We start from the raw sequence: 144,179 nt of genomic DNA on the forward strand, positions 1-144,179 counted from the left end.
AACCTTTGGTTAATCTGATCAAAAAATAGAAAGAAGAAAACCAAATTACTAACATTAAAAATGAAAGGGGTGAACTCACCTCCAATGAGGAGGAAATTAAAACAATAATTAGAAACTACTTTGCCCAACTTTATGCCCACAAATTCGACAATCTAAACGAGATGGATGAATATTTTAAAAAATACAAATTGCCCAGATTAACAGAAGAGGAAGTTGAATACTTAAACAACCCCATCTCAGAAAAAGAAATTGAACAAGCCATCAATGAACTCCCTAGGAAAAAATCTCCAGGGCCAGATGGATTCACAAGTGAATTCTATCAAACATTTAAAGAACAGTTAATTCCAATACTACATACACTATTCTTGAAAATTGGGGAAGAAGGAGTCCTCCCAAATTCTTTCTATGATACAAATATGGTCTTGATACCCAAACCAGGAAGAGACAAAACAGAGAAAGAAAATTATAGACCAATTTCCCTAATGAATATAGATGCAAAAATTTTAAATAAGATTTTAGCAAAACGAATACAGCATCTTATCACGAGATTAATACATTATGATCAGGTAGGATTCATACCAGGACTACAGGGCTGGTTCAATATTAGGAAAACTATTAGCATTATCGACCACATCAACAACAAAGCTAACAAAAACCACATGATTATCTCAATAGATGCAGAAAAAGCTTTTGACAAAATACAACATCCATTCCTACTAAAAACATTGGAGAACGTAGGAATAAAGGGAACTTTCCATAAAATAATAAGCAGTATCTATCTAAAACCTTCAGCAAGCATTATATGCAATGGGGATAAGCTAGATGCATTCCCAATAAGATCAGGGGTGAAACAAGGTTGTCCATTATCACCACTATTATTCAATATGGTACTAGAAATGTTAGCTGTAGCAATTAGACAAGATAAAGATATTCAAGGAATTAGAATAGCCAAAGAAGAAACTAAGTTATCACTCTTTGCAGATGATATGATGATTTACCTAGAGAATCCCAGAGATTCAAGTAAAAAATTACTTGAATTAATAAACAACTTTGGCAAAGTTGCAGGGTACAAAATAAACCCACACAAATCCTCTGCATTCCTATATATTAGCAACAAAGTTCAACAGCAAGAGATAGAAAGAGAAATCCCATTTAAAGTTAGGGTAGACAGTATAAAATACTTAGGAGTCTACCTGCCAAAACAAACCCAGGGACTATATGAACACAATTACAAGACACTTTTTGCACAAATAAACTCAGATTTAAGTAAGTGGAAAAACATTAGTTGCTCATGGGTAGGCCGTGCTAATATAATAAAAATGACAATTCTACCCAAATTAATATACTTATTTAGTGCCATACCAATTAAACTATCAGACAATTACTTTCTAGAGCTGGATAAAATAATATCAAAATTCATTTGGAAAAACAAAAGGTCCAGAATATCAAAGGGACTAATGAAAAGAAATGCTTGGGAAGGTGGCCTAGCGCTACCAGACCTTAAACTGTACTATAAAGCAGCAATTATCAAAACCACTTGGTATTGGCTAAGAAACAGAGAGGTAGACAAGTGGAATAGACTTGGCACTCAAGATGCAGTAGGCAAGGAATATAGCAACCTTCTGTTTGATAAACCCAAGGACCCCAGCTTCTGGGATAAGAACTCATTGTTTGACAAAAATTGCTGGGAAAACTGGATAACAGTGTGGCGGAAATTAGGCATAGACCCATACCTGACACCGTACACAAGAATAAAGTCCAAATGGGTACATGATTTAGGTATAAAGATTGATACCATGAACAAACTGGAGAAGCAAGGAATAGTGTATTTATCAGATCTATGGAGAAGGGAAGAATTCTTTACTAAAGGAGAGATAGAATGCATTATAAAATGCAAAATGGATAACTTTGAGTACATTAAACTGAGAAGTTTTTGCACAACCAAACCCAATGCAACCAAAATCCGGAGGGATGTAGTAAATTGGGAAAAAATTTTTACAGCTAAGCTCGGGGATAAAGGCCTCATTTCTAGAATATATAGAGAACTGACCCAAATGTATAATCATACAAGTCATTCCCCAATTGATAAATGGTCAAAGGATATGAACAGGCAATTTTCAGAGGAAGAAATTAAAGCTATCTATAATCATATGAAAAAATGCTCTAAATCACTATTGGTTAGAGAGATGCAAATCAAAACAACTCTGAGGTACCACATCACACCTATAAGATTGGCAAACATGACAGAACAAGAAAATGATAAATGCTGGAGAGGATGTGGGAGAGTTGGAACACTAATTCATTGTTGGTGGAGCTGTGAGCGCATCCAACCATTCTGGAGAGCAATTTGGAACTATGCCCAAAGGGCTACAAAAAAGTGCATACCCTTTGACCCAGCAATATCGCTACTAGGACTATATCCCCAAGAGATCATAAAAATGGGAAAGGGTCCCACATGTACAAAAATATTTATAGCAGCACTCTATGTAGTTGCCAAAAACTGGAAGTCAAGGGGATGTCCATCAATTGGGGAATGGCTGAATAAATTATGGTATATGAATGTAATGGAGTACTATTGTGCTATAAGAAATGATGAACAAGAAGACTTCAGAGAGGCCTGGAAGGACTTATATGACCTGATGCTGAGTGAAAGGAGCAGAACCAGGAGAACTTTATGCACAGCAACAACCACAGTGTGTGAGAGTTTTTTCTGGTAGACTTAGATTTTTGTAATAACACAAGAACTTCTGAAAAAAAAAAAAAATCCCAATGGTGGACCTCAAGGCAAAATGCCTTTCACACTCAGAGAGAGAAATATGGAAGTCACTCACATAATGTAGCAGATCATGTTTGTGTATGTGTATCTGTTTGTGTATCATGTTCTGATTTGTTATACGGATTCTTTCATTTATCTTAGTCTGACTACATAGCATGACTATAGTGAAAATATACTCAATAGGAAAGTATATGTAGAATCTATACAGAATTGTATGCAGTTGTGGGGAGGGAGGGAGGTAGTGGGGGGTGGGTGGGGAGGGATAAAATCGCAATTGTATGGCAGTGATTGTTAAACATTAAAAAAATAAAAAAATTAAAAATAAAAAAAAAAAATAAAAGAGATTCATGTCTTTTCTTATTGAGGCTAGTTCTAAACAAGGAAAATCTGTCATTGGGATGATATTTGAAATCAAAGACTTTTTTACCTGGAACAAAAATTCAATTCAATAACTATTGAAGTGCCTACCATGTGGCAGGCACTATTCTAAATGTTGTTAGAGCTTGGATTCTGTTGGTATAGTCTTCAAGAACTCACAGCAATATCTAAATTACTATAAAGTATTTGATAAAATTCTTGTGAAAGATGTTTCAAATGATCTATGATTTTATTTATGTGGGTATTACTTCCACCAATGCAAATATCATCCTTGTAGATGCATTAATAGACAATCTTTATTGGTCTTTGACCAAATATTCTTCATCTGATAGTCAATACCCTTTTGCTTAAATCCAGGTTTATATTACCATTTCTCTTATCTACCATCCTAGTTATCCTGTCATAAAAGAACTTAATTTCAGCTTTACATGGCCTGATTCTTGAAGATTTTATAATGTATTTGTTATACTATATTCACTTCCTTCTAACACTCCTCAGCACACATCCACAGGTGCCCCTTATATTTGAAAAAAAAAGTTGAGATTTTTAATTAATTTTAAGGTCAATGAATTAATTTTACTTTTTTAAAGTTGCCCAGAAGCCACGTCTGACAACATATATAACATTTTGCATATGTAGGCTACCATCTCTCTACAGACAGGTAACGTGAATTTCATCATCCATATACTGTAAGCAAGACTTACCATTACATTTAAGCTGACTTTCATTTTGTTTTTGTGCTTTTACTTATGCAGTGGTAACCATTATACATATTTTTTTTCTAGTTTCAGTTTCTTTTCTCTGTACCAGTCTGTATAGCTCTTCAAATTTATTTCTTATGACAAAACAAGATTCCATTTATTCATATGTCATAAATTGTCTAGTTATTCCCTAATCTATAAGTACCTAGTCTATTTCTACTTTCTTACCACAATGGAAAACACTGCTAAGGGTGTTTGATTTATGCAGAACCATCCTTTTTTATCACTTTATATCCTTTATATGATCATTCTATTTAATATTAATTATTGTTAATAGAATGGGAAGATCTTTCCCATCCATTAATAGGCCTATGTGACCCGCCTGAGGCACATGAGTCTAAGTCACATGGAACAAGAAAGTGTAGAGCATGAAGATGGCATGAGTTGGAGTTTAGAGAGAGGGAGCTAGGAGGCAAAGAGGCAGAGAGCAGCTAGTGTGGGTGAGAGAAGGGTATTTTGCTTAGGAGAGCCTGTTTGTGGAAAGGCCTCCTGGAGGGAAGGCTTAAAGAAGGCTGTGCTCCCTGGAGTGATAATATGTATAGACTTCTTAGTTACTATGATGGATTTGGCTTTCTGGCATATGAATAAATATCTTGGTTCCATCTTCAATGAAAAGAGTCTGTTATATCTTGTGATTTAAACCTGGAAATACGTTGGCATATTCATAGCTGCCACTGTGAGTATCATCTTGGCAATATAATGACCTATTCTTATCAAAGTAATGCCACTTTCCAAGTGTTCATATTGGAATAAATATTAGAACAGTGATTTCATTGGCATAATTAACTAGTAGATGAGGAAACTCCTTGTCTCATTGAAGGTCAACATCAGAATTTTCTCTGCCATAATCAGTAAGTGTGGATAGGAGGTAGGACTTTCCAAGTATTCCAGTCTCTGAAATTGACTCCCTTTGAAGTATACCCTGCTGTCTCATGAATGTTTGCAAAATATTTCATTAATACTATGTTCTAGGACTTTGTCATAAAGAATAACCTACAGAAGGTCTCAATAAGTTAGAGCAATACTTCTGGGTCATATAATCAATAAAAATTGGACTAGACTATTTCTTCAATTCTCATAACTTCTCAAACCTTGACAAATGTATATTTTTAAGATGATTTAATAAATTTTCAATTTATTTTACTAAAATTTTAATTTATCTTAAAACAAATTTGATAATACATTTATTTTAATAAGACATACTTCAAGTACCCTTGCATATGAAGCAAAGCACTGCCAGTTATCTCATGGTCTCAGATGCCAGTAATCTTTATGAGATGACAGAATTTTTAACTAATAATAGAAAAAAAGTCAGTCCCTAATACACTCATTTAACACTCCAACCCCCATGAGTTCCCACAAGCAATCTCCTTCTGGGAAGGCTGCACAATGGTATCTATGGTCTGGAGCTCAGGAATACATGTACACAGTAATTTTCTTGCTGCTACTGCAGTCTTTGCCATCTATACCTACTTACAAAACCATTCCCCTGCTATTCTCCACCTATTCTAAGGCAATAAGCAGCAGAATTGACCTCTGTTCTATCTAAACCCTGTGTTGAAGGAATAAGTATTAAAGCTCTCCCAGAAGAATGTGATAAAATCCCTCCACAAAAAAATAAAATAAAATAAAATAAAAATCCAAACACTAGAGATTAAACTACTGCTGCTGCTGCTGCTGTTGCTGCTACTACTACTACTACTACTACTACTACTACTACTACTACTACTACTACTACTACTACTACTACTACTACTACTATGAAGAAGGAGGAGGAGGAAAAGAAGGAGAAGAAAAAGATGAAGGAGGAGGAGGAGAAAAAGAAGGAGAAGAAGATGAAGAAGAAGGAGGAGGAGAAAAGGGCTCAAGAAGTCTGAACAGAAAAGTTTTAGGGGTTTTGGGGAATGGGGAGAGTGTGAGACTAAACTTCAGAATGCACATACAATTGGAGAAGCAAGGAAGAAGAAAGAAAGGCATAGCTACTATATCTTAAGTAAATGGTAAATGAAGGGGACATAATTTTCTTAGTGTCAGAATGAAGATAATATAGAACAGAATGAGTGGGGTGTCAAAAGGAGAAATTGAAACAGGGAGGAAAGAAAGAGAGAAATCTTGAGTCAGTGGTGAGAATATGCACAAATTGGAAGGAAATAGTCTATAGTAGGATTCGGATACCTTAAAATGGGTGTAACTCACAGGGATTTAATGTTTAGAGACCATCAACATTGAATATTGTACCTCCATGCACAATACTTTACTTCAGGGGAAGGGAAATTGGATCTGTTAAAGGGAACTAAAATCCATAGGGGTAGGGGGACAAGGGTAGTAGTAAACATAAAATCAGGGACATGTAAAAACTTCTACCATGGGATAATATTTTCATCTTCTCTATCTCCTGTAGGAATTAATATATGGAAGAGTGAAGCTCAACTGAAAAAAAAGAAAGGAGAAAATTTCTATAAGACAATAACAAAAAAACAGTTTATAAGAGGGAATTCAAATGGGTACCTTAGAAGTTTTAATTCCACAAGGAATCCAGAGACAAAAGAAGAAATAATAAACTTAAGTACCATGAATCAAAAAAATAAAAGTCAATAATCAACAGAAAGGGAAAAAAAGTAATGAAGAGAATGGGGTTAAGAAATCATTTTTTTAAATGTGCAGGAAAAGGGGAAAAATTAAGCAAGTTTAAGAGGAGAGGAGAAATTTTACTTGGGAGAGAGAAAAAAGAGGGGAATAATTAGATAACAAGGCAAAAGGGAGAAAGATAAAGTACTGATAAGCCAAGCAAAACTCCAAAACTAGAGAAAGGCAGGCAGGTGCGGGACAAGCTTGAGGGAAAGGAAAGGAGAATTTGTGGGAATAGGGTTTCCTTAAAGTAGATTAAGCAGACATAACTGGAGACAAATTACTGTCTTATTTTTCCTGAAACAAAATAGTATTTTTTTATATGGAATGACTCTCTGGCAGAACTGTGACAAAGTTGAAATGTTTGTGGTTAAAAAATAAATCAATAAAATTTATGAAGAATAAGTAATTTGGGGAGCGATTTTCATTTTGAAAGTGGGAAACTTTTCAGGCAATCCTGTTTGCACATTTAGGTTGATTGAAATCTGTCCCAAGAATACTCTAGGATCTACTTAATGAGATCCTGTATCACTCAGGGGAACACAAAAAAGCAAGAATAATGCCTATTGTTCAAATTATGATGTGAAGTTGTATGTAAAATTACGTTATTGGATTTTACCATTTTACATATGTCTTAGAGAGACAATGCATCCCTGACAACAAATTTTGTTTAAAATGCGGTAGCAAAAAATAATCTGAATTATTGCATTTTGGAAATTATACGTAACTACCAATGATCCCAAAATGCTTGCTTTCACTGTAAAAGTTCATCTCACTGGAACCAATATTTTTAAGGTGAAACTCTCTGGAGGTGAATTTTGAGCCACTACAACTTCAGAAACATCACAATTATAAGAAATATGAATGGCAATGGAAGAAAAAACATAGTGAGTATAAATAGGCTGTGACAAATTATTAATAATATCTTGCATACAGCATGCAAGACAATATTATGGATATGCAGAACTAGAAAAGGAAGAAGGCATATCACATAGTAAGAGTGAGGGATAACAGATGATTGGTCCTAGTGCTCTAATGATATTCATGAAATAGTTAAACAAGTAGAGTAATGCTTCCAGAATATTAGGGAGATGCTCTATAGAGAGATATATTAGAAAATATGAACAAGATATACATGGGCAGAGAATAAATATGAATGGGTTCTGATCTGAACTGACGAAGGGAATAGCTAGACTGATGAGTTCATAAATCCTTGATAATTGATGACAGACATTCTAATAATAAGTCATATCTTACGACATTGCATTGACTTCCTTGCATTATGATCCCCAGTTGACCTTTTTATTTTCTATATTACATATATGTGTGTGTGTGTGTGTGTGTGTGTGTGTGTGTGTATAAATATCTAAGGAATGCCCCAGGTTTTTATTGCTCTTTTCTCTTTTATCTTCAATGAATTACTAGTCCTTTCCTCTCATAATATTTCTTCTCTGTATATGCTACCGTCTGTGGTGTCTAGTTTGGAGAACATATTTGGGAAATTTTCTCTTTTCACTTCTATTCAGAGTTTAAAGTTATTTCAATAATATTACTAAGTCTTCATGCAAATATGTGCATATATTTTACATGTATATCCGTGTATGTGTAAAGGTATATATATGTATATATACACATCTATATCTATGTATATTAGTATATACACATGTGTACATGCGTGTGCATATATGTGTAAATACATATGTATATATATATATATATAGACATACAGAGAGAGAGGGAGAGAGTGAGAATTCTTTGTTAGATCCATTCTATTCCTAGCCAAAAGCATATCTTTCCTAAACCATTATATTTAAAACATGCAAATTCCTATTTCATTCACTATCTTCTTAAGTAGCAAATCACATCTTTAATTCCTCTTTCTCTTCTGAAGTCCCTTACCGTTAATCAGCATCAAAGATGAAAAACACCACTTGTGCCAGTAAGGTATCTAATTTCTTCCCCAAAACTTGATAATAGTTAGTGTATTTTATAGTCACCTTCTGGTAGTATCATTCGTCTTTTTATGAATCACTATTACTAAGCAATGTGCATCAGGTTTCATAAATCTCCTTATATTATATCCCAATTCCATCCTCCTTGGACCTGCCATACTTCTTTATCAGTCAGGTCACGTTAACCCATGTTCACTCGGTTCATATCAAAAGAGAGTCAACACACATTGACACCTGCTCTTCTTTTGACCAGTACTGGAATAACTTTCTCTTACTGGCCCTTATGGATGTTTATCATAATTCTTGGAGCAACTGAAGATACTCTTTACTTGGGGAATGCAGTTCTATCCTTTATTGGGAGAGTTTTAAACAAATTACACATCTCCAAAGATTTTATATTCCTTCTTTTCCTATCATATCACATTCTTCTACTTCTATTTCCAACCTCTTGCCCTTGACTGTCTTTTCTGGTTATTTTACCACTTTGCTTTCATTTTTAAGACTATTCTTTATTCTTTCAAGGAATTCCTAATTCTCCATGACAATCATCAGATTAGAGCCCTTGCTTGTCTTTCTCTTCTGGGGAGCATACCAAATGGCATTTTGTACACATACAGCTCTTATGCAAGACAGGCAGAAACACAGTGTTCGTTTGATCAGTAAACTATAACATTTCCCTTCTCCATATTTACTGGGAATGAAATCTTCAGTTCTCTATTCCTGACCAAGTTAGTTCTTGTGAATAATTCGTAGGGTAAGAATTACTGATGTACTACATGTTTATTTCTTCCATGGTACAGAGAACTCAGGCTTGAATAAACTTTGTTATAAGAGGTTTTCTTCCTTTCTTTCTGGGTGTATGTTGCCTCTCTGTTGATATGAACTGAGCAAACATGGGTTAACATGGTCTGATGGATTCCCTTACCCTCTGTGGCCTGGGAAGTCTGGAAACCTCCACTGCTGCCTCCGATTCAGTTGCCATGAGGCCTGGTCCTGATTTGCTGGGGCCTAGTCTGTGTTGGTATGACCTGGGCTGGATTGTGGTCTTCTCTCATTCTGCTGCAACAGACCTTTCCTATCATCCTTCTAAGTTGTCTGGGACTGGAAAATTGCTTTACTCTCTCTTTTTGTGGGTTCTGCTACTTTAGAATTTGTTTAGCAGCATCATTTACAGGTATTTGGAAGGGTTTGGGAGAGAGCCTAGGTGAATTCCTGCCTTTACTCTGCCTCTCTCTTTTATTTCTTTAGACCTGCAAGTGGGATGACCGGCTCAAAGGGTACATGTAATTTAATAGTTTGGGGGATATCCTGCCAAATCACTTTTCAGAATGGGCTAGACAAGCTTATTACTTTCTAGCTTTGTCAAGTTTGGCAATATGATGGAAGTGAGAATGTACCTCATCATTGTCTTAATTGATATTTCTCTAATTATTAACAATTTAGAGCATTTTAAAAATATGCTTATTGATAATTTTGATTTCTTCCTCTGAAAATGAAGCAGTAGATAGAGTGCCAGTTCTGAAAACTCATCTTTCTGAGTTCATATCAGACCTCAGATACTTATTAGCTGGGTTACCCTGGGCAAGTCACTTAACCTTATTTCATATAGTTCATCTGCAAAATGAGCAGGAGAAGGAAATTAATACTCTAGTATCTTTGCCAAGAAAACCCCAAATGGTGGCACAAAGAGTCAAACACAACTGAAACGACTGAACAACAAAGTGATCTTACACTAATCAATTTGACTCAGTTACTTATATATCTTAGAAAGGAAACTTTTCTTGAATACCTTTATACATCACTGTTATCTAAGAGATATAATTTTGATATCTCCACATCTCTCCTGTTAAGATTCAACATAAATGGGCAACAATTTCTTATTGTATGAAGTGTGAGTTTCAAGAAATGAACATTTTGTTATTAAGAATATGTCTTCAACACAACAGATCTTTACTAAATTGACATCAGAAAAGAGAAAGCTTCTTTTCCCTAAAAGAGGTGGAGACTCAATGATAGGGTAAAATTTGAGGGGTGTGAATTTCTGTGACATACACACATCCCATATATGGGATTAGTACCTTAGGAAATTCTACCAAAATAAAGCTATCTCACAATGTGACAACAGTTACTCCTGGATAAAATTCAGATGAACTTCCATTGATATTAAGGTCCTCAAGAAGAGCCTAAAGTGTAATCAACAACACAAAACTTTTGTGGATGAAAAATGTAGGTCAAAATGAAGAGTGTGTTCTATGGTTCCAAGTGTCAATTAGGGAGTGGCCTCATGAAGATGGAGGGAAAAAATAAGATTTAAAGAGAAAGAATGTGTCAGGGTTTCCCTAGAACTTTCCAAGGAATTGCTGTAATCTACATGTTTTAATTGAACTATAATTATTTGCTTATGTGCAATATTTCTGCTGGTTGAAAGAAGATTGTAAGTTACACAGACATGAAGAGTGTCTTATTTCAACTTTCAATCAACTCTAGTACCTAGAAATATGCTCTTCATGTAGTCAGTATTCAATAGATTTTAGTAGAATTAAATTAAACTTAAATATCCAGTCTTTCAGCTTGTCTGACTCTTGGAGTGAAAGGTAACTTATCAGGTGACCACAGCTAGATGAAAATATCCATTAGCTTATCTAACCTCTGTGTTTATCAACGATTTGTTTGATCACAGTTTTGTTTCTCAAATTGGTCTCCTGTAAGAGAAAAATATTCTGAAGTGTTAGTCTAGATACCAATTCCAATTGGATCATGTTTCTAGTCATAAATTATTATATCAAGCTTTTAATATTAATTAGTATGAACAGTTTGGGTGGTGTCAGCTACTTTTTCCAGAAGCTGCCTCATCCTGAATAAACTAACCATCAAGTTTTCAGACTTGCTGAACTGAAAATCCAAATTCTGGATCTGTGAACAATCACATTAGGTTCTGCACCCTGTAATACTTGATATGAAAGAGATAACCACCAGGGAATGCAGCAAGATACAATGGAAACAGTGAAAGATTTGGAATTAGAGGACCTGGGCTCATGTACTATTTCTGCCATTTTGTAATCTTGAGCAAGTCGTCCAATCCAGCATTGCCAGCTTCAAATAGAAATTGGAGAGCTACTAAATCATACATATGGATTCCTGCCTACCTGCACATTGATTTAAAAATTCACATATTAACAGTATTTATGTTCTAACATATTTTGATTTATTCTGTTAAATATTCTTCAGTTATAATTCAATCTAGTTCTGGCCTCACTTGTGAGTGTTGTAGGCTCTGAGAATCAGGTTTGTCACTTCTCTCTGATCTAACCTCTCTTTGCCCAAGTTTCTTAATCTGTAAAATGAGTTGTTATTATTTATCTTTCATTTTTGAAAAGGGCCAATGACATCTTGGGGGGATGTCTTAACTTGTGTGTGAATTAGATGTAAGTGAGGTAGAGTTGCACAAAGTCATTAGCCTCACTCTCTCTTCCACAGTCATCAAAGTAGAGTGGCAAGATAAAAGTCAAGATCACCAGTGACAGCCTGAGATGCAAAATCTATAAAATGATGAGGTTTGGACCTGATGATAACTATATATTTGGAAGAGATTCAAAAGACTATCCAGTCCAGTTCCCTTCTCTCACAGATGAATAAACTGAGGTAACAGACGTTAAGTCACTCTCCCAAGAGCATGTTGGTAGTCAGTCACAGAGGCAGAATTTGAAACCTGATCATCTGATTCTAGAGTTCTTTTTCTTAGTAAATAACATTTTTATTGTGAATTTATCAACAACAAACTTTTTATTTTACAAAGAAAAAATGATTTTACCTCTTCTTTGTGACCTGAGAAAGTTACATTTATGCATATTTTAAAAGAATTTTCTCAAATATCTATATGTGTGTGTAATCTATATATGCATTTTTTAATCAAGTAATAATAAAACAGTTCTTTTTCATTGTGACACTAAAGGTCCTTACAGCTCTAAATCTATGATACTGTAATCATTAATATGGATATAAATTCAGGTGAAGGGTCCATACACTCTACCTGGCATAGTCCTTAAACTAAATTCTCAGAAACAGGAGTCAGAAGAGGACACAGTAGAAGGCTCCTCATTTTCAACTTTCTCCTTGCCCATCAGCCCAAGGAAAAAAAAAGAAATTGATATTTCATTGACTGTAAATTTCTCATCAACTCAGACTATTATAGAAATTGGGTGGTTAAAGAAAATTCTCTTTACGTTGTAATAGCACCTTGGGTAGGATACAATCCATGTTTAATGATTTTTCAATGACTCAGATATAGCTTCAAACTCCAACTTGCTTGCTAATTCCTGGCTGCCATCCAACATCATCAGTGCTCCTTATTCGAACTTTACTTAAAAGCTTGTCCACTCATCCCTGTTTCATGGGGGAGCTTTTCACTGTGACAAGAAGAACTCACATTCTTCAAAAAAATCTTAAAATGGGAGGAATAAATATGATAAGCACCCTATCCACTGGATCTTTAAGCCAGTACTAATTTCCCAGCATCTCATCTCTCTCTGGATAATTAAGGATCCCAAATTTATCTTGCAGAGAATATATGAGTATTTCAGGCAATGTAAGAACAAATGGGAAAAGTTCCTTCCATCTAGATTTCAGGGCATGAATAATACTCCCAGAAACCTTACATTACAGAAACATTACACTAATAAAGCTGCTCCATTCCAACTGGTGGGGTGAAGGGAAAGGAAATTAGGAGAGAGAGAGAGAGAGAGAGAGAGAGAGAGAGAGAGAGAGAGAGAGAGAGAGAGAGAGACAGAGAGACAGAGAGACAGAGACAGAGACAGAGAGACAGAAAGACAGAGACAGAGACAGAGAGACAGAGAGAGACAGAGACAGAGACAGAGAGACAGAGAGATAGAGAGAGAGAGAGAGATTGAAAATGCATCCCTGGTAGATACTCAGTATGGCTGCTTCCAATATTTCACTGATTTTTCCTGTCTCCCCACTTCCTCTGCCACAAATAACATTACTGTTCATGCTGCCTATTTGTCAACTCTGAATCCACAAAATAAAAGGTCTGTATATCTTTTATATTTATCATGTACATACTCCTTCACTATGTGTGTATACACACACATACACATGGACACACATACACATATGTGTGTGTCCATTTATTATCTACCCCAAGTAAACTATAAGTTCTCTGAAATGTCCGTTTCTTTTTCAACTCTATATCTCTATAGAGAGAGGGCTGAGGTCAAGTTCTTATATATAGTAGGTGCTTTGTAAATGCTAGTTGACAGAAGCTGAGTTGAATTCTTATGACTTTTGATGAAGTCCTCCAGAAAGTTTTCATATCACCTATCCACCGAACAAGGCATATATGTTAGACAAAGAAAGAATAATCTGGAAGGTATGATCTATGAGATAATAGAACACATGCCTCTGGGATTATTTTTTCTCAAGAGTCTAAGACCAAAATAGATATTGATAGATACTGTATGGAATTGCAATGAAACAAAGAGGGCCTGAATTTGAGATTTTCTGTCTAAAAGGCACTTTTCAGTGTTTTATACAATACACATAATTCCAAAGTGGTAGTACCAGGCTTGCTAATAAAGGAAGGACTGTTAAGCTTCCTAGATTCTGGATTCAAGTAAGATGTGTTATACATTTAGGTAACAGAATGGAACTCATCTATGCCATTATGACAAATTGTAATTCTTTTACATAATTGAGAAAGGCATGTATTTAAAAGCAAAACTAATCCTATACATTAATCAACAAAAGACAAAGATGTTTTTGTTATGCAAATTCTGCCTACCAACCAAGTCTGACATGCTGGAAATTCAGTTTTGTAGCAAAACAAAGGAAGCACACAATGAGATCCTTTCCTAGTTTTCTTCCTGGCTTATATCCAGTGCTAAAAGGAATTGGTCATTTGAGTTCATGATTAATTAAAACCAGCATTTATTAATCACTCATTATGAGTATTGTACTATTTTAAGCACTGGAAGTGATGGAATGACAAATATGACATAGACCCTGTTTTCATAGAAATTCCAGTCTAGGAGGAAACTAAGACATATACACAGATGACAACATACTGGTTAATAGAGCAAGACAGGTAGATACAAATGGGTTGTTCTATGAAAACCAAGGAAGGAAAGATCCCTGGGAGTGGTATAATTGTTTGTTGAAATGGAATCTCTATAGTAGAGGTCCAAATGCCAAGGACATTTTTGGAATGGAAGTTCATCTCAAGAAAGGCACAGAAATCCGTTTCATAATTGTCACTGGTTTTCTTGATTTCCTTCTTGAGTTTCCACCAGGAATTAAACAACAGATGCTGTAAAGGGACTGTTCCAGGACCTGAAGAAGATTCCCACCCTCATTCACTTCATTGAAACTCTCCTGATACTAAGTATAAAGGATACTTAACCTGTTGCAGATGAAGTCATTATTCCAGTAAACTATGATGCCTTGCGTCATCCTTTTAAGAACAGTAGAATTGACCCACGTCAAAAATCCCATTAAATACATTATGAAGGATAAAAGGGGAAGGACAAAGTCCTTAGCCACAATTTACTGACAACAGAGCAGGCAAGGTAATGCATACTGAAAGAGTGTCTCATTTAAGAAAATCAAACGAATGTAGAGTATGATCATCTTGCTGACAAGCATTTTTATTTTGTCTTTTCCCACACAATGCCCAACCTCATCTCACAAACAGAATATGTCTATATTAAATATTTCTCTATATGAATAAAAATGAGTATGTGCTATGTGTCATTGAATCCAATTAGTTTCTCCTCGGTCCTTCTATTTAGATATTTCCTACCAACCAGGTAATGGTGAATGTTTATTGCATATACCTTAGTGATTAAACTTCTGCCCACATATTAACTTAGAATTATGATGAAACATGATTCAGTCAATATTACTTTTTACCTATGAAAACATAAATGTTAATTAAAATGAAATGGGAAAACAGAGACCCGAATTATGGAAAAATTTAAATGAAAGTGTACACCTACTTAATCTAAACTTTCCTGGGCTATCACAACTCAGTATTGATTGACTAATTTGCTATGAAGTTTTTCTGAAGGTCAAATTTCTCTGGGCTATAGCCTGGTTTCTTTTTGTGTTCCTTTCATCTTGATATTTGTCTTATGAAAATAAGGCAGAACTCTTGCTACATATCTCTGCTAATTAAGTGTAGAGTATGGCTTCTTTCAGAGGTTCTCTGTTGGTTTTTCTCATCAGAATTGGGGGAGGGGGTATTCCTGGCCAGCCTGGCTCTCTAGTTTGATCCTCCACTATTTCTTTATCTCCTGGTTAGCAGAAAAGAGATTCCCTTAAAAATGGCAGCAAACAAGCAGCTTCACTTCTTTGACTGAGTATTTTCCGCTCGAGCAAAGTTTGCCTCATTTGACCTTTGCAAGATTAGTATTTCTAAAATTTACCCTCTAACATCTTCTTTCTTTTAAAGAAATGCTTGCCAAGTGAAATGGTTTTGAGGCAAAATCCTGTCCTGGTGCAATAGTAATGAGAGCAGAGCAAATGAAGCGTTGCCATTATCTTTCTCAACAGAAATATGTCCCCTTGAGATCTGGCCGATATGTTGTGGATATCAGGTGTAAGAAATTATCAGTAAACAATTTAAAAAGTTCACTCGAATACTGAAGAAGCCAAGCTGCTATGTTGCCCATTAAAAGACCTTACTGGCAACTGGACAACCCTTTAAACTTTTATCTTTAGCACAATTAATGAACTATCATGAGACATACTATTATATTCATGACCTGGAAATAAATTCATTAATTAATTTGACTCTATTATATGTATGTGTATGTACATATACATACACACATACATACGTATTTCCATAAACATTCCAACTATAATTCCTAGAAATGGAAATATGATATGCATTTAACTTTAAGGTTATAATCTAGGTACACTCAGAATGGTTTTAAAGCACATTCCTACAAAGCCAAATGAATCAGTTTGTCTTTCCAGTCATACCCAAGAAAATTGTGTTTTAATACCCTGATTCAGCATTCTAATTATTCAAAACTTGTAATGATCATCTTGGTTCCCTGTCTTCACATTCCTTCAATTGGGACATGGTTCCTACTTGTGTACTCAGTTTCACACCAGATCCTTGGAATACTCTAGGCCCTGGATAAAACAGAAATAGAAACCTACAGTTCCACAGGTCAGGTGACTAAGTATAGTCTTTTCCTGACTTGTACCAAGATTCTAGTCTTTGTGACCAAGCCTCTCTCTTGCCCTTTAGCTCCAGCAGTTAGGTCCTTGCCATATTCTCCTTATACCCCAAACCCAATCCTTTGCATTCTGACCTATATTCCAATTTCCCTATGATTCAAACTCTGAGTTTTTCATTTTAGTTTTCCTAGGCATTCAAGTACAACCCCAAAGCCCATCTATGAGAGCTGAATCTTTCCTGCTCAAATGTTCCCTGATTGCTTGCTTGGATCTTCTTATATTGTCTAATACTATATGATAATGATACCCCATTTTTCTGCTCACAAACTCTGCAAATATTCACTGTGGGGATTCAGATTTCCTATTCCACCTTAGCAAGCCTACCTTTTTCCTGAATTCCAATATTCCCTGACCTAATTCATTTGCTATCCACTAAGCCATGATTCCTGGACAATGATCAGAAAGGGCAAGTAAAGGCATCATGACTCCACACCCTTTTAGGAAGATTAAATTGCAAGTGAAAACAGTAGACAAGTGAGAATTCTGAAACTTTCTAATCAGCAGTGTGTTTCTCTGCTTTTCCCCTGCCTGCCACCTCCAGGAGAGATTGCTCAGCAGAGGAGAAATGTTCTATTAATCACTGTGCTCTTTCAGAGTTACTGGGAGGAAAAAAAAAAAACAAGTCCGTATGTTCATTTTTTTTTTTAATAGTTAAAAGCTAGAAATGACTAAATGAATGCCAGTCCCTGTCTGGGAGGACCCAACCCTAATGCAATGGCTGTTTCAGGAGTCACTGAGTCACCAATTGATGTATTTTCTGCCATTAATCTCTCCATTTTCATCACACACACACATACACACAAACACACACATGCACACACACACATATGCACATACCCTGCAGGGATATAGGAGAGGTGATGCAGCAGAAATCTGATTTATATTAACAGTGTCTTCACTGTTCCAAATAAAGGTGAAGAGTCAACAAAGAAATTGGAAACACCTCACCCAGGAAGGCCATAACCTATACTGATTTAGAAGTGTAGGTTCATGGGACCATGACAAGGAAGAAACTTAATAAAAGACTAGTCCACATCCCTAATTTCACCAACAACGAAATTGAGGCCCAAGAAGTAAAGTGACTATCTCTTGGTCCCACATCTGGTGAACAGCAGAGCCAAAATTTGAGCACATGTTATCTGATTATAATTACAGTGCTTCCCCTGCCATATCACATTCTCTATGTGGGCCCCAAGTGCAGAACTAGTAACAATATAGGGAAGTTACAGGGGGGTATAATTTAGACCAAAATAAAGAAGAGTTTCTTAAAACTTAGAACTTCTCAACAATGAAATGGGCTATCTCATAAGGTACTAATCTATCTCTGTGCTATCAGAAGTATGAATAAAGACACCAAGTGCTCGTCCACTAAAGACACAGATGGAGGGATTCTTTTGCCAGGTGGGCATTTGAAAAAAATATTTTCCTATCATATAGGGTCCCTTTGAATTTTAGAGACCTATGATTCTGTGGTGAATATGATCAAAGAACATTCTCTACATTTCGATTTGTTCTATCTAGGTGAAAATCATGTCACTCACACAGGAAAATGGGAGGTTCCCAGTGTCCAAGTAAGTGGTCTCACATTTCTGCAACTTCTAGGGTTACCATAATTAGATGTTTCATTCCTTTCAAGTTACATGCAGGAAGGGTGAAAGTTAGCCATGTCATCTCACCAAGCCTATCTTCTTCTTTTATCTCACTTTGTCCACTGCCTGCTAATTCTAGTTGAAAACAGATATAACCAACTTGTAGTTGCTAAGATAGGACAGAAAATTAGAGCAATTTGTAGGGCAGGTGAGGTGAGAAGTTGAAGAGTTGGGGAAGAGGTGTTGGAAATCCATTTCCTTTCTTCCTGAGTAAGAAACAAGGCAACATTTCAACAAATATGAGTTGTATATTCATGGAGCCTTGGAATATTAATGTTAGAAAAAAATTGAGATGATCTATTTGGATCCTCTATGTTTAAATACCAAGAAGAGTAAAAGAGGAGATGTGATTTGTTACACAGAAGCCACACACTTTTTGTAGACAAACAGGAGACTTAGAATTGTCAGATGTCTGGATTTCATGTCCCTACATGGGCAAGAGTGGTTCTGTTTGCCTTATGCAGTGGCAGTCACTCTTGAGGATTCTGAAATATCCAAACTTCAGCATTCAGAAGCACATCTCTTATCATAAATCTCACTCATACTAACCTCAGTCATTCAGGTCTTTTCCCTTACTCCCTTTCTTGGGTTTGACAGTTTTTTATAGAATTAGACTTAGATCATTCCTGGAGACATGTTGTAAATAATTAAACTTGACAATTTTTCTCCCTCTCCATTGTGACATGTTTAGACATTTTGATGTACAAAAGCATATATGTGCCTATATGTAGATATGATTGTGAGTATGAATGTATATCCTGTGTATATGGGTGGGGGTATATATGTATACTTATGCAACCACATGCATATATGAAAATAGGAAAAGAGGAAGAGAGGAGAAAAAAAGAGAAAGGAGAAGAATGGGAAGGAGGGAGGAGGAGTAAAAGGAGAAAAAGGAGGGGGAGAGAGAGAGAGAGAGAGAGAGAGAGAGAGAGAGAGAGAGAGAGAGAGAGAGAAGAAAGATGGACAGTCTGGACCTATGATTTCATTTATATGAAGATATATGTACACACATGCATGTATTCATTTTTTTCTCTGAACAAAGTCTTTGAAATAAATAGTATCAATGAATCATTCAAATCTAATTTGCAGTTTGAGGACCATTGGTGGATATTATGCTTTTTATTACGATTATTGTTTTTTGGGCAAAGTAGGAAATCATCCCTTCAAAGAACAGGAAGAAAAGCAAACATAAGGTCACAGTCTCCATTATGGCATCATGCTTCAGGTCTCAGAGCAGGTCACAGACTGACTTTGATATATGAAAGTTTGTCATTTGTGGGTACATTTCATTTACTGGAATGTTGGTTGAGAGTAACTTTATTAAAGATGCAAGACACTGGTAAAATGATACTTCATTTTGTGTTGCTACCTTCAGCAAAAGCTATATCCACAAACACTTTGGAGAATTAAATAATACACAATAGTAGGGAATGTGCAGTATAAATTATATAACACCATGGCATAAAGAATAATTTCAGGAATCGGCTAGAAAGCCAATAGCAACAGTTTGGAAAATGGAGAGTTCAGTGACTGATATTTTCAGGGCCCTATTGAAAGAGATGAAAGTAGTAGAACTGGGATGGTACAACTGGTATTCCTACTGGGGTCATTCCTGAATTTTATCACTCTTATTAATCTCCAAGGAACTCCCTCCAAGCTACTCTCATTGTTTTTGTTATTTCATTTATTCATTTATTTATTTTCAGTTTTCAACATTTGCTTTCATAAGATCTTAAGTTTTAAAGCCCCCTCCCTCCACTATCCCTTCCCCAGCATTGCATACAATGTGATATAGGCTGTATATAAACATATTTCTGAATTAGTTGTAAGGTGAAAGAAGAATTAGAAAGGGAAAAACACATGAGAAAGAAAAAAACAACAAAAGAAAGAGAAAATTTTTCGACCTGCATTCAGCCTCCAGTTCTTTCTCTAGATGTGGATAGCATTTTCCATCATGAGTCTTCTGGAATTGTCTTAGTACATTGCACTGCTCAGAAAAACGAAGTCTAACAAAGTCAGTCATCATGCAATGTTGCTGTTACTATGCATAATGGTCTGGTTCTTATCACTTCACTCAGCATCAGTTCATGGAAGTCTTTCCAGGCTGTTCTGAAGTCCACCTGCCCATCATTTTAAATGGTACAATAGTATTCCATTATATTCATGTACCACAATTTGTTCAGCCATTCCCCAATTGAGGCATCCCCTCAATTTTTTATCCTTTGCTACCACAAAAAGAGCTGTTATAAATATGTTTCCACATGTGAGTCCTTTTCTCTTTTTTGTGATCCCCTGGAGATACAGATCTTGTAGTGGTATTACTGAATCAAAGGGTATGCACAGTTTTATAGATCTTTGGGCATAGTTCCAAATTATTTTCCAGATTGTTTGGATCAGTTCATGACTCCACCAACAATGCATTATTGTTCCAATTTTCCCACATCTTTTCCAACATTTATCACTTTCCTTTTTTGTCAAGTTAGCAAATAGTAGCTTTTTTGTTGGTTTTCTAAATTTCTCTAGGTATATCATCGGATCATCAGCAGAGTAATAGCTTTGTTTCTTCATTGCCTATTCTAATTCCTTTAATGTGTTTTTTTTTTCTCTTGTTGCTAAAGCTAATATTTCTAGTACAAAATCGAATAGCAGTGGTGATGATGGACAGTATTCTTTCACCCCTGATATTGTAAATGCTTTTAGCTTTTTTCTACCACATATAATGCTTGTTGATGGTTTTAGATAGATACTACTTATCATTTTAAGTTAACCTCCATTGATGTTTGTGCTTTCTGGTGTTTTAATAGTAATGAATATTGTATTTTGTCAACAGTTTCTTGTACATCTAGTGTTATAATGATGTTTTCTGTCAATTTTGCTATTGATATAGTCAATTATGCTGATAATTTTCCTAATATTGAATCTGCATTTTTGGTATAAATCAAATCTGGTCATAGAGTATTGCACTAATGATAAGTAGCTGTAGTGTCTTGGTTAATATTCTATTTAAAAATTTGTATCTACATTCATTACAGACATTGGTCTGTACTTTTCTTTCTCTGTTTTGGCTCTTCCTGGTTTAGCTATCATCACCATATTTATATCAAAAAAATAATTTGGTTGGACTCCATGTTTCCCTGTTTTTCCAAATACCTTATACAATATTGGAATTAATTGTTCTTTAAATGTTTGGCAGAATTCAATTGTAAATCCATTTGGCTCTGGAGATTTTTTCCTAAGAAATTCATTGATGATTTGCCTGTTTTCTTTTCTGAAAGGGGTTAAGTATTTTATTTCCTCTTCTGTTACTCTGGGCAATTTATTTATATATATATATATATATATATATATATATATATATATATATATATTTACTTTTAAAATAGTATTTTATTTCTTTAATTACATGTAAAGAGAGATTTTAATATTTTTAAATAATAGTTTTATTTATTTATTTATTTTTAGATTTGAACATTCATTTCCAAAAAATTTGAGTTCCAATTTCTCTCCCCTTCTATCCCCTCCCCCACCCCATAACATCTTGCATTCTCATTACTCCTTCCCTCAATAAGCCCTCCCTTGTATCTCATCCCACCCACCCCTTATCTCCATCTTCTCTTTTTTCCTGTAGGGCAACACAGATTTCTATAATCCATTACTTGTATTTTTTATTTCCCTATTATATGCATTAACAATTCTCAGCACTCGTTTCTAATACTTTGAATTCCAACTTCTCTCCCTTCCTCCCTCCCCACCCATCCCTACTGAGAAGACAAGCAATTCAATAGAAGCTATATATGTATCATTTTGAAAAAGACTTCCATAATAGTCATGTTGTATAAGAATAACTATATTTTCCTTCATCTTACCCTGCCCTCCATTTCTTCTATTCTCTCTTCTGGCCTTGTCCCTCCCCAAAGTATTTACTTCTAATTACTCCCTTCTCCCATTTACCCTCCCTTCTATCATCCCTCTCACCCCACTTGTCCCCTTATCCCCTAATTTCCTGTAGTGTAAGCTAGATTTTCATACCAGATTGAGTGAGAATGTTGTTCCCTACTTAAGCCATATGTGAAGAGAGTAAGCATCTCCTTTTCCCTCTTACTTCCTCCCTTTTCTCCTCCATTGAAAAAGATTTTTCTTGCCTCCTTTATGAGAAAAAACTTGCCCCATTCCATTTCTCCCTTTCTCCTGCCATTATATTCCTCTCTCACCCCTTAATTTTTTTATAGATATCATTCCTTCTGTTTCAACTCAACCTGTGCTCTGTATGTGTGTGTGTGTGTGTGTGTGTGTGTGTGTGTGTGTGTGTGTGTGTAATCCCTCCACCTACCCAAATACTGAAAAAAGTCTCAAGAGTTACAAACTTAATCTTTCCATGTAGGAATGTAAACAGTTCAGCTTCAGAAAGTCCTTTATGATTTCTCTTTCCTGTTTACCTTTGCATGCTTCTCTTGATTCTTGTGTTTGAAAGTCAAATTTTCTATTCAGCTCTAGTCTTTTCATCAAGAATGCTTCAAAGTCCTCTATATCATCGAATGACCATTTTTTTCCCCTTAAGTATAATACTCAGTTTTGCCGGGTAGGTGATTCTTGGTTTTAATCCCAGTTCCTTTGACTTCTGGAATATCCTAAGTCTTTTGATCCCGTAATGTAGAAGCTGCTAGATACTGTGTTATCCTGACTGTCTTCTCCTCATTGCCTTTTTGGACCTATTTTTCCAGGTGAGTTAGTCTATTTTTAATGGTGTTATTTTCCTCAGCATTTTTTTGGGACTCCTTTAGCAAGCTGTTGACATGCTTTTCAAGCTTTTCCATGGTCTAAGCCCATTGCATATTCATTTTGGAGGTACTGGATACAGAAGCCTTGTCTTCCTCTGACAGTATGCATTGTTCTTCCTCATCTGAAAGGATGGAAGGAAATACCTGTTCACTGAGAAAGCAACCTTCTATGGTCTTACTTTTTCTTCGTTTTTGGGCATTTTCCCTGCCAGTTACTTGGTTTCTGAATCCTTTGTCAAGAGGAGGGTCCTAGTGGTCCTCCTCCCCCCAGGACCATGCTCAGGGTTTGGATTCAGATCAGCTGCTCAATTAACCCAGGGACTGTATGCCATAAGTTTGTGTGTGTTGTCTCATTATTGTCATTCTCTTGGGTGAAGTTATTGACTGTTTCTAAGATTTATTGTTTTACCCACTCATTCTTTAGGGTTAGATTATTTGGTTTCCAGTTAATCTTTATCTTTCCATGGCCCTTAATTACATATAATTTTTTTATTGCGTCATGATCTGAAAAGGATACATTTAATATTTGTGCCTTTCTTCATTGCATTTGAGGTTTTTATGCCCTAATACATGGTCAATTTTTGTGCAGGTGCCAAGTGTGACTGAGAAAAAGGTATATTCCATTCAATCCCCACTTAATTTTCTCTAGAGATGTAGCATATCTATTTTTTCTCAAATTCTATTCACATCCTTACCTTCTTTCTTGTTCATTTTGCAGTCAGATTTATTTAGTTCTGAGAGGGAGAGGTCAAGGTCTCTCACCAATATAGTTTTCTTGTTTATTTCTTTCTGTAACTCAATAACTCCTTTAAGAATTTGGATGCTATACCACTTGATGGATGCATATATGACTATGGTACCTTTTAGCAAAATGTATCGCCCTCCTCTATCTCTTTTAATTAGATCTATTCCTTTTTGTTTTTAATTTGTCTGAGATCAGGATTGCTTCCCCTGCTTGTTTTTTTTTTTTTACTTCACCTGATTCATAATATATTTTGCTCCAGTCTTTACCTTTACTCAGTGTATATCTCTGCTTCAATTGTGTTTCTTGTAAACAACAAACAGATTTTGTTTTTTAATCCACTCTGCTATTTGCTTCTTTTTCATGCAAGAGTTCATCCCATTCACATTCACAGTTATGATTACTAACTGTGTCTTTCTCTCCTTCCTATCCCTCATCCTCATTTCTATTTTTCTCTCTCCTTTCACCCTTTCCCTCCTCACAAGTGTTTTACTTCTGAGCTCCATCTCCCTTAATCTCTCCTACTTTCTATCAGTCCCCCTTCCCTTTTATTTCTTCTTTCAATTACTACTTCTTCCCTCCCTTCTTCCCTGCCTTCTGTTAATCCTTTCCCTTTTCTTTCCCCTTTCGCATTATACTTCTCTATAGAGTGCTACAGGTTTCCATAACCAAGTGAATAAATAAATAAATAAATAAATGTGTGTGTGTATGTGTATATATATATATATATATATATACACATATATATGTATATATACATATATATACATATATGCGTGTGTGTGTATGTATATATATATATATATATATATATATATATATATATATATATATATATATATATATATATATATATATATATAATTCCCTCTTTGAGCCAAATTCAATGAGAGTAAGGTTGAAACAATGCTAGCCCCCCTCCCTTCTTTTCCTCTACTGTAATAGGTCTTTGTGTTTCTTCCTGTAATGTGATTTACCCTATTCTGACTCCCACTTGCCTCTTTTCCCAGTACAATCTTTCCCCCCAACTCTTAATTCATTATTTTATAATTATATTAAATTCATTTTATTCCCACACCTTCTATTGATGTATACCTCTTATTTTGCCATAATAAAGATACAGTTATTGAGAGTTACAAGTCTTCCCATGTAGGGATATAATAGTTTAATCTTACTGAATAACATCATTTAAAAAAAAATCTTTCTTATTCACCTTTTCATTCTCTTGAATCTTGCATTTGAAAAGCAATTTTTTTGTTTATATCTTTTTTATTTTACCTTTTAATTAATTAATTTATTGATTGATTTCTAGTTTTTAGCATTCACTTCCATGCTATTTTGAGTTTCAAATTTTCTCCCCATCCCTCCCCATATCAAGAAAGCATACATTCTGATTCCAATCTTCCCTGAATCTGCCCTCCCTTCTATCACACCCCTCCCTTCCTTTATTCCCCTTCTCCTCTATTTTCTGGTAGGACAAGATACATTTCTATACCCCCTTGCCTGTATGTCTTATTTCCCAGTTGCATGTAAAAACCATTTTTAACATTTGTTTTTAAAACTTTGAGCTCCAACTTCTCTCCCTTCCTCCCTTCCCACCTACCCCACTGAGAAATCAAGCAATTCTATATATATTATACATGCATAATCATTCAAAACACTTCCATAACATCCATGTCGTGAAAGACCAACTATATTTCCCTTCATCCATTAATGTCCCCCATTTATTCTATTTTTTCTTTTGACCCTGTACCTCCTCAAAAGAGTTTACTTCTAATTACTCCCTACTCCCATTTGCCCTCCCTTATATCATCACCTCACTCCTTCGCTTATCCCCTTTCTTTCTACTTTCCTGTAGGCTAAGACAGATTTTCATACCAAATTCAGTGCACATGTTATTCCCTCCTTAAGTGAAATCTGGTGAGAGTCAGGTTCACTCTTTCCCTCTCACTTCCCCCTCTTTCCCTCCTTTGAAAAAACTTTTATGTGAGATAATTTACCCCATTCTATTTGTTTCTTTTTTTCCTTCTCACCTTTTAACTTACTGTTTTAGATATTATCCCTTCATATTCAACTCACCATGTGCCCTCTGTCTATATATGTAATCCCTCCAACTACCCTAATACTGAGAAAAGTCTCTAGAGTTACAAATATTATCTTTCCATGTAGGAGTATAATCAGTTCAACTTTAGAAAGTACTTTATGATTTCTCTTCCCTATTTACCTTTTCATACGTCTCTAGATTCTTGTGTTTGAAAGTGAAATTTTCTATTCAGCTCTGATCTTTTCATCAAGAATGCTTGAAAGTCCTCTATTTTACTGAATGACCATTTGTCCCCTGAACAATTACTCAGTTTTTCTAGTGATTCTTGGTTTTATGTCTAGTTGCTTTGACCTCTAGAATATTATATTCCTAACCTTCCAATCTCTTAATATAGAAGCTACTAGACCTTAGGTTATCCTCATTGTGTTTCCACAATACTCAAATTGTTTCTTTCTGACTGCTTGCAGTGTTTTCTCCCTGACCTAGAAGCTCTAGAATTTGAATAAAACATTTCCAAGAGCTTTCTTTTTTGGAATTTCTTTCAGGAGGCAATTGGTGGATTCTTTCAATATCTATTTTACCCTCTGGTTCTAGAATATCAGGGCAAGTTTCTTCAATAATTTCTTGAAAGTTGATTATAGTCTCTCTTTTTGACCATGGCTTTCAGGTAATCCAGTAATTTTTACATTGTCTCTCCTGGATGTATTTTCCAGGTAAATTGCTTTTCCATTGAGATATTTCACATTGTCTACTATTTTTTCATTCTTTTATTTTTCTTTTATAATTTCTTGTTTTTCATGACATCATTAGCTTCCATTTGCTTCATTATAATTTTTGAAGAATTATTTTCTTCAGTAGACTTTTGGACCTCCTTTTCTTTTTGATCAATTCTTCTTTTAAACACATTCTCCCCTCATTGGCTTTTTAGGATCCTTTTTGCCATTTTGTTTAGTTTATACTTTCAGGTGTTAATTTCTTCAGCATTTGTCAATTTCCTTTGGCAAGTAGTTGGCTCATTTTTCATGATTTTCTTGCATCACTCTTATTCCTCCTCCCAATTTTTCTCTACTTCTCTCATTTGATTTTCAAAATCCTTTTTTATCTCTTCCATGGCCTGATACCAACTGATATATTTCTTGGAGTCTTTGGATTTAGGAATTTTGATTTTGTTGTTTTCTGTTTATATACTTTGATCTTCCTTGTCACCAATAGTCTCATTTTTTTCCTGTTTTTGCTCACTTCCCCAGTCAATTACTTGACTTTTGAGCTCTTTGTCAAGGTAGTTCTTTGTTTTCAGTGGAGGTGGGGGAAGCAGTGTCAGCTGCTTTATATCCCCACAAATTTTGAGCCTAGAACTCCAGAAACAGGCACTGCTGCTACCCTTGCTGTTGCTGCTCCTGCAGGCTCTTCCAGCCCCACTCTTCTTCAGGGGCTGGGGCCAGACAGCTCTACTGTCTCACACAGGTCTACCAGTTTTTTTCCACTCACCTTCTAATTTGTCCTTGAAATTGTGGGGTCAAGAAGTTTTTAAGCCACCAGTGGTGCCAATGATTTAGTCCTCCTGAGACCTAATCAGGTCCTGTCATTTGCTGGTGCAGTCCATGCTGGACTGCATTCCACTCCCAGCCCAGCATGATAGCTGCTTCCTCTTGATGTTCCAAACTGTCTTGGGCTGGAGATTTGCTGCACTCCATCTGTGGGTTTGGCAGCTCTAGAATTTGTTTAGAGTTATTTTTACAGGTATTTGATTGGATTTGGAGGGAGGGGTTGAGCAAGTTCCTGCTTTTACTCTGCCATTGTGGCTCCCCCCTTTTTATAATCAGGAAGGATTGAAAGTCCCCTATATCTTTGAATGTCCATCTTTTTTTTTTTTTATTAATTTTTTTATTTTTTTAATGTTTAACAATCATTGCCATACAATTGCGATTTTATCCCTCCCCACCCACCCCCCACTACCTCCCTCCCTCCCCACAACTGCATACAATTCTGTATAGATTCTACATATACTTTCCTATTGAGTATATTTTCACTATAGTCATGCTATGTAGTCAGACTAAGATAAATGAAAGAATCCGTATAACAAATCAGAACATGATACACAAACAGATACACATACACAAACATGATCTGCTACATTATGTGAGTGACTTCCATATTTCTCTCTCTGAGTGTGGAAGGCATTTTGCCTTGAGGTCCACCATTGGGATTTTTTTTTTTTTTTCAGAAGTTCTTGTGTTATTACAAAAATCTAAGTCTACCAGAAAAAACTCTCACACACTGTGGTTGTTGCTGTGCATAAAGTTCTCCTGGTTCTGCTCCTTTCACTCAGCATCAGGTCATATAAGTCCTTCCAGGCCTCTCTGAAGTCTTCTTGTTCATCATTTCTTATGGCACAATAGTACTCCATTACATTCATATACCATAATTTATTCAGCCATTCCCCAATTGATGGACATCCCCTTGACTTCCAGTTTTTGGCAACTACATAGAGTGCTGCTATAAATATTTTTGTACATGTGGGACCCTTTCCCATTTTTATGATCTCTTGGGGATATAGTCCTAGTAGCGATATTGCTGGGTCAAAGGGTATGCACATTTTTGTAGCCCTTTGGGCATAGATCCAAATTGCTCTCCAGAATGGTTGGATGCGCTCACAGCTCCACCAACAATGAATTAGTGTTCCAACTCTCCCACATCCTCTCCAGCATTTATCATTTTCTTGTTCTGTCATGTTTGCCAATCTTATAGGTGTGATGTGGTACCTCAGAGTTGTTTTGATTTGCATCTCTCTAACCAATAGTGATTTAGAGCATTTTTTCATATGATTATAGATAGCTTTAATTTCTTCCTCTGAAAATTGCCTGTTCATATCCTTTGACCATTTATCAATTGGGGAATGACTTGTATGATTATACATTTGGGTCAGTTCTCTATATATTCTAGAAATGAGGCCTTTATCCCCGAGCTTAGCTGTAAAAATTTTTTCCCAATTTACTACATCCCTCCGGATTTTGGTTGCATTGGGTTTGGTTGTGCAAAAACTTCTCAGTTTAATGTACTCAAAGTTATCCATTTTGCATTTCATAATGCATTCTATCTCTCCTTTAGTAAAGAATTCTTCCCTTCTCCATAGATCTGATAAATACACTATTCCTTGCTTCTCCAGTTTATTCATGGTATCAATCTTTATACCTAAATCATGTACCCATTTGGACTTTATTCTTGTGTACGGTGTCAGGTATGGGTCTATGCCTAATTTCCGCCACACTGTTATCCAGTTTTCCCAGCAATTTTTGTCAAACAATGAGTTCTTATCCCAGAAGCTGGGGTCCTTGGGTTTATCAAACAGAAGGTTGCTATATTCCTTGCCTACTGCATCTTGAGTGCCAAGTCTATTCCACTTGTCTACCTCTCTGTTTCTTAGCCAATACCAAGTGGTTTTGATAATTGCTGCTTTATAGTACAGTTTAAGGTCTGGTAGCGCTAGGCCACCTTCCCAAGCATTTCTTTTCATAAGTCCCTTTGATATTCTGGACCTTTTGTTTTTCCAAATGAATTTTGATATTATTTTATCCAGCTCTAGAAAGTAATTGTCTGATAGTTTAATTGGTATGGCACTAAATAAGTATATTAATTTGGGTAGAATTGTCATTTTTATTATATTAGCACGGCCTACCCATGAGCAACTAATGTTTTTCCACTTACTTAAATCTGAGTTTATTTGTGCAAAAAGTGTCTTGTAATTGTGTTCATATAGTCCCTGGGTTTGTTTTGGCAGGTAGACTCCTAAGTATTTTATACTGTCTACCCTAACTTTAAATGGGATTTCTCTTTCTATCTCTTGCTGTTGAACTTTGTTGCTAATATATAGGAATGCAGAGGATTTGTGTGGGTTTATTTTGAACCCTGCAACTTTGCCAAAGTTGTTTATTAATTCAAGTAATTTTTTACTTGAATCTCTGGGATTCTCTAGGTAAATCATCATATCATCTGCAAAGAGTGATAACTTAGTTTCTTCTTTGGCTATTCTAATTCCTTGAATATCTTTATCTTGTCTAATTGCTACAGCTAACATTTCTAGTACCATATTGAATAATAGTGGTGATAATGGACAACCTTGTTTCACCCCTGATCTTATTGGGAATGCATCTAGCTTATCCCCATTGCATATAATGCTTGCTGAAGGTTTTAGATAGATACTGCTTATTATTTTATGGAAAGTTCCCTTTATTCCTACGTTCTCCAATGTTTTTAGTAGGAATGGATGTTGTATTTTGTCAAAAGCTTTTTCTGCATCTATTGAGATAATCATGTGGTTTTTGTTAGCTTTGTTGTTGATGTGGTCGATGATGCTAATAGTTTTCCTAATATTGAACCAGCCCTGTAGTCCTGGTATGAATCCTACCTGATCATAATGTATTAATCTCGTGATAAGATGCTGTATTCGTTTTGCTAAAATCTTATTTAAAATTTTTGCATCTATATTCATTAGGGAAATTGGTCTATAATTTTCTTTCTCTGTTTTGTCTCTTCCTGGTTTGGGTATCAAAACCATATTTGTATCATAGAAAGAATTTTGGAGGACTCCTTCTTCCCCAATTTTCAAGAATAGTCTATGTAGTATTGGAATTAACTGTTCTTTAAATGTTTGATAGAATTCACTTGTGAATCCATCTGGCCCTGGAGATTTTTTCCTAGGGAGTTCATTGATGGCTTGTTCAATTTCTTTTTCTGAGATGGGGTTGTTTAAGTATTCAACTTCCTCTTCTATTAATCTGGGCAATTTGTATTTTTTAAAATATTCATCCATCTCGTTTAGATTATCGAATTTGTGGGCATAAAGTTGGGCAAAGTAGTTTCTAATTATTGTTTTAATTTCCTCCTCATTGGAGGTGAGTTCACCCCTTTCATTTTTAATGTTAGTAGTTTGGTTTTCTTCTTTCTTTTTTTTTGATCAGATTAACCAAAGGTTTATCAATTTTATTAGTTTTTTCATAAAACCAACTATTGGTTTTATTTATTAATTCAATAGTTTTCTTTATTTCAATTTTATTAATCTCTCCTTTGGTTTTCAGTATTTCTAATTTGGTATTTACTTGGGGATATTCAATTTGTTCTTTTTCTAGCTTTTTCAACTGCAAGCCTAAGTCATTGATCTCCTCTTTCTCTATTTTATTTATGTAAGCATTCAGAGATATAAAACTTCCCCTAATAACTGCTTTTGCAGTGTCCCATAAGTTTTGGTATGTTGTCTCACTATTGTCATTCTCTTGAATGAAGTTGTTGATTGTTTCTATGATTTCTTCTTTAACCCAATCCTTCTTTAGAATTAGATTATTTAGTTTCCAATTGATTTTTGGTTTCTCTTTCCATGGCCTTTTATTACATGTAATTTTTAATGCATTATGATCTGAAAAGGATGCATTGATTATCTCTACCTTTCTGCACTGGATTGTGAGATTTTTATGTCCTAGTACATGGTCAATTTTTGTAAATGTTCCATGTACCGCTGAGAATAAGGTATATTCCTTTCTATTCCCATTTAATTTTCTCCAAAGATCTATCATATCTACCTTATCCAGAGTTTTATTTACCTCCTTAACCTCTTTCTTGTTTATTTTAAGGTTGGATTTATCTAGTTCAGAGAGGGGGAGGTTGAGGTCCCCCACTAGTATAGTTTTGCTATCAATTTCTTCCTTCAACTCCCCCAACCTCTCCTCTAAGAATCTGGATGCTATACCACTTGGAGCATACATGTTTAGTAATGATATTGCTTCATTGTCTATAGTGCCTTTTAGTAGGATATAGTTTCCATCCTTATCCCTTTTGATTAGATCTATTTCTGCTTTTGCTTTGTCTGAGATTAGGATTGCTACTCCTGCCTTTCTTACATGAGCTGAAGCACAATATATTCTGCTCCATCCTTTGACCTTTATCCTATGTGTATCCCCCCGTTTCAAATGTGTTTCTTGTAAGCAGCATATTGTTGGATTATGGCTTTTAATCCATTCTGCTATCCGTCTCCGTTTTATGGGAGAGTTCATCCCATTCACATTCACAGTTATGATTACAATCTGTGTATTTCCCTCCACCCTCTTTCCCACCATTTGTGCTTTTAACTCTCCCGTCTCCCTTCCCCTCCTCAATAGTATTCACTTTTCTCCCCCTCCTCCTGCAGCCTTCCCCTCCTTCTTTTAGCCCCCCTCCCTTTTAGTCCCCTTTACTCTTATTGCTTCTTTCCTCCCTTTTAGCCACCCTCCCCTTTCTTCCCCCTTCCCCTCCTACTACCTATAGAGCTAGTTAGGATTATCTGCTTAAGGTTATTGTTCCCTCCTTTGAACAAATCAGGTGAGAGTACCTCTCAAACAATGCTCATCTCCCTCCCCTCCTTCCCTCTACTATGGTTTTGTACTTCTTCCTGTGATATAATTTGCCATTTTCTGCTTCCCCCTTTCCACACCTCCTATTACATTCCCTTCTCATACTTAAATCATATTTTTGCCATGACATCATTTACTTTATGCCCTTTCCCTCTACATATATCCCTTTTATCATAATAGCTGCACAGTTCTCAAGATTAACAGGTATCATCTTCCCTTACAGGGAGGTAAACAGATTGCCCTAATTGAGTTGCAAGTTTTTGTTTTTGTTTTTTCCCCTCTGTTTACCTTTTTATGATTCTCTGGAGACCTGCATTTGAAGATCAAATTGTCTATTGAGTTCTGGTGTTTTGGTCAGGAAGCTCTGGAAATCCCTTATTTTGTTGAATGACTTTCTCCTTGCCTGAAATGTTATGCTGAACTTTGCTGGGTAGTTGATCCTCGGTTGGAGTCCCAACTCCTTTGCCTTACGGAATATTGGGTTCCAATTCTTTCGATCTTTTAATGTAGAAGCTGCAAGGTCCTGTGTGATCCTGACTGTGTGACCTTGATATTTAAATTGTTTCTTTCTGGCTGCTTGTAGTATTTTCTCCTTCACTTGATAGCTCTGGAATTTGGCAACTATATTTCTTGGGGTTTTGAGTTTGGGATCCCTTTCCGGTGGGGAACGGTGGATTCTTTCGATGACTATTTTGCCCTCTGAGTCTAGTACTTCTGGGCAGTTTTCCTTGATGATTTCCTGGAAGATATTATCCAGACTCTTTTCTTCATCATGGGTTTCTGGCAGGCCAATAATTCTTAGATTTTCTCTCCTGGATCTATTTTCCAGGTCAGTTGTTTTTCCAATTAAATATTTTAGATTTTCTTCTATCTTTTCATTCTTTAGATTTTGTTTGACTGATTCTTGTTGCCTCATTGAGTCATTAGTTTCTACTTGCCCAATTCTAATCTTGATCGTATTGTTTTCTTCAGTTAGCTTTCGCATCTCCTTTTCCATCTGGCCAATTTTTCCCTTTAAGGAGCTATTTTCTCCATTTAATTTTTGTACTTCTTTTTCCATTCGACCAATTTTCCCAGTTAGGTTTTGGGTTTCCTTTTCCATCTGATCAATTTTCCCTATTAGGTTTTGAGTTTCCTTTTCCGTTTGATTAACTCTTCCTTTTAGGGAATTATTCTCTCCAGTTAATTTTTGAACTTCCTTTTCCATTTCTTCAATTTTCTTTTTCAGATTGATGTTCTCATCAGTGAATTCTTTTTTTATGGTTTTAAAATCATTGGCCAGTTTTTCTTTTATATCCTTCTTCAGACGTTCCAGGTAATCTAGTTGTGCTTGCGAGAAATTCATAGTCCCATCTGAGGTTTCAGATGGAAGTACAGTCTCAGCTCTGACCTCTTTGGTGTTTGTGTTTTGGTCCTTATCCCCATAGAAAGATTCTATGGTTTTTTCACTTTTCGTCTGCTTTTTCCGATTCATGATGTTGGCTGAGTGTTGTAGCTTTTGGTTCTTTCAGTCAGAAGGTACAGATCTTCAAGTTGAGTTGATGTTTGTCTAGGCTAAAAGCAGGCTTTTTTGTTGTTGTTGTTGTTGTTGTTGTTGTTTCCCAGATCAACCCTGGGTTTAGCTTGATAGGTGTGTGGGAGGTGTGGTCTGGTCTCAGGATATCTCCTCAGCTGGCCTGAGGCAAAGGCAAGGTCCGGGGTATGGTGATCCCAGCTTCCCTATTGTCTTCCCTTTTCCCCTGGAGGGCTGGGGCACGCCTAGAGGCTAATGCGTGTTCCCGCCCCTCCTGGGGCTCGTCTCCCGGGCTGAGGCTTGCTTGGGTCTCAGTGCGAATTTTTCTCTGCCCTGGGTCGTCTGTCCCTCCAGACAGCCTCCACCACGGTAGGAAGAATCCCCCTTTGCCACCTCTCCAGCCTCTGGTGTTATGAGACCACCCGCCCCCTTCTGCTGCTCCCACTGATCCAGGATCAATCTGGGGAAGAATTTTATGGTTCCCTCACGGTCATCGGGGGGGAGGGGAGAGCACTTACTGATCACTCCGGCATCCCAGCTTCTGGATGTTCAAGTAGTGACCCACTGAAGTCCCGTCTTTAGGCTGAAGATTTCAAAGGCTGTTGCGCTGATATCGTTGGCTCGGCCTGGCTTATCTCCTGCTTCGCTGGTCTCGCCCGCCACTCTCGGGACCCTCGGGTCGCCTCCGCCCTGCCGCGCCGACCGCACTGCGCTGTGCGCCGGGGTCTTACCCCCGCGGAACAGATCCCTCCCGTGGACCTTCCAGTCCAGCCTGGGCTCCGAATCTGTCAAAGTCCGTCTCCCACTGGATTCTACACCTCCAAAGTCTGGTCAGACTCTCCCCCCAGAGATATCCAAAGGAGTTTTTCCAGGAGCTTAGGTGAGTCGTTGCTTTCACTCCGCCATCTTGAATGTCCATCTTTTTCCCTGAACAATTTTACTTGGTTTTGCTGGATAAGTGATTCTTGATTTTAATACAAGTTCTTTTGCCTTCCAGAATATCCTTTAATGAAGAAGCTGTTAAGTCCTACATAAGCATGACTGTGGTTCCATGATATTTAAATCATTTCTCTCAGTCTTCTTGCAAAAAGTTCTCCTTGATCTGGTAATTCTGGAACATGGCTACAACATTCCTCAGAAGCTACCTTTCTAGGTCTCATTCAGGAGGTGATCGGTGAATTCTTTCAATAACTATTTTATCATCTGGTTCTAGGATGTTCAGACAGTTTTCCTTGAAAATTTCTTGAAAGACTGTCTTGTTGATGCTCCTTTTTATCATGGCTTTCAGGTAGACCAATAATTCCTAAATTATCTCTCCTGGATCTATTATCTAGGTCAGTTGTTTTTTCCAATGAGGTATTTTACGTTTTCTTATATTTTTTTATTCTTTTGATTTTGTTTAACTGATTTTTGTCTCATAGAGTCATTGGCTTCTATTTGCTCAGTTCTAGTTGTTAACAAATTGTTTTCTACAGTTAGCTTTTGTACCTCCTTTTTCATTTATCTAGTTCTACTTTTTAAGGAGTTGTTTTCTTCAATGGATTTTTTTTCCATTTTACCACTTGTATTTTTTAGAGAATTTCTTCCTAAATGCAATTTTTGTCCATCTTTTTCCAAGCTGATGACTTTCTCTTGCATACCTCTTGTTTATTTTCCAAATTTTTCTTCTACCTCTATTATTTGCCTTTTGAATTCCTTCTTGGGCTCTTTCATAAAGCTTTTTGTGCTTGAGACCAATTCATATTCCCCTTTGAGTTCTAGATTTAGTTCTACTGAAAATATAGCTCTCTTCTGAGTGTGTTTTGATCTTCCCTGGCTGCATAATAATTCTCTACACTTGTTCTTTCATTTTTTGATTTTTGCTCATTTTGTTTGTCTATTTTGTGGTTTGTAAAGTTGACTACCACAGGGTGCACTGTCTCAAGCATCTTCTGCTGGAATTCAGGGGCCTGGCTACTAACTGTGTGCCCTGGGAACGCAGGTGCTGGCCACAGTAGGCTGTAGGTGTCTGACAGCTTACCTGGTGATGATTTGGGGTCATAATGGTGTTGTCTGGCATATGTTGAGGTCAGCTGACAATTTTCTCTGTGTCATCAGGGCTATGCTGAAGCACAGGAAGTTTTGTCTGTTGGAGGATGCCTACCCACCCCATGGTCTGATGGAGCGTGTAGTAGTTCTCTGAGCTGGAATCTGCCAGTTCCACCAGATGTGCTAAGGTAGGGGCTCTGGTGTTGGCATTTTCTTGTTTCACCACTCTGCAGTTCATTATCTCCTCCTGGCTTGTTGAATTGGAGCCCATCTTTGGCCTGCTGGGACTCTGTCCAGGACTATACTCCCCTTTTACATGAGCAATATGGATCTTATTTACTGATCTTCTAAGGATCAAAAGACTGGTTCATTTTGTGTTTTTACTGGCTCCACTACTCCAGGATCTCTTCTGGGGTGCTAGTTTATGGCTGTTTGTGGATAAGAATGGGAGAGGGACAGTGATGTAGAACTTACTCCTTACTCCTCCATGTTGGCCCCCATAAGTCCTCATTGCTTTTAAAAAGGGGAGAAATACATCCAGAAATATCTTACCAGTGCTAAATTGCATAGGGATCATTCCTAGTAATATCTACAATTCCGTATTATTGGAATTTTCATAATGACAATTGAGTAAAAATCAAGTACACTTGTTCAATGGTCTACTATGACCCACTGATCCATTTTGGAATCTGTATCCCATAACTATTAAGAATAATTTCTCCTTAACCTATGGGGACCTATAGAATTATTACTATTTCCTCATCAAAAAATAATAAAATTGATAGATATTCTTGGTAGACAAGATAAAGAGAAGAAAACCTTTTAGCAACACCTCTGAAACCATCAGACATGGTGCAATAGTACACTATGCAATGATATAGCCCAATAATATGTAGATGACATTGGATTTGTCAAATGTAAGCAAAAATAGTATATCACCAGATGGAGCCTATGAAACAAGGTATAAAAATTACTGCAAATGTCCACGATGGACAACATGTCAACAAATGAAACCAACAATGTGGCAATAAAATAAGCATTAAAAAATAACCATGCTATGCCATTTTCTTTATGGAAATGGAGGGGTTTATGAAAAAGGAAAGGTTTATGATGGCAGCTCATGAACAGGCCTTTAGCACAAAAATTGCAGAAGAGATATCCTTAAGGAACCTAGACAAAACTAGTATAGATTATACAATGAAACTATACTAATTGTAAATGCATTACTACAAGCTATCTATTTATAATGCTTTTTTAAAAATTAATTTATTTTCTTTAAGTTTTCTACAGTCACTTCCATTTATATTACATTTTCTCCACCTCCCTCAACCCTCCTTCCTCCCATCTTTTCCTTTTTAAATTTTAATTTTATTTATTTATTTTTAGTTTTCAACATTCATTTCCACAAGACATTAAGTTCCAAATTTTCTCCCCATCTCTCCCCTCCCCCACTCTGAAACACCATGCATTCTGATTACCCTTTCCCCCAATATGCTTTCCCTTCTATCACACCCCTCCCTTCCCTTATCCCCATTTTCTCTCTTTACTTGTAGGGCAAGACAGATTACTATATCCCATTATTTGTATTTCTTAGGTACCAATTGCATGAACAAAACAATTCTTAACATTCATTCCTTAAACTTTGAGTTCTAACATGTCTCCCTTCCTCCCACTCCACCCATCTCCAATGAGAAGGCAAACAATTCAATATAGGCTACATATATGTAGTTTTGATAAAGACTTCTGTAATAGTCATACTGTGAAAGACTAACTATATTTCCCTCCTTGCTATCTTTCCCCCTATTTATTCTATTCTCTCCTTAGATCTTGTCCCTTCCTTAAAGTGGTGACCTCTTATTGCTCCCTCCTTCCATTTGCCCTCCCTTCTATCCTCTCCCACCCCACTTATCCCCTTCTCTCCTACTTTCCTATAGTGTAAGATAGATTTTCATACCAAATGAAGTGTGCATGTTATTCCCTCCTTAAGCCAAATGTGATGAGAGTAAGCTTCACTTTTTCCCTTTCATGTCCCCCCTTTTCCCTTCCATTGAAAAAGCTTTTTCTTGCCTCTTTTATGAGAGATAAGTTGACCCATTCCATTTCTCCCTTTCTCCTCCCAATATATTTCTCTCACCCGTTAATATTATTTTTTTAGATATCGACCCTTTCTATTCAACTCTCCCTTTGCTCTCTGTCTGCATATGTGAATATAATTCCTTCAGCTACCCAAATAATGAGAAAATTTTCCAAAGTTATAAACATTATCTTTCCATGGAAGAATGTAAACAGTTCAAAATTTGTAAGTCCCTTATGATTTCTCTTTCCTGTTTACATTTTCATGCTTCTCTTGATTCTTGTGTTTGAAAGTCAGATTTTCTGTTCAGTTCTGGTCTTTCCATTAAAAATGCTTGAAAGTCTTCTATTTCTTTGATTGACCATTTCCCTCCCAGAAGTATTATACTCAGTTTTGCTGGGTAGGTGATTCATGGTTTTAATCCTAATTCCTTTGACTTCTGGAATGTCATATTCCAAGGACTTCAATCCCTTAATGTAAAAGTTGCTAGACATTGTGTTATCCTGATTTTATTTCCACAATACTAAAATTGTTTCTTTCTGGCTCCTTACAGTATTTTCTTTTTGACCTGGGAACTCTGAAATTTGGCTACAATATTCCTAAGAGTTTTTCTTTTCAGATCTCTTTCAGGAGGTGATCAGTGGATTCTTTTAATATTTATTTCACCATCTGGTTATAGAATCTCAGGGCAGTTTTCCTTGATAATTTCATGAAAGACGATGTCTAGGCTCTTTTTTTTGATCATGGCTTTCAGGTAGTTCCATAATTTTTAAATTGTCTCTCCTGGATCTATTTTCCAGGCCAGCTGGTTTTCCAGTGAGATATTTCACATTGTCTTCAATTTTTTCATTCTTTTGGTTTTGTTTTGTAATTTCTTGGTTTCTTATAAATTCATTAGATTCCATCTGTTCCATTCTAATTTTTAAAGAACTATTTTCTTCAGTGAGATTTTGAACCTCCTTTCTATTTGGCTAATTCTGCTTTTTAAAGCATTTTTCTTCTCACTGGCTTTGTGGACCTCTTTTGCCATTTGAGTTAATCTATTTTTAAAGATATTATTTTGTTCAGTATTTTTTGAGTCTCCTTTAGCAAACTGTTGACTCACTTTTCATGATTTACTTGTATTGCTCACATTTCTCTTCCCAGTTTTTCTTCCATTTCTCTTACTTGATTTTCAAAAATCTCTTTTGAACTCTTTCATGACTTGAGACCATTGTAAATTTATTTTGGAGGTTCTGGATGAAGAAGCCTTTGCGTTCATGTCTTCCTCTAATGGTATGATTTGTTTTTCGTCATCTGTAGGGATGGAGGAATATACCAGTTTACCAAGAAAGCAACTTTATTTTTTTCCATTTTTTGGACATTTTCCGAGGCAGTTACTTGACATTGGAGTCCTTTGTCAAATGCAGGGTATACTCTAGAGGCCTGTAAGTTCTCAGTTCCTCCAAGGTGGCACAATCAAGGGAGAGGAGTTTACTCCTCTCCTCTCCTGTGTTCTGGTCTGAGAGCAACCACAAGCTTTTCTGCCCAGGATCTTTGAATAGGGTTCCCTTTCCACAACTGCCTCCAGCTCCATTAGGTCAGTTGTCCTCCTCACCCCAGTGCCACCACTCATGGCTCAGATTCAAATCAGCCATTTCATTCCCCAAGGGTATTTATGTCAATGGCTCCAAAAATGGATGCTGCAGCTGCCTGGGGCCAGGGCTACGGCAAGATCCTGCTCCCTTTTCATCCAGGTGAAAGAGCTTTTTCAGTGACTTCTGAAGCTGTCTCTGGCATTTGTGGTAGAGGAATCCAGGAACCACAGCTGTTGCCCATGATTCCGTGCCCTGAAACCTTCTCCAGTCCTGTCCCAGCTGTGCTGTGCAGGCAAGGCTGGGCTGCACTCTATTCTGAGTTCTGTGCAATAAACCCTTCCTGTCTGGTCTTCCAGGCTGTGTTGGGCTGAAAATCTCTTTCATTCTGTCATTTTTGCAGCTTCTGCTGCTCTAGAATTTGTTTAGAGTCATTTTTAGAGATATTTTATGGGCTTTAGGGGGAGAGCTACAGCAGGTCCATCCTTCTGCTCAGTCACCTTGGCTCCACCTACCCAATTTATATTTTTTTTTAAAAATCATTCATCTCATTTAGATTGTCCAATTAATGTGCATACAGTTTGGCCAAATAATTTCTCAATATTGTTTTAATTTCCTCCTCATTGGAGGTTAGTTCATCCTTTTCATTTTTGAAATTGTTAATTTGGTTTTCTTCTTTCTTTTTTCATCAAATTGTCCAAAGTTTTATCAATTTCATTGTCTTTTTCCCATAAAACCAAGCCTTTGTTTTTTTTAATTAGTTCAATAGCTTTCTTAGTTTCAATTTTATTAATCTCTCCTTTGCTTTTCAGAATTTCTAATGTGGTATTTACTTGGGGATTTTCAATTTGTTCTTTTTCTAGTCTTTTCAGCTACATGCCCAAATTATTTATCTCTTCTTTCTCTATTGTATTCATGTAGGCATTCAAAGATATAAAACTTCCCCTAAGAACTGCTTTTGCAGTATCCCATAAGATTTGGTAGGTTGTCTCATTATTGTCATTCTCTTGAATGAAGTGGTTAATATATTTTCTATGATTTGTTGTTTAACCCACTCATTCTTTAAGATTACATTATATAGTTTCCAATTAATTTTTGTTCTATCTTTCCAAGGCCTTTTGTTACATATAATTTTTGTTGTAATATGATTTGATAAGGATGCATTAACTATCTCTGCCTTTCTGCACTGGATTGTGAGGATTTTGTGCCCTAGTTCATGGTCAATTTTTGTACATGTGCCGTGTACCACTGAGAAAAAGATGCATTCCTTTCTATCCTCATTCAATTTTCTCCAGAGATCTATCATATCTACCTTATCCAGAGTTTTATTCACTTCCCTAATTTCTTGCTTTTTTATATTGAAGTTAGATTTATCAAGTTCAGGGAGGGGAAGTTTGAAGTCCCACACTAGTATAGTTTTGCTGTCTATTTCTTCCTGTAACTCTCTTAACTTCTTCTCTAAGAAACTGGATGCTCTACCACTTGGAGCATATATGCTTAGTAATGATATTGTTTCTTGTAATATGGTGCCTTTTAGTAGGATATGGTTTCCTTCCTTATCTCTTTTGATTAGATCTATTTCTTCTTTTGCTTTGTCTGAGATTAGGATTGCTACCCCTGCTTATTATACATCAGCTGAAGCATAATATATTCTTCTCCAATCTTTTAACTTTAACCTGTGTGTATCTCCCCATTTCACATGTGTTTTTTGTAAACAACATAGTGTTGAATTATGGTTTTTAATCCATTCTGCTATCCACCTCTCTTTTATGGGAGACTTCATCCCATTCATATTCACAGTTTAGATTACTGTGTCTTTCCCTCTATCCTCTCCCTCCTCCCCACTTCATGGTTTTAATCTTTCCTTCTCCCTTTCCCTACACAATAAAATTTTAATTTTTGTCCACCCCTTTCCTCAGTCTTCCTTCCTTTGAGCACCTCATCCCTTTTACTCCCCTTTTCCCTTATGACTTCCTCCCTTTTAGTCTCCCCTCCCTTTTCTTTTCCCTTTCCCCTCCTACTGCATATAGAGTTACTTAGATTTCTATACTTAACTGAGTTTGTTGTTCCCTCCTTGAACCAAATCAGATCAGAGTAAATCTCAAACAATGCTCATCACCCTCCCCTTTTTCCCTCTACTGAAATATATATTTGTGCGTCTTCCTATAATGTAATTTACCTTTTCTGCCTCCTCCTTTTCATAACTTCCATTGAAATCCCTTTACAACCTTGATTTACATTTTTATCATCCCATCATTTAATTTATACCCACTTCCTCTGTCTATGTATATCCCTTTTAAATATCATAATAAATATACAAGTATTTGTATATTTGTTAAGATTGACAAGTATCTTCTCTTCTTATAGGGATGCAAACAGTATGCCCATATTGAACAACAAGTTGCTTTGTTTTTTTTCAATCCCTCTGATCTTTTAATGTAAAAGACTGCAAGGTCCTGGTAATTCTGACTGTAGTTCTTTGATATCTGAATTGTTTCTGGTTGCTTGCAATATTTTTTCCTTCACATAATAATTCTGGAATTTGGCAATGATATTCCTTGGTGTTTTCAGTATGGGATCCCTTTCAAGAGGTCATCTGTAGATTCTTTCAGCGACTATTTTACCCTTTGGGTCTAGGACCTCTGTGCATTTTTTCTTGATGATTTCTTGGAAGATATTGTCCAGGCTCTTTTTTGCATCATAGCTTTCTGGTAGACTAATAATACTTAGATTATCTCTCCTGGATCTGCTTTCTGGGTCAGTTGTTTTTCTAATTAGATATTTTACATTTTCTTCTGCTTTTTCATTCTTTATATTCTGTTTGACTAATTCTTGATGTCTCATAGAGCCATTACCTTCTACTTGCCCAATACTAATTTTTAATAGATTGTTTCTTCAGCTAACTTTTGCATCTCCTTTTCCATTTATCCAGTTATTCCTTTTAAGGAGTTATTTTTCTCCAGTTAGGTTTTGCACTTCCTTTTGCATTTGTCCAATTTGCCTGTTAAATTTTTACATGATTTCTTTTTTCATATTTTTAAAACCATTGGCCAGTTTTCTCTACTTATCCAATTTGTCTTTTAAAATCCTTCTTGAGCTCTTCCAAAAATGCTCTTTGGGTTTGAGGTCAATTCATTTTCCCTTCTTAAGTTTCAGAAGGAAGTACAGTCTCAATGCTGACCTCTTTGGTAGTCATGCTTTGGTCCTTGTCCCCACAGAAAGATACTATGATCTTTTCTGGTTTGCTTTTTGCTCATGATGATCACCCTTTTCCTGGATTTTAAAGTAGATCTCTGCTTCTGGGGCACAGGAGCCTCTGTTCTACGGTTCTTGTACTTAGAACCTGAGGCTTTGTTTATTGTAGCCTCTGGTTCTTTCAGCTTGAAGCTAAAATGCTGCAGCTTACCTGGTGCTGAGCTGACTGGTGTGACAAGGCGAAGTCTTTCTGAGTTTCTCTGGAGTTACCCTGGAGCTAGCTGAGTTAAGTTTGAGTAGGGGTGGTCTGTCCACAGGAGGTCTTGTCTCCTGAACAAGAGCATAGGTAAGCTCAGTGGTTGGTGAACATCGCCTATGCTAGTGTCTTTCCAATTCCCCTGGCTGTGCTGAGCCACACCTGGGATCCTGGTGTTGGCACTTATGGGCTCCACACCCCTGGGGTTCAGTATTTCCACCTGACCAGGTGAGGTGGAGCTGTCTGGAACAACTGTGGTCCTACACTGGTCTCCTTCAACCCAAGAGGGACCCCTCTTTGTGATTTTTCTAACCTAAGGGTCTAAAAGATTGTTTATCCCTTCTTCTCTTCCCACTGTTCCAGGATTTTTCCTGGGGAAATATTATCTGGGTTTTTCAAGGTCACAATGGGAGAGGAATAGCATTTACAAATTGCTCCACTATCTTGGCTCCTGGAAGTTGAAGTAGGTGACTTACAGACATTTAATTTGTGGGCTGATATTCTCAGGAGTAGTTGTTGCTGTTACCTGGGATTCTGGGGTTCTCTCTTGCTCAGTTTCACTGGACTCCTGTCCTTGGGTGATAATTTGAGAATCTGCAGTTCTACTTCTGCCTCAGACTCCCTGGGGCTTCCTGCTCAGCTTTGCTATGGTGGATTCTGCATTGGTACAGCCTGTGTGCTCTGTGCTCCTCCTTCCCTATGCAACATGTCCTTCTTGTCTACCTTGCAAGGGATGGAAATCTATCACACTCTGTCTCCTGTTGGATTCTTCTACTATTTGCTCAGATTCTCCTTTTAGAGATATCAGAAGGAGTTTGTCTTAGAGCTTAGATGCTCTCACTCCACCATCTTGAATCTGCCTTCACTATAAATGATTTAAGAAAACGTTTAGTGCTACCCAATACCTCACTAATAAGACCTGGTCCCTAGGATCATATTTTAAAAGTTTGTTATCTTTCATAAACTGATATATGGCAAATCTTCACAGAGGCCTCAAAACATCTTTGAGAATCCAATTAACAAACTCTACTCAAATCAAACATTATCATGAATTGAATGATTGTCTACATTTGCTTGGACAACACCTTAAAAACTTGAGAACAACGATTTTAATAAATGTTCCCATGTCAAATATTCAAACTTTATATGGAATAAAAAAACTACATAGAATGAAAAAAAAACTACATAGAAGGAAAAGCTTTCAAAATAAAGCAGAGGTGAGCAAAACTGTGTGGGAAAAAGATAAGGTGCGTATCATCCCTGTTGTCCTGTTCACTACTGTCATTGGACTGAGGATGCTTTCAATGAGCCTATGAAGGATGAGATATATCTGATTCTTTTATTCAACAGCAAAATGTAGCTATTTTATCTACATATTGAATAGTATATGGAATATTAAAAATGAAATAACAGAATAGCTATTCATCCCATGGTAGTTTATATATAAACCCCACTGAAAGAAGAAAGACAAGAAGAATAGAATGATTTTGGTGGTGACAATAATAATAATGATGGTATTCATATAGTGCTTTATGTTCTTCAGAATTATTTTTGTTAAACAGATTTGATCCTCACTAAATCCTTGTTTTATGAGTAAGATATACCTCTGTGATGTCAAATGACTTGTCCATGCAAGTAAGTAGGAAGGTTCTGAGATGGCAAATAATATGTTATCAGTTAGACTTGCAAAATCATGCAAAATATATTTTCATATTAACTATGTATGGGGGAAGCAAAAAAAAATAAAATCAGAAAATTATACTTCAATTTGCACTGAATTCATCAGTTATGCCTCTAGAGGTAGATAATATTTTATTTTATCATGAACCCTTTGAAATTGCCTTGGATTATTCATTGTATTGATTGGAGTAACCAGATATTTCACAGTTGATCTTCATTATAACATTGCTATAACTGTGCAGAGACATCTCTCAGTTCTTCTCACCTCAATCAGATCATATAGATTTTGGCATGTTTTGTTTTGTTTTGAAATTACCCCCCCCCCCCATCATTTCTTTTAGCACAATAGTATGCCATAATAATCATGTGCCACAACTTGTTCGGCCATTCCCCAAATAATTGGCATCCCCTCAAATTCCAATTCTTTGCCACCACAAAAAAGAGCTGCCATACTTTTATACTCAAATGTTTTCTTTTTTTTATCTTTAAAATTTTTGGAGTACAGATCTAGTACTCGCATTGCTGGGTCAAGTAGTCTGTAAAGTTTTATAGAGCTTTGGGCATAGTTCAAGAATGTTATCCAGAATGTTTGGACCATGTCACTGCTCCACCAGTAATTCACTAATATATGTATTCTCTCTCATCCCTTCGAACATGTATCATTTTTCATCATTTTGAGGTGGTAATTCAGAGTTGTCTAATCTGCCTTCCTCTAATCAGTGGTGATTTAGAGCATTTTTTTCACATGACTCTACAAAGCTTTAATTTCTTCTTCTGAAAATTGCCTATTCATATCTTTTGACAATTTATTAAGTAGGGAATGACTTTTTAAAAAAATAAATCTTAATCAACTTCCTATATATTTAAGAAATGGCGTCTTTGTCCCCAAGAGATCATAAAAATGGGAAAGAGTCCCATATGTACAAAAATATTTATTGCAGCACTCTGTGGTGGCCAAAAACTGGAAATCAAGGGGATGCCTATCAGTTGGGGAATGACTGAATAAATTGTGGTAAATGAATGTAATGGAATACAATTGTACTGTAAGAAATGATGAATAGGAAGACTTCAGAGAGGCCTGGAAAGACTTATATGAACTGATGAAAGGAGCTGAACTCGGAGAACTTTATACATGAAAACAACCATCACAGTGTGTGAGGATTTTTTCTAGCAGACCTAGAACTTCACTGCAATGCAAGGACTTAAAATATTCCCAATGGTCTCCCTTTTTTTATTTATTTTTAACACAGTTTATAACAGATAAAGCAATTCAAACTTTTGGTCAGGTGATACTTCTTTTTAAAGCATTTACAATATGGACCACAAAAGAATTTTTTTTTTTAAGCATTAACCAACTGAGACACAAACAATGTTTATGTTGCTAACTTCACAAGCTCTTGACTTAATTGTCTCTGCAGTATTACTAAGAATTAAAGGACCCTAACTTATTGTTGTTGGTCTAAAGTCCTATGCCTAAAAGCTTAATTTTAGACAACCTTGGATGTTCCCCTACCAATAATCTACAATTGAATAGATCTAGTATTAAGCTTACAAATCTTTTGACTATAGGAAATTGCCACCAAGATTAGGAATATTGCAGGTATACAATATTTCCCCAACTTCATGTCAGTTCCAGGCAGGATTAGATTATCCACTTGCATTCAGTCAGGCTTAAAGTATGCCAGGTGTCAGTGGGGAAATTGAGTCAGGAGACTCCCACCTCAGCCCATGCTGAACAGCTGCTCTCCCACCCTTCCCTTGAGATCCCCTTATGCAGTTCATACTGGCATCTCATCAACTTATCATGGATTGGAGGCTCAGATCACCTTTCTTGCTACCCATACCTGGAGTTAGACTCAGAAGAACAGTCACTTAATAGTCCCATAGCATCTAAAAAATAGCAAGTTCCAATAACCAGGTTTCAAATATGATTATGGCTTCACTTTGGCTAAGGAATGTCTTTTGAGGCAAGTTTTAAGTGGCTTATGTGCCTTTCTATACATGTTCTAGTTCCTGATTAAATGGCAATCATAAAATCAAATTTACCATTAAAACCTTGAGTTTTCCATCAATGCCAAATTTTACCTGAGGTTACCTTCCTCTAGGAAATTTAGGCTGAAATTCTTTTCTCCAAACTAAAGATGTCATTGATTTATTCTCAGTAATTAATTCAGTCTATTGTTTTAATACAAATGGCTTTTACCTCCTTTGTAACATGTCCAATTTTTTCTCCACATCACTCCCTTTCCCCCTCTTCCTAATACCTTGCATTCTGATTACTCCTTCCCTCAATGTACCCTCCCCTCCATCACACCTCACCCCCCTCCTATCCCCATCTTCTCTCTTTCTTGCAGGGCAAGATAAATTTCCATACCCCTACCCCTGTAGTTCTTATTTCCCGATTATATGCAATAAAAATTTACAACATTCGTTTCTAATACTTTGAATTCCACCTTCTCTCCCTCCCCTCTTCCCTCCCTAGGCCCACTGAGAAGGGAAGCAATTCAGTACAGACTAAATATGTGTTCTTTTGCAAAAGACTTCCACAATAATTATGTCGTGTAATACTAATTATATTGCCCTCTGTCCTACCCTATCCCCGCCCTTATTTTCCCCCCTACAATTGACCTTGTCCCTTCTCAAAAGTGTTTATTTCTATTGACTCCCTTCTCCCACTTGCCCTCCCTTCCAACATTCTCTTTGCTCCACTTGTCACCTCCTCTCCTACTTTCCTATGGTGTGATATAAATTTTCATATCAAATTTAGTGAGCATGTTATTCCCTCCTTCAGCCATATGTGGGGAGAGTAGCTTTATTTTTCCCCTCTCCCCTTCTCCTTTATTGCCTCCATTGAATAAGATTTTTCTTATCTCTTTTATGAGTTGTAGCCTGCCCTGTTCTATTACTCCCTTTCTCTTCCCAGAATTTTCCTCCTTCACCCCTTAATTTTTATTTTATTTATTTATTTATTTTGTTTGTGTGTGTGGATATCATCTTCTCTGATATAACACATCTTGTACTCTCTATCTATGTGTGTGTGTGTGTGTGTGTGTATGTACAATCTCTCCAACTCCTCAAATACTGAGAAAAGATTCAATAGTTAAAAATATTTTCTTTCCATGAAGTTGTGTAAACAGTTCAGCTTTAGAGAGTTTTTTATGATTTTTCTTTTCTGTTTACCTTTTCATGTTTCTCTTGATTTTTGTCTTGGAAAGTCAAATTTTTAAATACAGATCTGGTCTTTTCCTCAACATGTATTTTTGAAAGTCGTCTATATCACTGAATGACCACTTTTTCCCTCGAAGTATTATATTCAGATTTGCTGGGTAGGTGATTCTTGGTTTCAATCCCAGTTCCTTTGATTTCTGAAATATCCCATTCCAAGCCCTTCAATCCCTTAATGTTGAAGCTGTCAGAGCCTGTGTTATCCTGACTGTATTTCCACAGTACTCAAATTGTTTCTTTTTAGCTGCTTGCACTAATTTCTCCTTGGTCTGGGAACTCTAAAATTTGGCCACAATATTCCTAGGAGTTTCTCTGTTCAAATTTCTTTCAGGAGGTGATTGATGAATTCTTTCAATATCCATTTTGCCCTCTGATTCTATAACATCAGGGCAGTTTTGCTTGATAATTTCATGGAAGATAATGTCTAGGCTCTTTTTTTGATCATGGCTTTCAGGTAGTCCAATAATTTTTATATTATTTCTCCTGGATCTATTTTCCAGGTCAGTTGTTTTTCCAATGAGTTGTTTCACATTATCTTCTATTATTTCAAATTTTTGGTTTTGTTTACTAACTTCTTGGTTTAAGTCATAGTCATTTGTTTCCCTGAACTCAATTCTCTCTTTCAATGAATTATTTTGTTCGGTGAGCTTTTGAACCTTCTCCTCCATTTGGCTAATTCTGCTTTTGAAAACCTCCTTCTTCTCGTTGGCTTTTTGGACCTCTTTTTCCAATTGAGTTAGCCTCTTTTTAAAGCTGTTATTTTCCTCAGCATTTTTTTTTTTGTTTCTTCTTTAGTAAGCTGCTAACTTTTTTTTTAAGGTCTTCTATTGCCTGAGCCCAGTTTAAGTTCCCTTTGGAGGCAGAGGCCTTGACTTCCATTGACAGTATGCCTTGTTCTTCTTCATATGAAAGGATGGGGGGACTCATCTGTTCCCCAATAAAGTTACCTTCTATGGTCTTAGTTTTTTCCCTTTTGGGGGCATTTTCCCAACCAGTTACTTGACTTCTGAGTTTTCTCTCCTCAACCTCCTGGCCTCCAGCTATGCCAAGCCAACACAGGGGGCTGAAATTCAAATGAGCTTCTACCAAGCCTCAGGGCTTTTGGTGGGGGGAGGGCTGTTATTCAGTGTGAAATTAAGATCACTTGTTCAGGTGGGGGCAGGGCCGCCACACCAGGTTCAGTTCCCTCAAGGGTTTTCTGATGAGACCTTCAACAATGGATGTGGGCTACTGCCTGCTTTGGGAGCCCTATCTACAGCTCCCTCTACTGCTGCCTCCTGAGGAGACCTGAGTTATGGGGACATCCCACTCTCCTCTTGACCAGCCAAAAAGACCCTCTCACTGACCTTTGGCACTTGTGGGTTGAGGGATCTGCACTGCCACTGGAGATTCAGTCCCTGAAGCTTCCATGGATCTGCTCCTCTTGGTGCTGCATGGCCAAGGCAGAGCTGGGCTCTGCTCTGGGTCTGGTGGGACAGACATTTCTCTTCCGTCTTTCAGGTCTCTTTGGGACAGAAATCTCTTCCACTCTGTCGTTCTGTGGCTTCTGCTGCTCCAGAATTTGTTGAGAGTTCTTCTTTACAGGTATTTTATGGGCTGTGGGCTAGGAGCTAGCATATGTGTATCTTTCTATTCTGTCATCTTGACCCCAATGGTCTCTTAAGGCAAAATGCCTTCCACCTTCAGAGAACGAACTATGGAATTAGATCACAGAATGTAGCAGATCATTTTCTTTTTTTATTATGCTTTGGTGTGTTTTAGGATTTCTTCCATTCATTTCAATTCTTCTATGCAACATGACTAAGGTGAAAATGTATTTAGTAGGAATGCATGTATAGAAACTATATAAAATTGTATGCCATCTTGGGGAGGGAGGGGGAAGGAGGAGGGAAAGAGGGTGAGGGAGGGAAAAAAATCTAAGTTATATGGAAGTGATTGTAGAACACTGAAAGCATATAAAATAAAATAAAAAGAAATGAGATTTTTGTCAGGGAAACTTACTGTACTTTTAAAATATTCCTTTATTGTCTATGGTATCTCTTAGCATAATGTAGTTTCACTGATTATCTCTTTAATTAGATTTATTTGGTATTTGGCTTAAAAAAGGAAAAGAGTCTTACCAAAATAATTGTTCTTACCACTAATTTAGCATTCATTCTAAATAACCCAGCATTGTAGGTGAACTATCTATGTGTACATATTTAAACTAGTGGATAGAGCCTTGGCCTGGATATTTGGGTAGACTGGATTTGACTTTAAATAGATTTCTGAATTTGGGCAAGGACCTTCCCTTTTCTGAGTCTCAACATCTCAACTGAGAATTGAAAGATCTGAACAAGATATTTAAAGTTATTCCAGTTGTAACTCCTTATATCTTCTTGGAGGTAGCACTTATGCTTTAGATTCCCTTAAGTACTCAATAAATAGTTGTTAAGTGATTTCCTCTAAGTTTATCATCATATATCAGGGAGGTCATAGTATCAAATCATCTTGGAACCTTAAAACTTGATGCAATCTTGACAGAATTTTACCTTGTGTTTCTCGACTTTCTTTTTAACATCAAAAAAATTCACAAATGTCTACACAATAGTAGCTACATTGTTACTAATGAATCAATCAACCAACAAGCATTCATTAAACTTCCTTGTGCCAGGCACTGTTCTAATTACTGAAGATACAAAGACAAAAGCAAAACTGCCCCTGCCTTCAGAGATCTTACATTTCAAAAGTCCCTGCCTCCAGAAAGGCAGCAAGATACTTAATAAAATGCTAATACTACTTTAGTATCTATTGATTGAGAAATATTTCATTTCAATAGATTTATGGTTTCTTTGATTTAAATACTCATTCCAGTGGTAGAAATCATAATCCATCCCCATCTTTTCATATTGCATGATGTTTTCTCATGTGCTGTCATGAAATATACAAAGGAAGTACATTAAACTTGCCAAAGATTCTTCTGTGTCATGACAACGTATAGTACCAATGGGGTACGTGGAATGCCCTGCTACTATCTCTTACTCTTGCTAGATATGCAGCCTACCTATTTTCCTACCTATTAATTATACATTCTATAATATATCTTGTGTGTCATTTCAGTGGTAAAATTGTATAGGCTATTGGTACTTACCATGTCTACCTCTGTAGCTATTGAAGTAACCTTCAACTTTAATGCTTCAGAGACTGTAATATTCCATGATTCTCAAGCACAGAGCATCAAGAGAAACATTGGCAAGGTAGAGTTAACTAGACTCTCTCAAAAAAAAAAAAAACAAACCCAAACCTGACCCTGTGATTTCAGTGACATAGGGGTCTCCTGATAAGAAAACTCCCTCTACTAATTTAGATTGGCACCTGCTCTGAAATTTATAATCAGAAAATTTCTTGTGGACATCGAGGCATGAAATGACTTAACCATGGTTACACCTACTCTTTTTCAGAGGTAGGATTTGAACCCAAGTATTCTTGACTCTGAAGTTAACTCCAAACCCATTACACAGCAAAAGGATATTGATGTTTTTCAAGATATGTCTGTTATTTCAAGGAATGAGAAGCATACAGTCGTTAGCATTACTGAGCAATTTTTCAAATTCTCCTTGTCTGCTCCTTGTCTATTATTAAATTTGGATTCTACTTCATTGATACATACTGTATCATTCCAAAGTATATTATATATGATGTGTGTGTGAAACTGAAAGAGGATAAGCGTTTACCTACTATATGCCATATACTGTGCTTAGTTCTTTTTATAAAAGTTTTCTCACTTGATCCTTGCAACCCTGCAACACAAATTCTTTTTATCATCTCAATTTTACCATTGAGAAAACTAATACAAATGAGAGTTAAATGACTTTTCCAGTGTCATACAACTAATAATAGATATCTGAGACTAGATTTGAATTCATGTCTTCCTGACTTCAGAACAAGCACTCTATCTATTATCCTACCACCTGTCTCTACATACCTATATTTGTCTATACATATATGCCTATGTATGTATATATGTGTATACATATATCCATAAATATATACATACAAGGATAGATGTGTATACATAATATATACATACACACATACATATCTTTATTGAGAGAGACACAGAAAGTGAGAAAGAAAGAGAGACAGAGACAGAGGAGCTCTATGGAATTTACCTCCAAATATAGTCTGGAAGACAGAAATTCTGCATCATCTTGGCTTTTCCTGTGTATATAGTTAGACAGATCTAGGAAGTTCAAAAGTTTTCAAAAGATCATTGAGTCATACTTGAATTTAGAGCTTAATGGTAACTTAGAAGTCATTTGCTCTAAAGGCATTCATTTTCTAGATGAGGGGACTGAAACTCTATCAGAAAACAAATAAATTCTCATATGCCATAAATGAGAGATGCAGGATTAGAACTCAGCTTCCATAACAATAAATCCAAGCTGTTTCCACCGTACCACACTTCTGAAAGACTTCCATAAATGGTATTCTAAACATCTTTCTTTACCATTTTACAAATGGGGGACATGTGTAGAGGACATGAGATCTCATTCTACTTATTGTTTGCTGAGTATAAAAAGAAAATAATGTGCTTAGCTAGAAAAAAAGGCAACCTTAGTGATTGCTCTCTAACATAAGTTACCTATACATATGCTACATATATATATATTATATATGTATATATTATATATATATATATATATATATATATATATAACAAAATAATATTATATTCCTAAAAGATGCAATTGAAATTAGTATTAAGTTTAGGCATAGAATAGAGAAAAATGATCATCACAGGTGATCACCAATTTGCTAATGATCCATCACAGTGTTCAAATGAAAGATTTCCCACATGATGACAAACAGCTAGCATTATTTTAAATGAATCACCCTGTTTTAATAAGAACAGGTTTGTTTTTTTTTTTTTAAAGTACATATATAGTGCATTCATGCTAGAGAGGGAATGTTCATTTACTTACTACATTGAGGGACTGAGTGAAAGACTTATTGCAATATGAATCCAAAGACCACTTGCACAGATACTTCTTCCCCAAAGATATCTGTCACTTACAGGATGTGGATTACTGATTTAGTTCAATTTCCTCATTTTATAGAGTAGCAGACAGATTTACCCCCAATGCACTAGTTTCAGAATAAGGACAAGAATTCACTGCTTATGACTTCCAATCTAATAGACAAAAAACACTGTAGTCTCATAGGAAACAGAGAAACAGCAATAGAAAGAAAAAAACACTAAATACTTTATGTTTTTCTAAACCTTAAGAAGACAGGGGAAAAAAAGAAAAATAGGGTTACTTTGGTACGAGAATGAAACAATTCTAAAGAAACATGTTTACCCATGGAATTCCAGTTTATAAATGTCAAGCAAATTCTGTTTGTTCTCAAGCTCAAAAAGTCTTGTAAGAACTCCAAAAGGATTTAAAAGTTAAATAAGAGAGGTATAATGAATATTGGGGAAATAGATGAGAGATATGCTAGAGAGTGTCAGCAGCTTTGAAAAGGAAGGATAAGCATTGAATAAGAAAAAATCTCTTTAAAAAGAATTGGTCAAATAGAAAATGAAGTTAAAAAATCTAATTGAAGAAAAAATTCCTTAAAAATTGGAATTGGGCAAGTGGAAGGTAATGTCTCTGTGAGATGTCAAGAATCAGTCCAATAAAATCAAAAGCATAAAGATAGACGAAAATGTAAAACAAATTATTGGAAAAACAACTGACCTGGAAAATAAATCCAGGAGAGATAATTTAAGAAGTTCTGGAATACTTGAAAGCCATAATCAAAAAAAGAAAATCAATTTTAACAGCATCTCAGGAAATTATCAAGAAAATTGCCCTAATATCCTAGAATCAGAGTGTCAAATAGTGATTGAAAGAATCCATAGCTCACCTCCAGAAGGAGATCCCAAAATGAAAACTCCAAGGAATACTGTAGCCAAATTCAAGAATTATCAGCTGAAGGGAAAAGAGTACTGTTAAAAGCCAGAAAGGAACAATTCAAATATCAAGGAGCCACAGTCAGGATTACACAGGATTTAGCATCTTCTACAGAAAAGGATCAGAAGGCTTGGAACATGATATTCTGGAAGTCAAAGGAGGTTGAATTACAATCAATAATCAACTATAGAGTAAAACTGACCATGATCTTTGAGGGGAAAAGAAGGACATTCAATGATATAGGGGACTTTCACACCTTCCTGATGAAAAGATCAGAGCTAAGGAGAAAATTCAATCTTCAAATACAAGATTAAAGAAAAGCATAAAATGGTAAACAGGAAAGGGGGGAGGGAAAATGCATTATTCAATACTGTTTACCTCCATACATGGGAAGATGATATTTGTAACTCATAAGAACTGTATCTTTTAACACAGTTAGAAAGTATATGCATAGTCAGAGGGTATGGGTATAAGTTGACTTTGATGTGATGATGTAAAAAATTATTAAGTTGTGGAAAAGAGGAAAGGGGAAAGCAGAATAAGGGAAATTGCATCACATGAAGAAGTACAAAAGTCCTGTTACAATAGAGGGAAAGAAGGGACAGGGTGAACATTCTTCAAACCTTACTTTCATTGCATTTTTCTCAGAGCAGGAATAACATACACACTCAGGAGGGTATGGAAATTTACCTTACCCTATAGGGAAGCATGAGAGAAAAGGGGAAAGAAAAGGGAGGGATAGATAGAAAGCAGGGAAGAAAGGAGGACAGACATAGGAACAAAAGTGGGAAAGAAAGGGGGGAACAGAAAATAGTGCAGACTTAGGGAGATGGTGGTCAGAAGCAAAAGACTTGTGAGGAGGGACAAGGGGAAAGTAGAGAAAAAAGTCTAAATGGGGAAAATGTCATGGAGGAAAATATACAGCTAGTAATCATAACTGTGAGTTTGAATGGGATGAATTCTCCCATAAAATGTAAGTAGAAAAGAGAGTGGATTAAGATCCTGCAATATGTTGTTTACAAGAAAAACATTTACAAGAAAACCATAATAAAACAGAGAGTTATGCAAAGAGAAAAGGTAAAATGCTGGAGCATCCATGCTGTAGCAAAGTAAAAAAAAAATTAAAAAGCAGCAATACCAAGCCTGATCTCAGACAAAGCAAGAGCAAAAATCTAATTGAAAAAGATAAGGAAGGAAACTACAACCTGCTAAAAGGTACTAAAGACAATGAAATAATATCAATGCTAAGTATATATGTATACCAAGTGGTATAGCATCCATATCCTTAGAGCAGATGTTAAGTGATTTGCAGGAAGAGATAGACACCAAAATAATACTAGTGGGGGAAACCTCATCCTCTCCCTCTCATAATTAGATAAATGTAACCACAAAATAAGAAAGAAGGAAGTTAAGGAAGTGAATAAAATTTTAGAAAAGTTAGACATGATAGACATCTCCAGAAAACTGAATAGAGACAGAAAGAAATATACCTTTCTTTCAGTGGTACATGGCAGTTACACAAAATTTGACCATGTACTAAGATATAAAAACCTCACAATCCAATGCAGAAAGGAGGAAATAATTAACGAATTTTTCAGATCATGGTGTACTAAAAACATGTGTCATAAAGGACCATGGAAAGATAGATTAAAAATTAATTGGAAAATTATTTAATCCTAAAAAAATGAGTGTAATAAAACAAAAAATCATAGAAATAATCATATCATGAAAGAGAACCATAAAAATGAGACAATGTAATAAAATTTGTTGGATGCAGGCAAAGCATCCTGGGGGAAATTTTTATTTCTCTAAATTCTTACATGAGTAAAATAGAAAAAGAACAGATCAATGAATTGGCTTTGCATGTAAAAAGATAGAAAAAGAATAAATTAAAGATCCTCAATTAAATATTAAATTAGAAATTATAAAAATCAAAGACTAATAAAACCGAAAGAAAACTATTGAACTAATAAATAAAACCAAGAGTTTGTTTTTATAAAAAAAAATAAAATGGATAATGTTTTGGTTAATTTGATTGAGAAATAAAGAAGAAAACCAAATTACCAGTATCAAAAAATGAAAAGGATGAATTCACCCCCAATGAAGAGAAAACTAATCATTAGGAGCTATCTTGACCAATTCAATGATAATAAATCTGACAATCTAAATGAAATGGATGAATATTTTCAAAAAAATACATTGTCTACTTGAACTTCCAGGAGCCAAGTAGGTCATACTCTCACCTTCTTTACTTTGAAAAGCCCAGAGAATATTTCCCCAGGAAAAATCCTGGAATAGTAGGATCCATCGAAGGGGTAAATAGTCTTTTAGCTCAAGAGGCTTGGAAAATTGTCAAGGAGTGACCCTCTTCCTGTGGATGAATATTTAAAAAATATAAATTGCCCAGATTAACAGAAGAGGAAGTTAAATACTTAAATAATACCGTCTCAGAAAAAGAAATTGAAGTAGCCATCATTGAACTCCCTAGGAAAAAGTCTCCAGGGCCAGATGGATTTGCAAGTGAATTCTATCAAACATTTAAAGAACAGTTAATTCCAATACCATTTAGACCATTTGGGAAAATTGGTGAAGGAGTCCTTCCAAATTCTTTTTATGATGCAAATATGGTTCTGATGCCTAAACCAGAAGGATCCAAAACAGAGAAGGAAAATTATAGACAAATTTCTCTAAAGAATATAGACGCAAAAATTGCAACTATATTAGCAAAAAGAATACAGCAACTTATCATGAGAATAATATATTGTGATCAGTTAAGATTTATACCAGAAATATAGGGCTGGTTCAGTATTAGGAAAACTATCAGCATTATTGATGATATCAACAATAAACCTAACAGAAATCATGGGATTATGCCAAATAGATGCATAAAAAGCTTTTAACAAAATACAACAACCATTTCCATTGAAAACACTGGAGAACATAGAAATAAATGGAAACTTCCATAAAATAATAAGAAATATCTACCTAAAACCATCAGCACTGATCTGGTTCATGGGAATCATGCAAAGTATCTTTTTCACTTCGTCATATTGGCTCTAGGATCCTGGAAAATCATCTCCCTTCTCTTGATTCCTTATCTTTCTAATGATTTCTTGGTGAGCAGGTATTTTCTTCTATCCTTTCAGTTGAGGAGTAACAATGCATGCCATCAGAGGAAGACCTAAAAGTCAAGACTTTAGTATCCAAAAGTTCCAAAATAAATATGCATTGGTCTCAGGCCATGGAAGAGTTCAAAAAGGATTTTAAAAATCAAATAAGAGAGGTGGAGGAAAAATTGGGAAGAGAAATCAGAGCAATACAAGAAATCATGAAAAGCAAGTCAACAGGTTGCTAATGAAAACCAAAAAAAAAAAAAAATGCTGAAGAAATTAACACCCTTAAAAATAGACTAAATCAAATGGCAAAAGAGGCCCAAAAAGTCAATGAGGAGAAGAATGCTTTATAGAGCAGAATTAGGCAAATGGAAAAGGGGGTTCAAAAGTTCACTGAACAAAATAGTTCTTTAAAAGTGAGAGTGGGGCAGATGCAAGCTAATGGATTTATGAGAAAACAAGAAATTACAAAACAAAACCAAAATAATGAAAAAATAGAAAACAATGTAAAATGTCTCATTGGAAAAAAAACTGACCTGGAAAATAGATCCAGGAGAGACAATTTTAAAAATTACAGGACTACCTGAAAGCCATGATGAAATAAAAGCCAAGACATCATCTTTCATGAAATTATCAAGGAAAATTGCCCTGATATTCTGGAAGCAGATGGTAAAATAAATGTTGAAAGAATTCACCAATCACTTCCTGAAAGAGATTTGAAAAGAAAAACTCCTAGGAATATTGTAGCCAAATTCCAGAGTTCCCAGGTCAAGGAGAAAATATTGCAAGCAGCCAGAAAGAAATAATTGGAGTACTGTGGAAATACAACCAGGATAATACAGGATCTGGCAAGTTCTACATTAAGGGATTGAAAAGCTTGGAATATCATATTCCAGAAGTCAGTGGAACTAGGATTAAAACCAAGAATCACCTCCCCAGGAAAACTGAGCATAATAATTCAAGGGGAAAAAATGGCCATTCAATGACATAGAGGGCTTTCAAGCATTCTTGATGAAAAGATCAGAGCTGAATAGAAAATTTGACTTTCAAATACAGGAATCAAGAGAAGCATGCAAAGGTAAACAGGAAAGAGAAAACATAAGGGACTTACTGAAGTTGAACTATTTACATTCCTGAATGGAAAGATAATATTTGTAACTCTTGAGACTTTTCTCAGTATTTGGGTAGTTGGAGGAATTATACACACACACACACACACACACACACACACAGAGAGAGAGAGAGAGAGAGAGAGAGAGAGAGAGAGAGGGAGAGAGAGAGAGAGAGAGAGAGAGAGAGAGAGAGAGAGAGAGAGAGAGAACAAAAATTTTGTGGAAATGAATGTTGAAAACTAAAAATAAATAAATATATATATTTTTTAAATTGAAAAGAGAAAGAATATGTCACTTCCCAATTGATAAATGGTCAAAGAACATGAACAGACTTCAGAGGAAGAAATTAATGTTATCTATAGTTATATGAAAACTGCTCTAAATCACTCTTCATTAGAGAAATGCAAACTGAAACAATTCTGAGGTACCACATGTTGGAAAAGATATGGAAGAGTTGGAATGCTAATTCATTATTAATGGAGCTGAGCACTGATCCAACCATTCTGGAGAGCAATTTGGAACTATGCCCAAAGGGTTACAAAAATGCGCATACCCTTTGACCCAGCAATACTACTACTTTTAGGACTGTAAACCAAAAAGATCATAAGAATGAGTAAAAGATCCAAATGTACAAAAATATTTATAGCAACTCTGATTGTAGTGGTCAAGAACTGGAAATCGAGGGAAAGTCTATCAACTGGGAAATGGCTGAACAAGTTGTGGTATATGAATGTAATGGAATGCTATTGTTGTATAAGAAATGATGGGCAGGTAGATTTCATAAAAACCTGGAAACATTTAAATGAACTGATATTGAGAGAAGTGAGCAGAACCAGGAGAACATTGTGTACAGCAACAGCAACATTGTCTGACAATTATATATGAATGCCTCAGCTCTTTTCAGTTCCAAAGAACCATGATGGAAAATGCTCTCCACATCCACAGAGAGAACTATGGAGGCTGAATGTAGATTGAAGCATATCATTTTCACCTTTTTTGTTTTGGGTGTTTTCTTTCTTGTGTGTTTTTATTTTCTTTTGTTCTGATTCTTCTTTCACGACATAACTAATGAAGGAATGTGTTTAATATGGTTGTACAATCTATATCAGATTGTTTCCTTTGTTGTAGAAGAGGGAAGGAGAAAAATTGGGAACTCAAAATCATATAAAAGTAGATGTTGAAAACTCTTTACATGTAATTGGAAAAAATACCATTGAATGGGATAAAGAATAAATTGAATAACTAAATCAACATCATTATGAAGGAGGTGTTAGCCTAATTTTGCATGATAATACCTTTGACAATGTGATGAAATCTATGAACTGCTAAGAATAAATATATTTAAATTAATAAAATAATAATATGATATTACAAAAAGATTCAATTATACCAAAACAAAATTATTGAATTATGAAAATAAATAAATTCATGAGACACAGAATAAATTTTATTTAGATGTAGCCTAAATCATCTCTCAAATAAAATTTCCTAAGAAGACCTTTGTTGAGAGCAACACAACTTCTAAATAACTATGGTTTTTCATGTAGAAAGTGAAGGAGTTAAAAATATTGGGAGAGAACTTGAAGGATAGAAGAAGCTAGGATAAATTCTCAGCTAAAACCCAGAATCTCTATTTCATTATTGTATGAAAACTGCCACCATAACAAAGAACACATTTGTCAGCATGGCAGAATACCATTTGCTGCCAAATGGTCAGTGAACTATATGGTTTGAAAAGTATAAGTAACTAACACATCAGAGGCCATGATGGATAGGAGGATGGAAGAGTGTACTGTGTTCTAAAATTAGGACAAGTGAAACAATAGGAAGTAAAGTACGCCATATCACTTTCCTAGAACTCAAAGAAGGAAATTTGTCACTGAGAAATCTCCATAACTACAAATACCTAGACCTAAATTCCTGTGATCTTATCAGTGAAAGTAACAGTTAGATCCAGGCAGAAAAACACATAGTTAGGCCTCCCATGGAATTCAATGATGGCTCTTTTTTTACTCCATGGCTCCTTGGAAGTCCTCATGAACTTAAGCTGCAGAATCCCCTTCATTATTTCAGCAAATAAGGTTTTTGCTTAAGATTAGCTCATGGGTATTGTTTTTTTTTTTTTTAAATTAAGTAGCAAACTCAAGGGCTAAGTTCTGAAGTACTGGGGAAACTTCCCTGCTGCTAACTTGTACTAAGGTATTTGGACTTCAACAACATTAAACTTTGTCCACAGTGTGACCTGATATTTCTATATTCTGCCTCAGGGTAAAAACAGTCATCAGCCACATGTTTACAGGGCATGGCATAACAACATGGCCTTGACATTTTCAGGTCAGAAGTATCCAAGTGTTTCTATTTTAAAAGTTAAGCAAAGAAGACCAGAAGGCCTCCTTTTTTCTTTTTTCCAATTTATTTATTTACTTTTAGTTTTCAACATTCATTTCCACAAGATTTTGAATTTCAAATTTTTTCCCATCTCTATCCTTCCTCACCCCAAGACACCATACATTCAGATTACCCCTTCCCCCAATCTACCCTCCCTTCTATCACACCCCTCTCTTCACTTATCCCCATCTTCTCTATTTTCTTCTAGGGCAAGATAGATTTTTATACCTCATTACCTATGGTTCTTATTTGCCAGTTACACGAAAAAACAATTCTCAAACAATTCCTAAAACTTTAAATTCTAACTTCCCTCTTTTTCTCCATCCCCACCCATTCCGACTGAGAAGGCAAGAAACTCAATATAGGCTATGTATGTGTAGTTTTGCTAAAGACTTCCATAATAGTCACGTTGTAAAAGACTACCTATATTTCCCTCCATCCTATCCTGTCCCCCCATTTATTCTATTCTCTCTTTTGACCTTATCCTTCTCCAAAAGTGTTTATTTCTAATTGCTCACCTTCTATCATTTGCCCTTCCTTCAATTATCCCCCTCACCTTACTTGTCCCCTTCTCCCCTACTTTCCTGTAGTGTAATATATATATTTCATACCAAATGTGCACATTATTCCCTCCTTAAGCAAAACGTGGTAAGAGTAATCTTCACTTTTTCCCTCTCACCTACCCCTTTCCCCCTCCATTGAAAAAGCTTTTTCTTCCCTTTGATATGAGAGATAATTTGCCCTGTTCCATTTGTCCCTTTCTCCTCCCAATATATTCCTCCCTCACCCCTTAATTTTATTTATGTAGATATTATCCCTTCTTGTTCAACTCACCCTGTGCCCTCTGTCTGTATGTGTGTGTATGTGTGTGTGTGTGTGTGTGTGTGTGTGCGCGCGTGTATAATCCCTGCAACTAACCAAATACTGAGAAAAGTTTCAAGAGTCACAAATATTATTCTTCCATGTAGGAATGTAAACACTTCAGCTTTAGTAAGTCCCTTATGAGTTCTCTTTCCTGTTTATCTTTTCATATTTCTCTTGATTCTTGTGTTTGAAAGTCAAATTTTCTATTCAGATGTGGTCTTTTTATCAAGAATGGTTGAAAGTCCTCTATTTCATTGAATTACCATTTTTACCCTTAAAGTATGATACTCAGTTATGCTTGGTAGATGATTCTTCGTTTTAATTCTAGTTCTTTTGATCTCTGGAATATCATATTCCAAGCCTTTCTATCCCTTAATGTAGAATTGCCAGATCCTGTGTTATCCTTACTGTATTTCCACAATACTCGAATTGTTTCTTTCTGGCCACTTGAAATATTTTTTTCCTTGACCTATGAACTCTGGAATTTGACTACAATATTCCTAGGAGTTTTTCTTTTTGAATCTCTTTCAGGAAGTTACAGGTGAATTCTTTCAATATTTATTTTACCCTTAGCTTCCAGAATATCAGAGCAGTTTTCCTTGATAATTTCATGAAAGATGATGTCTAAGCTCTATATTTTAGGTAGTCCTACAATTTTCAAATTGTCTCTCCTGGATCTATTTTCCAGGTCAGTTGTTTTTCCAGTGAGATATTTCACATTGTCTTCTATTTATTCATTATTTTGGTTTTGTTTTATAATTTCTTGGATTTTTATAAAATCATTAGTTTCCATCTGTTCCATTCTAATTTTTAAAGAACCATTTTCTTCAGTGAGCTTTTGGACCTCCTTTTCCATTTGGCTAATTCTGCTCTTTAAAGCATTCTTCTTCTCACTGGCTTTTTGGACCTCTTTTGCCATTTGAGTTAGTCTGTTTTGGGGGCAGCTAGGTGGTGCAGTGGATAGAACACCAGTGCAGGAGTCAGGAGGACCTGAGTTCAAATCTCACCTCAGACACTTGAAATTCACAAGCTGTGTGACCTTGGACAAGTCACTTAACCCTAATTGCCTCATCCTGGGTCATCTTCAGTCATCCTGATGAATAACTGGTCGTTGGATTCAGATAGCTTTGGAGAAGTGAGGCTGGTAACCTGCACAGCCCTCCCTCACTCAAAACAAAGTCATGTGCAAGTCATGTCATTATTTCTCTGATGGCATGGTCTTCTTTGACAATGAAGAACAAACACACACATAGTCTATTTTTAAAGGTGTTACTTTCTTTAGCATTTTCTTTTGGGTCTCCTTTAGCAAGCTGTTGACTTGCTTTTCATGATTTTCTTGCTTTGCTCTGATTTCTTTTACCATTTTTTCCTGTACTTATCTTACTTTTCAAAATCCTTTTTGAACTCTTCCATGGCCTGAGACCATTGCATATTTATTTTGTAGGTTTTTGATGCAGAAGTCTTGACTTTTAGGTCTTCCTCTGGTGGTATGTATTCTTCTTCTTCATCTGAATGAATGGAAGAAAATACTTGCTCATCAAGAAAGTTACCTTCTATGGTCTTATTATTTTTCCCTTTTTTGGGCATTTTCCCAACCACTTACTTGACTTTTGAGTTCTTTGTGAAGGGGAGTGTATACTCTGTTCTCAGATCCTCCAAGGGGTCACAATCAAGGGAGAGGAGTTTATTCCTCTCCTGGCCTGTGCCATGGTCAATAAACAAGATTCCCTCTCCAGAGCCTCCACCAGCTCCACCACACCAGCACTCCTCCTCACCCAAAGGTGCCATTCAGGGCTGAGATGCAGATCAGCTGCTCAATTCTCCCAGGTGCTTTAGGACAGGGTTCCAACAATGGAAGCTGCTGCTACCTGTGGCTGGGGCTAGACTGCTGATTTCCCTTCTCATTCAAGTGAAAGAGCTTTCTCACTGACCCTTCAAGCTGTCTTTGGGGTTTGTGAGTTGAGGAATCTGGGACCCACAGATGCTGCTGGTAGTGCCTTGAAGATGCTCCAGTGCTGTCCTTGCTGTGATGTGGCCAAGGCAGCCAAGGTCCAGCTATACTCTTCTCCATGCCTGGTGTGATAGACCTTTTCTGTGGGCCTTCCAGACTGCCTTAGGCTGGAAATCTCTTTCACTTTGTCATTTTGTGGCTTCTGCTCCTCTAGAATTTGTTTAGAGTCATTTTTTACAGGTATTTTATGAGCTGTGGGAGGAGAGCTTCTAGAGGTATATCCTTCTATTCTGCCATCTTGGCTCTGCCACCCAGGTCTTCTTTTTCTTTAACCCTCTTAAAAAGGGCTTATAAAACTGCTGAAATAATGATGACTACCTTTTCAAAGTCTCATAAAACATTCTCTCAAGATAATCTACCATGAAATCATTGAAAACCTTCAACACAATTTGTAATAAACACACACATATACATCACCATATGTCTTCCTTATTTGTATTTTGAGTAGTAGCGCAAAGGCACATAATAGGTACTTCATAAGTGTGCATTGCATTGTATAAGTTATGATATCACATCATTATGACCTAAGACTGTCTTAAACTCTGTTTGAGGAAGATAGTCATTAAATATAGCTGCTCTATTCTGGCCAAAGCCAATTCTTCTATAATGTCAGTGTGAAGAGATTTTGTGTAAAAATAAAGAAAAGGATTTGACAAATAAAACATCATGACTGGGAGGTATGAATAGAGTCTCATGAAACCATGTTCACTTATTCTTTACATGAAAAGACAGGAACACGGGGAAAACTACCCATCTGTGACTGGGAAACACATAGAATGTAACAATATAGCACTTAACAAACAATGGGTAATTAGGCAACACAGTAAGGCTTGGAGGCAGGAAAACTTGAGTTCAAATCTGATCTCAGATACTTACTAGTTATCTGGGCAAGTCTGTTTGCTTCATTTTCCTTAACTATAAAATGAATTGGAGGATGAAACTGCAAACCTCTCCAGTATCTTTGCAAAAAAATCTCAAATGGGGTCATGAAGAGTCAATCAAAACTGAACCGAATGAACAACAACAAAAACCCATATATATATTGGAAGCAATGTCCAAAAGGAGAGGTAGCAGTAAAACATATTCTCAGATGTCTTTACATAAATGCAAAAAAAAAGGATAAATACAAGGTAAACTGAAGACCTTAATATAAGGAAGAAAATTTGACCCTAGGCATATCACTAAGACATGGTAGGCTAGTACTGTTGACTGGTATATGACTGCATTGTTAAAAAGGAACAGAATTAAAGGAGTCATAGAGTAGCATTGTCTGTTAAGAATAGATGCTTAACTAACAAAATCAATGACGTTTAGGAGGGAGGTCCAATTGTTATGTATGACCTGAATCTAGAAAATAAAGAAGTGACTGTTGAAGTTGAAATGATGGACATCTTGTGAAGCAACTCTTCTGTTTTATAATTTGTGAGAGGAGAATTAGAAAAGCAACCACGATTTGGAATGTATCCAGATTACAGGATTTCCAGTCTTCCTGACAAGATGGCTGTCTGAATGAGAATCAGGCTATTCAACTCCCACATACCTACTCCAGTCATGGCTTGAGGTTCTATCAGACCAAATTAGGGTCAAGAAATCCAAAGAAAACAACAGCAAGGGACATCAACCCCTGAGAGAGTGGAAAAGTAGGAGCTATGATGCAGCAATTCCCTTAGTGCTTAGATTGGGCCAGGCCAGGGGCCCTGGGATCTCTACCTTGAGATGCCAGAGAAGCTTTCAAAGGATCTGAATTTGTAACATCCTGAAGATCAAAGATTCAGGAAGGGGAAGAGGAGCTGAATTTCTGGAATGTGGAGTTGGAAGTCAACTCAAGCAACTCATGATGACCATACTCATTTCTAACAGGTCTCAGATCCTATTATTCTGAACCCTTCCCGATTATCATGAGGAAGGCATTCCCAACACTATGAATGACTTTTCTTTCAAATGTTAAGTTCTTGCCTGAACTTCCATTTTATGAAGTACTCTTGTTCATTCCATCAGCCTAGGTCATTCATCAGATAGGAAAATGTATGGTTCAGAGTGTGTTTGGGGTGTGAGTAGATTTAGGAGAAAGGAGCAGGTTCAGCATCAGGAGGCCTTGAGTTCAAGTTTCCCTTCTGACACACAATGACTGTGGGAATCTTGGAAGGTCACCTAAACTCTTAGTGTCATCTCTTAAAAGCTATAAATTGCAGATCTATATTGAAAGTTTCCCTGCCTGGAAGCTGTCTGTATTTCTCTGTGTCTGTGTCTATGTCTATGTCTGTCTGTCTGTCTCTCTCTTTTCTTCCCTTCTTCCACCTCCTTCTCTCATTTTCACCCTTCCCTCTCTCCCTCACTTTCCAATCCTCTGTTCTCTCTCCCTCTCTCCCCTTTCTCTCTCTCCTGTTCTTCCCTCCTCTAATCTCTCTTTGTCGTATTTCTCTTCGACATTTAGTGGGCAGAAATGGAATGTTAGAGTTCTAAGAGAATTAGGAAATAATTTAATACAATACCTTTATTTTACAGAGGAAGAAACTACAGTCCAAAAGAGTAAAAATTTGTCTAAATTTGCTTGGTAAATAAGTGTTACACCCATGGCTGAAATATAGTTCTCTTGACTTTTAGCCAAGGTCCAGGTCAGTGGTTTTTCCACTGTAAATAAATAAAGAGAAGCATATTCCCCATTGTCCTTTTTGTGGATGAATCCTTTCCAAGTTAGTTTCATTATGCTTCAAATGGACTCACAATGTTCACACCCCTACCCCCTACAAGTACAGTGAGACAACTTTTTAATTCCCAAAGTAGGCTACTTGCTTTATTATATTCTTTGCCTCAGATGATTACAGCCTGTCTAGAACACATGCAGCAGGAAGCTAGTTGGTGTAGTGGATACAGCACTGGTCCTGGACTCAGGAAGATCTGAGTTCACATACTTTGGGCAGCTAGGTGGTGCAGTGGATAAAACACCAATGCAGGAGTCAGGAGGATCTGAGTTCAAATCTCACCTTAGATATTTGCCACTCACTAGCTGTGTGACTTGGGGCAAATCACTTAAGCCCAATTGCCTCATTCTGGGTCATCTCCAGTCATCCTGATGAATATCTGGTCACTGGATTTAGATGGCTCTGGAGGAGAAGTGAGGCTGGTGACCTGCACTGCCCTCCCTCACTCAAAACAAAGTCAAGTACAAGTCATGTCATTATTTCTCTGATGGCATGGTCTTCTTTGGCAACAAAGGATGAATAATAATAAAGAACACATACACCCTGTTGAATTCAACCAGAAAATACACTCCAAAAAGCTTGGATTCCTTGGTTCTATTCATTTCTGTTGCTTGATTTCTCTATTTTTTCATCTATAAAACCGAGAAGAAAAACAGCTCTAACCAGCCCCTCCAGGGACCTTTGAGCTTCAACTAAGGAATTTGTAAAAACAATCTCTGTGTCCGAAAGGGAAAGGTAAAGTTTTTATTAAAGTTTTAGATGGTGAACAACATACATAACAAGGACCTGCAGCCTAGGTTGGTTCAGTTTTGAAAGAAATGACAGAAATACATAAATCTGAGGTAATTGCACCTCACTATTCACTTCCTCCTAACCCCTAAAGAATTCCAAATAACTTGACAAGTATATGAGAATAAAATACTGTCTACATGGGGAAGAAGGGGAGAAAATAGTACTGTTGACTGGCATTGTCCTTTTATAACCCAAGAAAATGACATTTCTCATTACAATGCTCTATTTCATGCTGCTAGAACATAATGCGAACCAAGTCCTTTCAGGGTTGTTTTTGAAGAAAAGCATAAGAATTTAGGACTGAATACCAAATTCCTTACTTGTTTTCAACCACTCAAGTTAAGGTCCTTGACTTTATTTATTCTAATTCCTTTAGAAATGCAGTTCCTTGGCTCCCAGCAAGGATGTAGAGAACAAAAGAAGCACATAGCCCCTACAGCTTCAGCCCCAAGTGACTTTAGAGTTAATGTGAATGCTTCCTTTATTAGTACGTAAAATTCTTATCATTCATAAACCACACAGCAAAAGGCATCATCAATTATTGCTTTCCTATATCCTGGTTATCTCTGTTTTGCTAGTGAGGATACAGATTTCTAGAGTGAAAAAAGCACATTTTAGGCCAGCCTGGGAGCTAGTTGTAGAAACAAGGTTAAATCACTTAATAACATAGTAGAAAGATGAATAGATTGAGAGTCAAGAGACCTGTGTTTAGTCCTAGCTTTGCCACTAACTCTGTGTCTTCCTGGACACAGAATACTAATCCTTTTTATAATCATTTATAATTTACAAATCATTTTCTTCATGAAAATCATATGAGGTAGACAGTATAAGTAACATCATACCTGAATATCTAGAAAATTAAAGCAAGTTGCCCAAGGTTTCACAGGTTTTTTTTTAATATTTTTTTCTCCATAACACTGTATCTCACCCGTGTGTGTGTGTGTGCATATATATATATATATATATATATATATATATATATATATATATATATATATATATATATATAAAGGATTGTAACAGATATGTACAGATGAGCAAAACAAATTTTTGAACTGGCCTTGTCCAAAAATATGTCTCGTTCTGCACTTTGGGTCTATTATCTCTCTGCCAAGATACGAGTTGTATGTTTTATCATTAGTCCTCTGGAATCATTGTTAGTTATTGTCTTGATATGAGTTTTAAATTCTTTAAGGCCTGAAAAAATTGTGTTATAAAAATGTAACATGATGTTATGGTGCCCTAAGAAATGACAAAAGGGATGGTTTCAGAATAACCTGTGAAAATTTGTATGAATTGATACAGAGAGAAATAAGCAGAACAACTGGAAGAGTTGGGATGAAATATTTGCAAATAATTCATGTTAGAGTCTGGCAACAAGAATTACAGCATTTCATTTTCATGGGCTAAAAAGAGATATCATAGTGATAAACCTGATCTCTTGACATCTGGTCCAGTGTTCTTCCTTATATTGGGCCTCAGAGTCCAAATCTATAAAATGTGCTAAACTATGTCTGAAATTCACTATAGATATAGGAATTTATCATTCTAAATTTTAATTAATCAATAAATTCACATGGATTTTTAAGCATTTATTCTATGCAGAGACTTGGCCTAAAAACTAAGGCTACAAAGGCAAAAGTAAAAGAGCCTCTGCCCTCAAAGGGCTTACATTCTAACAGAGGAGATAACTTATACATTATGTAGAGTAAATGTAAAGAAGTGTTGGAAAATAAAATGTCAGCAGCTAAAGAATCAGTAGAATGTGGCAGTTAAGCCAAATTTCTAAGAATACTGGGAAGTATAAGAGGTACAGATGAGAAGGGAGAGCCTTGTAGGATGAGAAACAATGGAAAGACATAGAGATTGGACATGTAATGTTCTATGTGAGGAACATCAATCATGTGGGAGTAAGACTGGACCAAAAAGCAAATGAAGTAAAAGTAAACAAAAGTAAAAGAAAACAAAACTGTGGGACTTATTCAGATTGTAAAGAGCTTTTAATGTCAAATAGAACAGTTTACGTTTGATCTTTGAGATATCAAGGAAGAAATGGGTTTTGTAGAGCATGGGAATGACATGGCTTTACCTGCAGTTGATGAAATTACTTTGGTAGCTATGTGTACCAATGACTGGTTTGTGGAAAGATTTAAGGGAGGGAGACCAATTAGGAAGCAAAAGTACAGGCAAGAGGTTGTGACAGTTTATATCAGAGTTGGGACTGCAGGAGTAGAAGCAAGATATTGTACAGAAAGAAATGCAAGACTAGGCAACTAAATATGTTAGGTAAGCAAAGATCTGAGCACGACACTGAGATGGCAAATCTGGGTAACTAGAAGGATTGGAGTGCTCTTGACAGGAATATCTTAAAGAAAAGTGAAATTGAGAGGGAAAGATAATGAGTTCTGTCATAGATATGTTTAGTTTGCACTACCAGGAATAGGAAACTATTGATGTGGGACTAGAGCTCAGGAGAGAAAGTAGGGCTAGAATCTGGAATGGTTTCTACAGCAATGGTAATTGAAGAAGCCATGGGGGCTAATGAAGTCAACATTTAAGTAATTAATCAAGCAGCATTTATTTAATGTTCACTACATGCTAGGCTTTATAGTAGAGAAAAAGAGAAAGAGGGTCCAGGACAGAGCCTTAAGATACAACCAAATTTCATAAGCAATGATGATCAGGTAAAGGAAACTGAGGAGCAATCAGACAGGTAGTAGGAGAAACAAGAAAGAATAATGTCAGAAAAAAAACAGAGACAAGAGCATTCAGGTGGAGAGTAACATCACCAATGTCAAATGCTTCAAAGACATTTGAATGAAGATTGAAAAAAAATCATTCATTTGTCAATTAAGAGATCAATGGTAACTTTGGAGAGATTAGTTACAGATGAATGATGAGCTCAGAAACTAAAACATAAAGAGGAGAGAGGAAGAAAAGTAGGAAGGTAGCTTTTTCAAAGAATTCAGGTAGGAAAGGAAGAAGACTTCTAATAGGAGAGCTAATTACAATGCTAGCTCATAGTTTGTTTTTTAACAAGGTGGGGAGACAAGTTTTAGGCAGTAAAGAATTAACTAGTAGGTAGGAATAATTCGAAGATAAGCGATAGAGGGGATGATAATGGAGATAATCTGTTAGAGAAAATAAAATGAAGACTTTTATGGAGCAAGAAGAAAATACCAAAACACACAGAACCTGAATAAAAAGGAGAAACAACTATTTTTATTTTTTTTATTTTAGATCTCAGAATCATCAATCTTAGAACTGCACTGGCTGTTAGAGTCCCTCCTTTCCAATCCTCCTCATGATCAGGGAAACTGAGATACAGAGGGATTAAGTGGCTTGCTCAGGTCATACAAACAGAAAATAATAAAGGCAAGATTGTGATACTCAGTCTCAAAACTCAGTCCTCTTTCCATTATATCACAGGGCTCCATTTTGTCACTGTGAAACCTCTGCTGAACCTCTGATCTCATGGCTGTTGAGGCATCTTTTGCTACAAGCTTGATCTTTTCCAATTCCTTTGTCTCACTTCTCCAAGTCTTAATCTTAATTAATGAAACTCTGAAGGTTATGTGTTCTGAGGTCATGTGATTACAACAATAACTCCAAACAGTGGGCACTGGATGCTCTAGGGTGATATCATATTTAATTTAGTTTTATGGAAGCTTTAAGAGATATGAGATTCTTTACAAATGGACATAAATATTTGAAGAGAAAGAGATTTTTGCAGAACAAGTTGAATTTGGATCAAAGAAGCAGTTTCTCTTACTCTATATAGGCAAGAGTGTTGAGGTAGGAGCGGCTATTATAGAGAAATGTAGGATTCACTTGAACATAGTGAAAACCCAAAGGATCCTGAGGTTCTTACTTTTTTCTGTAAAACAAAGAGTAAACTTTTTGTCATGTTTTTCATGGTATTATGGCTATATGTACAGATTATAGTATTTAAATAGATTTTTTGTAATTGTTTGCTTATGGTCTTCCTTATTAAATTATAAGCTCCTTGAAAGCAAGAACCCTGTCTCATTTTATATTCTGAGCACTGAGCAGCATGTTTTGCACTTAACAAGTGCTTAATAAATGGTAATTGACTGACTGATTAAAAACAGATGAACCCCTTTCCTATGGACGGTCTAAAGACAATGCATAAGATACAAAGCCGGATTAAAAAAAATAAAAGTATCATGAAAAGTATGTAGTAGACCAGGTAATATTTCAGCACTACAACAGTTTCAATGACTACTTTTAACATGTTCAATAGTAATGGCATATAGTAATAAAGGATCCAAAATACTCTTTTTTAAAAAAATATTTCTTATTTTGAACCTTAAATTTTTTTAAAAAAATTGAGTTTTGAGTTCTCTCCATCCTTCCTGCTCCTTCCCCACCCATTGAGAATGCAAGAAATGTGATATCAGTTACAGATGTCTTGCCACATATTAGCCGTGTTGCAAAAACAAAACAAAACAAAACAAAAAAACCCAAGAGAAATAAAATAAAAAAATATGCTTCAGTCTGCAAGAAGATCCCATCAGTTCTTTTTGTGGAGAGCGCAAGAGCAATAGCATTTTTAATCATAAGTCCTTTGGAATTATCTTTCATCATCGTATAGATCAGAATAGCAAGGTCAGCCCCAGCTGATTATTTTATAATCTTGGTGTTACTATGTACAATGTTCTCCTAGTTCTGCTCGCTACACTTTGCATGAGTTCATATAAGTCTTCCTAGGTTTTTCTGAAACCATCCTGTTCATCATTTCTTATACTACAGTAGTATTCCATCTCAATCATATATCACAACTTGTTTAGCTATTTGTCAATTGATGGGCATCTCCTCAGTTTCCAATTGTTTACTACCACAAAAGAGCTGCTATAGATATATTTTTTTTGCATATAGGTCATTTTTTTTCTTTTTCTATGATCTCTTTGGATACAAACCTCACAGTAACATTTCTGAGTTTGTATGCATGGTTTTATGGCTCTTTATGCACAGTTCCAAATTGATGCTATATATTCCTGCCCCTGGGATGTTCATTAGGATCCTAGTTCTCCATGATATGACTTATACTAGTCTCAATGCCTAGAAATCCCTCTCTCTTCCTTATTGCCTATTGCATTTCTGTATATCCTTAGGTGCAACTTAAACATTACCTCTCATTTTTGAAAGTCTTCCTTTGCCCTCAGACCATGCATCCCTTTTGCAGTTTCCTAAAAGAGAAATTCTAGAGAAGTTAAATAATTTGCTCTCACATATTTATCAAATAAAAACATTCCTTTGAATGTGTATGATTTTGCTTGATCTCCCTAGTAGCACACAACTCAATAGTGTCAAAGACAGTGTCTCTTCTAAACTTTAATCTCCCTCAATATGTATCATAGTTTTTTGCACATGGTAGGTATAGAATAAATGTAGAATGAATTAATTCCTCAGAGTTTACAAAGTACTTATATGAGCTTTAATTCATTTGAGGCTTTTTAGAGTACTTTTGTAGTTTGGTGCTGTGTCACATAGACATTATGCATTTTATCAGAGGTTGAACTAGAACCCAAGTCTTCTTAATTTCCAGTCATCTCTCAAAGACCATAAGGGGTATAGCAGGTATCAACCTATATTGTTAGAAGTTTCCTCACTGGAATCACAGGTATGCATCAAAAATGTTAAATCTAAGGTATTGGCCCTTTATTATAAGTAGTCATTTTGTTGATAGAAAGAGACACAAAAAGAACATTATTATAGAAGGAATGCCTTGAAATGCTTCTTACGACTTGAGAGGAAATCGTCCCTTGGATAAAACTACTTAGAGGATTTGTTGAAATCAGTGCAGAGGCAAAAGCAGGCACATGTTAATATTTGGCTGTAGTATACTATTTGCTAGTAGAGAATATGACTATTTTCAGAACTTTGGATTTATTTCTGGGAAACTTTTATCAAAGAACTATTTGGGGACTATGGGAGCATTGTATAATAAGTATTTGTATTTTACTGTTTAGAAACGTGGATTTGTCATCAAAATATTGAAGTGACTCATACTATATCAGGAGCCAAACTACTCTGAAGAAGTATAAACCAAAATCTATTTGGGTAATGATAAATCTAGAACCTAATTGATAAGACAAGACAAGGGAAGTACAAAGACAAAAACAAAAGAAGCCCCAGTAAGTAGAACATAGATTGAGGCAGAGGAAGAAAACAATAGCTGAATAGAGAGAAGAGAAATTAACTTAAAACCTGTTCTCCCTCTATGCTAAGGTGAAGGGTCAAGTAAAATAAGTTTTGTTCTTGAGAGCTGATTGGAGAAAAGCTCTGATGCTGAGAACTGATTGAAGGAAAGGAGAATCTCTCTGATTCTCATCAAAGATCAATTGGGTTGGTGTGCCTTACTCTTTTGAACACTAATGACAAGGTGTGATGCATGTTTTGGGGTAAAATTTTACATTATCCCTGCTTTTTCCCTACATGAAGTAAATGTTACATTCTAAATATTATTGGTTTAGCTTTCTTGTTTAGCAAATGAGTCAATGATATTATTTAATTGATTTCAGTAAATGGGAAGGATCAGTGAGAACTCAGGCACTATTGTGGTTAGTAAGAGTGCATCCCCTTTCGCCCCATAAAGGCAAGTGTTACCCCTAGGACACTGAAAGTTGAACTATAACTAAACCATGACCCCTCAGGGCAACAGACAGAGGATAGGGGTTCAGTTACTGTGTATGGTACCACATCTATATTACACAGAGACAATACTTTAAAGGGAAGCAGGGTAGGTATTATGATCATTTTAAATATGAAGGAACTAAGATTCAGGGTGGTTAATTCACCTTCCCAGTGCCACACATCATGTTCATGTTAGAGTCAAGGCTTGAATTACCAGCTCAGGGTTTTAACATCCCCCCAACTTCCACCTTGTAACTAGTGGAAAAGAACATTGCTAATCATTCCTAAGAGAATGATTCAAGGATATCTGCATTCTTTTCCTTCTAAATCAGTGGTTCCAATAGCCAGATCAAGAATGGTAATAATGAGAATTTGTTACAATTGAAGAATGTTAAATAACAATCTACTCAAAACACAGTCATCAGAAAGGATATTCTTGCATTCTATAGGTAATCATGTTAGATGACCCCTTTCTAAATATGAGTTCTATGCTTCTGCATTTGGTATCTAAAATTTTTGTGGTATTGAAAATATGAGGAATACTACTTCCTAATTTATTGTTGTTGTTTTTCAATATCTCTAAGTTGGATAAATCATTCACTTCAAATGATATGATTATTCTGATGGGGGAAAAGGAATCATGGTGTTAGATTCTTTTATAGCTTTCCTTTCCTTCCTTTCTAGCTTTTCTCAATTAAAGTTGAAGTACAAGCAGGAACTAGTTACTTCTGTTTAGGGAAGGTTTTTTTTTTATTTTTCATACAGATTCACATCTGTTGTCTTCCTATTATCCTTCCTGTTGGGTGGGCAGCTGCAGGAACAGCAGTGTATTGTCCAAGTCCCCAAAGGGTGGACAGCGTGTTTTATTTATTTACCAAGCAACAATTATATGCCAGGACCAATTAGAGGCTAGGACTCATTAATCATCTCAATTATTCAAGAGATGGTTTCAAAACAGCTGGAGCTTCTGGGCATTGATGCACCAGACATACATATGGTAGCTAGGGAGGTGAATGAAGGATATGGCTCTTTGTAACAGTGAAGCATTTCATTATTTCTGTATAGTGTACAACTTTATCATACAGCCTACCTCTCCCTACTGCCTCATGCTATCATCATTGTCCCTTATAAAAAGGAACGAGGCAGTATGGTTCAGTGAAAAGAATGCTAGAGGACCTGTGTTCAAATTCCAGATCTCCTACTTAATATGTTTCTGATTGTGGGCAATTTACATGCTCAGTTTCCTGGTCTGCAAAATGCTCACATGTCATTTCTTGCTTGAGTCCTTTTCCAGTCATTCTTGCTGCTAGTGCATTCTCCTTTAAGGTTATTTTCCACCTAATCTGCCTTGAATTTATAAATATCAGTTTATGTACATGTTATCTCTCCCATTAGAATGCTGAAATCTTTTAGATCAGGGACTATTTTTTAAAATAGTATTTTATCCACCCCCTCACTTACATGCCAAAAAAATTAGCATTCACTTCTACAATATTTTGAGTTCTAAATTTTTCCCCTTCCCTTCTCTTCCCTCCCCTCCCCTCTTCTGCAAATGGTAGACAGTTTGATATAATTTATATATGTGCTATCATGTAAACATAATTCCATATTTGTCATAGTGGTGAAAGAAGAAACAGACCAAAAGGGAAAAATCACAAGGAAGAATAAGGAAAGTGAAAAAATTCTTTGATCTGCATTCACAGTCCATCAGTTCTATTTTCTGGATATATATAGCATTTTCCTTCATGACTCCTTTGTACTTGTCTTGGATTATTGCGTTGCTGAGAAAAACTGAGTCATTCATAGTTGGCCACCACATAATGTTACTGATATTATGTATGGTTTTGTTTTTGGTTTTGGTTTTTTTTGGTTTTATTCATTTAACTTTGTATCAAATCATACAAATCTTTTTAGGTTTTTCTTGAAATCTGCCTGGTCATTATTTCTTATGAAATAATGAAATAATAGTATTCCTTTACATTCATATACCACAACTTGTTCAGCCATTCCCCAGCTGAAGGGCATTCCTTTAATTTCCAATATTTTGTCAGCACATAAAGGCCTGCTATAAATATTTTTGCACGTGTAGGTCTTTTTCCCTTTTCTATGATCTCTTGGGGATGCAGACTTAGCAGTAGTATTGCTGGATCAGAGGGTATGCTCAGTTTGCTTGCCCTTTGGGCATAGTTCCAAATTACTCTCCAGAATGGCTTGAATAGGTCACAACTCCACCAATAGTGCGTTAGCGTTCCAATTTTCCCACATGCTCTCCATTATTTCCTTTTTTTTTTGTCATTTTAATCCATCATATTGGTAAAAGGTCATATTTTAGAGTAGTTTTAATTTGCAGTTCTCAAGTCAAAAGTGATTTAGACCACTTCTTCATATAACCATAGATAACTTGGATTACTTTATCTGAAAACTTTCTCTTCATATCCTTTGACCATTAATCAATTGGGGAATGGCTTGTATTCTTATAAATTTGACTCAGTTTTCTTTATATTTGAGAAATGTAAAGATTGTTTCCCAGCTTTCTGATTTCCTTATAATCTTGGTTGAATTGGTTATGTTTGTACAAAAGCTTTTCAATATAATGTCATCAAAATTATCTGTTCTACATTGTGTAGTGTTCTCCATCTCTTGTTTGATCATTAATTCTTCTCCTCCCCATAGCTATGATGTAGACTATTCATTGGTCTTCTAATTTGCTTATGGAGCATATTCCTTTTTGTTCCCATTAAGTTTTCTCTGAAGTTCTATCATATCTAACTTTTCTAATATTCTATTTACCTCCTTAATTTCTTCTTTATTTTGGTTGGATTTATTGAGTATTGACAGAGGACAGTTGAGGTCCCCTACTAGGATAGTTTTGTAGTCTATTTCTTCCTATAACTCCCTTAACTTCTGCTCTAAGAATTTGGGTGCTGTGCCACTTTTGCATACATATTTAGTATTGTTATTACTTCATTTTCTATGATACCTTTTAGCAAGAACAAGTTTCCTTCCTTATCTCTTTTAATTAGGCTTATTTTTTTTTTTTGCTTTTAGTTTGAGATCAGGATGGGTGCCTATGCTCTTTTTCTTTTTACTTCAGTTAATTCATAATAGATTATGCTACAGCCCCTTACCTTTACTCTATGTGTGTGTATGTGTGTGTGTCTGTCTGTGTGTGTGTGTGTCTGCTTCAGTTTTGTTTCTTACAAACAATATATTGTATTCTTGTTTTTGATGTACTCTGTTATACACTTATGTTTTATAGGAGAGTTCATCCAATTTGTATTCATAGTTATGATTAATACCCTGTGTATTTCCTTCCAGTCTATTCTTGCTCTTGTTTCTCCTTTCCTTCTTTTCACCCTTTCCCTCCTCACCAGTGTTTTGCTTCTGTCTACCACCTCCCCTGATCTGCTCTCCTGTCACTCCCCATCCCATCCCACTTTACTTAATCCCCCCTCCTACTTCACTATTAGGTAAGATAGCTTTCTATGTTCAAGTGATCATGTATATAATTCCCTCTTTGAGCAAATACTGATGAGTGAAAGGTTCAAATGATTCTCATCACTCCCCTCTCCCATCTTCCCCTTCACTGTTATCCGTCCTGTAAGTGGTGAAATAATTAAATTATCACATTCCCCTCTCCCTTCCTCCTGCATCCATTGTAGTCCCATTCCTCATTCCTTAATTTTTTATGTCATTCCCTCAAATTCACCTTATATCCATACTCTAATGGGTTTGTATATTCCTATTAGTTGTATTATTAACTATACAATTTTTAAGAATTATAAGTATCATCTTGCTGTGTATGGATGTAAACAGAATCCCTTATATTTTCTTTTCTTTTTCACCTCTCTATGCTTCTTTTAGGTCTTGATATTGGAGATCAAATTGTTGGCTTAGTTCTGGTCTTCTCCTTATGAAAGCTTGAAATCCTTCTATTTCATTGAATGATCTTTTTTTTCCCTTGATATATTATGCTTCATTTTGCCAGGTAAGTGATTCTTGATTATAGTCTTAGCTCCTTTGCCTTCCAGAATATCATGTTTCATGAACTCCAATCTTTTAATATTGCAGCTACCATGTCCTGTGTAATTCTGATTGTGATTCTCTGATATTTGAATTGTTTCTCCCTGGCTACTTATTGTAAATTTTCCTTGACACGATAGTTCTGAAATTTGGCTACAATGTTCCTTGGAGTTTTTATTTTGGGATCTCCTTCCTGAGGTAATCAGTGGATTCTTTCAAAGTCTATTTTTCCCCCTGCTTCCAGAACTTCAGGGCAGTTTTCCTTGATAATTTCTTGAAAGATGCTATCCAGGTCCTCCTATTGCTTATGGGTTTCAGATAGTTCAATGATTCTGATTTGTTTCTCCTGTATCTGTTTTTCAGGTTAATTGTTTTCCTGTGAGTTATTCTACATTTTCTTCCATTTTTTTCATTCTTTTGTATCTGTTTGATGTCTCATAAAGTCATTAGTTTCCATTGACCCAATTTTAACTTTTAAGGTGTTGTTTTCCTCAATTAGCCTTTGCACTTTCTTTTCTATTTGACCAAGTATACTCTTCCCCTCACCCCTCCCAAATATGCTCTTCAAGGAGTCATTTTCTTTTTTTTTTGTATCTTCTTTTCCATTTGACCAGTTCTAATTTTTAAACGTTTTCCAAGCTGTTGAGCCTTTTTTTCATAATTGTCTTTCATCAATCTTTTCTTCTCCCAATTTTTCTTCCATCTCCCTTATATGATGTTTAAGCTCCTTTTTGAGCTCTTTCATGAATTGTTTTTGGTGTTAAAACCACTTCTCATTGTTCTTTTGGGGTTTTGTCCATAAGTGTTTTGACACTGTTGTCCACTTCTGACTTTGTGTCTTAGTCTTCCCTGTCACCATAATAGCTTTCTATGGTCACATCCTCTTGGTTGTTGATTTTTGCTCATCTTTACTTCTTTGGTTTTCTTCCTTTCTTTCAAATTTGAGCTGTGCTCCCAAGATGGAAGGGACACTGTCTCAGGCTTCTTCTGCAAGTGGTTGCAGGCCCTGGCTGTTTGCCTGGTGTTGAGGGGCAACTAGGTGGTACAGTGGATACAGCCCCAGTGCAAGAGTCAGGAGCACCTGAGTTCAAATCTTACCTCAGACACTTGACACTCACTAGCTATGTGACCTTGGGCAAGTCACTTAACCCCAAATGCTTCATCCTGGGTCATCTCCAGTCATCCTAATGAATATCTGTTCACTGGATTCAGATGGTTCTGGGGGAGAAGCGAGGCTGGTGACCTGCACAGCCCTCTGTCACTCAAAACAAAGTCAAGTGCAAGTCATGTCATTGTTTCTCTGATGATATGGTCTTCTTCGTCAACAAAGGACAAACACACTACCTGATGCTGAGCTGATATTTCCTTGAGGCACCTGGGGGACCATCATGTCTGGTGCTGTGCTGAGGGGGTGGAGTGAAGGGATGGCTAGCACTGTTGGAGGCCATAGGGGTCGGACAACTTATCTGGTGCTGAGTTTTGGTATCATCTTGGTGATGCCTTTTGTATGCTGAGGTCTGTGGGGGTGTTTCTGCATTTCCCCTATGCTACACTGAGACATACGGTGGTCTGGGTACTGGATGATGTCTGTCTGCCTGAGGTTTTATTGAAGCACATGATAGTTCTCAGAGCTAGAGTCTGACAGTTCCCTTATCTGACGATGCTAAGGCACTTGTGGGACCTGGTGTTGGTGTTTGCATGATGTACCATACTGGAGATCAAGATATCTCCCTGATTTGCTTAGGAGGGACTTCCTACTGGCTTTCTGGAATCTTTCCATCCTGGACTATGCTCCCCTTTCACTCAAGTGAAACAGAACTTTCCTGCTGATCCCTCAATTTTCTTGGGCTAAAAGATTTTTCACCCTGTATTTTTGCTGGTTCTGCTATTGGAGGATTTATTTTAAGGGATTATTTGTATTAGGGTGCTATGGAGGTGAATATGGAGAGTTACAGTATTTCCCTACTAAGTCCACCATCTTGACTCCCAGAAGTCTGCATCCAGGGTACATTTTTTTAAAACTTTTTATCTGCAGTGCTTAGCATAGTGCCTGGCACATGGTAAGTGCTTAATAAATGCTTGTTGATTAAGTTAGAAGGGAAGCGAATAGGCATTTATTAAGAATCCACTATGTGGGGGGCGGAGCCAAGATGGCGGAGTGAAAGCAACGACTCACCTAAGCTCCTGGAAAAACTCCTCTGGATATATCTGGGGGGAGAGTCTGACCAGACTTTGGAGGTGTAGAATCCAGTGGGAGACGGACTTTGACAGATTCGGAGCCCAGGCTGGACTGGAAGGTCCACGGGAGGGATCTGTTCCGCGGGGGTAAGACCCTGGTGCACAGCACAGCGCGGTCGCGGCAAGGCGGAGGCGACCCGAGGGGCCCGAGAGTGGCGGGCGAGACCAGCGGAGCAGGAGATAAGCCAGGCTGAGCCAACGATATCAGCGCAACAGCCTTTGAAATCTTCAGCCTAAAGACGGGACTTCAGTGGGTCACTACTTGAACATCCAGAAGCTGGGATGCCGGAGTGATCAGTAAGTGCTCTCCCCTCCCCCCCGATGACCGTGAGAGAACCATAAAATTCTTCCCCAGATTGATCCTGGATCAGTGGGAGCAGCAGAAGGGGGCGGGTGGTCTCATAACACCAGAGGCTGGAGAGGTGGCAAAGGGGGATTCTTCCTACCGTGGTGGAGGCTATCTGGAGGGACAGACAACCCAGGGCAGAGAAAAATTCGCACTGAGACCCAAGCAAGCCTCAGCCCGGGAGACGAGCCCCAGGAGGGGCGGGAACACGCATTAGCCTCTAGGCGTGCCCCAGCCCTCCAGGGAAAAGGGAAGACAATAGGGAAGCTGGGATCACCATCCCCGGACCTTGCCTTTGCCTCAGGCCAGCTGAGGAGATAGCCTGAGACCAGACCACACCTCCCACACACCTATCAAGCTAAACCCAGGGTTGATCTGGGAAACAACAACAACAACAACAACAACAACAAAAATAAAAAGCCTGCTTTTAGCCTAGACAAACATCAACTCAACTTAAAAGATCTGTATCTTCTGACTGAAAGAACCAAAAGCTACAACACTCAGCCAACATCATGAATTGGAAAAAGCAGACGAAAAGTGAAAAAACCATAGAATCTTTCTATGGGGATAAGGACCAAAACACAAACACCAAAGAGGTCAGAGCTGAGACTGTACTTCCATCTGAAACCTCAGATGGGACTATGAATTTCTCGCAAGCACAACTAGATTACCTGGAACGTCTGAAGAAGGATATAAAAGAAAAACTGGCCAATGATTTTAAAACCATAAAAAAAGAATTCACTGATGAGAACATCAATCTGAAAAAGAAAATTGAAGAAATGGAAAAGGAAGTTCAAAAATTAACTGGAGAGAATAATTCCCTAAAAGGAAGAGTTAATCAAACGGAAAAGGAAACTCAAAGCCTAATAGGGAAAATTGATCAGATGGAAAAGGAAACCCAAAACCTAACTGGGAAAATTGGTCAAATGGAAAAAGAAGTACAAAAATTAAATGGAGAAAATAGCTCCTTAAAGGGAAAAATTGGCCAGATGGAAAAGGAGATGCGAAAGCTAACTGAAGAAAACAATACGATGAAGATTAGAATTGGGCAAGTAGAAACTAATGACTCAATGAGGCAACAAGAATCAGTCAAACAAAATCTAAAGAATGAAAAGATAGAAGAAAATCTAAAATATTTAATTGGAAAAACAACTGACCTGGAAAATAGATCCAGGAGAGAAAATCTAAGAATTATTGGCCTGCCAGAAACCCATGATGAAGAAAAGAGTCTGGACAATATCTTCCAGGAAATCATCAAGGAAAACTGCCCAGAAGTACTAGACTCAGAGGGCAAAATAGTCATCGAAAGAATCCACCGTTCCCCTCCCAAAAGGGATCCCAAACTCAAAACCCCAAGAAATATCGTTGCCAAATTCCAGAGCTATCAAGTGAAGGAGAAAATACTACAAGCAGCCAGAAAGAAACAATTTAAATATCAAGGTCACACAGTCAGGATCACACAGGACCTTGCAGCTTCTACATTAAAAGATCGAAAGAATTGGAACCCAATATTCCGTAAGGCAAAGGAGTTGGGACTCCAACCGAGGATCAACTACCCAGCAAAGTTCAGCATAACATTTCAGGCAAGGAGAAAGTCATTCAACGAAATAAGGGATTTCCAGAGCTTCCTGACCAAAACACCAGAACTCAATAGACAATTTGATCTTCAAATGCAGGTCTCCAGAGAATCATAAAAAGGTAAACAGAGGGGAAAAAACAAAAACAAAAACTTGCAACTCAATCAGGGCAATCTGTTTACCTCCCTCTAAGGGAAGATGATACCTGTTAATCTTGAGAACTGTGCAGCTATTATGATAAAAGGGATTTATGTAGAGGGAACAGGCATAAAGTAAATGATGTCATGGCAAAAATATGATTTAAGTATGAGAAGGGAATGTAATAGGAGGTGTGGAAAGGGGGAAGCAGAAAATGGCAAATTATATCACAGGAAGAAGTACAAAACTATAGTAGAGGGAAGGAGGGGAGGGAGATGAGCATTGTTTGAGAGGTACTCTCATCTGATTTGTTCAAAGGAGGGAACAATAATCTTAAGTAGATAAGCCTAACTAGCTCTATAGGTAGTAGGAGGGGAAGGGGGAAGAAAGGGGAGGGTGGCTAAAAGGGAGGAAAGAAGCAATAAGAGTAAAGGGTACTAAAAGGGAGGTGGGCTAAAAGAAGGAGGGGAAGGCTGCAGGAGGAGGGGGAGAAAAGTGAATACTATTGAGGAGGGGAAGGGAGACGGGAGAGTTAAAAGCACAAATGGTGGGAAAGAGGGTGGAGGGAAATACACAGATTGTAATCATAACTGTGAATGTGAATGGGATGAACTCTCCCATAAAACGGAGACGGATAGCAGAATGGATTAAAAGCCATAATCCAACAATATGCTGCTTACAAGAAACACATTTGAAACGGGGGGATACACATAGGATAAAGGTCAAAGGATGGAGCAGAATATATTGTGCTTCAGCTCATGTAAGAAAGGCAGGAGTAGCAATCCTAATCTCAGACAAAGCAAAAGCAGAAATAGATCTAATCAAAAGGGATAAGGATGAAAACTATATCCTACTAAAAGGCACCATAGACAATGAAGCAATATCATTACTAAACATGTATGCTCCAAGTGGTATAGCATCCAGATTCTTAGAGGAGAGGTTGGGGGAGTTGAAGGAAGAAATTGATAGCAAAACTATACTAGTGGGGGACCTCAACCTCCCCCTCTCTGAACTCGATAAATCCAACCTTAAAATAAACAAGAAAGAGGTTAAGGAGGTAAATAAAACTCTGGATAAGGTAGATATGATAGATCTTTGGAGAAAATTAAATGGGAATAGAAAGGAATATACCTTTTTCTCAGCGGTACATGGAACATTTACAAAAATTGACCATGTACTAGGACATAAAAATCTCACAATCCAGTGCAGAAAGGTAGAGATAATCAATGCATCCTTTTCAGATCATAATGCATTAAAAATTACATGTAATAAAAGGCCATGGAAAGAGAAACCAAAAATCAATTGGAAACTAAATAATCTAATTCTAAAGAAGGATTGGGTTAAAGAAGAAATCATAGAAACAATCAACAACTTCATTCAAGAGAATGACAATAGGGAGACAATGTACCAAAACTTATGGGACACTGCAAAAGCAGTTATTAGGGGAAGTTTTATATCTCTGAATGCTTACATAAATAAAATAGAGAAAGAGGAGATCAATGACTTAGGCTTGCAGTTAAAAAAGCTAGAAAAAGAACAAATTGAAAATCCCCAAGTAAATACCAAATTAGAAATACTGAAAACCAAAGGAGAGATTAATAAAATTGAAATAAAGAAAACTATTGAATTAATAAATAAAATCAATAGTTGGTTTTATGAAAAAACTAATAAAATTGATAAACCTTTGGTTAATCTGATCAAAAAAAAGAAAGAAGAAAACCAAATTACTAACATTAAAAATGAAAGGGGTGAACCCACCTCCAATGAGGAGGAAATTAAAACAATAATTAGAAACTACTTTGCCCAACTTTATGCCCACAAATTCGACAATCTAAACGAGATGGATGAATATTTTAAAAAATACAAATTGCCCAGATTAACAGAAGAGGAAGTTGAATACTTAAACAACCCCATCTCAGAAAAAGAAATTGAACAAGCCATGAATGAACTCCCTAGGAAAAAATCTCCAGGGCCAGATGGATTCACAAGTGAATTCTATCAAACATTTAAAGAACAGTTAATTCCAATACTACATACACTATTCTTGAAAATTGGGGAAGAAGGAGTCCTCCCAAATTCTTTCTATGATACAAATATGGTTTTGATACCCAAACCAGGAAGAGACAAAACAGAGAAAGAAAATTATAGACCAATTTCCCTAATGAATATAGATGCAAAAATTTTAAATAAGATTTTAGCAAAACGAATACAGCATCTTATCACGAGATTAATACATTATGATCAGGTAGGATTCATACCAGGACTACAGGGCTGGTTCAATATTAGGAAAACTATTAGCAGTATCGATCACATCAACAACAAAGCTAACAAAAACCACATGATTATCTCAATAGATGTAGAAAAAGCTTTTGACAAAATACAACATCCATTCCTACTAAAAACATTGGAGAACGTAGGAATAAAGGGAACTTTCCATAAAATAATAAGCAGTATCTATCTAAAACCTTCAGCAAGCATTATATGCAATGGGGATAAGCTAGATGCATTCCCAATAAGATCAGGGGTGAAACAAGGTTGTCCATTATCACCACTATTATTCAATATGGTACAGAAATGTTAGCTGTTGCAATTAGACAAGATAAAGATATTCAAGGAATTAGAATAGCCAAAGAAGAAACTAAGTTATCACTCTTTGCAGATGATATGATGATTTACCTAGAGAATCCCAGAGATTCAAGTAAAAAATTACTTGAATTAATAAACAACTTTGGCAAAGTTGCAGGGTACAAAATAAACCCACACAAATCCTCTGCATTCCTATATATTAGCAACAAAGTTCAACAGCAAGAGATAGAAAGAGAAATCCCATTTAAAGTTAGGGTAGACAGTATAAAATACTTAGGAGTCTACCTGCCAAAACAAACCCAGGGACTATATGAACACAATTACAAGACACTTTTTGCACAAATAAACTCAGATTTAAGTAAGTGGAAAAACATTAGTTGCTCATGGGTAGGCCGTGCTAATACAATAAAAATGACAATTCTACCCAAATTAATATACTTATTTAGTGCCATACCAATTAAACTATCAGACAATTACTTTCTAGAGCTGGATAAAATAATATCAAAATTCATTTGGAAAAACAAAAGGTCCAGAATATCAAAGGGACTAATGAAAAGAAATGCTTGGGAAGGTGGCCTAGCGCTACCAGACCTTAAACTGTACTATAAAGCAGCAATTATCAAAACCACTTGGTATTGGCTAAGAAACAGAGAGGTAGACAAGTGGAATAGACTTGGCACTCAAGATGCAGTAGGCAAGGAATATAGCAACCTTCTGTTTGATAAACCCAAGGACCCCAGCTTCTGGGATAAGAACTCATTGTTTGACAAAAATTGCTGGGAAAACTGGATAACAGTGTGGCGGAAATTAGGCATAGACCCATACCTGACACCGTACACAAGAATAAAGTCCAAATGGGTACATGATTTAGGTATAAAGATTGATACCATGAATAAACTGGAGAAGCAAGGAATAGTGTATTTATCAGATCTATGGAGAAGGGAAGAATTCTTTACTAAAGGAGAGATAGAATGCATTATGAAATGCAAAATGGATAACTTTGAGTACATTAAACTGAGAAGTTTTTGCACAACCAATCCCAATGCAACCAAAATCTGGAGGGATGTAGTAAATTGGGAAAAAATTTTTACAGCTAAGCTCGGGGATAAAGGCCTCATTTCTAGAATATATAGAGAACTGACCCAAATGTATAATCATACAAGTCATTCCCCAATTGATAAATGGTCAAAGGATATGAACAGGCAATTTTCAGAGGAAGAAATTAAAGCTATCTATAATCATATGAAAAAATGCTCTAAATCACTATTGGTTAGAGAGATGCAAATCAAAACAACTCTGAGGTACCACATCACACCTATAAGATTGGCAAACATGACAGAACAAGAAAATGATAAATGCTGGAGAGGATGTGGGAGAGTTGGAACACTAATTCATTGTTGGTGGAGCTGTGAGCGCATCCAACCATTCTGGAGAGCAATTTGGAACTATGCCCAAAGGGCTACAAAAATGTGCGTACCCTTTGACCCAGCAATATCGCTACTAGGACTATATCCCCAAGAGATCATAAAAATGGGAAAGGGTCCCACATGTACAAAAATATTTATAGCAGCACTCTATGTAGTTGCCCAAAACTGGAAGTCAAGGGGATGTCCATCAATTGGGGAATGGCTGAATAAATTATGGTATATGAATGTAATGGAGTACTATTGTGCCATAAGAAATGATGAACAAGAAGACTTCAGAGAGGCCTGGAAGGACTTATATGACCTGATGCTGAGTGAAAGGAGCAGAACCAGGAGAACTTTATGCACAGCAACAACCACAGTGTGTGAGAGTTTTTTCTGGTAGACTTAGATTTTTGTAATAACACAAGAACTTCTGAAAAAAAAAAAATCCCAATGGTGGACCTCAAGGCAAAATGCCTTCCACACTCAGAGAGAGAAATATGGAAGTCACTCACATAATGTAGCAGATCATGTTTGTGTATGTGTATCTGTTTGTGTATCATGTTCTGATTTGTTATACGGATTCCTTCATTTATCTTAGTCTGACTACATAGCATGACTATAGTGAAAATATACTCAATAGGAAAGTATATGTAGAATCTATACAGAATTGTATGCAGTCGTGGGGAGGGAGGGAGGTAGTGGGGGGTGGGTGGGGAGGGATAAAATCGCAATTGTATGGCAGTGATTGTTAAACATTAAAAAAATAAAAAAATTAAAAAAAAAAAAAAAAAAGAATCCACTATGTGCTACACACTGCACTAAGCATTTCACAATCAATCCTTTACCTCATTTGATCCTCACAACAACACTGTGAAGTAGTGGCTGTTATCCTCATTTTACAGTTGGGATTGAAGAAACCGAGACAGACAGAGGTCAAGTAATTTGCCCAAATAATTGCTCAGGAAACACCGATATTTTATGAGACTGGATTTGAACCAATTAGGTATTCTTGACTACAGGTCCAGTACTCAATCCACTATACCACCTAGCTGCCTAGATTAGATTAAATCATCTATGAAATTTTATCTTGCCATAATGTCTATGATCAATGAACCACTGACCTACATACCCCAGGAAATAGGAAAAGGATCATGGACAATTTAAAAACAAGCACTGGCCTAGGAGGGAAATCTGAAAGGCCTGAGGACTGAATAGATGAATGCTTCCTTCTTGCAAAGCATAAAGTTTCTTTTTGGAAAGGCCATAACTTAAACACTGCTGTAGTATTCCTGCCTTGAATGTGCCATTCCAAGATCAGTCCAGCAGAGAAAAAATGAGACCTTGTATAAATGACACTGAAACTTTAAAATGGGAGCATCAGACCAATTCCAGTAGCCAACTCCCATCATGGTAGTGGTAGCAACATCCTCTCCTAATAACGTGTGTGTTTCAGGCAAGTATCTCAGTCACTACGGAGAACATTAAATAACAATGAATGAGCCTATTTTCTCTTTGTACAAAGAACTCGTCAACACCAGGAATGCCAAGAAGAATACAAATAATAATAATATATAATTGGCATGTTCAAAATACTGGTATACGTTACAATCTCTTCTCTCCAACCTGAAACACACCTTTCATTTGAGTCACATGAATTTTCCAGTTTCAAGCATTGGCATCATAGGGAAGTTATCTTTCCTAAAGTAAAAATTATTTCCTGATATTGAGACTGAGATGAACTGTATTCTGATTTCTCTGAACCTCAGTCTCCCTTAATGTAAAACAGGTTTATTAGAGAAAATAATCTTTATTGTTTCTTTCAGCTCTAACCTCCTACTATTTTAAAGCACAGTTTACTTCTTCCATCCTCTGAATACTGCTATGAAAGTTTTAATAACCTAATTGTATAGTCCTCGCTTCAAACACTGTTCTGAAGTCATAATTGAAAGAAAACAATCTGCTGGACATGGGGGTAAATGCCTTTCATTTCTGACACCAAAACAACTGAGGCAGTGGACTGCTTGAATTCAAAAGTTATGAATTTCATTAGGATTAAAGTTGTTGGATTTTCCAGCCTAAATCTGGAACCAGTAGATTAAATGTCTCAGAGTTGAGGTATCTACCAGGTAGCCTAAAGAGGGGGAATTGGCCCAGGATGGAAATGAAGCAGGTCCAAACTTCTGTGATTCTGTGGTGGGATGGGCTGTTTGAATAATAGTATACTTCCAGCCATGGCAAGGTTGGAAATCTGATCAAGAAAAAAAGAGAGAGAAAGAAAGTACAGAGGAAAAAAGGAAGAAATGAAGGACAAAGGAAAGAAAATGGGAGGGAAAGAGAGAGAGGCAGGGAGAAAGGAAAAGAGAAAGGAAGGAAGGAATCAAAGGAGGAAGGGAGGAAGAAAATGAGGGAGACAGGGAGGGAGGAAAGAAGGAGGAAAAGGAGGAAGAAGGAAGGAGAGAAGGAAGAAAAGAAGCAGAGGGAAATAAGAGAGGAAAAGAAAGAGAGAGAGGAAAGGAAGGGAAGAAGGAAAGGAGGAAGGAAGGAAGGGGAAAAGGAAGGAAGTAGGAAAGGAAGCAAAGAAGGAGGAAGGAAAGAAGAAAAGAAGGGAGAGAGAAAGAGCAGGAAGGAAGGAGGAATGGAAAGAAGGAAAGAGGGAAAGAAGGAGTGAGGGAGAGAGGAAAAGAAAAAGGGAATGAGGGAGGAAGAGAAGAAGGGAGAAAGAAGGAAAGGATAGAAGTGAGGGAGGAGAGATTAGAGATACAAAAAGAAAACCCCTGTCCAAATTTAGACTCATTTATAGAAAACATTAGAGACCAGAGACCCAAAAAGAGAAGACAAAATGGAAATTAGAAGAATATAAGAAGGGGGACTAGAAGTCCAATGACTTCACATCACTACACAATACACAGTGCAGTATTTTAATTTATAAATGTTATATTATTTCAGAGAAAGACTACAGTGTGATTTTACTTTTGGTCCATTGTATTTACCACTAATTAGTAACGTCCCTTTAAGCTCTAAATCCTGTGGTCCTATGTGAAGGTACAGTTTTTGTCATGATAGGTCTGATCATCTTATGAGGGAACAGAGCATGTGTAAGGGGTGTTAGCACAAAATAATACAAAATAAATGTTTTAGGGCTGCTGCTCTCTCCTGATTAACCTCCTGCCCATATGATCATTCCTTCTCCATCTCTTCTATGGGATCATTATCCCTATCATGCCTATTAACTGTGGATTTCCCCCAAGGCCCTCTTCTGGGCCATTCTCTCCTCACTGTATAATTTCACTTGATGATCTCATCACCTCCCATGATTTCATCTTTCATCTCTATGCAAATGGTTTTCAGATTTATTTATGCAGCCATAACCTTTCCCCGACCTCCAGTTTTGCATCTCTAATTGCCTTCTGGACATTTGTCTCACAGATATCATGAACTAGTATCTAAAACTAAGTTTCGTCATCTTTTCCCTCCAAACCCACCTGATTCTGAACTTCCCTGTTACTGGGGAGGGTAAAAAAAATGCTCCCAAGTCCTCAGGCTCACAACCTCGGTGTCATCTTTGACTCCTCACTCTCACCATTTATTGAAATTTTAAACAAGCTCTTGAGAGCAAAGACTGTCTTTACCTTTCTTTGCAAACACTTAGCACAGTGCTTGGCACATAATAGGTGTTTAATAAATATCTGTTGGCTCAATGTCAATGAAGTAGCACAAATGCAGACTTTCAGTACAGATTTTCAAGTATCCTCTGGACTATAGAAAGACTTTATCTTCTACTGTTCCATTGAACTACCTTGTTTTGCTCTCATTGGCCCACAACTCCATGGAGTCTATTCAAATCCATTATATTGCCTTTTAACAATTATAGCTGATCTTATGAGATGATTTCTACTTTTTTTTTGAAAATTAACTTGTTTAAATAGCCCCTCATCACTTTTCATCCTCATTCTGTGATGTAGACCACCTACGGATTTTCAATAATGTGAACCACATTAACTATCCTCAGAGGGAACTATGATAACAGACACCTGATCCATCCATGAAGTACCTGACATTTCTTTTGGCAACACACAAGTAATTTGGGTCAAGTTTATTTTCCTCCAAGATAGAATTAAAATCTCTTCAAACAGCCAATTTTGAAAACAGATCAAGTTTCTTCCTTTGAGATCCCTTTTTCAATGCATGTTTTCACCATTTTCCACATTTAATGGAAAACAAACCCATCAGTCACAAAGTTGCTAGTGACACTGGATCAGGCCCCATATCACCATTTCTCCTTGCATAGACATTAAAGAATCTCCACCTTACTGCTCAAGTCAATAAACATGAAATCTTTTCAACAGGCACAGCCACCATATACAAAGGCAACCACATCAATTTGATTCAAGAGATCTGATGAGTCCAACATGTGGGTGTCAGGAAAAAAGAAATGTCTGTAATCCACCCTACCTTTTCTTCTTTTGAAATGCTTTTAAAAATCAACACTTTCAGACTTGGTGTTAATATTTAAGAACTGCTCAATTCGCAGGTGTCCAATCTGCCATTCAAACAAGTTGGAGACCTAAGAAAGTGCCTTTGATGAGACTCACCACCAGCATCACCACACCCCACCTGGGAGGACTGCATAGGAATGTTTTTTAGCAGGTATTTTTTTTTCCCTTGGAAATAATTTTGCACTTTTCTGTCCCATAGGAACAGAACTGAATTCCTAGGTTAGCTCTCAGCCTGTTGTCGCATAGGTTTTTAAAAACTTAAAGGAAGAGATGGTTAGGGAAACAGTTGGATAATTACAGTGGAAAGCTTCTCTCCTTGTTGTGTTGCCTAATAAAACTTGGAGGACACCCTCCTACTCTCCACCCACCATTATTATAGGCAACCATGAATGAATAATTCCCTTTAAATATTCAATAACTGTATCTCAGCCTAGGAATAAAATGGTACAGAATCACTATCGCACTATTTTAGCTCATTTAAAACCTTCAGTAAGCAAGCATTAACTTGCTGCCTCTTTGGAGGTTCTATGATAGTTTTAGGAAAGTTAGATTCCATGGAGATGACCTCTTCCTCTAGAAAACTCACCAGAAAAGGACCAGGAATCAAGCTGTCTTTTAAGGAAGAGTCTCTTCATTTTGTGATGTAACGTGGGTACTGTATTAGGAACTCTGTTTCTATGACTGTATTTAATGTTTTGACAATAAAGGATTTTATAACATTGAATTCCTACGCTGCTCAACATTCCTAGGCCATGAAGAAACAAGCACCCCTAAAGCCATAGCCCTCAGTTCTACATGGGATATGCCTTGCCCCAGTTTTAACAACAAGGCTTTTGTTATTGTCTGTTGACCCCGCATCTTAACCTAGTCCCTTTATTGTTTTCCATGTGTAAGTTTCTGCCTTGCTTTGCCAGTCTTATGTATCAGTTCCTCTGTGACTAACCTTTGCCTACATTTTCTTCTCCTGTCTGCTGCCATACTTTTCTGACACTTTGCTCAATGCAAATAATAACAGTTGCTCTCATCCTAGAATTCCTTCACACTGTCTTCCCTTCTGCCCCTCACCATTGACCTGGATCTCTATATGTTACTACATTCCTCTGGTGTGCCACTGTCCATCATTTTGTTTTCTGCTGGGATCTTTTTGAACAATCTACCTTATTACTATATGTATCTACCTAGTCTCTTGGTGCTAGCTATAGTTGTCCAAGCTATACCCTAAACATTCCTACTTATACTGAAGTGAGATGGGAGTGGGTGAGATTAGAGGATGCTTTAAGTAGAAAGGAAACATACACAGACATACACAGATACACACAGACACACACATACACACACTTTGCCATCTGCCAGATTTGGGCTAACTTGTAGATAAGTATCTCCATGTCTCCATGTGCAGGTCCTATTGGGATCTAAGGGCAGGGAGAATTAAGGGCCTCAGTCATCATCTTATTACAGGAAAAACAACATATACATATGGAAGTCAAATTCTTATATAAGTCATATGGAAGAAATCCAAACTATCCCCCCTCTAAGCTATTCAAAGGAAGCCACTGAAGGGAAGCTTTTCATTACAAAATCTAAGGAATTTATGCTTTTTTCAAAGTTCCACCAAATCTTAAATTGCTGATGTGAGTTGTCTGCTATCATAGCAATCTCTTCACCCTTCCTTTGTATTTCATTAATTCCCAGTACAGTGAAAACCTGTCTAATAAATTAAAGACACTAATTCTCATAAGATACAACTGTCCAGAAGAGACAGATGTCTAAGTGAAGACACTTTAATATAATGACCCAATCACTGCTCATTTCTTGGTATTTACTGTAATAGCATGAATTCTGATGAATTTTTGGTACTAAATGTGGATGCCACTCTCCACCACTTGTATAGCATTTTGACTTGAATTCAACCATAATTAACCAGGCTCCATTAATTTAAAGTAGAAGTGCACAAGATAATAAAACATTAGCCCATGTATAAAAGACATCTTCATTCCCCACGGAGACAAAAGACCTTTCCATACAATTGCCTCTTAATTTGTCTTAGCCTCAGACTGTGACAGAACCAACACTTAAGGGCTTCAGTGATAACTTTTGTTTGAACTGATTGGTACAGCAATGGTTCTTTCTTTATGAAGTGTTCTCAGATCCCATTAGCTCAGAGTGCTATTTTCTTCATTTTTCCCCATATAGTTCTTTTTTACTTCTCTTATGAACTTATCATATTTGAATTTCTATGCATTTGCATTTATACAAGACTTATTTCTTCCTACTAACACAGTGCCTAGCATAGTGTTTGCTGACTTAACTTGACCTTGGTCAAGGAGAATGGTAAAATTGAGAATCATAAGCTGAGTTAGCACTATAGAAGGAAAGGATAGGCACCAAGATACTGGAAGCTGAAGGGTTGATCCATGAGTATTGGTGCTTAGGGATAGTATAAAATGGAGCATTTAAGGAACAGGAAGAAAGACAGAAGGCTATGTAGGAGTAGACTGAATGGCTGCTGTTAGAGAGTGAGTCAGATCCAGGTGAATATATAGGGTTTGAGAACGGCCTATCAACATTATTGAGCTTTCGAGAAGGCTTCCCTAATGTGGACATTACTTTTTTCCTCTCCTAGAACATTGACTCTACATAAGGACATCAAAGGAGGCATGTGAACTCTATTTTTGCTTACCTTGTGTCTGTATGCTCTGTAATTGTGCTTGATACCTTTCCAAAAATCAGTATTTTGTTATTAGACAACTTTATGAAAATAAGGAATTCTGGAATCAGTATATGGTGCTTCTTTTATAAAGAAGCTCCATGAAACTTTGACCCATCAATTTTAGTCCACATTTGAGATCCCAAAACATAAGATGAATTAATGAATGATTAATAACTTAACATGAATAAGCTATCATTTTCTGCCATATAAATATAAGCTATTATTTTCTAGAGGTCTTTTGAAGTTGTGTGAACTATCCAACTTCACACAGCATATAAGAAATGAAGCCTGAGGAACTGGCATCCTTCTCATTTGACTTTTCAATAAATAACTAAGTTTCCTTTAACTTGATGTATATAGATATATACCTATATATATGATATATATATGCACATATATATATGTATGTGGATTACATTAAATGTAGAGTTCTATGAAAGTACAGTGAGAATAAAGCAGAAGATGGATGACCACATGGTAGTTATGTCGTAATGGAGACTCTTTCATCTTTGCATTGGACTGGATTGATGCTGACATCCTTTTTTACTCTCAAATTCTGTTATTTTCTGTTGCCCAAATATTATCAACAGTGAAATATACACGACAAATTCCAGACACACAAACAATGATACACTATGGACTATAGTATATGGCTATACCTCCTATAATCTAGATCAAATTGGGTTCTAAGTTTTACATCCAAACATTAGAGAAAGCATAGACTCAAAGGAGATTTGGCTATTTATTAAAAGGTCAAATGATAAACGTGCCATTTCCACAGGCTTCATTTTTCACTTGTTATGTGAAGTTGGACAAATCACACAAGTTCAGAGGACCTTCTAGAAACCAATGGCTTATGTTTATAAGATAAAAAATGTGTATACTTACATTGCTCTTAATGTGATTTTTAACTCTCTCTCTAGATTTCATCTAATCTACTTACTTGCCATGGGTTAGACCTTAATGACATTCATGTCTTTTTCATTAAAAAATACCCAAAATGAAATGTGATGATTTATCATTGCTTCCTCCCCATCTCTGACAAGAAATTCTCTTTTGATTAAATATTGGAGTTACTTATGTTTAGTTAGACTGATAGAGATAACTAAACCAGAAAAAGGATATGTGCATACTAAACAAGATTACACCAGCATTTTAGCATCACTTGGGACAAGGTTACACAAACCATCTCAACACAAAGTCTGGAAGGAAATAAATTGTTATATAAATGCTCAACTCTAGCGTGTCGTCTCTTTCATAATTTCATACAGTATCTCTTGATTCTGAATCTCTGCATGACACCTGGTCTCTCACATCTGAAGTCCTTTATTCTTGGCACTCTACAATGTCCCAATAACTATCCTAACTTGCTGTTTTATGCTTCCTCTCATCTGAGTCACAAATTTTACGGCTCCAGAAAACGATATTTCTTTCAACTGCCCAATGGATTTCCTAATTACCATACACGTTCATCTTGACATTATTTGGGACATGACACTATCCACTAAAATTCATACCATTGGTATATTTAACTTGCCCTACTACATACTATAGAATTATGCTACAATAACTCAGTGCACTAAAAATATACTGTTCAATATGAACTATAATTTCCATCAGCTTTTGTCACTAAATTAACCATGAACATGGTAGATTCTTAGTCAAAGGCTACCTGGAAAAGTGATAGACAGCTCCAGTTGACTTGTAATGTACCCTATGAAGAGTCAAGTTGGCAGATAATCTGTAAACTGATAAGCACCACATCCCAGGGGAACCCTGAAGTTCAGGGACTGGCTATCTTCCCATTACATTTACACAACAAAATCTTCATCTTTCTGTAAGCAGAAGAAAACATAACAGACCAGCTTCATTCTGTGGCTTAATTTCAACTAAACTTTTTGAAGATAGCCATCCTTTGATCTTGTGTTTTAGTTGCAAGTCTAGGCCTTTAGATTTCAATATCAATATCCTACTGGTCATTTCTCACTTTAATCTCAAACTATAGCTTTTGAGTCTGTAGCCTTCAATAATGAATCAATACGAAAAAAAAATGTTTTTGAGATGTTCTTGACCAATGGAAACAATGGAACCTCCATGAATACCTCAGGAACTGTCACGGCATAGAACAAAGAGGATATGCATATCATCACAACATGTGCATTTCTAGAAATGGCAGATTTCTACCAACATGGGTCTACCGAGCCATAACCTTGGGGTCCTGGAAGGCATTCTGATGGAAAAGATGGAAGATATGCCCATAGTCTGACAGGGGTGCTAAATGTGAAAGAGGCTTAGTTGTCCCTTAGCATGCGCATGATACCTCAGCAGTGGAGAGTGGGAGAACACAAGCAACAATAAAAAATAGTAACAACGAGGAACTAGGTTTAGTCATACAAGTAGTCAGCTCCTCAGCGTTCTTTGATCCCTAATCTCATATGCACTATTTTCTTTCCGACTATTCACACTTCAGAAAGTTTTCCCCTTTTTTTGGGTCTCTGTGTTCCAAAGACAATATTGATACAAATTCAATTTGATTATGGTGGGTGGGGGGGAGGAAGTAACACTTGTTCTACTTGCAGTATACATGTTATTTCCCCATACCAGAATATCACCCACACCCCAACCCAGGGGGAGAAATCTAATCATCTGCTTGTTTTCAATCTGTCCTGACTGAGGCAGCCTCATGAAGAACCATGATTATCCTCTTTTCTACATAAGGTCATATATACTACAAAGACATTGTTAGGCTAATTATGGGACTTCTCTTCTATTTCTTTCAACGGACTCCATTTAATTCCTATAGCAAGGAATTAACACTGTCCAGATCAATAAAATTTTGAAATCCGACAAAACCTCATCAAACAGAGTACATATTTGTTTTAAATGCTGCTATTATGTTTTTGAAAAAAAAAAAGTGATTTTCTTTGGTTATCTACAAAGACTTTGTCTATATATTTTAAAATATATAGATATATATGTCAATATATTTTAAAATAAATGGGCCATGCTATGAGTAAGCCAACCAAGTCATGAGCCTTCAGATATACAAATACTCTTAACTCCATTAATTCCTTAATATATGAAACTCCCAGTGTCTGAAAACCTTCTGGAACTCAGACAACAACCTGCCCATTACCTAGTATTTAAGTCCTGGGAAACTGCTTGAGTTATATAGAGGCATATCTATCTTGTCTTGTTCAGGATCATACAGTTCATATGTGTTCCAGTTAAGATTTTAACATGAGTTAAAGATAATTCCTGTACTCTACTCACTACAACATGCTCTCTCTTGATATTTCAGGTATGGGGATGCAGGGAGAAATACAAATTCATAAACACTGAGACAGTGGAAGGAAGACAGCTAGAATAAGGGACCATGTAGGGGCCTAACTAGCCAGAAGAAGAAAATTTGCAATGATAACAATGAGAGATTAGTATTCAGGAGTGGAAGAAACATAGGACACCTTTAATGGGATAGGCAGAGCATACCAAGAACATGGAGAAGACAAGACTTAGATGAAATAATGTCAATTCATCACCCAGGAAAAAAATATTCCAAGGACTTTCTTTTAAGGACTTTCTTCTACCCATGGTGACTTGTTAAATAATCTAAGACTAGGCAATGAGTTAAATATGTCTTTCATCTTACTGAGGGGACATCTAGGAGTTTATATACAGTGCCAGAAGCATGAGTACTTAATGAATATTATTTGATAATAATATCTATAGAGTAGAGAATGAGTATGTTTCTCCTCTTTCTAAATGCTGATGAGTATGATTTTAAGCAGCCTTTAAAAATAATGGAATATCTATATCTCTATATGTATATATCTCTATCTCTCTATCTATCATCTATCTATCTATCTATCTATCTATCTATCTATCTATCTATCTATCTATCTGTCTGTCTGTCTATCGTTGTTTTTAATGATGTTAAAATCCATAGTAATTAAAATATTGATCTGCTTAATCCATGGCAATGAAAAATGACTGTTTCAACACAACAAGTAATGCAAAACATCTGGGCTTTGACAGAGCAGGAGGAGATTAAAAATGGGCTATTAGAAGTATCTCTAAGGAGAACACTAACCTCTTCCACACACTTGACCTGTGCTGCCAACACATAAAAGCCAAGAGGATTCAATGTTCTCTGGTGGCAATTATTCTGCATCTTCATAAAATAAAAAATGATGATAATTATAATAATAACAAGTAGCATTAATATAGCACTTTAAGATTTCCCAAGTTACAAGTATTATCTCATTTGATTTGCATAAAACTCTGAGAGGTAGATGCTATTGCTATCCTCTTTTTACAGATGAGGAAACTGAGTCAGTTAGAGATTAAGAACTTTCTCTTGGCCATATATAGGAAGTATCTGAGGCAGGATTCAGAGTCAGGTCTTGTTGATTTCTGGGTCCAATGCCCTAACTAGCTCACCACCTAGAGCAAGAAAATGATAATTGGGAACATACTGCACAGAAGAGCCCTGGGACAAACACTAACTGCTCATCTTTACATAAAAGTTTTAGAGTTGTAAAATGTTTTTCCCCATATTAACTCTATAAGGTAAAAATGTAAATATTCATAGCCTCATTTTACTTGCCTATGGTCATAGAACTTATTTAGAATTAGCTTTAGTATTTTCCTAATCCACCACTTGGAGAAGCCACAGTGAAAGTAACTAAAGTTAATTTACCTCTAAATGGATCCAAAAGCAGTCAGGATGCAAGGGATGAGTCTAAGGGCCCTCGAAAGATGCTGCCCACATTATCTCAACCAAAACTATATTAACAGAAAACATAGAATGTCTATACCTGTTTATAGAAATAGAGGAGTTTATGATAGCAGACAAGACCAAATAATAGCCACCAGGTATTAGAAAAAGTTCATATTTAAGTATCCTAGGTTTATTAATTCCAGGTTTAAAAAAGTAGCACTTCCCATATACCTAGAAAGACATGATCCAAACACTGGAATTACGTATTAGAAGTCTATCCTGCATAAACTAATGAAGAATTATCTTTTCTACAATAAAATCCTTACATATTCATAAGGATTTCATAAAGTTCACATCTGTAACTGGAGCTTCAACTCATAATGACCTGAACATGACACTATACAAAAATTAAGGAAAAATTACGGTAATAGATTTTGACATACTGAATACCCTTAGCTTCCAAAATACATAGAATGAGATGTTCTCAAAATATACTGATATAGCAGACAAAACTCAAACCTCTGTGGGAGCATGATGTAGGACATCATGCATGTTGTCTTGTCTCCTCCCAGAACTGTCCCAAAGGTACTTTCAGTGAGCCTACAAAATGTGAGCTTACATTCCTCAAATTTTTTTCAGTTACTAAAGATTCATTAATTTCATCTGTCTGCACAAGAGTCTGCTGAACATTAAACATAAAGGATAATAGTTGGAGAGTTTTGTGTCCCAGGGCTAATTTTATCTGGTCTCTATTGAAAATAAGATGACAAAAATGAGAATAATAAGCATTGTTGACATTCATATAATACTTTGAGGTTTGCAAAGCACTTTTCACACATTATCATATCTTTGTCTCACAATAACCTTATGGTTTAGGTAGCATAGGAATTATCATTCCCATTTTGAAGATGACTTGAGAATCAATGAGCCTAACTGAATTGTCTATGATCACCTAAGCAGTAAATGTCAGAGGTGGAGAAGAAAGGAAGGAAGGAAAGAAGGAAGGAAGGAAGGAAGGAAGGAAGGAAGGAAGGAAGGAAGGAAGGAAGGAAGGAAGGAAGGAAGGAAGGAAGGAAAGAAGGAAGGAAAGAAGGAAGAGAGGAAGGAAAGAAGGAAGAGAGGGAGGGAGAGAGGGAGGGAGGAAGTAAGGAAGGGAGGGAGGAAGGGAGGGAGGAAGGGAGGGAAGGAAGAGAGGAAGGAAGGAAGAGAGGGAGGGAGAGAGGAAGGGAGGGAAGGAAGGGAGGGAGGAAGGGAGGGAAGGAAGGGAGGGAGGAAGGGAGGGAAGGAAGAGAGGAAGGAAGGAAGAGAGGGAGGGAGGAAGGAAGGGAGGGAGGAAGGGAGGGAAGGAAGGGAGGAAAGGAAGGAAGGAAGGAAGGAAGGAAGGAAGGAAGGAAGGAAGGAAGGAAGGAAGGAAGGAAGGAAGAGAGGGAGGAGGAAGGGAGGGAGGGAGGAAGGAAAGGAAGGAAGGAAGGAAGAAAGGAAGGAAGGAAAGAATGAAGGAAGGAAGGAAGGAAGGAAGGAAGGAAGGAAGGAAGGAAGGAAGGAAGGAAGGAAATTGTGAACTAAGCTCCATAGAGTCAGTACTACAGGCTAACTTTCCTCAAATGTTATCAAGCATTTTCTGTAAAGACAGAATTACAAAGAATGCTTATCTTTAATACCAATAAGAGTAGGAACTTGCGGGAAAGTGTGGGTTCTGGTGGTGACAAATAAGAGACCCAAAACCAATCAAATATTTTCCAAACACTTATTAAGTGCTATTATGAACCAAGAATTGTGCTAGGTGGTAGGGATACCAACAGAAAAAAAAAATACTTCCTGTTATCAAGATATACGTATATCAAGATATATATGCACATATGCACATACAAAGGTTTCTAGGTGTATCAGTGAATAAAGAGCTGATCCTGGAATCAGGAAGACTTGAATTCAAATAAGGTCTCATATAGTTACGAGCTGGGTGACTCTGGGCAAGTTACCTAATGCTGTTTGTGTCAGTTTCCTCTTCTGTTAAATGAGCTGGAGAAGGAAAGGGCAAACCACTCCAGTATCATAACCCTAAATGAGTTCACTAAGAGTCAGGTATGACTGAAAGGACTGAACAATAACAAATACATGTACAGATGGATTATACATATATGTCATTCATAAATCAGGTGCTTGAAAGCTGAGGACTCATCATAATTACAAACATAAGAGATTTCTGAGAGGAATGAATGTCTAAGACCTTGAAGTCCTACCACCTGGCATCATACAAACCTATGCCTAACAGATATGACAAGGCCTCTTACAATAAGTTAATTCCATCTTATCATAGGACCTCACCTATGGGCCTGGTCACTTTCCTGAGCGACTCAAAAGATTCTCTAATGCCTTAGAAATGACCATTCTTACTTACTATGTTACTGAAAAGAATGTTGTATCTTCAAATAATCCTTTTGACTTTTCAGCTTCTTCCATCAATAACAATAAACCAGCTAGGCCCTCTGAGTCCTCCCAAGATAATTACTCTGGAGGGTTCTTAGAGCCTGGAGTCTGTGTTAAGCTCTAAGTGAGTATCCAACTGAGTCAGTTATGCATCTCTTAACAGTATCCTCTTCTCAGGATGTTATTGCTTTCATTTGTGTTTATTTCAAAGGGGGGAAATGAAATAAAAGATTGACAAGAGCACTGTAGTGTGAAAGATAGAAATCCAGAAAGTTGTAGCCAGGAGTCTTAGCAGATCATATTCGATTAATTTCAAAATACATTTATTAAGCCCGTGTTATACGCAAAGCAAAAGACAGCACAAGCACAGTGGATACAGAAATAAGCCTTAAAGGCAGGAAGACTGGAGTTCCTGCGCAGTCTCTAACATGTACTAACTCTGTGGCCCTGGGCAGCTATTTAAAATGAGAAGTTCTATAGCAGGTGCTGATCTGCAGGGGTAGAGAGATTGTTGTCATCAGTAATTCCCCATGCCAACCAAATGTTGGATCTACTGCAAATCCAAATATGCAAAATACCATACAAGGCATTATTCTGTTCTTTATGGCTTATCAAACCCAAAGCTTGGTCAATATGAAGCATTTGCATCCTATCTAAAATCCCAGCAGGAGAGGGGGTAATGGTGCTAAGAAAGAGAGAGGCTCCAGAGAGAAGCTCTAGGTGTTGACAACTTTGAGAGAAAGGGAAAATACCACCATTTATTTTCCCTCAAAATTTCCTTGTTCCAGCTCACAGAATTCCTGCCAAAGGGCTCTGGTTTCACTTTCACAGTCATTTGCCTTTTCTCATAAATATTAGAGAAAATGTTAAATTCCTGCCATTTTGCTACAAAGCCAAGAAAAATGGATGTCAAAAAAAGAAGGTGATGATAGAAAATGAGAAAGGACTTGGTTGAAACTTTCACAAAGCTGTCTGTCAAAACCAGCGTGTATCAATTTTGGGCAGGACCTATCAGCATACCAAAGGTATAATCTTTGGTCATATATAACTATAAGTAGACATTAAGGAGCAGAGACACGGGGCACAGGTGTGGCCCAAGAACTTAACACTTCTATTGGAACAGCAAAACTCAAGATTGGGAAAAGGGGTCAAGTAAAATAACAGTTTATTGAAGCCAGAGGGTAATATGGAAACAAATTCTACCAAAAAGATCCACAATGTTTGGAGAGAGAACATAGGAAATGAGGAAGAAAAAGGCTTTGTTCTCTAAGATCATTCTCAAATATCAATCTGGAACCAACAGAGTTCCAGGGATTTGATTGTAAAATCAAGAAGAGAAAGCAGAGAGAATCTTACATTTTGAAGAGTATAGCTGAGGCAGGAGTGGATGAAGAGGTATGTCCCATTGTCCTTTGAGTGTAGGGGCAAAGTAGATATTAAGGTTTCTTTAAGATTTAGTTTCACTATTAAAATTTTATCCATTAAAAATAATTGAACCATTTGGGAGTACAAGACTTTAGTGTCAGTAGCTTTCTTGTCTGGGTCTCCAGTAGTGGTGTTTGGTTATGAAGGGAAAGCTTCAGATTTAGCAAAAATAGTTTCCAGGTCACCTTTCCATATGAGTTGCTTCCCAGGATGATGACTGTGGAGGCTGGGCTAGAAGTAGAATTGGTGGGAGATAGGGGAAGGGGCATTGCCTTTCCCGGAATTCTTGGCTTTACCTGTATATCTGTAGGAGTTTCTAGTTGTCAGTTTTACTGTTAGTGATGACAAGGAAATGGTCTCCTTCACAGGGATTATTTCCCTTAATAATGGCTATGGCACCCAGGTCTAAAGCAAGACTGGTTGTCTGAGTATCACTGCTATTCTCATCCTTCTTGAATTCAGGGTCCTGGGATGTCTCTGTTGTATTCTGAGAGGAGGTGCAGTTTGACTTTCCCAGCAATGGAACCCGTTATCATGCCCTCAGGATTTCTTGCTGCTTTTTGCTAGACTGAACTGTGGTAGTGAGGGATGTCACTAGCAGCCACCACAAAAGCAAGCAAAACCCCCACAAAACCCCTACTTCACTATGAAAGGTGGAGACAGTTATGTTTAGCTCCTCAGCTGACCTATAGTCTGTAGCACAAAAGGTGATAAAGGCATCAAGAAAGTGTGTTTGGATTCTTGAATAGACAACTGTTTCAACAATGAGCTAGTCAATTCATTTGAGTCTTAGTTGCGTTGGCTTTGAAATAAGAATAATATTTTTTTAAAAAACTGTATAACAGGGTTGCATGAGAAAAATTATTTGTAAACCCTAAAGATAGTATGATACGGTGGACATAATTTGGAGTAAAAGATAGGTTTACAATATCACAGAGTCTGAGCGTTTGAGAGTTTAAAAGAATTTTATCAGTTTTCTAATGCAAACCATATTCAAAAAGAAATTCTACGAGAATGTGCTTAACATGCAAGCATGCTTGAGATTCCAAGGTGATGGTACCCATCACCTCTTGAGAAGATCTACTCCATTTTTGGACAGATCCATTTTGTTCAAAGTTTTTAATGACATTAAGCTTAATTTTGATTCTTTTGGTCTTATAGAAATATTTGATAATTGGAAGAAACTGCAGCAGTCATCTAGTCCATATCATACACAAAAAGAAGCCATATCATAACATACCCAACAAGCAGTATGTCATAGTTATACTTTCCACCTATTGCTTATGGTTCTGTTCTCTAGTTACAAAAAGAACAAGTCTAATTCAGCCTCCATGGTCATTCACATAGAACTGTGGCCTGAAGAAAAGCTGAAGTCTGAACACTTGTGTGTTAGTCATATCAGAAGGGCCGACTGAAAAGTAGGGTGGCGTGATAAGGAGCAAAAGCAAAACTGACTCTTCCACATTTTGCTGTGGTCATGGGAGCTGGTTTGTTGAGCATCGTTAGCCAGAATACTTCACAAAGTGAAGCTTATGAGATCTAGGAGAATACATATAGGAAGATGATTCTCATTCTCTCAGTCTCTCTCTCTCTCTCTCTCTCTCTCTCTCTCTCTCTCTCTCTCTCTCTCTCTCTCTCTCTCTCTCTCTTCCTCTCTCTCTCTCTTCCTCTCTCTCTCTCTCTGTCTCTCTCTCTCATACACACACATATTATATACATCAGAATATGATCTGAAAAAATAAAACACTAGAATTTGGAGTGAGAAGAGCTAGATTTGAATTATAACTACTTACTACCTGATAGATAGATGCTCCAATCCTCAGCAGTCCTTTTAGTTTACATTTTGAAAGGTGGTTAACAGAGCGCTAAGTGTGAATCCTGGGACAGACATATCTTTGTATAACAATAAGCAAGTCATTTAAACTTTCTATATCTCAGTTTCCTCACTTGACAATGATGTCTAAAGTTTCTTCTAGCCCCAATCTATTAAATTACGAGTATTTATTAAGCACCAACTCTGTGCAAACACCTATGCTAGCACATGAAAAAGGTGATATTTTTTTTTCCCTCAATGCAGTCTCTGCTCTTACAGATCTTTTGATTCTTTGTGTAATGCTAAATCAGACAAGTAATGATTTGATTCTGGGCTTAAATTTTATATCAGAGATAGTGAGCCTGGTACCAAGATTTCAAAATCAAGAGTTAATCCAACTGAGGCCATATGTTCCATCTTCTCTCTGTATAACAGAAGATGTCTTTATATTTCTCATCTCTCAGAGATTTCATTTATTTTAACTAAATACTTTATGCATAACTCCTTGGAGAGTCTAGGATTAAAAACACAAGAGAAAGATGACATGAATTCAAAGTTATTTTGCCTCACTTCTGCATGTGAAGAATGTATTAAAGATTGACATGATGAGGGTCCCAAATACTTGGCTCTAAGAGCACCATAGGACTAACAAGTAGATCCCATTCAAAAGTGATTATTTCCTCCTTCACTCTCTCCATTTTGGAAAAAAGGATACCTGATCATAAGCAGACTGTAATTTATGGAAATTATGGGTTGGGTTCATGTAGCCAAATTCCATCCATCACAAATATAATCTACTTCTCTGAAGCCCTTTCTTTACTAGTAACAAAGTTTCTCTTCTGAGTTCTTGTTCTGAATATTTTTATAAAAAGGCATTCCAGTTGTGAAGCCAGAAAGGAAAGGAAAAAAAAAATCCCCATTTAAAGGAAGGTGCTAAAAGCATATTGCTACTTACTGAAATGTGAAGTTAATGGAAAGAAAGTTTTGTGCTTCACAGAAGATGATCTTTTTTCTTACAAAGGAAGTCAGTTTAAGATAAATAATCACTTAATTAGAGTGTTTGCCACATTTGTAGCAGACATGTCTTTGTGCTTTAGTAGTGATGGGAAAATCCTCATTTGGCTCAGGGAGGGCTGCTATGCAGACATCATCCAACAGCAGTTTGAACATTTAAGTCTTGTTTTCTATTTCTGGGGTTTTCTGTCTCTCCATCAGACACATTGGGGAAGTAACATACTTTAGAGTCCTGAATGGTTTGGGTCTCATTCTCTGGCAGCCAAACCCTATGTTTGAGAGAGGAACGGCTGAGCCAAGTCTGGTTCTGGGCACCCATTTCCAGAAGCAGTTAGGGATAATAAAGCTTTTTGTTAGATGACTATGTAAGTTTGTTTGTTTCATAAAAAAAAAAAATAGCTGAGAAGACCAATAACTGGTTTTTTTTCTCCATTGATGATTCATGTAGAAGAAACTAGGAGATGTCAAAAGTCCTAGTTCTCTTAATCAACTCAATGTGACAAATATTTTTAAGCACCTTGTGTGAGTCAGACTTTGCAACAGTTTTTTTTCCCTCTGATTCATAGTACAATAGAGAAAATCACAGTTTCTATCCATCTCTTCCTGAGAAGTACTGTGGTACAGTGGATAGAGAACTGACCCTGGATCCAGGGAAACAAGTTCAAGTTTTGTTTCTAACACATATTAGCTCTGTGACCCTGGAAAAGTCACCTAACCAATCAGGGCCCTAGTAAATTTCTAAGATAATATGCTACTCCCCTGCTTCTACTGATCTAAATTGATAGATGTGTCCTCATCTAGGAGTTCCCTACCCCATTGAAATGACAGGATCAATCTCTAGAACTTGTGCTTCAAGATTGCCACCTGCAGAATGATTTGGAATCATAATAAATATCTTTGCTAAAGGTCATGACAATTACTAGGCAATAATGATCACCTTTTTCAACTTATTGGAAGGAAAGAACTCTGAATTGATCAATTTCTGTTTGTACTTCTCAGGTTTTGTGATTTAATACAGAATGAGGGTTTCTAATTATTCTGTGAAGCATAAACTCTGAGAAACAGTCCTTCAGATTTTCCTCAAACTTCCCCTTTTGATAGTATCTTTTATTTTTTAATGAATGTACTTATCTTTGACTATGAAGTGTGATAATGCACTTATTTCATTTTCTTTTGAAATTAAAAAGAATTTAAAGACAGTTGTTGAGAGCTCATTGCTGAAAAATGGGGTACTGATATGAGGGGGAACTTCATCAAATCATAATTGTTCATGTTAGTGTATGTACATCTTAGAAATGTTCTGGAGAAAATGTTATAAAGATATTCCCAGTTTTAAACAAGTTCTAAGGAATAATTTAAAAAAGAATTATTCTAATGAAAGATACATTTCACTTTCCATTTTTACCTAAAACCATTATAGTTTTTGCCTAAACCCCAAAGTGAGAAAATCCTTGCTTTGATTATGAATGGAGAGGATTCTATATTGTCATGGGCCATAGTTAGATCTCCAAACCACATGCCTAAAAATATTTCATAGGATTACAAGGGTGTTATTTGGTAGAACTATCAAGTAAGTGAGCATTCTCTTCCTTTTCCTATCAATTGGCATCTATGTCATATAACTACAGGTAAAAGAAAAAGTCTTTACCCTTAAGAAAACTGAACTTGCCCGGTAATTGACTGCTCATTCTCTGTTTCATTTGCTGGATCTTTACTTACAAAGCGTAGCAGTCCCCAAAGTCTCTGTGTCTATTCTGAAACCTGTTCTCTTCTTCCTCCAAATTATTTTATTTGATGATCCCATCAGCTCCCCTGATTTTAACTCTCATCTCTGCTGATGATTCTCAGAATCATTTTTAGCATTATCTTTCTTCTCATACTTTCTCTTCTTCTTAGTAATCTTGTTACTCGGAACGGTACCACCATTTTCCAATTCACTCAAACTTACAACCTAGCTGTCGTCCTCAACTCATTACTCTCTTTTACATTCCATATCAAATGAGCTGGCTAGTCCTACTGTTGCTACATTTGTAATATCTCTCATATGGACACCGCCTCCTCTCCTCTGACACTCCCACTGCCCTGCTGAAGGTCCTCATTATCTCACAACTAGGCTACTGCAAAAGTCTTGTGGGTTTTTTCCCTCCTTCAAATCTCTCTCACCACTTTACTCCATCACACCATCTAAAACTCAACTGTGAAATTGATCTTCCTAAAGCACAGATTTGACCATATCTCACACACACACACACACACACACACACACACACACACACACACACACACACACACACACCATTGACTAAACTTCAATGGCTCCCTAATAAACACAAGGACAAATATAACATCTTCAGTTTGACTTTTTATAGTATTTCATAACCTAGACCCTACCTCTCCAACCTTCTTACACACTACCTTTCTATGTTGCCTCTGCCCTCCAGTGACACTTGTCTCCTTGTTATTCCTAACACAAGGCAGTATATTTTCCAGCTCTGAGACCTTTTACTGGTTGGTTGTCTCTTGTGCCTAGAATAACCTTCCTCCTCATTTCTGCCTCCTTGGATCCCTTCAAATATCAGTAAAAAAAATCCCACCTTCTGAAAGAATCCTTTCTCAGTCCTTAATTTTAGAGCCTTCCTTCTGAGATAAGCCTCAGTTTATCCTATAGATGTCTTGTTTGTATATAGCTGTTAACATATGTAATGTTAATTATATTAATGAGAGTCCAGTCCTTGCTGTAACTTTTATGGCATAGTCTGCAGTATCTGCTAACTAAAAAGAGAGTATGGGGGGTGGAATAATTGTTCATTGTTTGGCAGTTGTGGTGGTATGGCTCTGTGGAGCCCCAGGACCATGCTGGCATCGCATTGTGTGCAGAGCCCAGGCAGGAGTTGTGAGAGCTTAGAGTGGAGACCTGAAGCAAGAGTGAAAAACTGCCAGTGTGCAGACCTTGGGGAGGTGAGCTGTGGATGGGACCTGAGAGCTGCCTGTGCACAGATCCAATGGGAACTGGGAACAACTGGCTCCTGCTAGGGTAGGAGGAACCCAGGAGCTTAGCGTTCAGACCTGGGGCAAGATGGGTACTATGCAGCAAGGCACTGAGTATGCTTTTTTATAGCATTGTACTGGGACAGTTTGGGACCCAGGGTTGAAGTTGCCTATCCTAGGTGGGGGAAAGTGCCATGTACCTCCAAGGACCCCACCCTGATGGCTTTGTTGCCGAACCACCCCTCAGAACTTCAAATTGGGGGCTGAAGCTTTGTTGATACTGGGACTAGGCTTATTAGAGTCTACACCCGGGAAGAACTGCAAGGGCAGATCCCTGAAAGGACTTTATTTGGACCTTTTATTTTGGATTGAGGAAGGAGAAGCTGGTTGCTCGCTCCTCAAAGACTGACCCCCAAAGAATGATGTTATGTTATGTAGTCTGCAAATGTAGAGTTCATGGTGTGGAAATTACGTTGTATTTACTTAAGAAACGTTAATACCTATTCAGATATTAGTTGACCACAGTGAAAGATCTTGGGGCCCAATGTGATGTTAATCATGTTAATGAGAGTTAAAGATCTTCTCTATCCATTAATGAGCCTGTCCATTAAGGGAACCTTGATTAAGGGAGATTTGATTAGGGGAGATTAGGAAGGCCCATACCTTTTGTTAATTTCTAATGAAGCACTGGTTCTCAAGGGTTGTGATGCCCTCTGATTCTGAAAAGTACACATATATACTCTGAGGTGAGGATTTGTTTTTTGGCTTACTCATTGGAAGTGTTTGTTTGGCCAGATTAGACTCTGGGCAGCCACTAAGGAGCCCCTCAGGTTTGAAAACCCAGATATTGGTGCTTCTCTCTCTAGTGAGTATGTATGTCTGCAATAGTCAGATAGTTGAATCTGTCTGTTAATCTGTGATTATGTGTATATGTATATATATATATATATATATATATATATATATATATATATATATATGTGTGTGTGTGTGTTTGTATGTGTATGTGTGTGTGTATGTGTATGTGAGTGTGTATATGTGTGTGTATATGTATGTGTGTGTATGTGTATGTGTGTGTGTATATATATACACACACACATACACATACACACACATATTGCTTATGGTCAGACAGTTGAAAGCCCCATTTGTTGGTCTTTATTTCTCTGTTTGTATTTTCTCTGAAGTTCAGGGTGCTGACATTTTCCCCCAAACTAAGTGAGTGATGTATGTACTTGATTAAAGTAGGTTGTTGACCCTCAAAAGTTCCTTTCCTTTTAGAAAAGCAGATCTAAAAACCTGTATAGCAGGCCCTCCTGTGTATGTTGGGGTCCTTGCAATTTGAGCATGTTTTCTCCATTAGTATGAGAGCTCCCTGAGTGCAGGGGCTGTTTTCTTTTTTTCCCTTGCTTTGCATCCCCAGTCCTTAGCAGGGTGACTGATACATAGCAAGCCTTAATACATCCTAATTGACTGACAGACTCAAGGAGGTTAAATTATAATGAGGGAAGACAGCATCTAAAAAGAGACAGGGAGGTAGGGTACCTGAGTGGGGGGATTAGTAAACAATTTAGAAAGTCAAGAGCATGACTGAGAGGGGAATAAAATAAGGCTGGTCTGCACCTGTCCCCCAAATAATGACCCCAGAAGGAACTCATCAATGGGAGGAGTCAAGTATGGTGAAGGAGCAAAAAGACCCATGAGTGTTGAGGGATGTTCCAGGAGGAGAAAGCAGTGGAGTCCAACTTTTTATGTCTAACAGTATTTTGCCATTTCCCAGAATTGATTTGAGTGAATGTTTATTTTTCCTCAGTGAGCCTATGTGAAATAGGTCCAAATTAAAAAAAAAAAGATTTAAGGAGACTAAGGAAGCTCCTTTTTCACAGAGATACTCTGCCTGGTTCATAGAACATAAGCTATCTTGGGTTTCAGGAAAGAAGAGATAATAAAGGACCTGCACTGAAGAGGACTCACATTCATCAAAGATGTCAAACATCATGGAACCAGAGACAGTGGAGAGTTTGCATCAAAGTCTAACTGTGCCAAGCTAAGCTCCTGAGCATATTCATCAGAGATCCCCAGTGTAAGGATCTCAAATAACTCATGGGTCTCATGGTTCTGGGACTCAGAACCTGGGAACCTACAGCTTGCTCCACAAGTAGAGTGTCTTCAGATGTACCTCATCCCCAAGCATTGTGGAATGTGTCTATTGGACATGAGCTGAGTGTGAGTTCATGTCTGAGAGATACGAACAGTCATTTAGTGACATAAATTCTCAAGCTGATAACGTTTTCATTCCCATTTGCCTTATATGTCCTCTTAGCCCCTAATATTGATGCTGCATCCTTGAATTGACATCATCTTTAGTCATCACGGGACCCTGGAGGACCAAGTCTCTAATCAATTGGGTCATCCCCTATCTTACGGCCAGTAAATCCTACCTTCAGATGCCCTTATCCATGAGATTCAGATTTTCTATCTGCTGAGGGAAAAATCATTTTTGTTATATCTTGCTTAACTTTCATTCTATCCCTGCCCAAATCCCATGTTTTACTTTGTCTCTCTTCCATCATGTCCCACAGAGCCTCCACTTTCCTGGTGACCAAGTCTATCTCATTTTACCCATTTTCTCCTCTTTTTTTCTTCTTGTTCTAACAGAAATCTGGCTCTTTCTGGAAGACAGTGAATTTATGTATACTTTCTTTAGCACTAAAGGCTCTTTCTGTTATGCTGTCTGTACACTGGACTAGAAGGAGTATACATACTCCATACTCCTCATTGCCACTTCCCAGCCATTCTTTTGGTACCATCACTCAGTATCTTCTCCATGAGAATTCACTTTATTCATCTTTCTAACAATTCAGATCCAATCAGTTATTGGCTTCCAAGTTATTTTCTTTCTTAAAGAGTTTATTACCTGGTTCATAGTTGTCTTCTCAGTTCTAATCCATGCCCTTATACTTAGAGGTATCTATATTTATATCTGTATCCATGGTGGAGGTTGAAATATTCTGTACTGAATGGCTTGTTTTTTTTTTCTATCAAAGCTACTGTCCTAGAGATGGTCATTTGCTTATAAAATGATCTGTATACGCTCAGAAGTAAAATAATCTTTAAAATGTGACAAGATCCCTCTGTATTGTCTTACTTAAGTCTTTTCTAATAACTTTCCTCCTTCAAAAGATATCCAAAGTACAATATTTTTATCTAGTCAAAAAGTAAATTTACCTTTATATGCTAATAGGTCTTGTTTCATGTATTTTTCAAGGATATCTCCGTGGCAGGATGTTGGTATATCTCCTAAGTAACAAATGAATTATCATAAATTATCATAAAGAATTTTCTAGAATTGAAGTAAGACATAATTTCTAATCAAATCTCAGTCATTTACCCACGTATTCTGGAACAATTCACTTAACCTCTCTTAATCTCAGTTTCTTTTCTTTATAAATTAGGATAATAGAACTTTTGGGTTGTTTCTAGGATTAAATGAAAATATATGTAAAGTATTTTTCAAACCTTAATGTACTACACAAATGGCAGTAATAATGAATCATACTGAGAACATGTTTATGGAAATATGGAGGTTTGTGACAGCAATATAAGATCAAGTTATTGAGACAAGAATTTATGTAAGAATTACCCTAAAGGAAGCCAGACTTAGCAATCAATGCAAATTATGCAAAGAAGTGCCAAAACTGCACAACATACCACTGAGAAAAAAACAAAAATAACAACTATATGATATGTACCAAAACATAACTTGGGGCAAAAATCATATATCAGAATTTCACTTACATTCATAATACTAAGATATAACAAATCTTCACACTATGGCTATGAACCTTAAAAATACTCAAGAATTCAGCAAATAAACTGGATAGCAAATAGAGCATCATCACTGACTGACCTATTACCCACAATGTCCTGGAAACAATATTGATCCATAAAAACATAAGAACAACGTTTTTCATAGCTATTGCCATACCATATACTTGGAATCTTCCAGCCAAATGAAAAAAATATAGAGATCTAGAAGAAGAAATCAAAAGCATGTCAGAATAGCATATATATCTTCATCATATTCCTGTCTGCTACTGGATTTATCCTGAAAATACTTTCAGTGAACCTACAGAAGGTGAGTTTATATCCATATATATTGGTTGTTGTTCATTCCTTTCAGTCATGTCTGACTCTTCCTGAATTTGTTTTGGGTTTTCTTGGCAAATATAATGAGAGATTTGTCATTTCCTTCTCCAGATCATTTTACATATGAGGAAACTGAGGCAAACAGATTTAAGTGACTTGCCCAGGGCCACACAGCTAGTAAGTATCAGAGGATAGATTTCAACTCATGTTCTTCTGACTCCAGGACTGGCACTCTAGTCACTGTGGCAAACACACACACACACACACACACACACACACACACACACTCAGCTATGAAAAGTAACTGTAAACATATACCAATACAATAGTCCTTAGAACATTAAATATAAAAGAATGATTGTAATGTAGCAATTTCTCCTTGTATTCTTTCTGTCTGAACTCTATTGAAAAACAAAAAGAGGAGACGAATTAGTTAACAGTGATAATGGTGATAAACCCAATGTTTTTTGCCAAAGAAGAGAAGGAAATAGTTGGAATTTCAGGCTCTGTGGCAGGATAGTTAATGACAGAAGAAGGAAGGAGTAAGATACTTTGGCTTAGTTAGTCCTTCAGTTTCTCTTCAATTGCACATATCACTCAGCTTATGGAGAGAGCTCATCCTTTCTCCATCCAGAATAACTGACCATCCCTTTCCTTTACCACCTCGTAATGTTCCTCTTAGCCTGTCTGGATGAATTTCTATGTGCAAACACAAATAAGACCTTATTTTTACTACCCATCCCCTCATAGTGTAAAGTACATGCACTGAGAGTCATCAGTATCTATTGCTAAAAAGAATTCTAGCAGCATACCCCCATATCTTATAGGGGAGAAAACTGGGACTCAGAGAGGGAAACACCTAGTCCGTGTGATAACTTAGACCAAAAAGAACTCAGGGTTATTTACTCCCTATTTTTGAAGAATTTTAGTCTAGTTATTTGTTTCTTTGCTTGTTTGTTTTGTTTTGTAGGGGCTGAAGGGAAGCCAAGAAGCTTCCTTTAAAGGGTGACTGTGTAGTTGCACTCTGAGCCTTGGTACCAGCTATTAGGATTTTACTTTGATTTAGAAATCTACTCTCAGCACAGTCAGGGCACATTAACCCCTCTTTACTGGTCCCATTATCACCTTAAATTGCCCTATAAACACGTTCACTTCTCATTTTTTTCCTCAGTGATATTTGGGTTTTATCTATTTCCTTCTACACCATAAAACTTTAAGCGAAGAGTAAATATTTCTCTTTCTGTAATGAGACACACAGATTTCTGGAATCTAAATGATCCAGAGGAAAATCAATCATTCCAATTTAGTTTCAACTAGAACCACCTTTATTGTCTATTGATTTTCATCTTCCCGATTGACTGCACATAGGGAAGAGAGAGAGAGGACTCCAACATATGCCCCATCCCTACAGGCCTCCTGGGCCTTTGGAAAATCTATACTGTAGAGCACTAGAAAAACAAATGCTATATAAAGGACCTGGGAGCCATGTCCTTCCATTATCTGACGCTACCTCCTTTTCCATCCTTATCACTTTCTATTCGTATATAAGGTAGAGTTAGATTCCCAATGATCCCTAAGTCCTTTCTTACAGAATTCCCAGGTTGCTCTATTACTTCACTACATGAATCTGCACAAATATTATCTTGTATTATCCTTACAATAATTGTATGGTACGTAGGAGCTGTGATCTCTATTTTACAGCTGAAGAAACTGAGGTGGACAGAGGTTGAATGATTTGCCCAGGGTCACACAGTAAATGTCTGAGGTTAGATTAAACTCAGATCTTCCAACTTCAGGGCCAGAACTCTATCTTCTGTATCACCTAGCATCCTTGAGACCTGGGACTATATAATTTTAGGCATCATACTTCCAGAGGTCAGTAGAACTTCTTACAAATAGTAAGTCTGTCAAATCAAATTATTAAACCCAAGCAGACTATTCTCTGTTCTCCAAACTCAGCTTACACTGTCTCACTTCTAGGACATTTACTTGACCTGAAACATATTCTGTCATCTACCTTGTTGTCTGTTGAAATTTTTCAAGGCCCGACTAGAATGTCACACTTGTCAATTTAATTGAATGAACATTTACTCAGTAAAGACTATGTGTGAGTTACTGTGGTAGACACTGTAGGTACAGAAATAAAAATTTTACAATATGTACTGCTGTTGTTGTTCAGTCATGACCAACTTTTCATGACCCTGTGGATGAAAGTATGCTGATACCTTCCATGGAGTTTTCTCATCAAAGACACTGGAATTCTTTGTCCCTTCCTTCTCCAATTGATTACAGCAAACAGATTGTAAATTACTTGCCCAGAGTCACAGAACAAGTAATTGTCTCAGGCCAGATTTGATCTCAGGTTTTCCTGACTCTAGAGCCAGTGGTCTATCCACTCTCTCACTTAGCTGCCATACAATATATGTAGATAAAAGCAAATCCAAAATAATACCAAAAAGGAGAGAGCCTGGAGAATCAAGAAAAATAGCACATATGATGTGGCATTTGGTCTCATCCTTGATGATATCTATGGATTATAAGAGGAAAAAGGAGATGGAGTATATTCCAGGCATAGAGAATAGTCTATATAGAAGCAGATAGATGGGAGATGACATAAGTTTGAGAATTTTTCTAAAATTATTCTCAAGCTCATGAAGCTTATATCTAATACTTAACTCCTCCAAGTAGACTTAGGGGACTTTAGTGGTCTATGTCTTATTTTCCTCTGAATTGTTTACAGGGTTGTAATGGACATCTTAGGCAGTTAATTCATCAACATGAATTTATTTAGTGTTTAATTTGTCCCAAGCAGTATGCTAAGAGTTCCACAGAAAAAAGCAAAAAATAAAACAACCCTGCCCTGAAGAAGCTAGCACTCTACAGGGGGAGATAATATATATATGCATATAAGTATATATAGTACTTAAGATATACATGTCCAAGCCTATCAATTGCCTAAATTATCTAGATTTGACTTACAGGAGGTTTGGGTAGATATCTCTGTAACCCGATCTATCCCTGACCAAGAAAAACTGTGATTTCTGTCTTGAAACAAGTAGAAGGGCAGAGGTTGGGCACTTAATTCTTCTCTCATCTGTCTTTAAGAGGGATATCAGGAGAAATTTATACTTACCTATTTGATCTTCTCAAATATTATTGTTATAGAGATACAGTAGATTGAGAGAACAAACATTTTCCTGGTTGCTCTTAAGGGAGAACAAAACACTTAGCTTATGGTAGCCAGTTTAAATATTTCCCACAAAACTTTGATTACTCAAGGACTATCACAAATAGTGATTACTGAGCAAATCTATTCAACCAAGCAAAAAAACAAGCAAATCATTGAAGTCCTGCAGATTTGAATATATCAGAAATGCATGAGTGAATGAGTTCCGTAGTGGGCAATAAGATGAATTCTGAACTCAGATCAAGAGAGAGTGATTGATCTTAATAAGGAAATCTCTGAAGTCTCTAAGGAGGCAAGCTGAAAATCAGTAACATTTTCCTATATTTAAACATTCATTTAAAAATTTTTGTGTTCCAAATTATCTCCCTACTTTGAGCTCCTCCCCTACCTACTGAGAAGGCAAGCAATGATATCAACGCTACATGTGAAATCTTACGGAAGATATTTCCATATCAGTCATGCTGCAAAAAAAAAAAAAAAATTTCTTTCTCTTCATATGTCTCTCCCAAAGAGTCTCTAGAACCACTCTGATTTCTCTCCCAAGATACTTTGGTCCCAGTTCTGTTCCTCATGCCCAGAATTACTTAGACAATGAGGAGTCATATCCCCTCATGCATTTCTAAAAAAACACACAATCTAGGTTGGGTCTGAGTTTAAAAGATATAGCTAGCTAGCTAATTAATACAAGGTTACTTTAGGAGGGAGCTAGCAGTCAGAAAGCTCATGAAAGACTTCATGCAGAAAGGGGCACTTAAGTTGAGCCTACAAGGACATCAGGGATTCTAAGAGGTAAAGGTGAAGAGAGTATTCATTTCAGGCATGGGGGAAAATCAGAGAAGGAGCCCAGAGAAAGGAGAGGAAGTGTCTTGTATGTTTAATAATGATCCAGACAAATAAACTCATATTGGATCTTTGATGCAATAGAGAGAATTTGTTGAAGCAAATGGTGACATGATGGTATTTGAGTTTTAAGAAAATCACTTTAATGAGTGCTCTGGATAGAGAACTGGCCCTGGAGTCTGGAGAAACTGAGTTCAAAACCATCCTCCAATACTTGACATTGACCATCTGTATGACCCTGGGCAACCCACTTAACCCCAATTGTCTTGCCAAAAATAGAATAATTACAAAAGAAAATCACTTTGATAGCTAGGTCAAAGATGTTTGGGGTAAGGAGATATAATATACAAGGAGATAAGAGAAAGGACATTTCAATAGTCAAGATAGGGGGCAATCATGGTTTGAATTAGAATGTTAGCTGGATGTGTGAGAAGAGAACATACATAAGAAACTTGAAGATAGAAATGACAAGATTTGGCAGTTGACTGGATGGATAAGTGAGAGGGATGCATGGGCGCTGGAACTAAGGTTGCATCTTGGGGTGAATAAGAGGATGGGGTACCTTCAAACATAAAAGGGTGGTACAGAGATTAGTGCATCAGGAAAGAAAGATAATGTGGTTGGTTTTGAACCTATTGACTTTGACATATCTATATGCTATGCAGTTTAAGATGTCTCAAAGGCAATTGATGAAGCGGGATTGGAGCTCCAAAGAGAAAATAAAACTGGATATATAGATACTAGAGTCATTTGCCTACAGATGATAATTGAACTTAAAGCGGTTGCTAGGATGTTGTGACTCTGTCAAAGGGAGGAAATTTAAAAGCACAAGTTCTCTCCCTTTCCATTCTTGAAGTGATTTGAAAGTTTTATAGTTTCTTTGCTTCACTATTTCTGACTCTTGTTCTATAATCAGAAAGCTAGGATTTGAGAACAATCTCAGTAGCAATATAATCAAGTCTATGTACAAAATAAACCTCCATCACAAGGTATGCAACAAGTGGTTGTCTATCCTCTGCTTGAAGATGCTCCAATGGGGGAACCCATGATTCATCAAAGTAGACCATTCTCCTTTTTCATTGCTCTAATTTTTAGGATTTTTCCTTTAATATTAAACATGGATCTGACTCTTTACCATTTTCATCTATTATCCCTGGTTGTATTGATAATGCATTTTTTGTTGTTTTGGTATAATCAATAATGTGATTAAAGAAGATCTTCCCCACCCATTAATGGGTCTTCCCATTAGGGGGCTTCAGATTAGGGAAGATTTATAGGAAGGCCCACACCTTTTCTTAAGTTTCTAGTGAGGCACTAGTTCTCCAAGGTTATGATGCCCTCTGGCTCTAAAAAAAATGTATAAATACTCTGAGGGTGATGTTTTACTTTAGGGCTTACTTTAGGACTAGAAGTATTTTGTTTGGCCAGATGAGAACCTGCAAAGGAACCCTCTTCATGACTCTCCCCCCTCACCCTGCCCTTTGATAACCCAGATATTGGTGCTTCTCTCTCTGTTAACGATGTAAGTAATGGTGAGAAAGTTGGATCTGTCTATGGATCTATGATGTATATATTGCTTATGTCAGGCAGCTGAAAGCACTGTCTGTTGATCTGTATTTCTCTGTATTTTCTCAAAAGTTCAGGGTGCTGACTTTTTCCCCTGAACTAAGTGAATGATCAATGTGCTTTATTAAAGTGATTGCTGACCCCTCAAAAGTTGCCTTTCCTTTTAGAAAAGCAGAACAATGAACCTATGATACCAGGCCCCCTGTGCATGTTGGGGTGCTTACTGTAACACTAGTTTTACCTTTTCAGGCCAAACAGAACAAGTCTAATCCCATTTATTTGAATTTTGGCTATTTTCTTCCTATATTGACCCACCTTGTTTTCTATTACTTGCCTGTTCCCTCAGTTTTGCAATATGTAAGTCTCATGCATTTTACTAGAACTCTAATTCCTTAAGTAGTTTAGAAAGATGTCATTACCAGTGGGACTCTGAGTTTTCAGTTCCTTAGGCACAGTAACTGATCTTTGACCACTCACATTCAGCAATGTCAGAGGCACTTGATGCAAAGCAACTTAATAACATACTGTACTTAGAATTAGAAAGTCTGAGGTTTGAATCACAGTTCTGAAACTTGATAGCTGTATGGTCATGGACAAGTCCTTTCATCCTTTAGAGCTTCAGGTTTCTCATCTGTTGAAAATATGTCATGAAGTTGAAATGAGATATATGTGATGTCATCATGGAAGGTGCACTCACTCTGGAGTATGCACTTGGCCAGTTGGCATGTAATTGCCTCTGCTTCCTCTTCCCTTCTGAATAGGAAGAAGAATAATCCTTTCCAGACCTCTTTTCTCTCTCCTCTGGTATGTGATTTAGGGTGTGTTCTTTGTTCGGGTCATCGTCACCTCTCTATTCCCTTTCTGATTGGGAAAATGGTGAACCCTGTTTGTGTGCACATAGAATGAATTCTCTTCTCAAACAGTATATCCGTTCTTCAAAATATTTGTGAAATGGAACATTTCTGCATCATAACCATATTAGAAGGATTACACTTGTTTCTGCCAAAGGATTCTGAATTTTGGAGTGAAAAAAATGAGAAGATGAAAAATAAATCACAAACAACAGAATGTTTTCTCTGACTGAGGTCCATCTGGGAACTTGTCCAATGGGGGATTTCAGAACTTGAGTGAGTTTTGATAGAAGAGCCAATTTCACCATCAGCGTGGTTTCTTTAAGCTGACAGAAAGGCTGGTCCATCAGGTTCCCCCTGTCTTTACAACACAAACAAATACCCACACACAAAGCCCAGTGAAACAAGACCAATCTGGACATTTGTTTATTGTCTCTTAAGAGAGAAGCTTTTAATTGTTTCCCAAACCCTGTTTGTCAGTATCACTCATCTAGAACTGAAATATGCTGCCACTTCCAAAGACCATTACATTTGATTTTTCTATCAAGGCAGAGCAAGGCAAGGAATAAACAGTTATTATGTTACTATGTGTCATGAATTGTGCTAGAATCACCATTCAATAACTTTAAGGGTGAGGAGTAAAAAATAATGGTGACTTCCTATACCCCCAAATATGAAAAAAAAGTGTCTACCCTATTACTACCAGCTTTGATCATACATGGGGTCAGAATATTTTCCAAAATGTTTTTTTTTTTGGTAGATCCTACCCTTGACTGGTTCAGATAAGAAGATATGTTTCATAATCATTCACATGGATATTTGATAAAGGTTTGGGAAATTCTGTTCCTCAACTGTCTTCTATTAACGGAAGTGATGCTCAAGCCAAGGCCTATACTCAATTGATACATATCCTGAAGTTATTTTGAGGGTCCTCATTCATACTTCTGGCTATCAAGCAAAGGAGCTTTCAATTCTTTCAAAAGAAGATCTTCATACCACAAAAAGGAGGTTTTGACATATGCTATGTCAAAGGGTCTTAGGGTCTTGAAACAGATTTTAAGAGTTCATGATACAGAGTTATGGTAAAGTCCTAGAGTCCAGAAAATCTGAGTTCAAATCCAGCCTCAGATATTTCCTAGCTGTGTGAACTTGGGTAAGTAATTTAAACTCTTTCCTTCAGTTTCCTCATCTACAAAATGGGGATAGTAATAATGCCTTCCTCCCAGGGTTGTGAGGATCAAATGAGACAATAGTTGTAAAACTCAGCACAGTACCTGGTACATTTTAGGTACTATATAAATGTAACCTATTATGAGCTGTTACTACAAATGAAAAAAATAAACAGTCTCAGAGAAGTGACACGATTCAAACAAAGTCCCCTGGAAACTGAGAAACAACTCAGGTCTTCTTAATTAGTACTCATTGTTCCACAAAATGCAACCAAGATGTGAGCAAAGTTTTCTAATCCTTTCTATGGGAGAGAGGGCAAATAAATATAGTGTCCCTTCCTTCAAACATTAATGGATAGGATTTCTCCTACACATGGAAAGTTTTAGGAGAAAATGAAATTCATTCATGAAAAATACAATAATTAAAGTGAAAAGTAATTTTCTTTTCTCCTAATTCTCTATTGAAAAGAAAATGGTAGTAAATGGAGACAGAGAGAGAGAGAGAGAGAGAGCGCTGTAAAAAGAGCCAGGGGAGAGTGTGAGCTAAATATGTTGCATGGCTGGAAATGCTGACATGTCAGGTGGATAACATTTTTAATCCAGGTTTTGATTGATGCTTTCAAATCATTTGACTCTGCCTGCTAATTATTGCTATTCATCAGCACACCAGAGTTATGAATTTGTGTATATCTCCTCTAACCAATGGCTCCCTTTGGACAGCTGTAGAGTGAAATAGGTGTTTAGAGAGACTTTCCTTTCTACCCTCACATTTTCAGAGCACTTTAGACTTCTAAAAATTTCTTTGCATACAATGTCACTTGTGATCTTCACCACAGTCCTGTGACAGAATTGTAGACAGAATAGGGATCATTATCTTCATTTTGTAGATGAGCAAACTGAGGCACGGAGAGGTTAAATAACTTGCCCAAAGTCACATAGCTAGTCAGTGAGAGAACTAAAAGCCAAATCTCATTATTTCCATTCAATTTTCCTATTAATTATGTAACACTGCTTCACTTGCTTCTAGTACTGGGATACTCTTAACTAAGTATGTAGCTAGAAGGAAACTCCTCATTGCCCAGAGAAAAGAGTAAAGACTTCAACTTATATCAGTGAGGTTAACCCCTGTTAAAGTAAATTGTATCAATAGATGGATATTTTTATTCTAGCCACAGAGAAAGAAAAATATTGAAGTCAAAAGTTTTGTAAAAAGTCTTTGAAGAAAACATTCCCTTGTGGGATAGGAAACTGTATTAGAACATCTCTAAACTTCCTTTCAAATCTAAGATTCTATGAAATAACTATAGTGCAATGTAGGATTTGACAAGTACCATTAAAATGTTATAGAAAAAGAGCTATGGAACCTCAGGAGAGGGTGAGCTCACTAAGAACTAGGGGAATTAAAGAAAGCTTCTGGGAAGAGGTATCATTTGAATTGGACCTTGAATGATGATAAGATTCCAGCAACCAATGAAAGAGAGAGAGAGCATTTTGGGATAGAAAATTGAAGCACAAAAGCAGGAAAGTGTGGAATGTGTATAAGAAAAGGTGAACCCATCATTTTAGTGATGGTAAAGGGGGGGAAGCATTAATAAATTTAGAAATATAGTTTGAAGTCAGGTAGTGATAGGCCTTGAACAGCAGAATGAGGAGTCTTGACTTTGAGGTCATCACCATTAAGTTGTCAGATCGAAATTCAGAGGCAGGAGCATTTTTGGTCAGAGCTTCAGAGATATTCTGAAGCTTTCCCAAGTCCCAAAATGCATGTTCTTGGAGTGAAGAAAGTAGCACATATGAAAATCAAGAAATTTCCTTTCATCTACACTGTGTATTCATGCTCTTTAAGATTGATATCTATATCCCCAGGTAGCCTGGTCTCAACTTTGGTTTTAGGGACACACACACAGACATACACACAGACACACAGACACAGACACACACACACACACACTTGTGGCTGTTCGGGAGGAAAGTATAATCAAAGTCTACAAGGTAGTCCTGAGTCATTATCCAGAAGATGTAAGAAGGATAAAGGAGAATCAAAGTCAGTAAGTTCAAGTCTTTGAAGAATAATCCAGGATCAACGTCTGCAAACAAAAAGGCCAGGTCTGACACACAGGGTAACTTAGGAGGATCAAGATGGGTTCAATAAAGCTTAGACTCAAGTCAGAGCGCGAATTGTTCACTCAAGATTCTTAATTCCATCTTCAATTTCAACCAAGTCCTGCTGCCCTTACTAGAGACACAGTGAGGTGACATAAATCAGAATAAGAGCATCTTACTCTACAGTAATAGTCAAAGAGTTTAAAAATAAATCCCTTTCCATGAGGAGAGGAACAGAAACTGGTCATTCTTTTTCAGTATTCCTCATGAGAGATGAGTATTATAGAGACCATTTGAAAGATTTCCATATAGGTCATTTAAAAATCTTGTTCATTCATCCAGCTATTCATTCATTTGTTTACCTAGTTAGCTAATGGTTGATTGATTGATAGTAGCTATTACAATATAAAAACCTAAAGTGTGTTAAGGATGGCTAGCAGAATAGGGTGGCAGAGTTTATTATTTGCTTGTCAGACAGATCTAAATCTAAATAGCTAACATTACACAAATTCCTGCCACCACTACCAACAGTAACCATCAACGCCCTCATTACTTTTTGATGGTTCCTAAACATCAGACAAAGAACAAAAGCAGGGAGTGCTTTTCCAGTACAGATTCCATCCTCTTCTCCTTTCTAATACCACGCTCAATTCTTAGGTGTTTTCAAAGGGATTTAGAATGAAACACTCAAAGAGACCGCACAATGGAAAAGGGCAGGTTCCAGAAACTGGTGAAAAGTCCATTAGTTTCACAAGTAGTAAATGTTATTGTATTTTGTTGATCAGCATCAACTACAAGTCACTCAAATTTTTCCCTTTCAGTTCCCTCACACTAATTTCCATTATCCATTTCTGAACTGGATAGCAAGTGGGTTTCTGTTATCCAAGCAATAAATCTGGTAACTAAACAAGGCTTTTTGGGTTTCAACTCTCTTTCTAGAATCTGCCTCTCCATTTTTCCCTTATAGGAAGTAGGTGTCTAGACCTTAGGAAAGTCTTTTCCACATATAGAGTCCTTTCCAGAATGTCTCACTCTCACCGACTGACAAAAGTCTAAGAAAATGTCTCCCTCCCTTCACCTAAACTTTGATATCTTCACTCTGGGTTCAAAAGCTACCTCCTGAGTTGAGGGGAATAAGACTTGGTAAATTTTTTTTCCCCTAGAGTATATCCAGTGCTTCCCTTCCACAGTATTTCCCACTCAACCTGATTGGCTTGCCCTTTCTCTCCTTTTGCCTATCCCTCTGTCTCTGTGTTCTCTCCCTCTCCCCATCCCAGTCCCCATCCCCCACTTCCTATCCCCCCACTTATCTTTGCTTTTTTCTTCCAACTAACGACTTTAAAACTACATCTTTGCTGATAGTCTTGTTCTTCTATCTATGACCTGTCTACTATGAACCTTGTTGCCTAGGTCTCCTGAACCCAGAACTCCTGATTGTTACAACATGGCAGATCTTTCCAAACTAATTGGAGATTTTAATTCTAAACCTGTGATCCCAACTATGCCCACACCTAACTCCACATTACTGGTTAAGTTAAGCTGACAAACACATGCAGGACTCAATAGAATCACAATACTTTTAAGAATTCAACCCTTCCCCAGCTAGAGGAAAGAAGGAAGGGAGGGAGGGAGGGAGGAGCATTTATAAGTGCTTACTATGTGCCAAACATTACTATGTACATTAATAAATGTTTATTATATACCAAACATACTATGTGCTAAAGTGGGGAAAGGCAGGCGGTGATATTCAAATTTAAAAAGCAAGAGTCTCTGGTCTCAATGGGCTCATTCTCCAATTGGGAAAAACAATAACTTTCTTTTTTTTTTTTTAAGGAAGCTTCAGTACATAATGAAAGACTTAGAAGACCTAAGGTCAGATCAGTTGATCAGATGGTAAGGCCAAGGGATTCTAGTCAGATGACAGTGCATTGTGTCCATGGGGCACAAAGACAGAACAGATTGTGAGACTTGTAAGCCTTTGGATGAAGGGTAGAGAAGATGATAAGTCTTGGTGATCATCTAGCTCATTAGAAAGAAGAGTATATGACTCTCACCTCATCCAAAATATGTTAGCAGTCAAGCAGCCTGATGAGTCTGGGCTAGGGGAGGGTGTGAAGGAAGAAGAACAGACAAGGCATGTGTAGGGGGGAGGGGAGGAGAAGGTTGGTCCCTTGTATTTCTTCCCTTTCTCTAACTTCTATATAGGCTTTGAGACAGCTAGGTTGGGAGAAGGAGAGGTGGCACAGCAAGGCAATGATTCATTAATTCTGCTTGGGTCTTTGCCTTCCTGAGAGCCTTTCCCCATTCCCTAGCACATCTTGTATGATACATGTTTTTACATTCTATGAGGAAAAATTGCTTATGCATTTAGCAATATCAATTTATCCTCACATCTTGCTGCCTTCCCCTGATAAATGGACAGAGTGATTTCCCCTCACTAGCATAACTGTAGGTGTGAGATTCTCAGATGTGGCCACTGTTTGATGAACAAACAGTAAAAGTGTGTGCCTAAAAACTGACCTTGCTCAGGGTCAAAACTATTGGATCAGTCTCCTATACTGTCCTCAAGGAACCACAGTGGAATATAGATACCAGAGGAAACAAGACAAAAATTGATTGATTCCATTTTATGCCTTTGTCCACAGTCTGCTCCACTGCTTCCTGTTGGCCATTGTTGAGATTTTGCAACAATGTTTGGAGAACAATGCAAATTTAATGTTGCATGCTACTGAGAATACTTAGAATCCTGAATGGGAACAACTAAATTGCTAACTGTTTTGACAACTTGTTAGAAAAGAGCCAAAGGAAATATCTGGGAAGGGAGAAATTTACAGCTCCCCAGACCTTTACATAGATGTCTTTCCTTTTCCTAGAGGACCATGGGTTACTTTGTCCTTATGACTTTCCAGGAGCAAAAAGCTGTCCGTGGAAATAAAACAATGAGATTAGATTACTTATTTTAGTCTAGATATGTATTAATCTTGCCCATATACCTGTATGCATTCAGGCATACACACATACATATATGTGTACATCTTCATACTTTAGTATGTGTTCCTCTGTTCCTGTCAATCTGCCTATATGTCTCTCTCCTTCCTTTGTCTCTCTCCTTCCTTCACTCTCTTCCTTTTTCTTTCTCCTCAGTCTTTACCTAATGCTTTCTCATGGCTTAATAATGACCCTGTGGTTTGTTTTTTCATTTGTTTGTTTTTTGGAAGTCTGTGCTTAAAGAATCCAAGCTCTGACATGTCCAATAATGCTGATGAATTGTTAAGAATGAATTTGCCACTGTCGGCAGAAGACCAACCTAAGTGCATTGGGTTGAATTTTTATTAGATCGTTGGCCACCAGGAGAGGATTTTGTTTTTTATTTTACACCAGCAATTCATTAAGATCACGTATCGATAGGGCAGCTTGGTGGAACAGTGCACAGTGGAAACCAAGACGGAAGCTGTGGATTTTGAGTCTTAATTGTAGTTAGTCCTAGTTTTTACTTCTCTTCAGTGTCTGATAGGATGGGGCTATGCATCTAATTGCTATGATGTCATCATACATCATAGAATACTAGTGCTAGAAGGGACCTTAGGGACCAGAGAGTTCAATCCCACATGTCATGGAGAAATAGGGCCATGGAGAAAGAATAAGTAGGGGGTGATATAATGAAAACAATGTTGGGTTTCCCATATCCATTAAACCAATGTATCTAATGGCAGCAGCTTGAAAATTAAGCTACTTTTCAAAGAGAGATAGATGCACAAGTAACTATGTTAATAAATTCCTGTAACATTTCCTATCATAGAGAGATCCCTTGGGTCAGAAACTTGGGCACTATTCCAAAGAGGACACTCAAACCCCCATGACTTCCAGTAGGAACCAAATTTGGTCTTGGAGTGAGGAAGGAGAAAAAAGTTATTTTTGTTATCTCTGGGTGTTCCTTGACATTTTAGTGGGATGACTCATTTTATTATCTCTTTAAACAAGAATTTGGAGCTTAAGGGAAAGGAAATGGAAAAGCAAGAAAGTTGGATTTCTGAAGGCAGATGGTGTGGAGGGGGCAGAAAGGGGGATAGGAATTGAATTCATAATGAAGAAATAAACTTCTTAATTGGAAACATAGTCTAACGATCATTTGGGTGGCAAAAATAAGACCACTGTTTCTGCCTCCCTTCCCAAAACCATCAGATAAAATACCTGATAAGTATCAGTAACTGTGCTCATTAGCCTCACCCAAATAAGACCAATATATAGGCAGGATGCTACAAACAAGGCAAAGGATGCTGAAACAAACCTGAATAGATGGTCATATATTGTATCCAACACTTTTTGGAATCTCGTCTTTTATTGTAAATTCTGAATTTGATGGCTTTTTTTTTTGATGCCTCACACATTTTGTTTCCCCCCTTAGTGCCTTTTCACTGGGTTTCCTTATGCCTGGAACACACTTTCCCTTCACCTTTGCCTTAGAGAAGTTGACTCTTTCTTAAAGCTAAACGCAAAAAAACCTTCGACGTTGACAATCATACACTTTTCCATTTTACTCTCTTTTCTCTAGAATTTCATGTCACTATTCTCGGTCTGACCATTTTTTATCAGTTTCCTTCACTGAATCATCATATAGCTTATGCCCACTAAGTGTTCACATCCCCCACAGCATTGTTTGGTACCCTTTTTTCCCTCTATATTATCTCTCTTGGTAATCTCATCAGCTCCTATGAATTCAATTATCATCTTTATGCAGATGATTCTCAGATATATTTATCCATTTGTAACCTCTCTCCATATTTCTGGTCTCATATTTCCAACTGCTTATCACAGATGTCTCATAAACATCTTAAACTCAACATGTCCTAAACTGAATTTATCTTTTCCCTGAAACTTCTCCCTCTCCCTATTGCTGTTGAGGTTATCTTTCCCTGAAATTTCTCCCTCTCCCTATTGCTGTTGAGGTTATCTTTCCAGCCATGTAGGCTCCTCAATGTAGGTGTTCTCAAATCCTCATTGATCATCACCCTTAAATATGCTATCTGTTGCCAAATCCTACTGTTTCTACCTCCAAAACTCCCCTTGTGTATCTTCCTCCTCACATTTCCTCTGGTATTGCTACTGCCTTTGTGCAAATCCCATCACCTCATTCCTGACCTCTTGCCATAGCACTCTGCTTACTTGGCCTCACTCCTTCCTCAACTCCAGCATATCCTCAGCTCGGTTAAGAAACTGATCTTAATGCATAAGGCTAGTCACATCATTTCCCTATTCAACAAGCAACAGTGACTCCCTATTACCTTCTAGATCAAGTACACAATTCTCACTTTGGCATTTAAAAGTATTGATAATTTAGCCCCTTCCTATGCTTCCAGCCTTCTTGTACTTTACTTCCCTCCAAGCACTTTATTATGCAATAACACTGCCATCCTTGCTGGTCCTTGCATAAGACATTCCATCTCCCAACTTCTTGCCTCTTCACTGGTTGATCCAATGCTTGAAAGATTCTTCCTTTTCCTTCTCATTTTTGGTTCCTGAGATTTCTGGATTCTTTTAAGACTTAACTCAAGTCCTACCTTCTGAAAGAATCTTTTCCCTACCTTCCAATCCTCCAAGCTAGTGCCTTCCACTTGAGATTATCTACAACTTACCCTCTATTTATCTCTTATTTATATAATTGTTTACATATTATTTCCATCGCTAGTGAATTCCTTGAGGGTTGAGGGCAGAAATACTTTTTGCCTTCCTTTTTTTATTCTGAACTGTTAACATAATGTCTACCACATTATGAGGGCTTAAAAAAATAACTGTTTGCTTGATCTGATCTAATACATAAAACATTTCCTGATCTCCTTGTGTGGGACAATTCACGATGTGCCCCCTACTCAAATTGACTGCTCAGAGGTGTCTCAAAGTAAAAACAGAAAATCTCCTTTATTCGGTTCTCATGAGAAGCAGGCGGGTCCCTTCTCCAGTAAAAGCTGAAGTTGGGAGGTGCCTTGCAGAAGCAGAGTGGCAACTTCTATAGACCCTGACGCAGAAGTCCCCCTCCCACTGCTGATCATTATTCTCATTGGCTGAGAAGCACGGTCTTACATTCTAGGCATGAAATCTAACCAATCCCTTTTGGAACCCAGTTCAAATTTCCCTGCTCCCTGGACTGTTACAAAGCCCGAGAAAATGCAAGTTATCATATGCAAATTAGGCATTAAAAAACATATGCAAATAAAGCATTGACCACTCATGCAAATTGGGCATTGAGAACTTTATACAAATCAGGTGGACCAAAGTGAAGACTACAGACTGCATGCACATATGCAAACTAGGTATTGAGGAGTTGGTGAGCCATAGCCAGTCATTGATCCTAATGCACTGTATAGCCTTATATGGAAATCACCTGACTCTGGAGGAATGGAAGCCTGGGCCTAAGGTCTCTTCTACTCTAGGGAGGAGTCTCATACCCCTGAGAAGTCTTCACTAAATCTGTTCCCATTCATCCTCAACTACTAGTGTTCTCCCTTTTAAAACACTGGGTCACAGCCAATTATTTTGAATTCTGTCTTGCCTTTGCACTTTGAAAGCTCTGGAGGAGAGAGTGAGCCTTTTGAATTTATGCAGCTCTGCCTCATTTAGATCCAATTCATTTGCAAGTCAAGACCTCAACCTCATAATGTCACTGGTTCTCTTCTAGAATGAAGGATGAACAATAATGTCTGAATAGTAGTAGCTCCTCCCCAGGGACCCAGCCAGGCAGTTCAAGTTGTGCAATGCTGCTATTATTTTTCTTCCTCCTCCTCCTTCTCCTCTTCCTCCTCTTCTTCTTCCCCCTTCTGTCCTTCCCAGTGGGGAATCACACCTTTACATGTAGATGCTCTGTCTAAAGGAATATAAGTTTTGAAAACTTATACTTCTCAAGGTATCTTGGGTTTGGGGGGCTAGATTTTCCCTTCTCTTTATGTTATCCTTATTTTTTAAAAAAGCTGAGACAATCCACTCTTTTATCTCCTATAGTTTTTGTTTGTGATTTTTTAAAATATAGTTCTGGCAAAATAGCCTTTGAAGGGCCCATTGTGATTTAAATGGCATACTTGACTATGCCCTGAAACCTAAATCACTGTGACTTTCATTGATTGGCCAATAATTGGACCTATACCAAATCTTTCTTGCTTATTGTTTGGGTTTTGATAACTCAGAGTGAGTGCAAATAGCAGTTGTTTTCTGTTTGGCCAGAAACTCGAGGGTCTTCTCCTAGAATGATTCTTTTGTGACTGTAAACTAGGTCATCTTTTGTCCCCATTCTTACCTAAGCTTTAATCACTGAATGGGCATTGCCTCAGACAAACACACCAGAGAAAGACCTTGGGTTAAAAAAGGCCAAGGTCTCCTACTGCATCCTGGGAAGTTGCCAGTCATTTTAATTTATACCTTTCCATTGGGCTTTGAAGACTCTGGAGGAGAGAGTGAGACTAATGACTTCGTTGCAGCTCTGCCTCACTTAAATACAACTGACTGGAAAGACATTGTCCTCATGATGACATTGGTCCTCTTTGAAAAGGAAGAAAATACAACAAGAACTACCCTTCTAAACCACCTTGTATTTAAATACTTAGTATTTATTCACATTTATTGTCTGCATATAAACATGAAAATACATGTGTAGCATGCATGAACCTATCTGTCTTTCTATGCTCTAACACTTAGAATGTAAATATCTTACAAATAGGAATTTTTTCACTTTTTGTATTGTCATTCCCAAAATTTTCCTTAATAATTGCTTGTTGATTAATTGATTTTTTTCTGAGTGAGAAACATATCATCATTTTTTTTTCAAAAGCTTACTTTTTATCTCACACCCAGTAATTGCTGAATAAATGTCTGCCAAACAAAAATAATAATTTAATCCAGATTGTAGGAGGCATGTAGCAAAAGAAAGTTAGGTAAAATAGATTCTTCTGGGTTTAGAGAGCTAACAAAGCAGTGACAAAATCATGATAATATATTTGTTGAAATTCTTCTACCTTGGACCAGGACAGGTTGAACCTCTCCTTCAAGTTCTAGATTATAAGCACCTTTAGAGGCATTAGTTGCAGAAGATAGATAGATGTGAGATTGCACATACAGTATTTCAAGACAGATCCAGGACTTGGTACTTGGATATTTGGCATGCCTTTCTGAGTGAGCTGTTGGGAGGTCATTCTGCCAGACAGAATATGTGAGGAAGCTGAGGGTGAACACCTTTGCCATTGTTTTGATGATTCTCTGGGGCCCCTCACAAATCTATGTTGATCACTATCCTGTAAAATTGCAAAGCAATTCCTGCTGACCTTGTGTTTGTGTCTGAGTGGAGCCAGACTGCCTTCTATTATTCTGAGCTCTGTCATCAACATCACATAACAAAAAGAGGCACATTCTCCTTGGGGAGACTCTCAGCAGGGAAAGAAAAGGCTACACTCTGCTTGGAAACATTTTGTTTTTGTTTTCCTGTATGAAAGGCAACCATGAGGAAATGTTCTACCACTCATCCTCCAACCTTTCAAATCAAAGAAACACAGGAAATTAGCAAAGGCAGAAGCTAAAGGGTTACCCCCATAAGCAAAATCCTGGCTCAGAGCCCTGGCCTGAATATCTATAAGCTACTCTCTTCTTGGTACTCATCCCTCTCCCTCAGCAAGAGCTTCTGTGTGGACACTTTGAATATAAGTTCATAAAAGTGGAGATTTAGAAGGGACCTTAGAATCCATCTAACCTAACAAACTTATTTTTATAGGTGAAGAAAGTGAGCCCAGATTGGGGAAATGCATTTTCCAAAGTCATACAGTAAAGTGATGTCAGTGAATTGGATTCTTTGAGCTATTACTACTGTTGTTGATGTTCCCATAATGGTTACATCCACACTTTTTGGTCTTCCTTTGATCAATGTCACATATTTAAAGAACATATAGGAAGGGTTACCACTGCCTATAGACCATCAAACAACCCATCCAGATGATCTGAAATTAATAGATGGCTCTGTGCTTTGTGTGGACACAGACAAAATGAAACTCATGGAGAGGAAGTCAAGTGAGATAGGAATGACATTAAAAACCATTTCATGTGAGAACCAGGTGAAGGAAGAAAGATAGTGGGTATAGTTCTCCTGAAAAAGACTGGAGGGGCATATAATAGCTGTCAACAAATATTCAAAGAGATGTCCTGTGGAAGAGAGATTATGTTCATTTTTCATGATTGAAAAGGATAGTACTAGGGTCCATTGAGCAGAAGTTAGAGAGAAACAGATTTCCATCTATCATGAAGAAAACCTTCTTAATAATTATAACTACCCAAATTTGGAGTGGGTTTTCTCATCAGGCAACGAGTTCTCCTGCCCTAGAGATATCAAGCTGAGTACCAGATTTTACTGTCTGGGATCAGACAGATTGAGTTGAAGTTCTTCCACATGTCAGCCCTTCAATAACTTGAACTATGACTACCATATCCACTCTATCCACTCCCTTATGGTTTTTTTTTTTTCTTCAGCCTCAACAACTCTATGTCTTGCACATGTGAATATCAATTTAAGGTCCATCAGCACCCTGATTGGTCTTCTCTGGAGGTTCTCCATTTGATTGATATCCTTCTCAAATAGTTGGTGCCAAGAATGGAAGACAATGCAAGATGTGGTCTGACCAGGTACTCTGATCTCCTTATTCCTGAAAGCATTACCTCCCTTAGTTCACCTGAACCAGGCCTGAAAATGTGTATATTTCTTTTCCTCTCCCTTGTTGGTCTAGCAACAGGCATTTCATATAAGCCATTTATGGAATCATAGAACCATAGATGTAGAACTTGAACAAATGTTTGAGGTGATCTAGTCCAAACCTCCATTTATTCATGAGTTATTAGTTGTTCAATCAACAAGAATCTATTGAGCATGTATTATGTGCCAGTCATTGTGGTTAGAGGTTGAATTGGAACCCACGTCCTCTGACTCCATATTCAATGCTCCTTCTAACGTATCCTATTGTGAAAATATTACATAATAGGTGAGTTTACTCTTCATCCTTTTTTAAAATAGTGACTTCTGAATTTGTTCCATTTGAGATAATTACAATGATAACGGTAATAATGCATGTCTCTAACATATTTTAAGGTTTGGCAACTTTCTGGGAACTTGGGGAGACAGTGAAAGCAGGATTTTATCTTTCTGAGATTGTTTACTGTCTTTGATGAACAAACCTCTGGACCAATCTCTTTGATGAACAAAGAAAACTCTATCATTATTGTTCTCCCACTGTGAGGCATGAGAAGATTGTCCAGGACCTTTCCTTCTGTCTTCCATTCCTTGGCTTACAACATTTGATTATTTCCCTCCCCTTCTCTTGTCTTTGTCTTAGCACCTGGCATATAGGGCTGGATTTGTACCCTTATGTAACTAGGCAATTGAGAATTAACTTGATACAGACCACAGATTCTGAGTGTTTTGGGTTAGTATATTTTCCTGAGTTTATCTTGTGTTTCAATTTTAAGCAAATTTCCCTTTTTTATTTCTATAGTGTGATACAATATGATTAATATAGTCATTGACCATAGGGAAGAAATTGAGAAGGAATGGTGTCTCAAAGCATAAATTCAAATAACTATAAACTGAAAACAGGTCCTTAGTGACTTAGATGTAACATGGGCTATTATACTGCAGAGGGATACTTTCCAAGCCTTTGTCTCCTGTTTCCCATCTCCTTTATGATGATACAACTTTCCATTAGTACCCATTCTGTTTCTATTCTTTCTTACACTAACTGGCACAGTGTAGGGAAGAAACAGGGAAGGCAAGGGATTTAGAAAGGTGGAAAAAAGGAAAGAGAACAAGTACCTACTATGTGTCAGCCTAGGGGACACAGTAGATAGAGTGCTGGCCCTGGAGTCAGCAAGACTTACTTTTATGGTTTCCAATCTGTCCTCAGACCTTACTAGTTGGGTGACCCTGAGGAAGTCCCTTGACCCTGTTTGCCTCAATTTCCTCTTCTGTAAAATGAGCTAGAGAAGAAAATGCCAAACCTCTCCAACATCTTTGCCAAGAAAACTCTAGAACAGGATGATTAAGAGTAAGACACAACTGAAATGACTGAACACCATAGGCCCATATTATCTCGTTTGAATACTACAGTATATTACTTGGTTATCACAACAATCCTTAAGGTAGGGGCTATTAAGATGCACATTTTACAATTAATGGACATGAGGTAGATAGAGGTTAAGTGACTTGCCTGAATTCCCATACTTAATGAATGTCTGAGTCTAGGTTTGTGCTTGGCCTTCCTGAGTCCAGGCCCTGTGCTCCATTCACTCACTGTGTCATCTAGCTCTGCACACAATGCTGCTTTCCCAAAGCTCAGATTGGAGAGTAGAAAACAACAAATAGTTCCTGGGTCTGGGGTCCAAGAGTCTAATATTGAAGATCCTAAAATGTAACTCAAATTCAGCATCCTGCACCATACTCTGGGACTTCAGGTGCAAGACATGGCCAGTGACAGACTGGGGAATGTATTGTGCCTTCAGCACCTCCTGCCTTCCTAGATGTCTTCCATCCTCAGGATACTACCCCAGTCCTTCCTTTGATATTCATTCTGTAGAGGGTATCTGGAGGAGGATTACCTAATCATGGGCCTCCAGTATTTTGACTTCCCCTAAGACATTCCATGTCACATGAGAATGGAGTGATTGACGGAATGAGGAATATTTAACTTGGCTGAAGGGAAGACTGGGCTTAGGGGAAGAAGAAAAGGGACATAAGAGTTGTCTTCAAACTTTCAAAATTGGCTTGTCATATGAAGGAGGTACTAGACTCTTTCTGTTGGGCAAAACCAAGAGCATCACAACCATTGCAAAGAAGCAAATTGAGGCAAATGAGAAGGAGAAAAAACCCTAATAATGAGAGCTGTCCAAATGTAGGGTGGGCTGCCTGGAGCAGCTCTCTTTAGAGCTGAGGCTGGGTGATATTTGTCACATATGTTATAGTGGGGATCCATTTTAGGGAAAATTTGACTAAACAGCCACTGAAGTGACTCCCAACTTTCAAAATCTGTTCTTCTGTATCTGTTGGTCCACATCAGGCCATTCAACTTGGAGAAAATAGTTAATTAAACAATTATAACTATCATGAAAATTGAAAGACATTTCAGATTAGCGCACAGTATGTTCAGACTTTTTTCCCGAGGGTTTCATAACCATTGTTTGGACCTATTAATATAAAAATGTTGCATAGTTCTAAAGAAAGCTGGGATATTGGTCAGATTATGGGGCTGACCCAAAATGTGGGGGAAATTGTCTTTTGCTCTAGAGTTCTCTTGTGATTTCTCTTTGAAGTCAGTTGGGCAGGGGATATCATATCTAACGCATGACTATTCAAACCCAGCCTCAGGCACTCATTAGCTATGTGACTCTATACGGGTCATTTAACTTCTCTCTGCCTCAATTCTTTTTATCTGTTTAACAGGCATAATAATAACGCTCTAGAATTGTTGTGAGGATTAAATAAGATATAGGCAAAATGTTTTACAAACCATAAGGCACTATGTAAATGCTAGGTAAGTATTATTACTATTAACAATAATAATAAATAAATAAATGATTAGTCTGAGAAGACAAAGAACTAGCAGAGCTAAAGGACATTATACTGTATCACTAGATATAGTATATGTAGTAGAGCAAAACGTTTTATTGAATGCCTTCTGTGTTCCAAGCCCTCCACTATATCTGGGTCACCAAACTCAACATGCTGTCTGCCACCTCCTACCATTTTATTCAAACTGTCCCCCATTCTTACAAAGCACTCCCTTCTCAAATCTGCTTTTCAGATTCTTTTTCTTCCTTCAAGGCTGTCCTCCTATCAACCTTCTATCTTCCCCAGCTTTCTTGAAAACTCAACTCTTATCTCCCTTCTCCAAGAGGCCTTTTCCTAGCCTCCCCACTGCTGGTGTCTTCCCTTTGAGATCATCTCCTATTTACAATGCGTATTGATTGTATATACAGAGTTGATGGCATGCTGAAGCTATTAGAATGGGAGCCCTTTGCTGGGAGAATCCTTGTTGCTTCCTTTTTTTTTTTTCTGAGTATCTCTAATGCTTTGCTCAGTGTCCGCCATATAATAAACTCTTCATGCATGTTCATGGGTGCTGCTATTGCTACTGCTGATGCACCCCCACCCTAGCTGTCCATATTCCATTCTCTTGAAATATTCTTAGCACCCTTTCTCAGGTATCTCCATTACTCTGGTCCCTCCCCAGCTAGTAACAAGCTCATTTAGGAACCCTCTATTCCATGGGGACTCTTTGAGGGCAGAAACTGTCCCTTTATCTTTTATACCTTGCTGCTAGCATAGTACCCAGCACACAGAAGACATGAAATGTTCCTTGCATAGAATTAGGTCGAACTGAATTGAATTGAATTGATTCTGCCTCCTCCCCCTGAAGACTAAAGAGAGCCTGAGGCAGAGGGAATTTTAAAAGGAGGCATTAAATCAGTGTCCTGTATGCCTACAGGCCCAGAGTAGATTTGTGGGTGTCATACTGGAATTGGATAATCTATTCATTATTTATAGTGGCATTTACAGAATAGAGGGATTTTTTTAAACCCAGCTGCACAATAAAAATGTTTAATTAATGGCATATGTGAGTCTTAAGCAAAGATTCCCTTGCTTTATGGGCTTTGCAAACTCTTACTGCCTTTCAGGGGAGCTTCCTCCTAGATGCTGACAAGCTTGTTTGTTTATGCTCATTTGGCTATCCCATAAACCAGACTGGAATTAGGCCTCCTTTGGTAGGAGCTCAGTGACAGATAATCTCTGAGTAACAGGCTATAGGCTTAAAGGCTTCCATCTCTGGATACATGAGGCATGCTTATATCAGGAAGTTATGGGGAGAGGAGAAAACAAAACAAGCAGCAAAAATGAACCTTGAAGGTCAAGGACTGGGGTCAATTTTGCTTATAGTCTGCATATGCTTAAAAGCATATATCGTACCTCCCAGAGAGATGGCGAGATCTTTAAGCTCAGTGACTGTACCACTTTTTTCTTGGCAGTCCTATCACAGGGTATATAATAGGACAGAGAACAGGTCTATGATTTCATTGACCCAGGGAACTCCTGGATGAGCAAACTTCATTTACTGATGCAGGTTTGCACTCCTTTCTACAATCTACATAGCATTTAAGGTTTATAAATTAGCGAGTTGCCTTGAGCACTGAGAGGTCAAGTAGCAAGTATGTGTCAGAGTCAGAATCTGAGTCCAGGTCTTCCTAATTCTAAGGAAAGCACACCAGTATTCCTCTACATGGACTAAGCAGCTTGCTGAATGATACCTTAACCATTTAGTCAAACTCAAATAGAACTGGAGGGTATTAAACTCTACATAAGCATCCTTGCAGGATACATTTGACTTAGGCAACCACAAATTAACATTATCTATTTTCTCTTGTACTTTTATTTACTCTGCTAAATATTTCTGAATTACATTTCAATATGATTCCATCTTGGGCCACAATGTTTGGACTGGATGACCTTTAAGTTCTCTTGCAGGCTGAAATCCATGACCGATGACTATGAGTAAACTTAGTATTTGGACCACAGGGCTGCTTCAGCCAGGTAAAAAGGAAACTCTTGCCTTGATAATCTTGCCCATAATCTCAGGACACTGTGAGTAATGCGCCAGTAGGAAAAATAATGTCACTTTTATATTTTGAACAACATTGTTGTTCAAATGTTAAGATCATGCAAAGCATTGATAAGCCTTCTAGACTTCTTTAAACGCAAAGGCATCTTTCTAGGGACTGGACCAATCGAATCCAGAAGAGATCATATTGAAACCTGCTTGTCATAGAAGGCAGGCTGATGTATGTGGTGGAAAGAGGCTTCTGCTTTAGGAATCAAGAGGCTGGTATTCAGATCTCAACTCTTCTACTCAATCACATTGAAATTTGTGGCAAATCTCTTCTATTTATTCTTCTGTAAGAAAACATGGAGGTGGGGGTGGGAATTAGGATAGATAAGATATTCTTAATCTTTCCTTAAAGATTCATGGATCCCTTTGGCATTCTGGTGAGGCCAAAGGACCTCTTCTCAGAATTATGATTTTAAATGCACAAAATAATATACACGACTACAAAGTAAAACATTTATATTGAAACATTTATGAATGTATTTTTTTAAAAGACTTCATGGATCCCAGGTTATGAACCACTGAACTAGGTCATCTTAAAGGACCCTTCCTGTTGATTCTCAATCCTTAAGGGGGAAGAAGGAGAAGCAAGAAAGGGGAGGATTTATCAAAGAAGGAAGACAAAAAACAAAGGAAGGAGTGAAACACTTTTCCTTATTCTTAATGTTACCTTTGCTTGTCCTTTATAAAAACAAATAAATAAAAAAGAGTGTCAGACACGGGTGAAGCTCTATATTTGGCACAGGATAGGATTTCCAGATTCACTGAAAATTAGTATCTTAAAGGAGCCTAAGTGTCACATAGCCTTCTGGCCAGAAAAAGATCAGTAGTTATGAAAGGTTATTAAATTAGGAAAAGAGCTATGCCCAGTATCTAGGTTTCCAGCGTCCATTCCTTCCACTCTTTCTCCTCTCCCATACAGCCTCGCAGGATAAGTTTTCTGTTGCCAAACAGAGCACCTTGAGGCTTGATCATTTTGGCATTTCCTTTTGTGCTACTGTGACCAACAGACACAGAAAAGAGCCCTACAGCCAAATTTAGATGGGCCTGATGCTGTATCACTTGTATCACTAACACACCAAGACTAATATGTTCTCCTCTAAACCATTCTCCACATCATCTGCTAAATTTGTCAAACCAATTAACCATGGGAGTGAAGGATGATTTCATTTTTTTTTTATAAAGGCACTTAAAAAAATACTGCACAATCCAAAGAAATGGAAATTGAATGCAACTCACAGTGAATCAGGGCAGCCTAAGCTACTCGCTCTCATTCAATTGAAAGAGGAGTAAACACCGATGCTAGCTTGATTCAGACTGTTACCTTTAAGGCATTAACAAAGAGAGACGGAGAGAGAGAAAATGACTAAGTAATCCAGATGGGTTTCACACTTCACAGTATGTGACTTAGTGTGCTCTTGACTGGTTCCCATCACCCAGAGAAGGTACAGCATCTGCAAGCAGAGACACACCAGGGGACACAGGACTGTTGATGTGCCTCCTGCGTGGAGAAAGTGGACGTTCCAAACAGACTTTTTTTTTCAAAGCAGGGGGTTTCAAAAGTCCAGCTCTTCAAAATAGAACTTAGCTAAGAGAGGCAGGGAGATGTAAGGGAAGGAGCTCATAGGCAAGCATCATGGGATTTAGACTGGGGTCTAAGTTCTGCCATTCACTCACTCATTGTCCTTACCTCTTTTGTTCTCTTGTTTTTGTTTTTTTTTTTTCTTTTTATCTTGCTTGTTTTTGGTTTTTGGCAGAGACATGATTTTATCTGTGTAGGGAATCACTTATGTGAGAATTCCTTCCATCCAGGAAGTATGGCATGGTACATAGTGGGTCATCTCTGTAGTAAGGAATATATCAGACATCATGTTTCTGACGCATATGAGTTCTGTGGCTATGGGCAAATTGTTTAAATGCTCAGGCGCCTAGAATTAACTTTCTAAGCCTGTTACAAGGGTCACCTTTTGTGAGGGCTGACTTCATGATGTAGCATGAGGTTGTAGAGGTATGTGGTTTGAAGGGAGGCGGAACTGACACTTCCAACTTTCTCTCCTTCTGCCCTTCTCTATGAGAGACCTTAATTCCTGCAAGCAGAGGAAGAAGGAGGCTTGTGCCCAAAGCTACTCTGTTCTCCTCCAAGAGAAGGGATATTGGACTAGAAGTGTATCTATCTGCTCCCTTAGTTAAATATTGTTAGCCCAGGGAATATGATCAGGTCCCATCTAACTTCTGATCATCAATCATAATAACTGTTCCATAATTAACATACATATTGCTACTAGTCAAGAAACATTTTCCCCCCAATTTGGTGGCAAAACAGAAATCAGAGGAAATATACATAGGAAAATATACAGGTGTATGTGTATGTATGTGTATATACATGCAAACATATATAGGTATATATACCTATATATGTATATATGTACAAGCACACACAAAGATACCAAACAATGCATAGTGAAAGAGCTCTCTGAGAGCAATGTAACTGAACTCAACCAAGAGAGAAAGGCAGTTTGAGATCTTGCACAGGGGGATGTTCCCCAAAGTCTCTAGTATAGGAAGTTGTGTACAGGGATATGATGTAGAGGAGTAGTTCTTCTCAAGATGACTTCTTCCCAAAGTCTTTTCCTTCAGCCACCTAAAATGAGGTTGGCATCTTAAATCTTCTCACTTGAAGCTGGACCCCAGAATTGCCTATAATATCTGCAGAGTCTAAAGAGACTCTCAATTCAAAGAAAACTTGAAGAAAACCTAAAGATTCAAGAGATTAACGATCTTTCCTTGCTCCCTCTCTTGCCAGATACACTCTGATCTCCCCCAGGAAGGAGGGAGCCCTTCCCAATGGCTTTGGGATTGGGCTTGCACTGAGTCAAGGAGTAGTAAACTGATCTACATTTGACCTCAGTTGCCTCTTCTATAAAATGAAAGAGTTGGATTTACTGGTCTTTAAAGTCCTTTTCAGCTCTGACATTCTGTGATTTCCTACTTCTAAACCAATCTTTTCCTAGGGATCATTCTATATTTAGAGCTGAAAGGGACTTCAGAGGCAATGTAATCCACCGCACTCATTTTATAGATGAAGATAATTGCATCCCAAGAGGCCCCATGTGATTTACGCAAGGTTGCCCATGTGCTAAGTCTTAGGGGTGGGATTAGAACTCAGGTCCTCTCATTCCAAAACTGTCTATCTTGTTCCTTTCTTGTACTGGCCTCTCACTTGACCTGGTAATGGCCACAGCAGCTCCTCCTGGCCAAGGACACAGATTTCTCAGAAGAACAGGTTCATATTCACAGGATTCCAACTTCCCTGGTTCTGTCAACTGATGTTGGCGGAGGGAAATGGCAAGGGATTGAGAATAATGAACATTCCCTTCTCTGTGAGGCCTGAGGAAGACATTTAGAACCCATTCATTTTCAATGTTATAATTAAACTTTAACATTAATGTGTGCACAGGGGTAGAAGAGGATGAACTGCAAGGCTTACTGTGTCCCTATAACCTTGGCCGCTCAGTTAATGCTATTTTATGTAGAGGACCAACTTTAGTCAAAGTTGCAAAAGAGACAATAAAGTCATATAATGTCAAAGTTAGAAAGGATCATAAATGTCACATAGTCCAGGGCCAAGAACATTCTCCACTGTCCAGCATAATGCATATACAATTTTTTTTTTATCTTGTTCTGGAACTGTGCTTTCATTAGTATGGGGAATTCTTGTGAAAATTCCTTAAAATGATGCAGATGGCACATTAGTTCATCTGCAAATTATAGTCTTGGTGAGCTAGCTGGGGAGCTGAAAAATGACTTTATCATAATTATCCAGCTAGTGTGTATCAGAGACAGGATCTGAACACAGATTTTGTCTACCCTCTATCCATCATACCACACTGCCTCTTGCCTTTGCATGTATTAGATGGCACAATAAATGTCTGCTGAGTTAAACTAAAAAAAAAAAAACACACCGAGGGAATTAGCATAAATTTGTGTCCTATCCCAACTGGTCTCAGGAATTTTGCAAGGGCAATCACATAGATTCTAAATGTGCTATAATAAATGGAGGTTTATGTCTATTTGAGAGATTGATATTCACCATAAATTGTCCCTGTTTCCATGAGAGTCATTGGAATATCAATTAGCCCTCAACAGTCTACAAGTAGATAGCAATACAAAGAAATAAAACAATAATAGTGAAGTGAAACAAAGAGGTGTCAGTAGTTGTTGGCCATTTGCCAATGAATCATTCTGCCATGGTACCTATTGAAATCACTGGAAGCTAGTATTTTGATGTTTACAAAAGATTTTTGCTCACATACATCCTTTGAGGGATATGGAACTAGAATTATTGCTGAGTTCATAGAATCTCAGATGTGGAGGGCACATCAGAAGCCACTGAATCCAGGCCTTAACTGAAAATGTTTTCCTTCTCCACATATTTGAGTGGGTATTCATACCTATGAAATATCCAGTGCCAAATGTCCAAAAGGGTGCCCAGTGTTTCATTCATATGCTCTGGCATAACTAGAGCAGCTGTGCATACTTCACATCCTCAGACTGATGCCCTGAACCTTATTCTTGTGTTAGGTCAACAAGGAGGAAAGGAGAACATATTTTCTCTCCTCCAATGTTCCTGTCTTTCTTGACACTAGCTAACTAAATTGTCAATCAAAAACAGGCCAGTTCAGGACTGTGGGAAAGCAACAAAAGCTATCACTGCCTCCCCTGAGACTCATTCAGTGGTGGCTCATTCAGTCAGTGACAGTGATGGAAAATGATGCAGTGTTTGCTTCATTATTAATTTTTTTAAAGCCAAATTAGGTATTATATTGTAAAACATGTGACCCAGGGGCCACATGTGTCTCATAACATTTCTGAGGGTTATTGAACCTGATTAAGGTGTAATTGGGAAATTTTTCACAAAATAAGTGAAATACAATATGACATGAAAAATATTAACATGTTGTTTTCAAAGTGGATACGTGGTCCTCAGGGATCATTAAGTGGCCCTCATTTCTATTTCAATTTGATATGATTGGTGGACAGAAAACTGGACTTGGAGTCAAAGAATCCTGAATTTAAGTCCTGCCTAAAACACTTAATAGTTGTGTGATCCTGGGCAAGTTAGTAAACCTCTTTTACTCTTGGTTTCCTGACCTGTAAAATGGGAATAATTATAATATCTAATACACAGAGTTATTGTGTAAAGAAAAAACAAAACCAAAAATACCATGCAGTGTTTTGTAAAACTTCTAACGTTATGAATATGCTAGTTCTTTTATATGCCTTGTAACTATTTCCAGAAAAAAAATTCTTGCATGTATTCTGTGACTACTGCAAACATTTTGAGTACCAAAGATATATTTTCACTACATCTGGGACTCAGTTGGGCACACCTGAACTCTACTTGTCCTTTAGTATTCAATCTAGAAACCAGACTTTAATATATCTCTTTCTATTTAGATAGTCTAATAATCGAGATGTGATTGCAAATGACTAGCATCCTCTCTCTCTTCTAAGACAGATGTGTAAAATGCTCCCACCATGCTAGCTCTCTGTGCTTCCTCAAACTATCCTAGGCCTTTTACTTCAATTGCATGGCTCCTAAAGGGTTAGAATTAGGCAGGAAAACTATCCACATATCTATATGATTTTTAAAAGAACTACTTTCCCCTCAGGGCTTCTTTCCAAGTAGTAGGAAATGTAAATGATTATTTTAACAAGGAAAATTGTGTTTGTCCCTCAAGTCAAATGCATTCAAACCTTCTGGACAAGGATACTAAACCCGTTCCTTTTTCATCTTCCCTGATTTGGCTGCTTGTGTGAGCTGGAGGACATCATCCTTTAAAAGCTTAATGACTTTGGAAACCTGCTAGGCACATATCTCTAATCCTGCCCTGGAGTCCCTGGAGCTTGTGAATGAAGGGGTGGAAATCTAATCCACTTGACCTTGTCACCCTGCTGCTACATGTCCCTCCAGTCCAATCACCTGCTTCCTCCACCCACCCCTGACAACACTCAAATCCTCTGAGAGCCCAACAGCCTTTAGGCATGCCTTTTGCTGAGACCCATCAGTTATGACCAGCTGTTGGGCATCTGGCAGGCAAGTGCCCCCTCTGTGTTTCTGAACTGAAGTGATTTGGCTGGATGCCTTAGAGCCGCTGTAACAACGAAGATCAATCACTGACCCGAGTGGCTGTCCCAGGTACTTATGTGTTTGGGAAACCCACTACAAATGGACAGGATTCAGCTTTGGCAAGGCTCTGGGCAATTCACTGTATCCATCTAGTTATGTGTAAGTTTTTCCTACTTGCTGGGACAATGTAGTTCCAGAAAATAACAAATTCTTCTTTATGAGCATGAGTAGAAGGCATCATGGTACAGTTGAAAGCACACTGGATTTAGAGGGATTATTTTGTAGGTACAAATCCTTACTCTGTCCCTAGCTGACTTTGTGATCTTAGGAAAGTCATTAACCTCTTAGAATCTCATTTGCCTCATCTATAAAATAAGAAGCAAGAACTGGGTTTTCTTTCAGATCTAAATCAAGAATTCTATAATCTGCTACTTCAATGTGGCAACTCAAAGACTCTTTTCAGATAGGAAAAATTCTTCTATCTAGCATTTGTTCTTCACTGCTGTAATCTAATAATAGAGACTAGACCTGGAGTGAAAAGTCCTGTTTGAGTCCCATATCTGGCATCAATGATCTATGTGAACTACAATAAATCATTTCATCTTGTTGAACCTCAATGTTGTCATCTGTAAAATGGGAGTTTATACCATTCATGCTTCCTGCTTCTCTAGATTGCTATGAGGAAAGTAGTCAGTAGGCAGGAAGAACTTAAGTATAGGATCCAATTTTTATAACCTTCAACTTAATGAATGATTAGTATAATAGTATATTCGAGCCTCATGCTAGCAACTGGGAAATAGAAAAGGCATAGAAGATAGTCACTCATTGTCAAGTGCTTTCCATCTAATGAAAACTCACATTTGTATAGAACTTTGTGATAAAGTCCTTTCACATAAACTACTTCATTTGATCCTTACAATAATTCTTCGAGGCAGGCAGCATGATTTTTGTTGTCCTCACTTTCCAGATGCAAGAATTTAAAGTTAGAGGAAACAGAACTAGTCCAGGAAGAATTAAATAATAATAATGATAGTGGAATAAAAAAGTATCATGTGGAGAAAAGATCAAGAAATCCAAGAAAAAAACAAAGTAAGTGCATTTCTCCTCCTTAGGCCCACACAAAGATAAAGTACAAGGTACATTATCTTGGGGAAGAGTAGACACAGGAAAGCTCTTCCCAGGAGCACAGCTTATAGAAGTATTACTGTTCATGTCCAAGTTACAAGTCAGGGAAGCTTAAAGCCAGAAGATATTTTATTAAAAATTAATAATTGATATCAAGAACACAGCAATTAAGATAAACAGTTAGAAAATAGTTATACTTATTTATGTAAAATATTTTGTTGATTTTTTTTCCACAGGGAAAATAGAACTTTCAGGTTATATTGTTTCCTTTCCTTTGCAAAGCTTTCATTGGATGAGATATAAAAGTGTTCTACGCTTAGCCAAGGGGATAGGAGTTGGAAGTTTAGGCCAGGGTCTTACCATCCCAACCCTCACTCCTATCCCAACTGACACACCTAAATGTTTAGCTGCTCCTGAGGTTGCTAAATAAAATAATTCTCCTTAGTTAGAAATATTTTGCACATTGTAGATCAGTACCAAAGAAGGCTACCATTCCTTCCAGAAGCTCACACAGCCTGGATCCAACTCAGAGTTCTAATCCAGGATGCAAGGCTGGAAAAAATGAGTTGATTCAAGAAAACAAAGATAATGATGAAATATTATGGATGTAAGGACACTTAAGACAGAAACACAAAAGAATAGAATATCTACATGGTCTGCAAAGCAAAGCTTCAAAGAAAATCCAATTTGCTACAAGCTAACTCTAATTGAATTCCTGGAAGAAATGAAGCAAGTTTTTAAAATGCTCATATAAATTAAATTAGAACTATAGAGAAATGTAGGAGGAAGGGAATGAGAGGTGTAGAGAAAAAAATAGAACAGGGAATACGCTGTAGAGAAAAGAATTAGAAGGTGAATTAGTAGATTTGTAAAAGAGATACAAAGCTTACTCAAGTAACATGTTCATTGAAAATCCAATTGGACTAGACAGAGATCAATGACTACAGGAGATGAGAAATAAAAGAATTAAATTGAAAAAAACAAAATCAGAAAATAGG

At 37.1% G+C, this 144,179-nt stretch overlaps 1 long non-coding RNA gene across 1 annotated transcript; it reads left to right on the forward strand.

Moving 5' to 3' along the window:
• Positions 1 to 35,979: 35,979 nt before the first annotated feature.
• Positions 35,980 to 109,678, forward strand: LOC140524425 (uncharacterized). The gene is made up of 3 exons (XR_011973717.1): positions 35,980 to 36,085; positions 90,328 to 90,443; positions 109,322 to 109,678. It is a non-coding gene; the product is annotated as an uncharacterized lncRNA (long non-coding RNA).
• The last annotated feature ends 34,501 nt before the right edge of the window (positions 109,679 to 144,179 follow it).

The sequence above is a fragment of the Notamacropus eugenii genome, chromosome 1 (assembly GCF_028372415.1).
Source record: "Notamacropus eugenii isolate mMacEug1 chromosome 1, mMacEug1.pri_v2, whole genome shotgun sequence".
In the NCBI taxonomy this organism is placed as follows: Eukaryota; Metazoa; Chordata; class Mammalia; order Diprotodontia; family Macropodidae; genus Notamacropus; species Notamacropus eugenii.